Source organism: Trifolium pratense, linkage group LG2, assembly GCF_020283565.1.
Source record: "Trifolium pratense cultivar HEN17-A07 linkage group LG2, ARS_RC_1.1, whole genome shotgun sequence".
Classification (NCBI taxonomy): Eukaryota; Viridiplantae; Streptophyta; class Magnoliopsida; order Fabales; family Fabaceae; genus Trifolium; species Trifolium pratense.
The window spans coordinates 25,880,776-25,995,821 of record NC_060060.1 but is presented as its reverse complement, the minus strand read 5'-3'; the positions used below and the strand labels follow the sequence as shown (position 1 = coordinate 25,995,821).

At 31.8% G+C, this 115,046-nt stretch overlaps 12 protein-coding genes and 2 pseudogenes across 16 annotated transcripts; 2 read left to right on the top strand and 12 right to left on the bottom strand.

The window, feature by feature from the left end:
* Positions 1-5,153: 5,153 nt before the first annotated feature.
* LOC123911586 (protein SRG1-like) lies at positions 5,154-7,670 on the bottom strand. The gene is made up of 4 exons (XM_045963038.1): positions 7,360-7,670; positions 6,826-7,076; positions 6,152-6,476; positions 5,154-5,657 (listed from the first exon to the last, which is right to left on the bottom strand). The coding sequence occupies exons 1-4, from the start codon at positions 7,597-7,599 to the stop codon at positions 5,415-5,417; spliced, it is 1,059 nt and encodes a 352-aa protein (XP_045818994.1). The 5' UTR covers positions 7,600-7,670; the 3' UTR covers positions 5,154-5,414.
* Positions 7,671-9,066: 1,396 nt separating this feature from the next.
* Positions 9,067-13,214, bottom strand: LOC123911587 (protein SRG1-like). 2 transcript variants are annotated; one of them, XM_045963039.1, is made up of 4 exons: positions 12,921-13,214; positions 12,094-12,338; positions 10,036-10,360; positions 9,067-9,619 (listed from the first exon to the last, which is right to left on the bottom strand). In XM_045963039.1, the coding sequence occupies exons 1-4, from the start codon at positions 13,146-13,148 to the stop codon at positions 9,371-9,373; spliced, it is 1,047 nt and encodes a 348-aa protein (XP_045818995.1). In that variant the 5' UTR covers positions 13,149-13,214; the 3' UTR covers positions 9,067-9,370. The 2 variants fall into 2 exon arrangements, with proteins under 2 accessions (XP_045818995.1, XP_045818996.1); XM_045963040.1 differs by having other exon boundaries at positions 9,098-9,619; positions 12,094-12,361; positions 12,921-13,067.
* A 4,527-nt stretch (positions 13,215-17,741) lies between these two features.
* LOC123911585 lies at positions 17,742-21,897 on the bottom strand (annotated as a pseudogene).
* Positions 21,898-24,171: 2,274 nt separating this feature from the next.
* On the bottom strand, positions 24,172-26,998 carry LOC123911581 (protein SRG1-like). Its single transcript, XM_045963033.1, has 4 exons — positions 26,695-26,998; positions 25,321-25,571; positions 24,729-25,053; positions 24,172-24,464 (listed from the first exon to the last, which is right to left on the bottom strand). The coding sequence occupies exons 1-4, from the start codon at positions 26,926-26,928 to the stop codon at positions 24,204-24,206; spliced, it is 1,071 nt and encodes a 356-aa protein (XP_045818989.1). The 5' UTR covers positions 26,929-26,998; the 3' UTR covers positions 24,172-24,203.
* Positions 26,999-29,918: 2,920 nt separating this feature from the next.
* Positions 29,919-31,805, bottom strand: LOC123911584 (protein SRG1-like). Its single transcript, XM_045963037.1, has 4 exons — positions 31,544-31,805; positions 31,015-31,262; positions 30,600-30,927; positions 29,919-30,452 (listed from the first exon to the last, which is right to left on the bottom strand). The coding sequence occupies exons 1-4, from the start codon at positions 31,766-31,768 to the stop codon at positions 30,192-30,194; spliced, it is 1,062 nt and encodes a 353-aa protein (XP_045818993.1). The 5' UTR covers positions 31,769-31,805; the 3' UTR covers positions 29,919-30,191.
* Positions 31,806-37,023: 5,218 nt separating this feature from the next.
* Positions 37,024-39,724, bottom strand: LOC123911583 (protein SRG1-like). The gene is made up of 4 exons (XM_045963036.1): positions 39,288-39,724; positions 38,176-38,423; positions 37,685-38,009; positions 37,024-37,605 (listed from the first exon to the last, which is right to left on the bottom strand). Exons 1-4 carry the CDS (start codon positions 39,543-39,545, stop codon positions 37,345-37,347), a joined length of 1,092 nt encoding a protein of 363 aa, XP_045818992.1. The 5' UTR covers positions 39,546-39,724; the 3' UTR covers positions 37,024-37,344.
* Positions 39,725-45,208: 5,484 nt separating this feature from the next.
* LOC123911582 (protein SRG1-like) lies at positions 45,209-48,654 on the bottom strand. 2 transcript variants are annotated; one of them, XM_045963034.1, is made up of 5 exons: positions 48,571-48,654; positions 48,191-48,466; positions 46,923-47,170; positions 46,328-46,652; positions 45,209-45,659 (listed from the first exon to the last, which is right to left on the bottom strand). In XM_045963034.1, the coding sequence occupies exons 2-5, from the start codon at positions 48,419-48,421 to the stop codon at positions 45,396-45,398; spliced, it is 1,068 nt and encodes a 355-aa protein (XP_045818990.1). In that variant the 5' UTR covers positions 48,422-48,466; positions 48,571-48,654; the 3' UTR covers positions 45,209-45,395. The 2 variants fall into 2 exon arrangements, with proteins under 2 accessions (XP_045818990.1, XP_045818991.1); XM_045963035.1 differs by having other exon boundaries at positions 48,191-48,616.
* A 3,484-nt stretch (positions 48,655-52,138) lies between these two features.
* On the bottom strand, positions 52,139-56,690 carry LOC123911580 (probable 2-oxoglutarate/Fe(II)-dependent dioxygenase). 3 transcript variants are annotated; one of them, XM_045963030.1, is made up of 5 exons: positions 56,586-56,690; positions 55,666-55,916; positions 54,512-54,759; positions 53,362-53,689; positions 52,139-52,876 (listed from the first exon to the last, which is right to left on the bottom strand). In XM_045963030.1, the coding sequence occupies exons 2-5, from the start codon at positions 55,912-55,914 to the stop codon at positions 52,628-52,630; spliced, it is 1,074 nt and encodes a 357-aa protein (XP_045818986.1). In that variant the 5' UTR covers positions 55,915-55,916; positions 56,586-56,690; the 3' UTR covers positions 52,139-52,627. The 3 variants fall into 3 exon arrangements, with proteins under 3 accessions (XP_045818986.1, XP_045818988.1, XP_045818987.1); XM_045963032.1 differs by lacking the exon at positions 56,586-56,690 and adding an exon at positions 56,430-56,448; XM_045963031.1 differs by lacking the exon at positions 56,586-56,690 and adding an exon at positions 56,026-56,222.
* Positions 56,691-60,882: 4,192 nt separating this feature from the next.
* Positions 60,883-64,633, top strand: LOC123911575 (protein SRG1-like). The gene is made up of 4 exons (XM_045963025.1): positions 60,883-61,219; positions 62,567-62,814; positions 63,334-63,658; positions 64,184-64,633. The coding sequence occupies exons 1-4, from the start codon at positions 61,001-61,003 to the stop codon at positions 64,442-64,444; spliced, it is 1,053 nt and encodes a 350-aa protein (XP_045818981.1). The 5' UTR covers positions 60,883-61,000; the 3' UTR covers positions 64,445-64,633.
* A 779-nt stretch (positions 64,634-65,412) lies between these two features.
* Positions 65,413-67,385, bottom strand: LOC123911578 (peroxiredoxin-like 2A). The gene is made up of 3 exons (XM_045963029.1): positions 67,284-67,385; positions 66,428-66,751; positions 65,413-65,589 (listed from the first exon to the last, which is right to left on the bottom strand). The coding sequence occupies exons 1-3, from the start codon at positions 67,383-67,385 to the stop codon at positions 65,551-65,553; spliced, it is 465 nt and encodes a 154-aa protein (XP_045818985.1). The 3' UTR covers positions 65,413-65,550.
* A 2,396-nt stretch (positions 67,386-69,781) lies between these two features.
* Positions 69,782-79,364, bottom strand: LOC123911573 (heat shock protein 90-5, chloroplastic). The gene is made up of 19 exons (XM_045963023.1): positions 77,129-79,364; positions 76,838-76,911; positions 76,304-76,429; positions 76,119-76,212; positions 75,933-76,016; positions 75,691-75,834; positions 75,063-75,179; positions 73,531-73,578; positions 73,359-73,439; positions 73,155-73,259; positions 72,930-73,070; positions 72,488-72,580; positions 72,263-72,340; positions 71,890-72,144; positions 71,697-71,799; positions 71,421-71,595; positions 71,214-71,319; positions 70,405-70,494; positions 69,782-70,320 (listed from the first exon to the last, which is right to left on the bottom strand). The coding sequence occupies exons 1-19, from the start codon at positions 77,393-77,395 to the stop codon at positions 70,123-70,125; spliced, it is 2,379 nt and encodes a 792-aa protein (XP_045818979.1). The 5' UTR covers positions 77,396-79,364; the 3' UTR covers positions 69,782-70,122.
* A 5,034-nt stretch (positions 79,365-84,398) lies between these two features.
* On the top strand, positions 84,399-87,229 carry LOC123911574 (sugar transport protein 12-like). Its single transcript, XM_045963024.1, has 4 exons — positions 84,399-84,780; positions 85,059-85,384; positions 85,735-86,364; positions 86,586-87,229. Exons 1-4 carry the CDS (start codon positions 84,651-84,653, stop codon positions 87,051-87,053), a joined length of 1,554 nt encoding a protein of 517 aa, XP_045818980.1. The 5' UTR covers positions 84,399-84,650; the 3' UTR covers positions 87,054-87,229.
* Positions 87,230-92,083: 4,854 nt separating this feature from the next.
* Positions 92,084-93,662, bottom strand: LOC123911576 (pectinesterase 1-like). The gene is made up of 4 exons (XM_045963027.1): positions 93,174-93,662; positions 92,857-93,063; positions 92,355-92,596; positions 92,084-92,243 (listed from the first exon to the last, which is right to left on the bottom strand). The coding sequence occupies exons 1-4, from the start codon at positions 93,660-93,662 to the stop codon at positions 92,084-92,086; spliced, it is 1,098 nt and encodes a 365-aa protein (XP_045818983.1).
* Positions 93,663-114,095: 20,433 nt separating this feature from the next.
* LOC123911579 overlaps positions 114,096-115,046 on the bottom strand; it is a 1,692-nt pseudogene continuing 741 nt past the window's right edge.

The window sequence follows — 115,046 nt, the reverse complement described above, 5'->3', positions numbered from 1 at the left end:
ATCGAGCGGTAAAAACCATTCATAAAATTATGAAATATCTCTTAAGCACATCTAAGTGCTGTATTTATCGTTTTAGCACATATAGTACAGATGTCTCACAATCAACTTAATCATAACCTTTCATGATAGTAAAAGAATTTTTTTTCTTTTAGAACCATGATTAAGTTATCTATTGGAATAATGCACAATGGAGGTGGGAACATGTTGGGAAAAACAGGCATAGAGAAAATAAAAGAATGCAATCAACAAAATTAAACAAGAATATAACGTGAAAATTCTAAAACCGGAGAAAAAACCACGGCCGTTGTCAAAACCGACAACCAGAGAATAAACACTATGTGAAAATTGTTACAACACATAGACTTCACTCTCAACCACCACATGCCCCAATACACCCACACTCTCCAAAGTAAATATTTGAACTACATCTCAAATACTCTTAAACAAGAGCATAAGAGAAAAGAAAAAGACACAAATATAAATTTAAAGTGTTTACAAGTGCTACTGCTTGGTGTGTTGAAACAAGGAACTTGGGGTCTCTTTATATAACATTGAGCTCCTCCACTCTTCACTTTTCTAAGCAATGTGGGACTTCTCAAATATAATTTCCTTGACCTTTTTTCCTTCATTAGCAATGTGGGACTTACATTGCAATCAACCCCAACAGAACATATTTAAGCACCGATAGATTATATTGTAGGATCAATTTATTTATTTTTTTTAAAAATCATCGAATAAAAAAGATTGCATACTCTTGAAGATGGTAGAGAAGGGAAATACAAGAGAATTCATGAGAGATTTTGATCAAAGGCTAAGTTTCATTTGATAAGGAGAAGATGAGATACACAAGTGCTTATATACAATGATCAACTTCTAACTAACTCAATACAACCAACTAACAGAAGGTTAAACGGTTGTAACAAACTAAGTCAAAATGCTATAAGCTACATGGACCTTACTATATACAAGGAATTTGTGCTCTTGATTATGTTTTTCAAATTTGTTCTCTAGTTGATCTTTTATATTCAACATATACTTAATTTTGTAATTGCATGATTTATTCTACAATATGATTTTGATCAATTATATAATTAAGGTGGGTACTAATTTAAGAAGTCTCACATATCCAGTAGCTAGTTAGAAGAAAAAGAGGTAGAAAGTTATTATATATAGAGAAAAGGCATGTTGGAATTTGTCTTGAAATTGAAGCAGAAAACTGGTTTTGTTACTGTATTCACGCACCAGGCGAAGCAATTGGCGCCCCAGGCGCATGTTTTGGCAGAACAGAGCTGACTTGTTGTTTTTTCCGCCCCGGGCAGAAATTGCGCAAAATATATATATATATATATATATATATATATATATGGATAAAGATAGAGTGCACGACAAAAATTGTCGTATAAATTGCACGACTGAATATTTTCTACTATTTTATTTGTTTCTTTTGTTTGATTTGAGTTAAAATGATTTTGATGGTGATTCTGCTACAAATTAATCTCACCTCATGATTTATTTGGCTAGTAAATAATGCTTTTGATACGTGTACTTCTTGGGGTTAAAGAGTCTGATATTTGATCTTTATTACATTGCTTTGGACCACAGCTAGCTAATGATGGGGACGGTGGATAGCAACAATATTTAGATTATGCTTACTTATTTTTTTAGTATTTAGTTTATTCTTTATTTTTAATTAGATAAACTAGCATGAAGCCTATCAAATATGTAAATTGTGTAAAATTTGTGCTGGTCGTGCAATGTCGTCAAAAGAGTGTGTCGTGCTATATAGCACCGCTCTATATATATATATATATATGTCACGTTTCTACAGCCGTAAGAGAGAGAAAATGTGACGTTTTTTAGGGTTTTTCATCCAACATCAATCTAGGATCAAAGGGGGTTCCTTTTGGGTATATTATAGGGTTGGGGAAGTGTTTCTAGCACCTTGTAATCACTTATCATTAAAATCTCTTGGTCACATGAAGAGATTTGAGAAAAGGGTAGAATTATGGTTGAAGTCTAATTCTTGCAACTCTTGTATTGAATCTCGTTGTAATCAAGTTTTCTATCGATAGTGGAACAGAGAGTCTCACTCCCCCAGAGTAGGTCGGTTTTGACTGGACTGGGTAAACAATTTCATCGTGTCTTTTATCGCTTTTGGTAGTTTTAGCTTTTGTGTTTAATTGCTCATCCATTTGATTTGGTTGCTTCAATTCTTTTGTCCCACACACTAAATGTTATTGGTCTGGTTTTTGATCTGAATTCACAACTATTGGCGCCCACAGTGGGGCAAAGGGTTAAACAGATTAAGTACCATGGGTTCAAAATGGATTATCGAGGGACTTTCCAGAGACAATTTGGAACTGTGGAAAGTGAAGATGAGATTAAGAGCAATTTTAATGTCTGAGATGATGGATAAAACATGGAGTGTGATTATCCGGTGCTTCGGAGGTAAAAAGCTAATGGAGATTGCGATGAAGATCAGCCTGGAGAGGCAGTGATAATAATACTCAACATCAGCCTGAAGATGCGGTGGTAATAATACTCAATATCAACCTGAAGAGGCGGTGGTAAGAATACTCAATATCAGCCTGGAGAGGCGGTGGAATAATACTCGACATCGGCTTGGAGAGGCTGTGGAATAATACTCAACATCAGCTGGAGAGGCGATGCTAATAATACTCAGTTATAAGGTGGAAGATATTGTGAATATACCTGTTTGAGGCTTTGGTGGAGGAATCTCGATTTGAGGTGAAGGTACACCAAAGTGGTATGGCTATCAAGATCTTGTGTGGAAGCAACGGTGATCGGGCTTGGTAACTTTTTAGACTGCATGAGGTAGTTGGACACAAGGAGAGTTTGAGGTTGCATCATGTGAAACCATATTGTGGAGGCAAGCATAACTTCAAGAGTACTGAAAGCTACAATCCGGGGTTTGAAGAGGGTACGGTGTAGCTTGTGGATTGTCCTAAACATCCAAGGGCAATTGGAGGCAAACAATTTTTCGGGAGTACGAAGAGGTAGACTCCGGGGTCCGAAGAGGAGTGGTGAAATCTTGCGTGGAAGTATGATGGTTGGTGGGAAGTTGGCATCACCATCAATTTAAAGGCAAGGTGGAGATTGTTGGAATTTGCCTTGAAATTGAAGCATAAAACTGGTTTTGTTACTGTTTTCATGCACCATGCGAAGCAATTGGTGCCCCAGGCGCAAGTTTTGGCATAACAGAGCTGACTTGCTGTTTTTTCCGCCCCGGGCGGAAATTCCTGCTCCCCGGGCGGAAATTGCGCAGAATATATATGTGTCACGTTTCTGCAGCCGTAAGAGAAAGAGAGAGAGAGAGAGAGAGAGAGAGAGAGAGAGAGAGAGAGAGAGAGAGAGAGAGAGAGAGAAAAAATGTGAGGTTTTTTAGGGTTCTTCATCCAACATCAATCTAGGATCAAAGGGGATTCTTTTTGGGTATATTCTAGAGTTGGGGAAGTGTTTCTAGCACCTTGTAATCACTTATCTTTGAAATCTCTTGGTCACGGTAAGAGATTTGGGAAAAGGGTAGAATTAGGGTTGATGTCTAATTCTTGCAACTCTTGTATTGAATCTCGTTGTAATCAAGTTTTCTATCGATAGTGGAACAGAGAGTAGGTCGGTTTTGACTGAACTGGGTAAACAATTTCATCGTGTCTTTTATCGCTTTTGGTAGTTTTAGCTTTTGTGTTTAATTGCTCATCCATTTAATTTGGTTGCTTCAATTCTTTTGTCCCACACACTAAATGTTATTGGTGTGGTTTTTGATCCGAATTCACAACAAGACGGTACTCGATCTAACAAAAATAACAAAAACTAAACAATAAAATGGAGAGGTGAGGGAGTGAATGAGGTGAAGTAGGCATGGCATTTATAGTGTTTTTCGACGTGTCTGATTGGTCGATGCTATGTCATAGTCGTTGATAGCTTCACAAGTGCACGAGATTATCGTCATTATAACAAGAGTATTGATTCATAGAGACTAATGAAGAAAAGAAGTATATAATTCTATATCTATAAGTTAGGTTAGAAAAAGTAATAATTTATTTGAGATTAATTTGTTTTGGTGTTATAGAGATATAATATGATATGATACGATACGAGAATAAACCTATGAGCTTAATCCACATGAGGAAATATTACATTTCATAACATATATTCAACCATCTTTTGAGATGAATAACCTATTTGTTGATGTATGGTGTATTCCATAGATGATAATTCTTTGTCAGATGGTATAGAGGTTGGCCTGGAGGAGACATAAGTTCTTCAACATGTATCCAGATGATGGAGTGAAAAAAATGATGATATTAGCTTCATTTCTACTTTTATTATGCTGGTCCAAAGGATCAAGGCTTGCCATGGCTTAATCCTATTGCATAGAAGATCATGAAAACTTATGTATATTTTATGATTGTTTCTCATACCTACACACTTAAACGTACAGTTGCATAAATTATTCCTTTTATCCTATTAAATATTTGTTGTCATCAAAACTTTAATGAACGAGATATTGCTTTGAACAAATTTTGTTCTAACAGGTCTTTCCAACATCTACTACTTTAATGTGTGTCAGTATCATATTTCCGAAAATGTGAGACCTAGATGAAAAGTTGGATTGCAAAGTCAAATCTGTAGAAACTAAGGATGACAACACAGAGGTGAAAGCCAGTAATTTATGGAACACCATCATGGATGCTTAGGAAGATGTGGTGGACTCTCCTATTGAGGAATTATATGTAGATGTTGTTGTAGAGTTTGGAAAGGTGTGTGAAAGTCCTAAAATTTATTATTTTCTACAACCAGATTTTAAAATGTGAATATGTAAAAATCGTGGAAACCATGGCTACTAACTTTTATTTTTCCCTTCTAAATAACTATTGTTTACTATACTGAATTCGGGTAAGCAGCGGAAATAATTTTCCGGAAGGGAAGTAATGTCAGTTGTATTGGTGTAAGGGACCTGTACCAAGACCTGTTTAAAAGCATGCAACAGTAGGTCAAAGAATGAACGACAGATCTCGGAGTAAGGATGATGATAATTCTGATTTACACAATAATAAGGATAATGGAATAGCTAACCGCTACAAGCAATGTAAATGGAGTAGCAATCTCCGATAATAATCGTCTGAAGTCTGTAATCCGAAAAAAAAACCTGTTGTGATTATAAATTCGACGCCTTATAAAGAGCTGTTTTTGGAGGACTTTGGTGTATATATATATATATATGTCCTGCATTGGATAAAACTTTAGGCATAACTGTTAAGCAGACATTCTTTGTTCCAAATGTTGCACATTACTCCCCTGCTTTAGCACTACTTTTCTTTAAACTTGCTATACCTTGATTTTTTCTTTCAGGCTCAACACTATATAAACTTAAATTATTTACCTATCGTCTTTTAAATTTTTACAACATCTATGTATGATTTCCCATGTAGCTTGCGCAACATAAATCCATTAAGGTAATCAGCTACTCCAATTCTTTTGAACAAAGCAGGTCTCTCAGCAGTAATAAGAGTCGGTGTTGGACCTATATGTCTGCTCATTTGTGGCCTATGAAATGTGGCGATGGATATCCTCTTATTCTTTGAATTGATTGTTGCTCGATGCTCAATGCTTCGATAAATTCCATTGGTTAATATCTGCAAAAGGATTTAAAATATGAACAATAATTTTTAAAAGCTTTTATTTTATAAGGAATACCTTTAACCTAGAGTATCAATTTGAATATAGCATGTTGTCGATTTGGTTCTGCAGAAATAGATACAATTTTAAACTCAACTATTAGATCTGTTCCGGTTCCCCTTTATCCTTTCTAAAGGCGCCTCCGTGGATTGTGCAGTGAAAATTGGCGCTAGAAGGAAGGGGACGTCGCTACATGCTTTCTAGCCCTTTACTCTCGACTGGGGAGCAAATGTTTCAGAACAACTAAAAAGTGTCACATCGCTTGAAAGCGAGGCTAATAGTAGTTTATATACAACACCCAGACTCTACAACCTATCGAGGCGCCTTTTACAATGGACACAACCGTGAGGGCTCGCATGCAGCCCAAAGCGGACAATACATTGAAACATGGTGTGGCGTACTTGAAGGTGGAACATAACAATTTCATTTTGACATTTTTTTTGTCTATTACCTCCAACATGTCTCCAATGTTGATGACAAAGGCATTAGAGAGGGGTTTAACAGGAATCCACATTCCATCTTTTCTAATTTGAAGGCCTTCCACCTCATTGACTTGAAGAAGGATAGTAAGGGCACCCGAATCAGAATGAGGATTCAATCCAATAACATTTTCTGGTTGAGGACATGGAGGGTAGTAATTCATCCTTAATCCTTGACCTGGATCTTCAAAGAATTCTAATAGTTCATTTGTTTTCATCTTCAAAGCTTTCTCCATACTACCAATTATTTTGACTAATATCTTTTTCAGCTCTAAACAATAAGTCTCTAGATGATCCCTTCAATTAAAAATGTTTAATTAAAACACATATATAAAGGGCAAACCACAATTTTAGTCCATGAAAGTGTAACTCGCTGTTATATTGTTCCTTGAATGTATCAAAATTGTAAATACATCCCTAATGCCTCTTTTGTTAGTAATTTTATGGTCTAAATTGACTAAGGAAAACACATTTGAGGACCAAATTGACGACCTAAAAACAAATTTGAGGACCAAAATGACTAATAAAAGCGACACTTATGGACCTAATTACAATTTCGATACATTCAGGAATGAATGCGACAGCAAGATACGCTTCTAGGGACCAAAATGATGTATCCGTATATAAATTGAGAAAGTGAGAAAACCTGAATGGTAAGGGAATGGTAGGAATAAGATTGGGATGCCTTGAATACAATGGAAAAGTGTTAATGTAGAACATGTCTGCCCATTCTAACTTTTGTTCATCAGATACAACAAATAATTGACCAAACCCCTGCATATCATTTGGTGTTTGCCAAAATTTCTTCTTCTTCTCTTCTATTGGAAGGTTGAAAAATTGTTCAACACCTATCTTCATATTTTCAACAATTGAAGGGTTGACTTTATGATTAATCAGCTGCAATTAATTTCCAAAATATCATATAAATATAATGCACAAATTGTATTTTTCTAAGACGTCTGACATAATAGTTTCAGCATTTTTATCGGTTGAACTATGATTTGTGGACGATATTGTTGACCAATTTAGAGTTCAAACTTTTACTATTGAGCAAGCATATACTTTATGTGGACAAATTCATGTATTACATATTATTTTTATGAAAATAATTACAGGGTAGTTAAATCTTAATTGCTTTAATTTGAACTTAAAGTAAATGAAGAGAATAAGAAAAATAAACCTGGAAAAAACCCCAATCTCTGCAAGCATGGTCGAGATTTTCTAGCTCAGTAGCATCATCAGATAACAATTTACTTAGATCAATAACAGGAACTTTTTGTGGTAAAGAATTAGTTGTGTTAGATGCAACAATAGGGTCTTGATTTGGATGAACATATCTTTCTGGAACTTTTGTAATTGCTTGTTTTGCTAATTCTTGAACAGAAGGAACAAGGAGAGAGGTTCCTTTCATCATAGCCATTTGCTGCACTCCACTGGTTCAGCTCAATCCTTTTGTTTACCAACCTTTACCCCCTCGTGTGGTCCACTTCCACTCTGTATTTATGGATGGATGTGTGGTAAATAAAATGGTAATAATGCTGAATTTGTGTCAAGCTGTTGACTTTTAAGAAAAATTCAATGGAATCTGAGTAATGTGCATTTCAGTTTACAAAAAGTAGTTACTCCCGGTCATTTTGAAAAATCACTAGAATAAAGAAATTGCATTTAAATTTTAACTGTTTGATTTCAATCGGACGACTGTGATGCACTAACTGCATCACGGTGACTGCAGTGTATCCAAGTCCAACGCATTATACATGTTATTTTTATTTAGTACCTTTAAAAATTTAAATTTATTCAATGTATACTACTATTTAATTATTCTTAATTCAACTAACTTATTTATTTTCAAATTTTCTCTCATAATAATAAGACCATATGTGAAATTAAACATTTAAAAATTGGTAATAAATATTTCTTATAAAAAGAATCAATTTTTTTCCAAAATATTCCTTATAATAATTACCGGAATGAAGATTAGTTAAGATAATACCACTACCCCAAATCCGTTCATTCAACTTTTAAAAATTTAAAAATTATTTTTTTTAAACAATTTTACTACTTTTGTATTTCTTGCCCTTAAAATTTTTGAAAAAACAAACTCATTTTTCTCTCCCAAATTATAAGGTTATTAATTGGTTTGGGGAAATTTGAGAATTTACAATTCTTTAAAGAAATTTAGAAATTTAAGGATTTAGGAACAAATATAAATGTTTTTTTTGGTAAATTAAGAGCATCTTGATATCAAGGTAGGGATAGACCTTCCAACTCTATTGACATCCTATATATCCTTCCACGTCCTCTACCTATAGCTAATATTATTAAAAAGAGGAGAAAAATTAGATAATTACAAAGGGAACTAGACCTTACCCCCAAAGAAATGAACGTGGAACAATGAAGCAAACCAACTCCTATTTAATCTAAAAAGATAAAATAAAAGTTTTAATAACTTAGGGCGAATGCACCGACCGTCAGAATGGAGCGGTCCACGTACCTATACTCCCTACACCAAGCAGCATTTTATAACAGATTTTCAAGCTCTAACACTATAGCTCTCTATCAACCTCTAACGAAACAAGTCTGGTCGAAAATCCGCAACTCAAATCAATCAAAATCCAGATCAAGAGATGGTCACAAACATAAATAATGTTACCAAAATAAAATTAAGATGAGCGGGAGGAAAGAGAGAATATTGGAGAAGAAACATAAATATTACTTTTTTAATGCAATTTTCTTTCATTTGCTCATTCCAACTATGCAATTTTCTTCATCTGCTCCTTGGCATTAGTTATGCATCTTAATAAAAAAAAAAAAATTATACATTTAATTCTTTAAAAATGTAAATGTATATTTTTTGTATACTTAACTAGCACATTGATAGCATGACTTTTTTTTTAATACTCAAAAACAAAAATGTATATTTTTTGAAATAAATAGTTATATATTCTTCAATTCAACCCTCCAAAGTCCAATACCAACAAATAGCAATTCACCACTCCAAGCTCACTTCTACCAATTTAAATACAACATTCAAAATCATCCACAGTTTTGTTCTGTCACAAATCACAATCACAATACACTTGTTTTAAGGAACAAAACTCAACACATTTTTTTACTATGACCAAAGACTAAGTCTTCTTTATTTCATAGAAACATATAAAAGCATATATAAAGCAGTGGACTAATATCATTCAAGAATTTTGGATTCTAACAATTTCCAAGTATGATTTCCCATTTATCTTGTTTGCTAAGTATCCATTGACATAATCTTCAGTAGAAATTGTTTTGAATAATGCAGGAGTTTCAGGAGTAACAAGGCTGGGTGCTGGACCAATATCACCCTTGTAAGGAGTGTGAAATGCTGCAAAAGATATTCTCTCCTTTTCTGAATTTACTGTAGCTCGATGTTCAATGCTTTGGTAAATACCATTTGTCAGCACCTGTCAAACAACATTTTTTTTTTTGAAATAGTCAAACAACATATTTAATTCATCATTTTTTGAAAAAAAAATTAGAAAAAATTAATCTTTGCAATAAAGACTCTATAATGTGCTAAACATGACAGCAGAAAAAAAAAAATTAAAATTTCTAATGATACGCATGCATTGATTTAAAAGTAAAGACCAAATATTGTGACGAAAAATATTTGGAAACTAATTTTTTTTATAGGGAATAAAAAAAACATTTGAGATATTCACTTAGAGACTGGATTGATTTAGAGACTAGGTTTTTATATATATTGACCATATATAAATTGGTCTCTAATTTTTAAATGAAAGTTGAAATGATTGCATAAGACTATATATATATATACCCAAAGGATTAAAAGATGTATGAATAGTTTTGTGCTACATACCTCCAACATATCTCCAATATTGACAACAAAAGCATTAGTGAGAGGATTGATAGGAATCCACATTCCATCTTTTTTTATTTGAAGTCCTTGAATTTCATTGATTTCCATAAGAATGGAAAGAACAACACCATCAGAATGTGGATTCAATCCAATGACTTGTTCTGGTTGGGGACATGGAGGATAATAATTCATCTTTATTGATTGATCTACCTCTTCAAATAAATCTAGCATTTCATTTGGTTGAACCTTTAAAGCTTTTGTCATAAACTCAATGATTGTGACAAACAACTTTTTCAATTCTAGCGAATAGCTCTCTAGATTATCTCTGCAATATATGAAAACAAATTAATGTAGTTACCTAGAATATCTCTATACTACATGAAAGGAAGAAAAAAAAATGTTTTAGTTTCCTAGAATATGTAAACGATATGTTTAAGTATTTTTTATTTTTTTTGGTACATGATATGTTTAAGTATTTTTATGATGTATCATTATCATACACAAACATCTTATTTCAATTACGCTTTAATATGATTTTTTTTTTGAAGTGAATTACGCTTTAATATAATTGTTTAAAAGGTTAAATAGGTTATTGTTTTTTATAAATATTTTAAATTTCATTTTTAGTCCCTCTAAAATATTTCAGTAATTGTATTAGTCTTCTAAATATTTTTATCAAGATGTTGGTCGCTACTTTTTTGCAGTCATTTTTAGTACATTATAAAAATCTTTGTTGCAACGGATAAAAAACATATATGAAAACGGATAAAAAAATATATCTTTTTTGCAAAAGTTTAGAATTTTCTAACAATGATCGAGTTAAATATGAACTTTTTTAAGTTTTTGGTGCTTTAAAATTCATACTTAATTCATCTTTTGTTAAAAAAAAAATTTAATTTTTGTGAGAATCCATTAATTATTATAAATGTTCAGCCTGGGCCAAAGGCACATCCGCGTGTTGTTGGACCGGGTCATCCAACCCACAAAGTAGCAACGCAAACGACGTGGACCATCTGGCACTGTAGCCCTGCCATCAGACCGGGAGGAGGGGGGGGGGGGGGGGAATATTCCAAGTATTTACAATTCGAATTTTTTTCTTATATAAAGCCTGAAAAATATTGACTTGATTGTTGGAGTGCGTGTAAGTACCACCCCCTCCTTCAACGTACAATCACCAACTACAACCATCAGCCAAAGTTCAACCGCATTAACTTCCACCGCCTTATCATTAATTCATATATCTCAAGTCCGGGGAGGATCAAGAAACTCATTCAAAAATGTGCAGAGAACACTAACTTAAAAGTACGAACCAAAAGTCATGAAGAAAATGAGGAATAAAATATGCTTAAATTTTTAAATGGAATAAAATAAAAATTTAAAATATTTTTCTAGACCAAAAACATTTTTTTAATATTTTCTTATCAAATAGGAACAAAAAATTATTTAACCTTAATTTAAAATTCTGTTACTTTTTTTTTTAGAAAAGAAAATTAAAATTCTTTCTCATATAAGTATATATTAAACTATGCCTTCAATTTTACAATTTTAGGTTTGATTTAATTCAATTCTAAAAATCTTGTAGTAATGTTAGAGTTGTCACACTTATAGATTCATATTCATGTGATCTCATATTTAATATAGACTTTTATATCATGTTAATATCAATTGTATACGAAACACAAATATGATAAAATAATATCATCATCTGTCTTATTATGTATACACAAAACAGATGACATAATATGTGTTTATTGAGAACAGATTCCCGGCAGTACATTACTCCCTCGAGTTTAATCTCAACCACACCCTTTATTTGAATACATGCAATTTTAATTTTAAAAAATAAATCAAAGGCACAAATTCAACTGCTCCCTCTCAATTACCGGAGAGGATCTATTCTCGTGTTTATCTATCACTATTATACCTTGCACACTAAATGAGCCTTTAATTATTAATATATAAACCTTACACCTAAAAAGAATCCCAAAATTATGTAAAATGTGTGAAACTTAAAGAATCGCAAAAAGAATTCTAACAAATATAAGTAAGAAAAAGCACCTGAGTGGTTGTGGGATAGAAGGAATTAGATGAGGATGTCTCTCATGCAATGGAAAAGTTCTAACCAAGAACATATCTCCCCATCTTAGTTTTTCTTTCTCTAAAGCGACATGCTGTCCAAACCCCTGCATTTCTTCTTCTGTTTGCCAAAACATCTTTTTCTTTTCCATTGGAAGGTTGAAGAATTCTTGAATACCAATTTTCACATTTTCTACCAATGAAGAGTTGACTCCATGATTGATTAGCTGTAATTGATTTCCATAATAATCTTATATAAAAATCTAATATAAATATAATATTTCCTTTGGTTCTTAATATAAGAGAAAATTTGCATTTTAGATTCATTGAGTTTCTAATTTATCTAGTCGATCTATAATATATATAGACCAAATATATTAGAAACTCAATGAATCTAAAAAGTAAATCTTCTCTTATATTAAGGATCGGTGGGAGTAGTAAATTAAAGTAGGGATTTAAATATCCCTATGAAAATAGCTCATTTGATAAGAGCATTACAGATAATATGCATGGATCCAAACTGCTACACTTAAATATTTGTTTTAAAAATATGAAATTCTAGTCACTAGAGACGAATTGACAAAAAAAAAGTAGGGATTCAGATTAAAAAAAAAAGAATATTTGCATAGTCACTGACATTTGATCATCTCATTTGGTCACTCACACATATTTGATAAAATGTAAAAAATAATATATATTTTTGAAATAATTAAATGATATGTATTTTTATGTCGGTATGAGCAAATAATATTGGATCTACTTGTTAATGTTCATATATAGATATTTTTCTTCAAATAATTGACTCATACCTGGAAGAAACCCCATTCCTTACAAGCATTGTGTAGTTTCTCTAGCTCAATTACATCTTCACATAATAATTTACCAAAGTCGATAGTTGGAAGTTGTGGTAAAGAGGTTGTGTTAGATACAAGAACAGGGTCTTGATTTGGTTGAAGATATTGTTCTGGAACTTTTGTAATGCCTTGCTTTGCCAACTCTTGTACTGAAGGTGCCAAGACAACAGAACTACCAGCCATTGGTATATACTGGTTTCTGTTTGGATGGATTTGAATAGTGAAGAATGATTCTATATATAGCTGAGGTTCATTATGAGGGAGATTTTTTTTTAAAAAAATCCGATATGTTTCGCACACAATTATATCGAGACTAACCTCTCTAATTTTGTTGGGTTCAATCGACAACAAATTCTTCCTAAAAGCTTTATAATTAAAGGTGTTGATAATTACTAGTAAATTTAAATATTAAATAAGTTTTTTATTCTTACAAAATCATCAAATTTTATTTTTCGTCCCCATAAAAAAAATTGACCTGCTTTGTCGCTACAAGAATTTTCTGCATGCAACTTTAGTTCATGCTATTTTTAATTTTTAATTTAATTATCCTTAAAATTTTAAATTTTTGAATAATTTTTTTCAAACATGTTTTTCAAAAAAAAATTTCTTTTCTGTGTCAAAAAAAAAATTCTTAAAAAATTTCTGTAAATAATTTTTAATTTAATTATCCTTAAAATTATAAAAAATTTCTTTTCTGTGTCAAAAAAAAAATTCTTTTCCAAAACCTATAATTTTTAAAGGGTTTATAAAATTTTAAGTCTAGTCCCTAAAAAAATTTATTTTTACAACATTACATTGACTAAAATTACCAATTAAAATTTAATATGAACTAAACTTGAAAGAACATGATTTTTAAGCGACTGACTGAGCATATTTAACTTTTTTTTATAAGGAGATGAATTAAAAATACACATCGACTAATTATAAGACACTAAAACTGTGTTGGAAAATTTTAGTGACAAAAATGTAATAAGAAAATGGTGCCACATGGTTTACCAAAATAAGGCACTTTTTGTGTGGGAATGAAATCCATTTATATGGCACTAGACACTAGTAGGTAGGGGTGTTCATGCGTGCGGGTCAATCCGCGAACCCGTCACCCAATTCAATCCAACTCATTATTTACCCGAATACGTTCATTTGCAGGTAGAATTCGGCCCAACCCGTCATACCCCCAAACAATCAGTTCGGATATTGGATTTGAGTTTTTGAACCAGTCTACCTGTGTACCCAACCCGATCATGAAAATGATGTGTTTTTTGAAATTTTGCTATTTTTGTTTAGTTTTTCTGTGTTATGGTTAAAGATGAATTTTTATTTGAACTTCAATTTGAACTTAAATGAAGTTGTTTTATTCAATTTAAGTGTTAGAAATACGTCACAAATCACAATTGTGTTAAATTGTATTATAGATTTTTTTGAAGATTTTAAAAAAAGTATTTTTTTTCTCTCCCAACCCAATCCGTTAATAACCGGGTTGGTTCAGTTCAGATTTGATAGTGTAAGTACGGGTTTGATAATGAACCCAACCCGTTGAATATTGAACGAGTTGGGTAATGGATTAGGCCAAATCCGGCCCAACCAACCCGCGTACAGCCCTACTAGTAGGACTACCACGAGTCTGGATTCTCTCCCGTGGATTATCCAATAAACGTTAAAATAAAATTGAAAGAATAATAAAATCAAAGGATGAGATTGCACTGCATAAGGAAATGTACTGGAGTGGATCTTTTTCCGGACTAGGACATATAGGAGAATGGATTCTCTCCATTTTTTTTTTCTCTCATGTTTTCTCAATTGTTCTTATTTCATCCTTTTTCGATTTTGTTTACAATGAAATTGAAGATTGAACTCACAACCTCTAACATATAGTACTTTTACTTGATTAAAAAAAGGCAAGCGCAACTTAAAAAAATTGAGTTGAGATCCTCTCCATTTATTTTCTCTATTTTTCCTCTCTATTACTATAGTTACAAAGAGTTTTCAAATATATATTAAATAAAGAGTTTTTCTATATATATATATATATATTAAATAACTAGTTTGACCTATCAAATTTAACATTATTGTATTTATATTTTTAAAACATTAATAGCGATAAAAATGAAAAGAATAAAAAATAGAGAGGAGGTTGACTCAAAAAATGTCCCCAATACACAAGCGGGCCTTTTCCGAGATTATTGAATAGCAATTTTTAACTACAAACTCTCTTTCTTCCTTTTTATTAATAAAATAATTAATATTATATTTAAAATTGGAATGGTAAATAGAATTAAGCCTTTCTTGAATAGTATCATATCTCCTTATCAATCTAGTTTTATTCCGGGTCGTACTATTCATCATATTATTATTGTAGCTCAAACGGTTCACTCTGGCTAGAATGAAAGGTAACAAAATGTTTATGTCCATTAAGATTGATTTTGAAAAACCATATGATCGTCTTAATTGAAATTTTGTAGAAAAATGTCTGGCTGATTGTAAGTTTCCTCATGAGCTTATCAATATTATACATCATTGCATCATTTCCCCTTTTTGTAAAATTTTATGGAATGGAGACAAAACCGAAACATTAACTCCTACGAGAGGCATATGACAGGGGGACCCTTTGTCTCCTTATTTGTTTGTCATTTGTATAGATCACCTCTCTCATATTATTGTTGACTAGGTGGATGCTAACTATTGGATCAAATTCAACTATGATGATGCTCATAAAAGTACAATGAATCTTTTAGGGTGTGACAGTCTTCTTAGAGACAAAAATGAAATCTGTTTGAGTAATTTTTCCCGTAAAATTGGCTCTTGTGATGCCCTCCATACTGAGATGTGGGGCATGTACATCGAAATGGATTTGGCTAGAAGACAAGGAATTACTCATCTTCAAGTGAAAAGTGATTCAAAAGTTTTAGTTGAAATGGTAACAGGAAACCCCAATGTCAACGAGAATATTTCTACCTTTGTTAGACGTATTCGTGATCTTACCAACATGAATTGGCATGTTCAGATTAATCACACTTGGCGTGAAGGAAACAAATCAGCTGATTGGTTAGCTAATTACAGTCTAACATTAAATTCTTTTGATTTGCATGTTTTGGAGACTCCTCCTAGAGAGTTTCGAAGTCTCTTGTTTTATGACTTTTTGACACTTGCATGCAACCTGAGTCTCGGTTAAGAACGACGATGATCTATGTTTCACACGGCGCACAATTCCATGGATAGTTTCGTTCGACATCGTGATGGAGGACATAACTTACGATCACCGTACAAAAATTTAAATGGATGATCTATATGATAGAAACTTTCAATCCAGTGATATATTTTGTAAATTCGTATTCGTTATAGGTTATTAAGAGTGGTGCCATACAAGACTTAGTACACTGATGCACCATAGACATCACTATGAGATAAAGCTATTATGGTGAGAAATTTGAGTAGCATGTTAGAAATTCTGAGTTCGATCATGAGCTCCATTGTAAATAAAAAAAATATGTGATAAAATATATGGTAGGGAAGTAATAAAAAAAATATGAGATAGAATATATGGTAGGGAAGTAATAGTATATGGTAGGGAAGTAATAATTCAATTATTTGCAGAAAGTAAGGTCAATGTAAAGAGTACTGCATATATTTTCAATAAACCATCATCAAATACTTTCATTTCCATGTGATCCGTACATCATAAAGGTGCCTGTGTCACTGTGTGGTCTGTTTTGACTGTTTTTCTTTTGTCTACCCAAAAGGACAAAACTAACACCAGCCATTGATTTACCATTTAAAATTATATTTCCAATAATTTTAGATGGGTAACATTGTGTGAGAAGTATGAGATTAATTTTTTAAGACAAGAGGTAGGGACTAATCTGTGCTCTGTGACGCATGTGCTCTGTTGATCCGGACTCATACTCAAAAACAGACAGGAGTGTTAGAGCTAGGGGTCCACAAGGGGCCAAAATTCGGCCCAAACAGCCAAAAATCGTGGTTTTTTGAGAGTGGATTATCTTTATTTTTTCTCTCAATTTATCTTAATTTTTTAAATAATAGTATTTAGTAAACACTTCATTTCAACTCAACTACTCTTTAAAAAGTTTTAAACAGGTTCTAGTGGATTCAATAAAAAGAATATTTTATTAAAAAAATTGATGAGACCCAAATTTTCAATTTTTTTTTCCCTCACTCTCTTTTTCCAATAAATTTAATATGTTATGTATCAATTTTTTTTTAAAACAAATTATACAAAGAAGTTTAGGAAAAAAAAAGATACAATAAAAAGATTTAAAATAAGGAAGGTATAATAGACAAAATATAACATAAATTATCAAAAAGACAAGTAATTTAAAAAAAAAATTCTAAAAAATCAAGTAATTTGAAACGGAGGGAGTACAAAACTGTATTGTCAATAAAAAACATACAAAACTGTTCGTAAGAATATGATTTGAAAGCTAAAATAAAATAAAATTAGAAAGTTAGTAATGGAAGAAAAAAAAAAAGTAAGATAAGGATGATTTTGACATTTTAAAATAATTATGAGAACAATTATATCAATATAATCAAAATATTAATAACACAAATCTCCTCCCCGATCCTCTCCCCTCCAAATCCCCCAATTTGGGGGAATCAAAAATTGGCTTTTGGAGGGATTTTGCTCACCTCATCTTCCCTCCCCTACCCTCTTAAAAATTGAACCAAACACATTTCTTTAAAAATACTCCCTCACCTCCCTTCCTCTCCATTTACTTCGAACCAAATGGATCGTAAAAGATCAATCTGAAACCAAAAATATCTTTAAGGAATCATTTTACTAATTAAATCTTTTTTTTTACAATGAATAGATGATCGAACTCAGAATCTCATAAATACTATACAAATTCTTTCACCGCTAGATCAAACCTAGTGGCCTAATATGAAGTCTTAGATAGGGGGTGTGTATATTTAATTTATTGTTACAATTTATTGTCACAATTGTTGCACATTATTATCACAGTTTATATAGCAAAACCTTATGAACATAAATCCACCTCCTCTTTATTAATCCTGACATTATCCAAGTTTGATTTCCCATCTAGCTTACGTGAAAGGTATCTATTAATGTAATCAGCCACACTAATTGTTTTGAACAATGGAGGTCTTTCAGCAGTAATAAGGGTTGGTGTTGGACTTATTATTGTACTCATTGGAAGCCTATGAAATGTAGCAATGGAAATCCTCTCCTTCTTTGAATTCACTGTCCCTCGATGTTCAATGCTTCGGTAAATTCCATTTGTGAATATCTGCCAAAGGATTTAAAATATGAAAGTAAATTTTTTTTTTTTTGAAAATATGAATATTAATTTCAAATTGTATCAATTCATTCCCTACCTAAGAATTTTTCTATTTATAGTGTTCGATCTAGAACTGTAAAAATGAACTAGCCCGTATGACTTTAAAATATTAGCCCGAATTATTTTAGGACTTTTAAAAGGCCGACCCGAAAAAGTTCAAATTTAAATATGTTCATTTTGGCCCGTCCTGATAAAACTCGAAGCCTATTTGGGTAGGTCCGTTTAAGGCCACGTAGCCCGTTTGACAGCTCTAGAACTGTCAAAATGGGCTAGCCCGTATGGGCCGATCCGCCAAGCCCGAATAAATGTAGGCCTTGCGCCTTAACATATTAACCCGACTTTTTTAGGACTTTATAGGCCAGTCTAAAAAACCCAAATTTAAATATGGGCTTTTTGACCTGACCCACTAAGATCCGAAACCCATTAGGGTCATTTTGCTTAGGGCCGGATGGCGCATTTTGACAGCTATAGTTCGAACAAAAGCCATGTCAATTGGGAGTACCAAGTACACATTCCTCGGCCGGAACTTCAAAAAATTTATCTAACACCCTACGATTATACATTCATTCCTTTTGTATTTTGACTTTTTACACTATTTCTTCACACTTCTTTTCAACTTTTTTGGAACAAGTATGAGTTCATCCCAGATCAAGTTTTTCCATAAGTATAAAAATTGTTTGAATTTATAATACATTTGCCGGAAAATATATTCCAGTTTATTAATTTTTGCGAATTCCAATTTTTAAAATTCTATACTGAAACACTTTGTATGAAGTCATTGAAAGTGTTCTAGTAGAATTTTGCAATTTTTTGCACTCATAGAAAAGTGTTCCGGTAGATTTCTCTAAACAGTAACACTCATTGAAAATGTTTCATTTTGAATTCACAAAAATTTACTCTCTCCTTTTTCTCTCTAGTACGTACTGAAACTATCTTTGATTTTGTGTGAAAAAATAAAAGGTTTTAGTTTATATAATATTAGGGAAAAATGGTCAGTTTACTGAAAATGTAGGGCTTAAGGTGTAATTGTAGGGGTGAAGGGTAAACTTTTCTGGAACTTGTGCCGTCCCAAATGCCAATAGACCAGCCCACTTAAGTGCAGTATAATTCTTAAAAGGATTAAATAAGTTTTTGACACCTTTAAGTATATTATATTTTATGGGTCTTGAGAGCACACGGTTAAGATATTTCAATATAGAAATTCAATATTTAATAATACATGAAATTTAATGTTTCAAAAGTTAAAATACACAAACTAGCATTGATCTTTCGAATGATTTATATGGCTTAAAAATTCGTTCTTAATTTAATTTTTGTTAAAAAATTTAAATTTTTATAATTTTTTTATAATATTCTAAATATGTTTGCAAACAGTTATTCAAAAATATGAACGATACGTTGACATAAAAATAAGTTTCCATCATGTTATAAATATTAATTTGATAACTATGTTGTGATCAATGTTAAATCTATTACCTCCAACATGTCTCCAATGTTGATGACAAAAGCATTAGGGAGGGGTTGAACAGGAATCCATTCTCCATCTTTTCTTATTTGTAGTCCTTCAATCTCATTGGCTTGAAGAAGAATGGTTAAAGCACCCATATCAGAATGAGCATTTACTCCAATCACATGTTCTGGCTGTGGACATGGAGGATAGTAATTCAACCTCATTCCTTGACATACATCTTCAAATAACTCTACTAGTTCATTACTTTTTATCTTCAAAGCTTTCTCCATACGACCAATTATTGTTACAGCTAAGTTTTTCAGTTCTAAACAATAACTCTCTAGATGATCTCTACAATGAAATAACAAAATCTATTTCAGTTACCAACATGATTAATTAATTAATGAATAATGTGTAATTAAGATGATAAATAGGTGAATTCTTCGATATACATTTTATTTAGATATTTACTGATACACAACTAAGATAGATGATTCTTATAGGTTCAAATCAGAATTATCCACCTCATCAGTGTATCGGTGCATATCTTAATGAGATGTGTACCAGAATGTTCAGCTAAAAAATATACATTAAGAATTAACCTGAATGGTTTGGGAAGACTAGGAATTAGATGAGGGTGCCTTGATTCCAATGGGAAAGTGTTAATGTAGAACATGTCTTGCTATTCTAGCTTTTGTTCATCAGATACTACAAATAATTGACCAAACCCCTGCATATTATTTGGTGTTTGCCAAAATTTCTTCTTCTCTTCCAATGGAATGTTGAAGAATTGTTCTACACCTATCTTCAAATTGTCAACCAATGAAGAGTCGACTCCATGATTAATCAACTGTAATTAATTTCCAATTTATTATTTTTTTATTTCAAAAAGTCATACAAATTTACAAACTATCTTGTATGTAGAAATTCATGTATATTGTATCTTGATGGTCCGATTTGATGCAACGAACAAAATTGATTAACAATGAATTTTTTTTTTTTTTTTACATGATTAACAATGTAAATATAATTGTATAAATTGAACTGTCAAATCTTAAATAGACAGTTGAAATCACTTACGGCATACAATTGTATGCTGCTTTAATCATAGTGAATTTCTGCCCAAAATTATTGCAGAGTACTCTCCGTGTGTCAAATTATAAGTTATTTTGCAAAACAAATTGTGTCCCGAACTTGTTATATGTAACATTTTATTTTAGATTCGAAAGTGGGATGGACTTCAAAATGTACATATATATCAAAATCACATGAGGTAGTGTTCTCTTCTTTCTCACTCCTCTCTGTAAAAAAAAATTAATAATTCCTGCTTTTGGACTCTATGTATACAACAAGACAGCGGATTGTGTACCCGTCTCATTACTTTTCCACCTATTTAATGAAATGGAAAAAACCAAAAATTCCACGTGGTAATGCCATGTAATGAGACTGATGCAGTCAACTGTCTTGTTGCAAAGGGTAAAACAAAACTCACTCACTTTATCGGGGGAAAAACACTATTAACCCTTAAATAAATTACCGTTGTGTAGATAAATTTCATACTTAACTATCAAATTCAAAAATTAAATGAAAATGAAAAGTAAATTAGTTAAAAGTGACAAGTGTTTTAGGCCTCTAGACTATGATTTGGGGTTCAATTATTAGCTCTTGGTAGATAAAATATTCGGTTGAAAAGAGAGAATCTAACTTGTGTGTCCTATATAAGTGTCTAACGGAGATTAATTCATAAAAATAGGAAATTTAGTGTCATCTTTGTGTTAGTATATAAAAATAAATGAATAAGGAGAATAGTAATAAGCAAAATAAACCTGGAAGAAGCCCCATTCCCTGCACGCTTTGTCAAGCTTGTCTATCTCAGTTGCATCATCAGACAACAATTTACTTAGATCAATAACAGGAACTTGTGGTAAGGAAGTTGTGTTAGACACAACAATAGGGTCTTGGTTTGGATGAACATAACGTTCTGGAACTTTTGTAATTGCTTGTTTTACTAACTCTTGAACAGAAGGAACAAGGATTGAGGTCCCTTGCATATCCGCCATTTGATTCACTATGTTTTTGTCTTGATAATGTATTTCATATTTATGATTGATAGTTTGAAGTAATAAGAATAAAATATTGTACATGTATACCCCATTGTGGTCCACTTTGCAATGATAAAATATACTATATTTGGTAATAATGGCTCAAATTGTTTGAGAAAAAATTGAAGTACAATAAACAACCATCCTAAAAAATATTTTTCATAATTAAATTAGTCCATAAAATACTAATAGAAGAGACACTGGAAATACAAGGGAAAAAAAGAGTTGTGGTAATTGAGATCGCATTATCGTTGTTGTGATATCCTCTACAATGACATTGCTGAAGTTGTGGTGTGATCTTTAATCACATGCACGATCACATTGTATAACACTATTTGCTCGTTCTTGTACCAAAATAAAAAAAAAACTATATGTTTGTTTAAATCTCGTCTCATCTAAAATTAAAATTTGAGAACCTTTAATACTCATCTTAAGATAATGTAGGTGCTCTTTACTTTATTATGCTAGGTTTAATAAATAATAATGTAGGTTCTCTTTATAAGTCAAAAAAATAAAATGTAGGTGCTCTTTGCTTTACTTTTTCTTTATTTCATTATGTAAAGATCAAAATAGTTGTTTGCTAATTTACAAAAAGGTAGTATAAGTAAGATAATTGCTCTTAATTATATGGGTTTAACTTTTTTCTAAATACATCAGCCTCACCCACAATGACTCGCACTCATATGGCAAACACTGTCTTGTATATAAAATAGAGCAAAAGTAGAACTTAGTGGGTTGGATTTCAAACCAAAAAGAAGAGGAGAGTGGAGTAGATGGAATAAGTGGTGGGTACTAAGTACTAACCACAAGACAAAGTGTAGAGGAAAATTAGGTCACCTTAAATATATATAATATAACGAACACATGTGTTAAGTATGGGTTAGAAATTTATTTTATTTTAAAAAAAAATTAATAAAAAATTATTTTAAAATTAATGAATATTTTAAAAGTGAGGGTTCGAACCCGCACTATGCACGAGCTAACTTTCGTGTAAAAAGTAAATCAATTGACACCACAACCTTAAGCCTCGCATTTTTAATTATTTTTGCAAAAATTTCAATTAAAATATCAAGAGCGATTTGTTCTTACCGAAGAGAGTAATTTCTAACAATGTGAAGAACCAAATAAAACCCGCGTAAAAAATAAAGCAGTTGAGAACATAATCTTATTTATGTAAAAAGTTTAATTAAAATATCAAAAGGATTTTGATCTAATGAAAGAGGGCAACCTCTTATGGTGTATCGAACTAAATCAAGCTAATGTAAAAAGTAAAGCAATTGAAAGCACAATCAAAAGCCTCACATCTTAATTGTTTTTGTAAAATGTTCAATTAAAATATTATAATAGAATTGATTTAACGGAAGAGGTTAATCTTTTACGGTGTGAAGAACTAAATCAAACCCGTGTAAAAAGTAAATCAATTGAGACCATAATCTTAGGTATCGAATCTTAATTATTTTTGTAAAAATTTCAATTAAAATATCAAAAGGGACGTGATCAAACGATACATGATAATCTTTTAAGCTGTGAAGAACTAAATCAAAGCCCGTGTAAGAAGTTTAATTACAATTTTCACCAGTATAAACTATTTTATGGTGCATTTTGTGTGTTGGCGTGCAAATGTATGTTTATGTTTTTGCTAGTATATTGTCTCTCTTGTGAACTACCTAAAATAGCCTAAGTTTCTTTTATTTATAGGAGAATTTGGAAACTTGAGTAACTGTCAATGTGTGCATGTTCGCCATATGTAGGAGTAGGACAGTTGTCTTTCGAAAACCGTTCACTTCAATCTTCGTATACTGTTTGAATTTTAATTTTGGTGGGAAAACTCCTCATTTGGCGTGCTTGTCCTTTGTCTTTTGAATTCTCCTTGACGTATTTCAAACTCACTTTACATATAATAAATGACTCCCAAGATATTGATTTCGATTTATGAGATCAACATCTTATGTTTTCAAATGTAAAATTTGGAATCACTAACTAAACCTATTATTGTAGGTCTAACACCTTATTGATGACCTTGGAAAACCTAAATAAAATTACACGGACTAAAAAGGATATTAACCTTAATAAAACTATTCAACCAAATTCTTAAAAAGCTTTATTCCAAAAATTATTGCCTACTGTGGCAGAAGTTAAATCTTTTAGCAACCAAAATTCTTCAAATATTCTCAACAGGTTTAAGGATAAAACTTCAATTCATACAAAAATTAATAGTTTTTCACAGAAGAACAACACTTTCACCATTAAACCAGAATATATTGAGTTTTTCCTTAGATCATTTTATTCATTGCAACAGAGTGTTGCATATTAGCTCTGTTCCATTACTTTTCTTTTTGCTTGTTCTGCATTTTAATCATTTTATTCGAAATTATTTACCATTCTCCTTTTGAATCCTTACAACATCCAAGTGTGATTTCCCTTTTAGCTCATGTGAAAGATATGCTTTAATGTAATCAGCAACAGAAATTGTTTTGAACAATGCAGGTCTTTCAGCAGTAATAAGGCTTGGTGTTGGACCTATAATTCTGCTCATATGAAGTCTATGAAATGTCGCGACCGAGATCCTCTCCTTCTCTGTATTCACTATTCCTCGATGTTCAATGCTTCGGTAAATTCCATTGGTGAATATCTGCCAAAGTATTTAAAATAAGAACAATAGTTATTGAAAGTTTTTATCATGAATATGTCTTTCCAATTGTATCAATTCACACATTCACATAGTACTCTCCTAAGTTATCTACTTCTGCAAATCCATTAGTCACGTAGACAATTTAAACAAAAATTGACTAAAAGGACCAACTTAAAACTTTTTTAAACGTAAGATACCAAATTAAAACTTAAAATAAACATAATGGATCAAATATTCAATTAAACCATTTTAAATCTATATTACCTCCAACATGTCTCCAACGTTGATAACAAAAGCATTAGGAAGGGGTTTAGCTGAAATCCATTGTCCATCTTTTCTTATTTGGAGGCCTTCAACACCATTTGCTTGGAGAACAATGGATAAGCAACCCATGTCAGAATGAGCATTGAGTCCAATGACATGCTCTGGCTGTGGACATGGAGGATAGTAATTCATCCTCATTCCTTGACATATATCTTCAAATAACTCTACTAGTTCATTAGTTTTGATCTTCAAAGCTTTCTCCATTTGACCAATTATTGTGATAACTATGTTTTTCAGTTCTAAACAATAAGTCTCTAGATGATCTCTGCAATGAATTAACCAAATCAGTTTCATTTTCCTATAGACGAAGTGACAAATACCATTGATACTCAGAAACATACTTCGTGGTCCCGAATCTGAACCCAGATGAAGATGTCTAACCTAGCAATAGCTACATTACCAGTTGATCTAGGACTTATGGACACCATTTCAGTTTTAATTACCAACATAATCAACTAATAAAAAAAGTTTAATTAATTAAACACATAATTACCAACATAATTAAACACACATTTTGAGAAAGTGAGAAAACCTGAATGGCTTGGGAATATTAGGAATTAGATGGGGATGCCTTGAGTCTAATGGTAAAGTGTTAATGTAGAACATGTCTGCCCATTCTAGCTTTTGTTCATCAGATACAACAAACAACTGACCAAACCCTTGTATATCATTTGGTGTTTGCCAAAAATTTTCCTTCTTCTCTTCCATTGGAAGGTTGAAAAATTGTTCAACACCTATCTTCATATTTTCAACCAGTGAAATGTTGACTCCATGGTTAATCAGCTGCAATTAATATCTATGTTATGTTTCTTTTTCACCTCTTCTATAAAAATAATTGCATAATAGTAATTACTAATTATTAGAATGGAAAGGGGACTAGTAATCTAGAGTTTGGATAAAGTGCGATGTCTCTGCCAACTGAGTTAAGCTTACAGGAACAAGATAAGTAAAATTTTTCTGTTATATGAAAATACAATTTTAAAAGGTGAAACATATATTTCCCTTGAAGTAATAAGCAATAAAAATTAACTAAATAAATAAATTTTCATGTGGTATTCACAAATTAATTTTTTTTCTACATATTTTATTATGAGAAAAAAGAATATGCGCATACATTATTTTACACTATCAACCTATCACAACCATGTTTTTCGACACGTCACCCCATTTAACCCCACTTTCTTGATATAATATGGAAGGTTGTAACGTTCTTATTTGTTGAGTATGTAAAGTTTTTTTACTCTATTTGCTTATGTCCATTAAACTCTTTTTTTATAAGCTTTTTTTAATGTTTGTTACACTTACAAATCGAATTGGATTTGCTGCGATAAAAGCAACACATAGTAATACGCCATTTGTTTTTTATCTAAACAATCTTAATTAATTTTAATGGTCGAGATTGATTTAACTAGAAAAACATAGTTTTTAATCTAAACCGTCCGATCTAAATTTGATGGATGAGATGAGAAACTATAACTGTGTGCATATTTAACCGTAGCAAATCCTGGTCTCATACATATTTGCTTATGTGACTCATTTTTATTGATAGTTGGTTAAACAACCTGTAATTCTTTGAGGATAATCTTAAAAAAAAATAAAAAATTAAAATCCTATTTGCACAATAGTATTTAAATCCAAAATTTAGATAATATATATTATGAAATAGAAACAATCGCAGATATATGTCCCGTGAGCGTAATTCAGTTGGCAAGATATTGTATTATATTTATAGGGGGCCGGAGTTCGAACACTGGTCATCTCACTTATCCATCTTAAAGATAGAATTCCTAACCACTAAACTACTTGACAAAAAATCGCCGATATTATGAATACTAATATATACTATATAGTGCTATATAATAATAAAGTATATACGGAGAACAAGGATAAGACAAATAAATTAAACCTGGAAGAAACCCCATTCTCTGCAAGCTTGGTCGAGCTTATCTAGCTCAGTTGCATCATCAAACAACAATTTACTTAGGTCGATAATGGGAACTTGTGGTAAAGAATTTGTGTGAGATTCAACAACAGGGTCTTGATTTGGATGAATATATCGTTCTGGAATTTTGGTAATGGGTTGTTTTACTAACTCTTGAACAGAAGGAACAATTAGAGAGCCGGTTCCTTGCAAAGCCATTTTCTTACGTCTCTCTATCTGTTGAGTCCAATGTTTGATGATGTCTTTGTTAATTGATACTTAAAGTTAGATAACTACTCTTAAATAATATATTTTTACAAATTGAGAAAGTGGGTGGGATTTGCAGCCGACAAAAATAATGGAGTGGAGCAATATAATATATGTGATATCCAAAATTGGCTGGAAAGTGAATTCGATAGAGCAATGTTATATTAACATTAAAAAGTTAGAAAAAAATATGATATTGTATTCTCTTTATTCATAGCTTGGTTATCGAAATATATAAAAAATATTTAAAAAAGTTAAAAATGTACTTTTGTTGTATTTTTATTAAAAATATGTGTTTAAAAATAAATTTGATATGGTCGGTTCTACTTTTTTTGATGCAAGGTCGATTCTTTTTTATGTTGATAGCGCCACTAACTGTTCTTCTTAACAACATAAATATTTTACTCGTATTTCATGTTTATAGAGCCACTAACTGAAACTGTTTCAAATTGGCTAAAGCCCATTACGCTAAAGGACCAACACACCTTCAGGTCTAAGACAATTCATCGTCATAGTAAGTAGTTGTCGATACCCCAAATATATAATTAAGGCAAAGAAACTTGATTTGTCGAAATTAGCTATATTAAGTGAAACTGGCTAAACTATTTTATAACATTCGACTAACAAGTGAAGCAGTTATCAACGTGAAGCAAGGCAGAATCATGCAAGTGGAAGTTATTTTTATTTGTCTTGTAACTATGCCAAGTGTAAGATCTACTATAAGTAGTTATTTCTAGTTTTAATTTAGACTGTAGGAGGACGTAATGACAGTTTTTCCTGCGAGGTCTATATGTAATTTAAGTATAATTTAGTTCATTGTTTCTTTAGAATTTAGCCACACCAGAATTTTATATATGTTACTCACAAAGTACATATATTTCACCCTATTCATATACACTCGTCTTAAAAATTGGAGTTAGGTATGACACTTGTCCTTATTTAGGTGCAACCTGTGGTACCTTTTTGATAAAGTACAAGAGAAATTCTTTTTGAGGACCGAGTGTGTCTTTGTGTGGTCCTTATTCTATCACTATTTTTCTTTTTTCTTTTTTTTGTTTTCCTTTTTTATGGAATTTTTGATATATTCCGTCTCTTTTTCATATTTTTTTCTTTTGACTGTGATAGTTCTCTTGTATACCACCCAAAACTTAGATGTTGCTAATTTCAGGAGTAACCCCAAACTTATAATGTTGCCAAGACAAAAGAACTAGATCTCTACATAACTCCAAAGAGGGTAAAAATTTGGTTTTGTAGGTCTTAGACTTATAATATTGTTTGTCACCGAAAGAAAATGGATATTTATTTTTATGGCTCAAAGTGGTTAGCAAAGAATAATATTATATAAGGGTGGCTTGAAAAAGGCTCTGGGTTTATCAATAAAATGCCTCAATGCGTATAAGTTAAACCAATCAGTCAGCAGAGAATAATCGCAAGTTCTAGAAAGAAAAAAAAAACCAAGTACACAGATACTCTCATAAGTATATACAAAGAAATTGGTAATACCGTGGAAATATTTGACTCAAATTCTCACTTGGCTTCAGTATCTGAAAGTCGAACATTTATCTCACAAATATTATTCCTTACTCGTCTTTCTGTCTATCGAACTTCCGCGTTTTCTCGAGCAATCACTCGAGTGTTCTTTGTATCAAGGTGTGAATTCACATCACAAAAGTCAACGTGTCATCGCACTGGAACTTTGCCTATAACTTTTAACATGCACTCAATAATAAACAAGCAAACAATTATTTCATTTTAGTAAGCATAGGGGGGCTGGCAGCAAACGACATTCGTTATATGAAGAGTACATAAATGAAAATAAAGTTAGGAAGGGAACAGCGGGAATGCTCCATTATTACTGCCCGCTCTGGGATGATGATCCACCAGGTGTAAAGAACATAGGGTGCAACTCCCTATTCTGTAGGTCCATGATGTTATCTATTAAGTCTTGACCTTCTTGTGCCTGCTCTGATGCTTCGTCATAATCTGTCATCACAGCTTCATTGTTGTTATAAGCCGTCATCCCTAACTCGTACTCAGAATTTCGTCTGTGCTGCGGGATTTTGATGAGGATGATGTTGCAGGTGATTTGTAGCGCCAAACTTAGATCTTTTTGTAACCTTGTAGTGTCTACCCCACTGTTTCACCCACTTCACGACGTGAATGATCAGGGTTGGTAGTTAACTTTGCCGCCTTGTTGCTCAAGTCTGGTGATACTCTTGTTGCCACCTTGTAATGCTTACCCCAAACTTAAAATGTGCCTCAAGTTCTGGGGTAGTCCTTCTTTCCTTGGATCAATGGTTAGCTTGTGACATCTCACCCTCCAACTTGGATTGTTTGTTTTGTCATGGTGTAGTTGGAGGTGATGACACATCCTTATGTCTTGATTATTGGATAAAAATCTGGATATATATATATATATATATATATATATATATATATATATATATATATATATATATATATATAGTTTGATTTCCATTTTTATTTATGATGGCTGCTTCCGAGAAATGGCATCATTAATGGATGAAATTTGGTTTTTCATGTTCAATAAAGAATGGGGTATAAAGAAGCGATGGGTCATTTAATTTATCAAGTTAAACAAATATATAACTCTATTGTGGGACACTTTTTAAGATCCGTTGAATTGTATTTATTTTTAAATTTGTTACTTTAAAATTCAAACAAAAAAAATACTATATAGATATTTGATTAATCATCTATGTTTGATATAGAAGATTAAATATTATGTATAAAACATAAACTATTTCGCCTTACAAGTTTACATAACAGCTAGAATGCTATATAAAACAAAAAGTTACCGAGGCTATTTAACAGCACTTATTTAGAAAAAGCGCTATTATATAGATCAACTTTTAACATCTTATGTTTGGGAAAAGGGCTATTATAAGCACCATGTAACAGCTATTATAGAAAAACCGGCAATCGTAAGCCACAACTTAAATGGCATTTTTATCATATAAATCATTAAAAGGATTTATTATTTCCTGAAAATCTCAGGTACTCAATTCACAATTAACCTCCAAACACTAGTGATATAAGTGAAATTCACTAGCTATAGAGGGATCAAACGCAATTATTTCAAATTTCAAAGTGATGACAACCAAACAAAATCTCTTACTTAGGACCAAAAGACAAAGTCCTCTTCTCACATATAGGAAATAAAAGCAAATTTAAAGTTATATATTGAACCGAAATTATTCATGACTCTCTTTTTTTATCCTAACAACATCCAAGTATGATTTCCCCTTTATCTTGCTTGCAAGGTATCCTTCGACGTATTCTTCAAGAGTAATTGTTTTGTACAATGCAGGATTTTCAGGAGTAACAAGACTAGGCGCCGGACCTAGATCTCGGCCCATTTGAATATTGTGAAATGCAGCTACAGAGATCCTCTCCTTCTTTGAATTGGTTGTTGCTCGATGTTCAATACTCCGATAAATTCCATTGGTCATTATCTGTCACACCACATTTAATATTAACAACAATTTTATTTCGAGATACATAAAAAAAAAAAAAAAAATCACTTTGCTTAGAAATCGAAGATAAAGATGGTTTATAAATCCCAATGAGCAAAATATTGTGGAATAATTTTTTTTAGTTACCTCTAACAGATCTCCAACATTGACTACAAAAGCATTAGGGAGGGGATTGATAGGAACCCACAATCCATCTTTTTTAATTTGAAGGCCTTGCATTTCATTGACTTGGAGAAGGATGGTAAGGCCACTAGCATCAGAATGTGGATTAAGTCCAATGACTTGATCTGGTTGAGGACATGGAGGGTAGTAATTGAACCTTATTGATTGATCTCCCTCTTCAAAGAAATCTACCAATTCACTTGGTTCTTGGATCTTTAAAGCTTTTGTCATAAACTTAATGATTGTGAAACATAGTTTTTTCATTTCTAGAGAATAGTTCTCAAAATTGTCCCTGCAATGTATTAATGCAAATTGTTTTAGTTACTTATAATATCAACCATATCATATTTAAGAATGATAAGGGCTTGTGGAAAAGCACCTGAATGGTTGTGGCATACAAGGAAGTAGATGAGGAAGCCTTATGTGCAATGGGAAAGTTTTAATGTAAAACATATCTCCCCATCTTAGCTTTTGTTCCTCTAATGAAACATACACTTGTCCAAACCCTTGCAATTCTTCTTCTGTTTGCCAAAACTTTTTTTTCTCTTCCATTGGAAGGTTGAAGAATTGTTGAACACCAATTTTCACACTTTCTACTAGTGAAGAGTCAACTCCATGATTGATTAGCTGTAATATTTAGGGGTGTTTAAAAATACAATTAAGTGAACCAAACTGCATTGAAGCATAATACGGTTTTAAACTGAACCACTTTTAAAAAACAGTTATATTTGGTGCATAGCCGGTTTTTGTTGATAAACCATTTTTTTTAAGGATTTATGAACCAGTTTTTTCATTACTAATATATAGGTTATAGTTATTCATTCATTTATTTATTGATTTGTGTAATTTTTATAAAATAACTTTAAACTATAAAATAACTTTAAGAGACGCAAATAATTGATCCAAACCTGGAAGAAACCCCATTCCTTACAAGCTTTGTCTAGTTTCTCAAACTCATTATCATCTTCACATAATAATTTATCAAAGTTGATAATTGGAAGTTGTGTTAAAGAGGTTATATTAGATACAAGAACAGGGTCTTGATTTGGTTGAAGATATTGTTCTGGAACTTCTTGAATGCCTTGCTTTGCCAATTCTTGGACTGAAGGAGCAAGGATAGAAGTGTCACCCATTTGATGATACCAGTTTTATTTTGAAAGGATTTGAAGTGAAGAATGAAGATGTTGTTGAGGTATATATATAAAGGAGAGGGAATTAAATAATCATCTTATTAATTTAGAAGTTAATAATTAATTTGTTAAACTTGTAAGTTTAAGAGTGCAACCTAAGAGGGGGGTGAATTAGGTTATGAGACTTTTTGTTTATTTTTAGAGATGTTATGGTAATTTTATTTTTCTTGAAGGTTTGTGATGAATATATGAATAAAGTGCAGAAAAATAAATAACAGAGAAAGAGAAAATGGACACAAGAGATTTATAGTGGTTCCCCTAATGGTACGTCCACTCCCTTCACACCCCGTGAAGGATTTCACTATGATCTTTATAAAGTGAAACAAGAGAACAATCCTCTCTCTTTCACTCTCTTGCTTCCAACAATCCTGGACAGCAAAGTGATTCCCTTTACAAAGTGAAACAAGAGAACAATCCTCTCTTTTTCACTCTCTTGCTTCCAACAATCCTGGATAGCATGGTGTTCACACTAATTTGAATTTATACAAGGGTTTGGATACAAATATGAGTATAGAGAATTTTGATACAACAAAATTCCAATAATACAATTCAGAATAATAAACTCTAAGTGCTCAGGAAACTTTTATCTGATATGAAAGTTAGCAGGAAAATTTCAAAGAGTTTTGTAAAAGTTTGTACAGAGAATTGTTATAAAAAGTTTATGAAAGTGATAAGTGATTTTTGAGAGAATTCTGATCGAAATTTATATTGAATATGACACCTCTTAAGAGAATAGAAAGGCAACCATTTGGAAAGATGCAATTACAAAGAGGTGTGAATGAAATCAGAATTTTTCAAAATCGTAACAGGGGAAATCGATTTCCACTAATGGTAAATCGATTTACCATTCCTTTAACGTTAAAAAATTTGGAAAATAGAACTAGGTAAATCGATTTCCATGATAAGGTAAATCGATTTACCTTATTGATATTCAGAATTCTCAAAACGACAGAGTGTGTGTAAATCGATTTACACCCTTAGGTAAATCAATTTACCTTATTAAATCCTTGAAAATTTTCTAAGTTATAAAAACTTTTGAATGGAAACGAATATCCTTGTTGTAGAAACTTTTAACTTATTTAGATGAAAGTTTGTGAACACTTAAAGCTTATAACAATGAATTGAATATACCTGTGATTAAACCCCATATCTTGATCAAAATCTTTATGCGATAATTTGGATTTCTTCAATCTTGAGCACTTGATTATCTTTATGACGAATCTTTTTCTTCATTTCGCATATTTATCTTCATCAAAATAACTTCAATTTAAAAGCTTGTCTTCACAAAACTATCACACGTGTCTTTTTTTTTAACAAACTACTCCTTCCATCCTGGAAAGAGATTGTCTCTCATGAAATATTTCTCCATTTTCATTTTGACCATTAATTTTTTCTTTTTTTGCTGATGATTCAACTAAAAATAAATTTAAATGATTGGGATGTCCACAAGAGGGAATCCACTTGAATTACTGCAGAAGACAACCGCTCACATCCCATATTAAATGATTTAATTCATCATTCTAAACATAGTTTAGAAAAGTGTAATAATCAAAGAAAGAGGATCTCAACGTACATGATATTATGGTATACTGATAGTATTATATAATTTCCGCTTTTTTTTCAAAAATTTTCACTCTTTTATATTATCAATATTTTCTTTTAAGTGAACATTTCAATACATCTTAAGTAGAAGAGTTCCCTCTTATTTGTACGTCTAATTTATGATTATGAAGTATAGTTGCAGCATGAAATGCGTGTGTGCTGCCTATGGGAATTTCTTGAGTAATACTATTTACACTAGTAATGCATATCTGTTAATATATGACTTTGTAAATAGCATTTTGATGAAGGACATTATGATTTACTGTTATGATATTATTATTAAATGTTTTTTAATATTCATTTTCGTGTCTGTTATGATATGATTATTAAAAAAAATTAATATTCATTTGTGTTTAAAAAAAATTAAAAAATTCAAGAGAAGTTTCTGCAGATTTATCTGCGGAAACTCATTTCCTGGGAAATTTCTGCAGCTTTCTCTGTGGAAACAAGTTTCCTGCAGATTTTACGGCAGAACTACCTGCGGAAATTTCGCACGAACATGTGCTGCGGATTTATTCTCATTTTCGGCAGGAACTCCGCAGGAAAGTTTACTGAGGATTCAAAAAACGGCAGGAAACAATTACCCACGAAGGTTTTAGCTGTGAACCTCAATAATTTGCAGATTTCCTGCGAATTTTTTGCCCAAATTCGCAGGAAAACAACAAATTTCTAGTAGTGTCCTTATATAATTCAAAAAAGTTTAATCAAGAATTATTTTTATTCTAATTTTTTTCTAAACGATATAAAAAATAGGATACAAGTAATTCTTGACTAAGCTTTATTTCCTCGTAATCGAACTCTAAATTATTAAAGACCCTTTTTGGAAAATTAAAGAAATAAAAAATATATATATAGTGCAGAGAGAGAGGAGATGGTGGAAATGTGGAATGATATAATCTATGGTGGAATATTTGGACAAATCTTTCATGGGTCCAAGTTAGGGAAAAGAGAGGGAAGTAGCCCATGGTGGATTGGCAACCGCTTATATAAAATATAAAGCAAGTAGCAAGTGGTTGAGACTTGAGAGGCAAAAATTATTGTACAAACTATATGATGGATTGGTAGAAGCACGTAAACAAAACCACACGACAAAATTGAGAGGGAAATTAGGTAACATCTATAATATAAATTTATCATATGACAACCATCCAAATAAAATGATGTGCGTGTAACCAAAAAAAAAAAATGATGTGCGAAATAGAATCAATATTTTTAATGTAAAAAAATAAATAACAAATACTCCTGTGAATTTAGCTAAGTTGGTAGGACATTACATTATATATGTAGAGGACCAGAGCTTAAACCTTGGTCATTTCACTTATCCACGTTAATGGTAATATTTCTAGCCACTAGCCTGTTTCCTTATTAGAGCATGCTCAGTTTTATAGATGTCACATATAATATGCACGATTAAGATTTAATTTAAATTTTAATACACACTTATTTACTTTAAAAAATATGAAATTCTAGCCGCGAGTCTAATTAAAACCATGTTGTTCATCTATTTCAAGAATAAAATAACACAGACTACCTTAATTATTTCTCCTGTTTTTTGGACCCTCGGTGGTAGTTGGTAAGTCATGGAAGCTATCATATCTTCACACTTTTTTTGCAAAAGATCTTCACACTTATACTCCCTTCGTCCCGAATTATAAGAGAAAATAAAAAAATCACACTTATTAAATAAAAGTAAAACATGATAATTTGAAATATGTTTTTGTGGGTTTTCGTTGAAATAAGTTGTATATGAAGATGTATAAGAATGGCCAAATAATTTCATCTGTGCCACATCCACTAGTAAATAATTACATTTTTTTTGGCATGTGTTATTCAGTTTTGAAAAAATATCACTCTTATCTTTTTAATAGTGTTTATTTTAGATTTTTTTGAAAAAATCATTTTGTTAAAAGTATCATTTTTAGCCTTGAAATGAAAAGCTAATCCTAATAGCCTTTCTAAAATCCTTTTTTTTTAAGGAACAAGGAACTTATGTGCAGCAGCTTAACATTTAATAAAAAATGGTTTTTTAAATAGTGAACAAACAGAAAGTATCTTCAGATTATTTTAAAAATCCCTAAAAAAAATCTCTAATTTTTTGAAAACAAAGCTATTTTTTTAAGTTTAAACAAATGCATCCTAAATTTATTTTGGTAGAATCGATTTTGATTTAACGTGTTAAATATAAAAAATTTCTATTTAATAATACAGATATATTTAATATTTAAAAAGTTGAGTGTACAAATTTTTTTTAAAAAAATATGTTTCTATTTTGCAAAACAAAACAAGATTCTGTTTTAATTAAAGATATTTGTTTCAAATATGTGGTGAGATTATGTTTTCATCTCAACAATTAATTTGTGGCGAGTTTGGCAAAATTAATTTACCATTGTGATTATGCCAAAAGCTTTACATTAACTTTAATAAAATCATGGAAGGTAGGGAAGGGATCGAGTAAGGTTCCCTGATGATATTAGGGGCGTTTCCTTCACTATGTAACAACTCGGAGTTGTTACATAAAGTACGATATAGAAGGGAGTCTTTCGGAGTTGGTTGAGCAATGGTTGCATGGGAGGTGCATGTCAGCATGTCAGATGGTATATGAGGCATTCTATCGAGCATTGAAAGAAACTCTTTATAAGGTGATTGATGCGCCTACTTTCGTAGGCCCTTGGGTTCAGTTGTTACTTAATTCCCATCATATACACAAATTGAAATTGTTGAATTAATTATTCTTGGCAGAATTACACCAGAGATCCTTTATCTTATTTATTTGTAACACTTTGATCCTTTATTTTTTATTTGTAACATATAAGTCCTTTATCTTTTAAAATATGCACAATCATATCCTTATTTTCATTTTTTATTTAAAATGCTGAGATGGCACAGCCATGTAAGATTATATTATATTTTAAAATGTTTTTCTTTAATTAAAATTATTTAAATTATAAAAAAACCCAAAAAATTAATGTGTTCATCATCATTCATCATCTTCACTTAACCCAAAATTAATTTCTTCTTAAATATCCTAGAAATAGAATCAATATATATATGTTATGTTCTCCTCAATCTTGAATGAACAGTAACGTCATGGAAATCTCATAGATGAAACATTGGCTCATCTTCTTCCTTGAATGAACACCATCGCTCCGCCGTCTGTTTCTGCCAACCCAGATGAAAATCACATCTCCTCCTCTCTTGATTTCGCGGTAGACTTAGTGCTGGGTTGCGGTTTTCTCTTCTCTCTGGTCGATGAACAGTAACGCGATTTCCTCTTTCTCGTTGAACAATAATGGGTTTTCACTTCGCCTTCATTTCGCTTGCTAGATCTGGTTTTCAATTTGCAGCAGATCTGGTTTTTGGGTCTTGCTTGATTTATGTTTTCTTAATGTTTGCTTGATTTTGGTGTGAAAAAAAAATGTTTGCCTGATTTTGCTATGTGATTTATGGGTTCAATTTCTTAGATCTGGTTTTTGAATTGTGGATATTAGTTTTTTTGGTTGAAGATGATGATGATAGAAGATGAACTTTCTTAAATTTTAATTTTTTTATTTTCTAAAATTAATTTTTTTATTTAAAATCTTTATGTAAAAAACAAATAATAAAAAAATAGTGACATTACTGCCAAGTCATCGACATGTCAGCATTTTAAAATAAAAAATAGAAAAAAGGACACAATTGTGCATGTTTTAAAATATAAAGGACCTATATGTTACAAATAAAAGATAAAGGACTAAAGTGTTACAAATAAATAAGATAAAGGACCTCTGGTGTAATTCTGACTTTATTCTTACATAATACATATGATATGATGCAACTGTGTACTCTGAGAATATTGTTTCTTAGCTACTACATATGATGCAACTGTGTACTCAGAGAACATGTTTATTTTTAACCCAAATAATCTTATACAACTTCAATCACTTACTATTCTCATTTTGGATTCTCATAACATCGAGGCATGATTTCCCTTGTAGCTGGCGTGAAAAGAATGCTTTGTAGTAATCTTGTACAGTAACTGTTTTAAACAATGCAGTCCTTTCAGAAGTAACAAGACTTGGTGTTGGACCTATAACATTGCTCATTTGAGGTCTGTGAAACGCGGCAATGGAAATCCTCTCTTTCTTCGAGTTAACTGTAGCTCGATGTTCAATACTCCGATAAATTCCATTGGTCAGTATCTGCACAACCATTTGAGGTAAGGCGATAATAATTCCTAAACTAACTGTAATATAAAGAGGATATAAAACAAATAATTACCTCTAAAATGTCTCCAACGTTGATTACAAAAGCATCGGTGAGTGGTTTAATAGAAATCCACTGTCCATCTTTTCGTATTTGAAGACCGTCAATCTCATTTGCTTGCAGAAGGATGGTTAAGGCCCCCGCATCAGAATGAGGATTCAGTCCAATGACATTTTCTGGTTGGGGACAAGGAGGGTAGTAATTCATCCTCATTGATTGCATTATATCATCAAATAACTCTAGCATTTCATTTTGTTCAATTTTAAGAGCTTTTTCCATATGTTTGATGATTGTGATGCAAACTTTTTTCAGTTCTAAACAATAGTTCTCTAAATTATCTCTGCAATATGAAACAATGTTAGTGCAAAATAATATTGTCAAATAGCCACTATAATAGCAATATACCTTGTCACATTGTGGAATTCGAACAAACAACTAATTTTTGTGATCTGTGATTGACAAATTGTAGATGGAAATACAGATGAAGTGAGAAAAAGATATAAAACCTGAATGGTTGCGGAATATTTGGAAATAAGCGGGGATTCCTTGCATACGATGGAAGAGTCGTAGTGAAGAATAAATCTGCCCATTCTAACTTTTGATCCTCAGATACAACAAACAATTGACCAAACCCCTCGATATCTTCTGGAGTTTGCCAAAATTTCTTCTTCACTTCCATTGGAAGACTTAAGAAATCTTTAACGCCTATCTTCACATTATCCACCAATGAAGGATTCACTCCATGATTAATCAGCTGTAATCAATTTCAATTTTAGATATCTTACAAATTTATGAAAATCTATGAAAGTGTTGAATTGCATTAACCAGACAATACAAAGTTTTCAACGCCGTTAACAATGGGACACATAAAATAAGTTCTCTTCTTCCAACCGAATTCTTTCCATACACAAAAGTCAGGAATTGAATCCCTAACCACCTGCTTAAGAGGCTCAAGACCCCTGCCACTTAGAACATTTCATTGTTGGTCTGAAGCTAGCATTATTATTCACAGAAAAACAGAATTCAAACAGAATAGAACCAGCAACATTGAAAATAGAAAACACTAGTTCTGAATAAGAAACATGCAAGTATCTCCCATAAACAATCTTACTTCTTGCCATACAGCATCAAAGATAACATTTCTAGCAAGTTAGAGAACCGTGTAGTTAAATTAACCACCTTATTATTGTCAAAAAAATTAAAAATTAACCACCTTATTACAAATTATCAATAAATCTAAGAATCTAAGTATAAACTCTTTTAATTAAGGGCCCTGAAGAGTGATCATCAAGTCCATAGATAATATATTTTTTTTTTGTTTTCACCATAAGTATCTGGCTCACTGAATCACCTAATCTAGTTCGGGGGTCAGTGCTGCATCAAGTGGTTTCAGTCCCCTTCTGATCACAGTTGCGGGAAATCGAACCAGGGTCATTCCTACCAAGTCCAGCGTTAATTACCACTGAACCAAACTAACGAAATTTCATTTGAATTTACTTTAAATTTTATAGTAATTATTATGTAAACTTTTCTTCAGAATTGTTCAAACTAGTGAAAAACATAATATAGGATGATCATTAATAGTGCAAAGTTCAAAAAAATAGTTCAAAGTTGAAACCTGGAAGAACCCCCATTCTTTACATGCATGATCTAGCTTCTCTAGCTCAAATGAATCTTCAGATAACAATTTACTAAGGTCAATGATTGGAACTTGTTGTAAAGAAGTTGTATTGGATACATCAATAGGATCTTGATTTGGTTGAAGGTATTGTTTTGGAACTTGTATGCTGGGTTGCTTTGCAATCTCTTGGACAGAAGGCACCAATAAGGAGGTTCCAAACTTAGACATTTTTATTATTGTTGAATTATGTTGCATAGATTGATAAGGTTTCAATTGAACATATTACGAAGAATTGTTTAATACTACATGTTGGAGGAAAAATCCAAATTAATTACTCCCTCCATTTCATTTCTTTTGACTTTTTAATACTGGTTGGAGATTGAATCCAATTTGATTACTCCCTCCATTTCATTTCTTTTGACTATACACACTTTAAAAATAATAATAGCGAGTTGTGTTGATTACAATGAAAAAAATATTATTACTTTTATTTTACACTAGCGGCCAAGTTTGGCCGTTCCGCGCCTGTTTGTGTGATCCACATTTTCTATTTTATTAACGTAAATAAATTGTAAACAATAATTTATTATAAGTTTGATTTTTTATCTAAACTAATTTGTGAAAGAGGATTGTGTTAATAAACTAAATAATTATCATTATATAATAACAAAAAAAAAATTTTATAATAAAGTTTATTAACCTTAATAAATTTATTTTTTTACTTAAAAGGTTATTAACCCAATCCTAATTATTTTCTAGCGGCCAGACAGGGCGCGTTCCGCGCCTGTATGTGTGATCCATATTTTCTATTATGTATGTTGAAGATTATTCTAAATTTTTTATGAATAATTGACTTATGGAAAAAAAAATTAAGTTACATAGAGATGCCGTAAAACAAAAAAAAAAGTCACATAGAGACGTTGAATCAAATGTAAAAAACTATTAAGTAAAAATGCGTACAAAAAATTCATTACAAAAATGAAGATCAATGCGTTCAAAAACTATTTTAGTAAAACATATGCTAAAACAATTAGCTAAATTCAAACTAAAAACCGTAACGCTTAATCCGCTTGTGTGATTAATGTTTTCTATGTTGCTAACGTATATGAATTATAGTGACTAAATTATATAAATACCCTTGTGTAAGTATTGTGTATACAAAAAAAGATTATGGAATTAGTAATGCAAACAGATTGACACCTAAACAAAATGAAATTAAATAAAAGAAATTTGAATAAAAAAAATGTAAGAAAAGAGTGAATTAAAACCACATTTATATCATAAGGGCAACACTATTGTATTGGATTTAGAATGCAGACGAAGTGTGTACCTTTTTTGAATTTCCCTCAGAATGGAGCAATATATAATTCAAATGTCTACACATCATCAACAAAAATAATTTTAGTCTTGTAATATAAATAAAAAAACCACATACTTTCAAAAGAAAATCCTTATAAATGAATAGGTACAAATTAAGTCCGTCGACATTGTACAACCCTTGCTATTGTATCATATTCATATCATTTCATTGGAAAACACTCCATATAGAACCTGTAAAGCATGAGAAAAATAAACATAAAAAAGTAATTATTTAGTGGCCAATAATAAGAAGAAAAAGAAAAGACCCTTATTTTTTTTTAATAAAAAAATAACAATTATTAAAGGGTAAAATTGGGATAATGAAAAATTCATACCAAAGTCATGTATCCTATTTATTATATGTATAGATAAAGGGTAAAAATGGGATAATGAAAAATCCATACCAAAGTCATGTATCCTATTTATTATATGTATAGATGAATAGATGTATAGATGAAAAATAATTTATGAAAGAAATTACTTTTTCATCTTAAAATAAACGATATAGTTGATAATTTCATGTTTGTCAATATATATACAACTTTAATCATTAATATTTTCAATTTTGTATGAGTAAAAATTATAAAAATTTGATGTTTTGAAAATACTAATGGAAACAAATTTAATATCTTATATATTAATATTTGTTTTCATTTATTTGTGAAAAAATACGGTCAAAACGAGATATGTGAATAGTGTATCTCGTCAAACTATGTCATTTAAAATGGAATAAAGAGTATTTACATAATAGTTTAAATACAATAAATAAAAATAAGGTTAAATATGTTCTTGGTTTCTTATTAAATTACCAAATTTCCTTTATGGTTTCTATAAAAAAAAAAAAAGTTACATGTTATGATATCTATAAAATTATTATATACGTAGTTTTAATTTTTGTTGTTAAATTAATATGTATTTTTAATAATTATTTTACATATATTTATAAGATTTTAAAAAGTTCCTCGAAAAGAACTTAAGATTTAATTTCTAAGTGAAAATTTTTGTTACTTTTATCTTTATTTTTTGAAATTTAAAATTTTTATATTAAACTCTTCTCTTTTTAAAAGTTTCTAAAGTTTTATAAAGAAATTTTTATAGTATTCAAAATATGCCTAAAAAATATTTATTCAAAAATTTAAAATTTTAGTAAACAATTTTAAATTTTTTAAAAAATAACAGTGACTAAAACAGTATACATAAAAATTCTGTAAGGAACTTAATTAAACTTTAGGCCAATGATAATTATTATTCACTACAATAAGATTTGGGGTTATTACAAACACATGACACTTTTTATAGGGACCAAAACCAAAATATAGTAATTTTATAAAGACAAAAAAAATATTTAACCCATAAAATATATTAGGTAGGAATGTGCAAAAATTCTACAATACGTTCAACATGCGCTTCACTTCGTTGTCACGCCAATTATCAAATATTTGTACAATACGTTAAATTTGTGTTCAACTATGTTTCCAGGTTTCAACTATTGTTTTGATTTTAATTTTCTAATTTTTGGTACATAGATGAAAATTGCAAAGTTCTCATAAATTCACACACACACACATAAATGAGGGAGTCGGAGTTCGAATTTCAATTATGACGTTCGACCTAACACTATAAAGAATACATGGCGTCCGACCTAACACTTATTTCGATATTTTTATTAGTTACGCTAACACTTATCGATGTTTTGATTTTAGAGTTTCCCTTTGTATAATTAAAAGTTAAAAAAAGTTAATTAAAAACTAATAAAATCTAATTATGATTAGCAATCTTTTTACGTCACCCCTTTAGTCACCACTTTACTAACTATTTTAATTGAAGGGTCAAAAACAAAACATTAATATACTGAAAAGACATTTAATATTGACCCTAACAAAATTTTGGATCATTATTGACGCAGTACGGAAGCGCTAGGTTAGCAAAACGCTAAACCTAATGGATAAAGACAAGCCGCAAACACAAACTTGTCAAAATAGGGTTTCGGAGTCCACCGAAAGAGTAATTTGGAGTCAATTAACAAATCTCCTAAAGATTGTAAAAATAAAAACAACAAACCTAGCTAAATAAAAATTACAAATCTACCTAAAATATAAAAATAACTAACCTAGGTGAAATATAAAAATAAGGAATCAACCTAAAATATAATAGAACTAAATCTAACTAAAATAATAAAATACAGAAGAAATCCTCCTACATCAATTATTAAATTGTTTTTAGCATTATAAGTGCTCAAAATATATTCTATTTGTTAGATGTGAATTGCTTAAACTATGGTTAAAATGCTTATTTTTGTTTTGCTTTTATTTCTTACGCTATTACTTGTTAGAAAGAACGTTGAAGGTAAGTCATTTTCATCCTTTTTATGTTTCTTTCTTTATTTTATAGTTTGGCCACAACCTTCTAACAATTTTTACAAGTAACATTGTTTTATTATTTTTTTTATTTATTTATTACAGCAATAGTTAAATGTGAATTTGATGAAGATTGTCCTAAAAGTACGCCATGTATGCTCAAGTGGAAGTGCATTAACCACACATGTAAATTTGTTCTCTCTTTATTCGAGAAGAATGTCTAAATATATTTAATTTTAAAGATTTTAGATTTATATTTCTGTTTAGAATCGTTAGGATTTATATTTATAATAGCTTAAGATTTATTTTATTTATTTAAAGGTATAATTTTTTTTGTAATCAATTTATTTTTGAGCTTATGCAAACAGCTTATGTAATTTTTATGTATTATTATAAGTTTGTCAAGGTAGTTTATGATAAAATAGCTTATAAAAATATAATTTTCACTAGTGTGAACTTATAAAATAGCATAAAACTTAATTTATATTGCATAAGTTGTTTGCATATAAGTACTGGACAGAACAGTACGGGACAATATAAGACAGAACAGTACAGGATAAAGTTTAAGGTGTTGAACAAATTTTGTCTTTGTACGATGTTTGATGAACAAAATGTTATTTTGGTTTTTTAGACAACTTGTGCAGAGGACAAAATGTTGTCTCGTGGTTCAGTTGAGGACAAGAATTTAGGTTTTTTGTCCAATCCCTTGGCCCCCAGTTTGTCCTATTCCAGAAATAGTTTTTATATCAAACACAATACAACTAAAGTTGTCTTGTCCAGACCAGTACCTTATTTTTTAGCGAATCAAATGCAGTATCGCTTAAAAACAATAGTTCTCTTATAGTAGGTACTTTAGTTAAATTATAGATAAACGAATTTGAAGTAATAAACACACAAGTATAAGAATCACATGCTAAACCGGTTACGGTCGAGCCGATCAAGAACCGAATACTTCTTATGCGCAGCAGTGAAAACTACAATTTTATAAACATAAAAACATCAAAATATTCTGCTTTTTCCATGTAATTTCTAAAGTGATTTTGAATAATTTTGAAAGTATTTTGGTGTCGTAAGTCATCCTTGGTTTGATGCAATTTTTTCCAAAATTTTCCATTTAGCCACGGTTTTAGCCATGGTGTAACCGTGGCTAAATAACATACCAGCACACTTTTGAAAAGTGTTCCGGTAAAATATGTTAAAGAGATAAATGTAATTTTAACATACCAGCACACTTTTGATGCAGGTTTAACATATCAGCACACTTTTAACATATCAACACACTTTAATATAAGGGTAGAATGATAATATTTTAAAATATGTTGGGGTAAAGAGATAAATGTAGGGGCAGAAAAAAAAAATTTCACTTTATTTTCCTTTCACTTCTAAAAACTCTAAGATACAGTACTTATTTTTTATAAAAAAAGGTTAAATGTTGTTTTTATTTTTTATTATAATGAGGTTAAAAGATAGAGTTGTCAATAAGAACTATATATTCCGCCACGTCACCCCACTTTCTTCGTATGACATGAGAGATTGACGGTTTCTTATTGGATGACTGCATAAAATTATTTTGTACCATCAGTGCATCTCCATTAAACTCTAAAAGATATGTTTGATAATATATTATAATTTTTCTTAAAATATAAAAATAAAAAAAATAAAAAAAAAAAGATCTTACTAGAACTTTTAAAAATGGTTATTTGGCCTAACTTTTATAAATATTTATTGTTTTGTATAAACTCAAAAATAAATCAATTCAAACATATGCTAATTCCCATTTTACTATCAACTTCGCATTCTCTTCCATCGCGATGGGATCAATGGATTCCGATGCTTCCATAGTTGACCCACTGTTAGACTTAATGGTCTCAATCTATTTGGGTTGAATAGATCATTAATTTAAAATCAGAAATGATCAGCAAAGAAAACGTTATCGGAAAGACCAGATGCCTATAAAACAGTTTTAAAAAAAAATTCTGGCGCAACGTACTTATGAGACTAAGAAATTTTGCGTTATAATATCAATCAAATAAACACCTTCCATCAAATTAATATAGATATTAATTTTGATTGCAATGCACAAGTACACTAGTTAGTAGTTATTATCAAAACTTAGAAAGCAAAAATCATAGTTTTGACAATTTATCAAGCACCTTGTGTGCAATATGAACTAGACTAAAATTAATCATTCTGGTTTAAACATTTAGTCAATTACAGGTATGAAACCTTGCAACCGTTGTTTATGAAAGTTTAATAATAGTAATTTTCGATTCCCATGATAGTACAAATCCACATTATTGAATTATTTAATTTTCTTTAGCTACCACCACATAGGGGGTAACTATTTTCAGACATGTTTATTTTTAGCCCAAATAGTCCTACAAAACTTTTATGGCTTATTATTCTCATTTTGGATTCTCATAACATCAAGGCATGATTTTCCTTGTAGCTGGCGTGAAAAGAATACTTTGTAGTAGTCTTCCACTGTAAGTGTTTTGAACAATGCAGGCATTTCAGAAGTAACAAGACTTGGTGTTGGACCTAAAACCTTGCTCATTGGAGGTCTGTGAAATGTTGCAATGGAAATCCTCTCTTTCTTTGAGTTAACTGTAGCTCGATGTTCAATACTTCGATAAATTCCATTGGTCAGAATCTGCAAAACCATTTAAGGTGAGTATTAATAATTCTTAATCCTCAGAGTATTGATACATTTATCAGTAAGAGTGTAAAACTGATGTACATAGTCATACTTTGCGACATTGCGACCATTTTAGTATCTAAAATTACATATGTCAAATGAATGGAATGGAATTACAAAATTATTTCTGAAGTTGAACATCTTCAACTACATTAATTCTTTTGGATCAGTCAATTTTTGCTTTCGAATTATCTCAAGAGACTAAAGTGAAAGCCTTTGAATTTCAGCGATAGTTAACTTCGCGTTGTGTGCAGTTATACAACCCTTGACTATAGACAGTCATATCTCGACCGTCCAAATAAGATCAGACGGTCTATATTTCAAGTTCTATATTTTAAATTTAAAAAAATAAAAAATTTCATTAAAATATAGACCGCCAGATCTTGAACAGATGGTCCAAATGCGTGTGAGTGCACGCATTCACACTGCACCTATTCTCCACTTGGTGCTTCAAACATCAGACCGCAATAATTTTACTAATTTAGTGTAAAATTTATTCACACATAGCTCCACCGGCTAAATGTGCTTGGCGCTTACATTTGATTTTGGTTCTTACACACTGATAACACATAAAAGGGTAAAATAATAAGAGAAAATATGACTAATTTTCTATCAATTATTACTTCCAAAATGTCTCCAATGTTTATGACAAAAGCATTGGTGAGTGGTTTAATAGAAATCCACTGTCCATCTTTTCTTATTTGGAGACCTTCAATATCACTTGCTTGGAGAAGGATGGTTAAGGCCGCCGCATCAGAATGAGGATTCAATCCAATGACATTTTCTGGTTTGGGACAAGGAGGGTAGTAATTGAACCTCATTGATTGATTTATATCATCAAATGATTCTAGTATTTCATTTAGTTCAACTTTAAGAGCTTTTTCCATATGTTTGATGATTGTGATACAAACTTTTTTCAATTCTAAACAATAGGTCTCTAAATTTTCTCTGCAATATGAAACAATGTTGGTTAGAGTAGAGTAATAATAATATCATGATAAGAGGGAAACTAGTGGCGCTATATTGCTACAACGTAGTAGATTCTCTCTGAACAAAGTACTATTGTTTTGTGATACGGTATTTAGTGCAAAATGTTGTCAAACAGCGGTTGAAGCATCACTGTTTTACTGCAGAATTTGAGCAAACAATTTTTCACGATCTGCGACTAACAACATTGTGGCTAGAAAACAAAGACAGAGTGAGAAAAAGATAGAAAACCTAAATGGTTGTGGAATATTTGGAAATAAGCGTGGATTCCTTGCATATGATGGAAGAGTCGCGATGAAGAATAAATCTGCCCATTCTAACTTTTGATCTTCAGATGCAACAAATAATTGACCAAATCCTTCTATATCATTTGGGGTTTGCCAAAGTTTCTTCTTCTCTTCCACGGGCAAGGTTAAGAATTCTTTAACACCTATCTTCACATTTTCTATCAATGATGGATTGACTCCATGATTAATCAACTGTAATAAATTTCAATATTGGACATCTTAGAAAGTTTATAAAATTAGAGATTTAGAGTATATAAATAACTATATCTGTTACATTTAAACAAATTAAGGAAATGCAAGAATGCAAGATGTATTTTGTCTATCAATATATTGGTCACAAATGTTATTTGATGTCATATTTGCTGCTATTAAAATGAAGCAGATGGAGACAAATCCAACATTGACTAGAGGTATAAAATTTCCCTTTAATTGTATTTCTTCAAATTTGCAGAACAGAAAAACAGAAACATTGAAAATAGACAGTATTAACAGTTTAAATTTGTGTTAGAACAACTTGAAACAAAAGAGAAATAATAACTAAACGCAAACAATGAACACACGATGTTTCATAACGGAGTTCCCCAAATTGTGGGCAGAGTCACTACCGTTTGTGTTTATTAACTTGAATGAATTATGATTTTAGTGTTACAGACTGTATTTATAATAATACTACGCCACCTCAGCTCCTGGGCTGCCCCCAGCCCTCTTCCCGATGCATATGAGTCATACTCAACACATTGGATGAGATAACAACTAAATATAAGTTTATAAGTTGGAGCAGTCATCACTTTACAGTATACAAGCTGCTTTTGTATGGGTTGAATTTGGCCAATCCAAAATTGTAAGATGGTATTAGAGTCTATCTATCGAAAATTGTCAGGTCATTTGATATTAGGTCATCACTACATGTCCAGTCGTGATCTAAAAGGATATGTTAAGTGTCCGACAATGTATGAGATAAGACTTGAACATAAGTTTATATGTTGAGACAGTCCTTACTTTACAAACCAATTTTATAAAAGGGTTGAATTACGTCCAACTCAAATTCTATGAGCAAAAACTAGACAAGACACCTTCTAGTATATCTCACAAACAATCTTCTTTCTTCTTATCCAGCACAATAACTTCATAGTTCAGGGAATCAATTAAGAATTTTTTACAGTATACCAATGAAAAATACAATGCATTCAGGAGGAGTAATATAGTTCAAACCTGGAAGAACCCCCATTCTTTACAAGCTAGATCTAGCTTCTCTAGCTCATTTGCATCTTCAGATAACAATTTACTTAGATCAATGATTGGAACTTGTTGTAAAGAAGTTGTATTTGATACAACAATAGGATCTTGATTTGGTTGAAGATACTTTTCTGGAACTTCAATGTTGGCCTGTTTTGCAAGTTCTTGGACTGAAGGCACCAATAATGAGGTTCCACACTTGAACATTTTTTTTTTCAAGTTATGAATCCAATTTGATTATATATATGTTACCTTTTTCAATAAACTATATTAGAAGCTGCAAATTACTTGGAATGTAATTATAAAATATATGAAGTACTAGATGCATGTGAATGTAAAAATGAAATATTTCTTACCTTGATTAGCTTAAGATAGCTTTGAATGATGATTTTAGATAAGACTGTGTTTGATGGAATGAAACGCTTCAATGCATGGACACCATTTGAAAATGAGTATTTCATGGAAATGGATTCTGAGCAGTCAGCCATGGTACAGTCAGGCTACAGTCAACTTCTCTGAACCGTTTGATAAAAATCGGATGGATCTGATCTTAGTGCATTTTAGTTTTATAAAATATAAATATTTTAACTTTAACTCTGAACTGTCCGATTACAAATCGGACGACTGTGATCTACCGACTGCATGTAGTCACAGTCATTGACAGCACCCAATCCATATCCGTATTTAATTACTAGTGAAGAATGACAGACAGAGCACGTTTCTTCACGTGAAGGTAAACAACAAATTTTCTTTTTTTGAATGGCAGGTAAACAACATAAATTCCAACTACTCACTTAATTAAATAAGGCTTAATTGCATTTTTTTTTTCTCTTTTATTATTATTTTAGATTTTAAGTTGGTCAATTGTCTTTTAAAAGTTTCAAACGGAAACCAAACTTGAAAAGATGACATATGTTCAAATTTAACGGTAATAATAAAAAATTTGACGGGAGGGACCAACTTGAAACTTTTAAAATATAAGGGATCAACTTAAAACCTAAAATAAAGATAAAAAATTAAAAGTGTAATTAAGCTATTAAAAAATATATATTACCGAGATTAGTACAAAAAATAGTAATTTTTTAAATCGTTGAGAGACCTTCGATACATACTCATGGGTTAGTTTTTTTTTTTTACATAGACGAAATAAAAAAGTCACTATAAATTCACACACATAATGAGGAGTGGTTATGATGCATAAGCTTTTTCCTCATGCATCATGGATAAATAATGAAAATTGTTTAACGCGCCCCCAGATTTCGGTTTGTAGAAATCGAAGTTTTTTTTTGCCTTGAAAACAAATTTCGGTTTCTAAAAACCAAAATTTACTCTGATTTTGCACTAGGAAAAATTCGGTTTCTGCGAACCGAATTTTTCTGCAAGGAAAAAATTGGAATATTGGGGAACATAAAAGAATCACGGGGGATCTGGAGAGAAAGCATCATTAGAGTAATTAGAGTAGATGATACGCAATAAGATAATTTTTCTAATTAGGTATAAATTGACTCACTCAAGGAGAGAGTAATTCTTCAATCTACTATCAATCAATTTTTAGAACAGATAAAAAAGAGTTACATAAAGTTAGCTAACAAGAACAAACCCTTTTTTTTTTATCATTTCCTCTTCCAAGGAAATTACAAAAGTGACCATCAAATTGTCTTGAATTATTCACTGGCCAAGAGCAATTCTCAATTTCTTTCATTTCCTCTCTTAACCCTTTACTATAATCACTTAAAAACTCACTTAGAACGTATTTTCCATTCCCAGAACCTTACCCAAAATCTCTCAACACTTAAACCCTTAATTTCTATTATGTTTCCTCTTTTGTGGTTCTAGAAAATAAATATGTTGTCATGTGAGCTTAACCAACCATGTCCTTATCGCTCTCTAGTCTCTATCATGGAACGAATCTTTAGGACAATGATCAATATCAAGCCTCGCTAGAACCTTGAACTTGATATTGACCTCCACTTACATGCAACCATATATTCTTAAATTTGTAAATATTATATATTGCATATGGCATATATTTTTGACGCACATATATGGTATTTTCTTTATTTTCTATCCCTAAACAAAATGATAAATACAAATGAAAAATAACAGTTAAACTATGGAGACAGTTAACAAAAGAGGAATACAAAGAGATGAGACAAAGGGAGACTAGGGTTTCCTAACATTTACATTCACAAGGGATTATATAGCAAACCTAATGGGTCCAATAGCAAGCTCAATAACTTATTATCTAACACCTACCCTCAAACTCACGATGCATTAACAAGAAGCATTGTGAGTTTGTCAAACAAAACAAAATACGAAAAACATACTAAATAATATAAACTCAAAACATTTTATCTTAATACTACCCCTCAAGCTAAAGCTTACTAAGCTTTTAAGCTTGTTACAAGTTAACCCTGAAAATAAATCAACCAACTACTAGCGTAACCAACCGAGCTAATAACTAACCAATTGAGAGAAGCAACCAAAGTGAGCAATCATCCGAGAGAGAAGTAGTCTCCAAAGAGAGAAACCATCAGATAGAAGAACCAATCTCAAACCAATCCAACATCCAATTCATTCCGAGCTTACCAAAACCAAACCATTCAAACAAAACCAATTCAATTCAAACCAACAGAGAGAAGTGATAAAAATTTAGCAAGTGTACTAAATTGTCGTCAAGTAATAAAATCAAAGTTCGTATCCACAGGGATTGTTTTAATCTCGACAAAACAATTAAATTAATTTAGGATTAATAATTAAAATGCAAAGGGGGGAGTTTAACTTGGTTTGGATTTTTATCATAAACTTAAAAATGACTTAGAATTCAAATTCATGAAGAGAAGCGATTGGTCCTTATTGGTTCACCTAATTATTATTTTTCTTGGTAATTTCATGTATGAGTACTCCATGTAGTTACCTGATTAGATTAAATCTCAATTGATTATACCAAATGTCTTGGTAACATAATCTTCTCCCTTGATCATCAATCCCTAATGTCTTAGATGACTCGATGATCAATTGAGGAATAAAAACCTTAATCCTTAAAATCTCAATTAACAATCCAAAATGTCTTGAGTGAAAGTTAATTGATTAATTATCCCTAGATCGATGATTCATTCCTATCGTCATAGTAAAACAAATCATTGAAATCATCATATAAGTCGCAAATTCATACAAAGCATTAAGCACAAGGAATAATCAAAGAAACTAACTTCGTAATTCATTGATCATATCATATGATAATCACATTGTTCAAGAAAAATAACAATTAGAATCCCCTAAGGACCAATCATGGAAATTTAGTTACACATAGTGAAACGAGAAATTACAATCAAAAGAGTAAGAGAAAGCATGATTACAAGTTGATCTTAATGTGTTTCCACACTTCAATCCTTGCCTCCAAGCTCCTAGATCTCTCAATTCCCTTCAAAATGATGTTTTTCCAGTCAATTTTCGATCCCTAATTTCAGATCTACCACTTCATTTTATAGCTGAGGCCATTAAATGAGATTTTCGCCCCAGGCACGAACATTTCCGCCCCAAGCTACAGAAATTCCGCCCCAGGCAATAAAAATTCCGCCCCAGGCGGCAAAACAGCAGACTGGCTTGATTTTTGATGAAAATATCACCCCAGGCACCAAAATTTCGCCTGGGGCGTGAAAACAATGAGACAAAGGGAGGCTAGGGTTTCCTAACATTCACATTGATATTAAGTTAATAAAAGATGATTTCTCTCCCGACCCCTCGTATTTCTTTTCTACCCCCTGAATTTCCGTAAAAACCGAAGTTTGTTGGCAAAAAAATTTCAAACCGCAAAAGGCAAAATGAGATTTTTGAGGGATAGAAAAAAAAATGAGGGGGTCGGGAGAGAAGAGTTCCACATATATAAGCAAATTAATACCAATTATTTAAAAAACACAAAAGTTAAGCATATGAAATCAAACAAATTTATTGAATATTCTCTTTAAATTCAAAGGAAATAAGTCTAGCCGCAACACAATCTCTAAGCAACAACATTGTCACTAACACACTTTTTTTTAATTTATTAATTAAAATTCACATGAGTCCCAATGAATTATATGTATTCCATATAAATTAAGTGGAACTTGTATGAATTTTAACTGATAAAATAGTACTTCCCCGACTTTATATATAAGCAAACAATGTTTTTTAGATTCATTGAAAAACAAATGTATCTAGTCTAAATATAGGTTAGATACATTAGTTTTTCAATGAATCTAAAAAATAATTTTTGCAGAGAGTATTAAAAAGTGTGTACTAAAGACTGTGTCGATAGCATTATTCATTACTAATTAAACATAGAGTAAATTAAAACTAGCATTATTCATGACTATGGTTGCTATAATCTTGTTTTAATGTTCCAACGCATTAAAGCCCAATGCATGATTAAAATCACTTATTTTGAATCCTCATGATATCAATGTATGATTTCCCTTCAAGCTGGCGTGAGAAATATCCTTTAAAGAAATCTTCACAACTCATGTTATTGAACATTGCAGAGTTTTTTGTAATAAGGCTTGGTGCTGGACCAATAATTGTTTTCATGTTAGGACTATGAAATGTGGCAATAGAAATTCTCTCCTTCTCGGAATTAATTGTTGCTCGATGTTCAATACTTCGATAAATACCGTTGGTCATTATCTGCAAACAATTTAAGATATATTTGAAAAATCAAAATATTTACAATATTTCTTGTGATTTTACTTTTTTTTGAATTGTTGTAACTTATAATGTTAAGCAACTAAATGTAATATGCAAAATAGAACTTATGAACAATTTTACATTGTCAACCAATTATATTTGTCAGATAATTAGAAACGTTTGACTTTTATTATAACCATTTTTAAAATCACATAAATGATTGTCCAAAAAGAAAAACACACAAATGAATTATGAGTTTAATGGAGATGCACTGATGTGTAAAATAGTTTTACACAATCATCTAATAAATAACTATCAATTTATCATGTCATATAAAGAAAGTGAGGTGATGTGGTGAAAAATATTATTGTTATTAATTAGTTGACAGTGTAAAATTATTTTAGACTGTCGGTGCATATTTCTTTTTCTGATGATTTATTGTGATATGTTGACGGTATAAAATAATCTTGGTCTGAATTAGTTACCTCTAGGATGTCTCCAATGTTGATGATAAAAGCATTTGGGAGAGGCTTAGTAGGAACCCACATTCCATCCTTTCTAATTTGAAGGCCTTCAATTTCATTATTGACTTGGAGAAGGATTGTAAGACAACCAGCATCAGAATGAGGATTGAGTCCAATAACTTGTTCTGGATAAGGACATGGAGGATAGTAATTCATCCTCATTGCTTGAGTTCCATCTTCAACAAACTCTAGCAATTCATTCGCTTGTATATTTAATGCTTTTGCCATAAGCTCAAATATTGTCACACTTAGTTTTTTGAGTTCCGAAGAATACTTTTCTATGGTTTCTCTGTAATGGAAAAATAAAAAAATAAAAAAACTGTTTGAATATAATTTCTTGAGAAAAAATATTTGGTAAAACCACTATTCTAGTCCTTGGTCGTCAGTCGTCACCGTCACATTGGTCATGAAGTTGAATGTATCAAAACTACAAATACTTACATCTCTATCTCTTTTATTAGTCATATTGATCCTCGAATATGTTTTTAGTTATTCAATTAATTTATTATTTAAATGTGTTTTTTGTTGATTATTTAGTTTATAAAATAACTAATAAAAAAAATGCAATATAGTGTTCACAATTTCAATATATTTTGGGAAATAATGACGGTGCGCGCCTCACATGTTTAGGGTCCGTTTGATATGTAAACTGGTAAGTACATGACATTACAATGCAAGACAGAACAACACATAAAAGTTGAAGATATTTAACAAATTTTATCTTGGACGATGTTTAGCGGATAAAATGTTATTTTTGTATTTTAGACAACTTGAGCAGAAAACAAAAAGTTGTCCTATGATTCAGTGGGAAACAAGAATTTCACTTTTTGTCCAATCCCTTAACCCCAATTTGTCCAGTTTTAGGAACAGTTTTAAAATAAAAAACAGTACAACTGAAGTTATCATTTCTAGTCCTTTATTTTTTATAGCAGATCAAACGCACCGATGTAAAATTTGTTCACCTTAATATAGATGCATGTGTTTGCATTTCAATACATTTTGAAAAATAATTACAATACCGACACATTCAAGGACCAAAATTGTGGTTTTCTCAAAAAATATATTGTTCTTTGCAAATAACACATATAAATAGAAGGGATAAGGGAAGAACCTGAATGGTTGAGGAATATTAGGAAACAAGTGTGGATTTCTTATGTATGTTGGAAGTGTGATTAGGTAGAATACATCAGCCCATTCAAGTTTGACTTCATCTGATACAACAAACATCTGACCAAAACCTTCCATATCTCCTTTTTTCTGTGCAAATACTTTCTTCTCTTCTGCTGATAGATTGAAGAAATCTTGAACAAGTTTTTTGAAATTTTCCACCAATGAAGAATTCACTCCATGATTGATTAGCTGGAAATTAATTTCACAATCATGTAACCATTGAGATTGTACGTAATTCATACAATATATTTTGAAATAAACTAATTTAACTACACACTCAAATTGCAATAAACTAATTATATCATTAATTTTTTTTCTCCTTATGGTCATAAATAATAGGCCGGATCTAACGTGAAATAGTGATTCAAGTGGTGCATATCGCAAAGTCATGAATAACATTTAAGTGGTTCAAATTGTGCATAGTGCACAAATCATGCATAATACTGTTAATACATAAAATATTGTTTATTTTGATGGATCTTAATAATATATTAAATGATTTTTAATGTTTTAAAAAATTTTAGAGATTATCTGCATAACATAAATTTTTAACCTAAGGATGAATTTTGTAAAATTTATATTTATTATAATATTAGTATACTATATACCACTTGAAACAACTCTTCATATTAGATAAAGCCTAAATAATTTAATCATTGAAATTGTGACTCATACAATATACTTTGGACCCGAGCAGTTTTACTTGTCCGACGAAGATGGTCAACAAAAATTACACTTGTGAACTAGTGTAACATCCTGGCCCACCTAGTTTTTCGTTGACTCAGCAAAGTGTTGACTCTTCGAAATATTTTGTTAGAATTTTTTAAGGGTTAAAGCTCGGTAATTGTGGATTGATTGAAATAAACTCAATCCAGCAAGCAACAAATCAAAAAAGGTCCGAAAATCATGTCAAAAATATTACTATATTTTTTTGTCAAGCAGTATACTAGAAATTCCATCTATAAGGTGCATAAATGAGGTGTTCGGAATTTGAACTTCGACCTTATATGTAATGCAATGTCCCTATTAACTGAGTGGTTGCATTTAATGTTTATTTTTTTTTCTTCTAAAGGAAGAAAAGAGGGTGATTCATACCTGGAAAAAACCCCATTCTTTGCATGCATGATCAAGTTTGTCTAGTTCAGTTCCATCTTCTTCAGTCAACAACTTATTCAAATCAATAACAGGTACTTGTGGTAAAGAGATTTTGCTAGATACAACATGAGTTTCTTGGTTTTGTTGAATATATCTTTCTGGAACTTTGGTTATGGGTTTCTTTATAAGTTCCTGGACAGAAGGCACTGTCAAAGAGGTTCCAAGCTTCTTCACACTTTCTACATCCATTGCTGTACAATAACAAGTCTAGTTAGTATGAGGCTATGAATCTATGATATAATTAATGCATAATAGAAATTTGAAATCATTCTACTAAAAAACCTAAAAAGTAAGTCTTACAAATAGGAATAGATATATTTTTTGATGGAGAATAGGAATAGATCTTTGTTGTTCCAAAAAATAATGAAATATGAATATAAATGACAACAAATATTAATATAGTGAAATTATCTAAAAAGAAAATATTAATGTAGTGAAAAAAATATTAATTAATGAATGTAAGCAAAAAAAAATTTCATAATAGCTTGGATATCATTAAGTGCAGTCAGGCCGAGTGCAATAAATATATTAGATTCTTTCGAGTAAGATCAGATGGTCTTAAGACAGTTTTTTATTTTAAATTTAGTATATAAATTAAGTTAAAATTTGGACCGTCCAATATTAATCGGATGACTTTGAGTTTGCCGACAACATGAGGTTAAAATTTTGTAAGTCCTATATTAATCGGGCGACTTTGAACTTACTGACCGTATAGCTGCACTTTTTTCCACTTCATTTAAACAAGATCTTCATAAGGGTGGGAAAAAAATTGAAAATAACATATAAACAAATAAGAGATGCTAATTAGTTAGATACTAATTGAAATCATAAACAAAAAGTTGGTTTAATATATATCTTACCTAATTGCTGCTATAGCTTAATATATTCGCAGCTTCAATATTATGATGATTTGATTTGAGATAGTTACTATATAAAGGTTAATTGGGCATTGAATTGTTCAACTGATTAATATTTTATTTATTTAATATAAATTTCAAATGTTGAATATTGAACAATGAAAAGATAAGGAGAATTTTCATCACAGTACGTATATAGTAGAAAACAAAATGTTTCATCAACTATGTTAACGTAGAAGTGTCACTCCGCCACAAAAAAAAAACAATTAAATAAGACTATGGATTGAATTTTATTTTATTTTTGACTAAAAGACTGTGCATTGAATTGTTCTACGGATTAGTATTTGTTTCTATTTTTATTATATATTTAATTGTTGAATATTGAACTATGAACATGAAAAGAGGAGATAATTCAAAGTAGATGAAAATAAATTGTTTCCCAACTTTTCTTTAATTTGAAAGAAAAATAAAATCCTACGTACATGTTGAATTGTCACTCCACCCTCCAATAAATTAACTAAAATGGTTTAAAGACATAAATATTGCCGGGAAAAAGATATAAACAATCATATGATAAAAGAGTAAGTTTATTTTTACTCGCAATATCTATAAGTGCAACTTACATTATGTATATTTAGAGTGTGTTGCACTTAGAAATATTGTGAATCACACAATAAGAATCTTGAAAATTTGTCCATGCTAGACAAAATAAGTGTTGAATTGTCACTCCACCCTCCAATAAATTAACTAAAATGGTTTAAAGACATAAATATTGCCGGGAAAAAAATATAAACAATCATATGATAAAAGAGTAAGTTTATTTTGACTCGCAATATCTATAAGTGCAACTTACATTCTGTATATTTAGAGTGTGTTGCACTTAGAAATATTGTGAATCACACTCAATAAGAATCTTGAAAATTTGTCCATGCTAGACAAAATAAGGATCTTGAGAATTTATGATTTTTGTTGTGAATTCGAACCTTTGTCCAAATTAACAATAATAAGAGTGAGACAAAAAGTTCAATGACAATCAACACCAAGTAATAAAAAACAATAACAATTCTAACAACATTTAAGTAAATTTCAACTGTGCAAATAACAAGAATGACTTATTTCTAGAAGAGAGTACCTCTACAATCAACTATACAATGTTTACACATTCAAATAATTTAGAAGAAAATAGATTCTAAGAGTTCACAAAAAACAATCTCTAGTTTCTACCCACTTTCGAATCTCTTCCCTTGAACATGAAATTTAGAAAAATTACCAATGAATATATTGCTCACAATTGTTCTCCAAGAGCAATTCAATCTCCAATTTTTCTATGCTTTTTCGATCATCACTCAAGAACAATGAAGAACACTGAATTTCACTCCCACACGTGTTTGTGAAATGAAAGTAATTTCATTAAAAAAAAAAAAAAGATTTTAACAATTGAATTCAATATTTTTTAAGAATTCCAATTAGACCCAAATTATAAGTTTGCCCATAGACCACCAAAATCATAGAAACGGGCATGGGCACAAATCTCCCACATATATGGGCGAAACTTGCACACATGGGTTCAAAACTCCACACTTGGCATGGGTGTAAACTAGCATAATAATATTGCTGCAAAAAAAATTCTAATTTTTTATTTTATGGCACACACAACAATTCTTCATATTCTTTTCAAATCGATGGTGATGTCAATTTACATTGAATTACTATTCAAGACAAAATGATCAAGTTCAAGTCCCGCTCGAACCTTGATCGAGGAACCAACATCCACTTCCAACCAACAACCGTTCAAGTCCCACAATTCGTAAATATTGATTAAATATTGGTAAATTATATATATTCAATAGAAAAGGCTAACTATTTGAAAATATTGGTTTAAATTAGTAAAACGGACATTTTAAACCATTTTTACATAATTTCAACTATTTTTATTTACACCTGTTTGATGTTACCTATAATAGATTAAATGTGTGTATATTAAGGGATACAATATGAATATCTATCAAAAAAAGGTAGAGTAAAAAATCAAAATATATAAATCTCATTGAAGATTTATTCGCCAAATCAATGCATTAGAAAAAAGAAAAAGCAAAATTATAGAGCAATGCTATGAAGCTATATATAAAATAAGCATAATAATATTGGAAAAAAATGTTAGCACATGATTCTATTCATTATTTATGGGTATTTTAATTATTACGATATTTCTTACTCTTGACAAAAAAAACTATATTTCTTACTCCATGAATATATTGAATTCATTCCAGAATTCCATAAAAACAACTTAACGAAGCTGATCAAAACATTGAGTATATCAATTACACTCTATGAAGCAGAGACATAGACACGGACGCCGAACACGACACGGACACTAACACGTCGACACCGATAAAAATTTGGAAAAATGACATAATTAAGTATAATTATAAGTGTCGGTGTCGGACATGCCTAATCTGAGGAGTGTCGGTGCTTTCTAGATTACACTATCAAGATCAGGGGGGTCTCCAAGTTTTTAGAGGCTCTGTGCAAAATATAAAAGTGGCCATTTATTTAAAAAATGTAAATTTTTTTATAAAAAAAATCATCATCAATTTAAATTGTAAATAACACAAAAATATAATCATTCTTATAATTAACATAAAAAATATTCATAGTCTGACAACAAGGGCGTCTCCAAAAAGTTGAAGACCATGTGGGATTATTAAAAATATGCCCTAATAAAAGAAACAATACAAAATAAAAAATAAAATAAAAATGTCATCGATTTAACCAAAACACTACATTTCAGCAGGTTTGACCGGTCATTTTTGAGGCATTAGTTAAACATACAAATAAAATAAAAATATCTTAAAACTTTTGTATTAATATTTTAAAAATATAAAAAATTATTTCTAATATTAATTTTATATTTAATTGTTCTCATAAGTTTAGCTCGGTTGGCAGAGACATCGTACGTACCATATGTGCAGGGGTCGGAGTTCGAACCCCCTGACCCTAACACTCCACTTATTCATCTTTAAGGTGTATTTTCTAGCCACTAGATTACTTAAAAAAATTATATATATTTTTAATTTTTTTTTAGTATATAACCGATTTGTATATATTTTAAGGATTTAATTGATATGCACCGACGGTGTAAAATTAATATCTTTAAGGTGTAATTTTACACCGTCAACCAATATCAACCATGTTTTCTGCCACATCACCCCACTTCACCCCACTTTCTTGACATGACGTAACAAAATTATGGTTATTTATTGGACGATGGTGTAAAACTATTTTACACCTTGGGTGCATATCAATTAAACTCATATTTTAATGTAAAGTTAATGGCTTAGTGGTAATCATGGTGGGTACGAATGATGTTGTGACATTTGTGTTGAGGCACTTGAGCAAGAATCCATCGTTATAAGCTTTCGGTTTTTTTTTTTTTTTGTTGCAACTTTCGGTTTTTATTTTAAAAAATATCAAACATTAAACAAAACAAAACCTTTCTACCCATTTTCTCTTGTCGTTATTACAACCAAATTAAATATTCATTATCTCTCTCAATAATTGTCGTTACACTTGAGTGAAAAACAAATGGGTCATACTAACTAATACTAACTATTGTATTTGGAGTATTTGTTGAAGATATAAAAAAAATTATTAAGAGATCAACTTATTTTTTAAAAAATTTGTATTTGGAGTATTTTTTAAAAACTTATTTTTTAGAATCAATGTTTTTAAACTTGGTATTCTACTAGACATTGATCCTCTGGCGAACAACTTATCATATAATACATTTAATAATTTTTGGAAATGTTTAAACGTTATTCTGGATGGAGTACTAATTAAATATATTATTAAAAAAACTCATTTTAAAATATTTGTATTCTTTGTCAAAAAAATATTTGTATTAAATATCTTAAAAATGTAGATTATTTAAAAAATATATCCTAAAAAAGTAAAAAGATAATTTTCCTAATATTTATTTTATCTTTATTTCTTTTTTGATATGAATGTCTCATGAATACCATTTAGTATGACACACTATTTTTTCGTTTACAATGTGTTAGGGATCGAACCCGGGATATCTAACGTACTACCCAAACTCCTCACCACTAAACCAAATCTAATGGTTTGACACACGATTTTTTTCATTTTGACATTTAGAATCCGACGATTTTTAATAAAATTTGGTAATTTTATATGGACTGAAAACATATTTAACTCTTAAATTTATAGAACTTGCTTTTTTATTTGTAGATCCATAACCATAAAAAAAAAAACATGTTCTGATTTATCAAATTAATGATTAATCTAGCATTTCTTTATTAATAAGATAATTATCCCTCTCCTATATAAATTAACCTCGTCTATATACTCATTCTTCACTCTTCAAATCCATCCAAACAGAAAATTGGTTTCAAAAAATGGGTGGTAATCCTTTTGTCCTGGCTCCTTCAGTGCAAGAGTTGGCAAAGCAAGGCATTACAAAAGTTCCAGAACAATATCTTCAACTAAATCAACATCCTGTTCTTGTATCAAACACAATCTCTTTACCAATTATCGACCTTGGTATATTGCTATGTGAAGACTCAATTGAGCTAGAGAAGTTAGACAAAGCTTGTAAGGAATGGGGTTTCTTCCAGGTTTGAGTTAATCCTTCCTCTTCTTTAATTTAATTTTGATAATTGGTAGGTATATATCTCTGACTCATAAGCTAAAGACTAATTTTGATAATTTAGTTTTGAGATCTTTTTGTTTTCATGTGTTTCAATTCAAGAAACTAGCAGGTGAAAAAATTGGCAACACCACTTCAAACTAATCATTAGTGTTGTCCTCTTGAGTTGAATCATTACTACTATATATTCCTTCTTATTTTTTATTTTTTACTTTTGTCTATTCTTTCAATCTTTAATACAAGAGAAAAATATATTTTAGATATCTGGTTTATAATAAATTTCTTTGATAAGAAAATGCAGATAACAAGTCAAATATATTAGTTATTTAATGTATTTTTTTGTCTAACATGCACCACTTGATTAAGTGGTGTATGGTACACAAGTCTTCGATATTTTTATAACATAAATTTTACAAAATCTACCGTTGGATGAAAAGTTTATATCGTTTAGATCATCCATAAATTTTTTAAATTTTTTTGAGACCCATCAAGATTAACGGTATTCAATAAAAATCCATAAACTGTTAATTTTGATGGGTCTCAACAACATATCAAACGATTTTCAATTTTTTTTTAAAAAAATTATTGATGATCTATATGATATAAACTTTCAATCCAACGGTGAATTTTGTAAAATTCGTATTCGTTATAATGTTTTCGGTGACTTATGCATTACGCACAACTTGAGAGACTTGTGCACTAAAAAAATGGATTGATAGAAGAAATGGAAAGTAGTTAGAAATTCACATATATAAAGTGGAGGGATAGAAGTTCATACCCGAAACATAGCGTATATTATTAAAATAAATTTTAAAAAATACTAGCAAATTGAAAATAATTTTACAAAATGAATTAAATTATATATTTTTGTTGGGATATTTTTTATAAGTGATTAATCTAGGTCAAGTCTAACATGCACAAGCTATCATGGTGCACAAGTCTCGAATAACATTATAACGAATACGAATTTTACAAAATCGACCGTTGGATTGAAAGATTATATCAAATAGATCATTTATAAAAAAATTTAGAAAAATTGAAAATCATTTGATATGTTATCGAGACCCCTCAAGATTAACGGTTTATGAGTTTTTATTAAATACCGTTAATTTTGATGGGTCTCAATAACATATCAAATGATTTTTAATTTTTCTAAAAAATTTATATGGATGATCTATATGATATAATCTTTCAATCCAACGATCGATTTTATAAAATTCGGATTCGTTATAATATTATTCGAGACTTGTTCACCGTGCACAATATGAGTAACTTCTTCATGTTAGAAAAAGCCACTAATCTAATTCAATTGCAGATAATCAATCATGGAGTGGACCCTTTACTGGTCGAAAATGTGAAAATTGGGACAGAACAATTTTTCAACCTTCCTATGGAAGAGAAAAAGAAGTTTTGGCAAACAACACAAGATATGGAAGGGTTTGGACAGGTGTATGTTGCATTAGAGGAAGAAAAGCTAAGATGGGGAGATATGTTCTTCATTAAAACTCTCCCTTTCCACAGAAGGCATCCCCATCTAATTCCTCTTATCCCACAACCATACAGGTGTTGTATTTTTCCCTTTTATAGTATAAGCTATCAACTAACTTATCATCTATCCGTTATTTTTATCAAACAGAGTCTATACTGGATATGTGCCGTTATCCGAAATTGAAATAACACAGATACATATAATTACATTAAATTATTATGTCATTTTCTTAAATAAATTTCAATGTCGTTTTTCTATCGATGTCCATGTCTTATTCGGTATTTGTGTTTGTGTCCTTCCTTTGTGTATAATTTTTGTTTGGTACCTTGTAGGGATAATCTAGAGAGCTATTATCTAGAACTGAAAAAACTGAATAAAGATATGAAGCACATACATTTTTCAGATGAAACATGTTCCCATATCGGACATGTGCCGCTGTCCGACACTGAAATAATACCGAGACATAATTACATTAAACTATGTCATTTTCTTAAATAAATTTCAATGTCATTTTTCTATCGATGTTCATGTCTTATTTGGTATTTGTGTTTGTGTCCTTCCTTAGTGTATAATTTGTGTTTGGTACCTTGTAGGGATAACCTAGAGAGCTATTATCTAGAACTGAAAAAACTGAATGACAAGATCATTGAGTTTATGTCAAAAGCATTAAAGATAAACCCAAATGAATTGCTAGAATTATTTGAGGAGGGACGTCAAGCAGTAAAAATGGGTTACTACCCACCATGTCCACAACCTGAGAAAGTGATTGGACTTAATCCACATTCTGATGGTAGTGCCATTACAATACTTCTCCAAGTCAATGAAATTCAAGGACTTCAAATAAAAATAGATGGAATGTGGATTCCTATCAATCCTCTCTCTAATGCTTTTGTTGTCAATGTTGGAGATGCCTTGGAGGTAATTAATTATAACACAATTATTCACACCTCTTTTATCATTTGGATTTAAATAGTGTTTAAACAAAATAATTAAAAATTATCATTAAAAAAAAATAAAAATTGATGGACATTCTTAATTTTTTTTGCACTTATTAAGTGTAATCGGCGATTAATCCAGTTAGGTGCAGTCGGCAATTGATGCAGTCAGTACCTTTGAATTAAGATCGGACAATTCAAATCTTTAGACAATTTTTAATTTTTTATTTAATATAAAATTTGAAATTAAAATATAAATATAAATTATTCAATCTTGATCGGACCGCTCTAATTAACCGCATGGCTGCAAGGATATTTTGATACCCAATTAGATAACTTACAGAAACAAACTGAAAAAAAATTTATAAAATAGTCATAAGCTAATTTCATAAGTTTTTTTAAACAATCTCACAAAATTTATATAATTAAATAAACTTAAATAAGTCAATTTATGAATATGCTATAATATTACTACATTACTAGTAATATTTTAAATGTGATGTGGCAGATAATAACCAATGGCATTTACCGAAGCATTGAACATCGAGTAATGGTTAATTCAGAGAAAGAGAGAATGTCTATTGCTACATTTCACAATATTCGTAAGGGAGGAAACGTAGGTCCAATATCCAGTCTTGTTACTCCTGAAAGACCTGCATTATTCAAAACAATTACTGCTGAAGATTTTCTCAGTGGATATCTTTCAAGCAAGATAAAAGGGAAATCATTCTTGGATGTTGTAAGGATCCAAAAGGAGATTCTTGAATAATTTTAGTTCACAGCTTTAACAATCCTTGTATATCTTATATATATGAAATAAGAGCTCTTAGGCTTTGGTCCTCTTTATATTGAAAAATTGTGTTTTGTTCCTTTAAAATAAGTGAATTTCATCCACAAATCATAGCTCAATGGGTAGAAATATCGAAATTATTTGGTCGGACGCTACGATTAAAGTTCAAACTTTAATATCTCTACTTTGTGTGTAAAAAAATATATATTATTTACAACAGTTATAAAAAATATATATTAATGACAAAAGGAGGTCAAAAAACTATTAAAAATATATTTTTCATTAATATTAGAAAAGTACAAGAGGAGGTAAAAAATACAAAGATGTATCAGAAGTACAATCCACCAGAAGAATACCCTCTCAGGATGAGAAAGGCAAGGGTCAATCACAGGTAGGACAAAGCAACAAGAGAGCTTTCAATCCCCCGACTCATCAAGATCAACATGACACCGCAACAAACTCTACCTATTCGAACATAAAGTAGGGTGGATACCTCACTCGTAGAAGGAACAGGGGGAGCTAGGGGGTTTTACCTGGAAACCACTTCCAAGATAAAAAAATTCACCATATCAACCAGACACTCGACTGAAAATGTTCCTTTTGAAAATAATACATCATTTTGAGAATTTCAGATAATCCACACAATAGTATGTCAAATTAACAACCACCCAAGTTAATCTTTTCTATCCATTCCCATATCCAAGAAAGCCTAAAAAAACCTTAAAACACCACGAGTATAAATACATGCATGTTCTATACGTCCGGTAAATGTAGTTCATATTTTGCTCAAATTAAGAGTAAAATTAACGAAAAATAGTGATATGATAAAAAACTATTGAAAATTTATTTCTTCCCTTACTGCTCCGAGTTGATAACTGATAAGTACAATAATTTCTGGTGGGGGAAAATAGATTCAAATAATAGAGTTTCATTAATTAAATTAAATCTGCATGAACTAACACCTAATAATATTGTATAAAAAAGGTACCCTGGATGTGCTAGTGATGGAACTACAAGCAGTTTAGTTTTAGTAAATAATAACTAAATGCATGCCAACTCCAACATATTCAATCTGTTGAAACTTTTCAATGTAGTACAAACTCCCTTTGACCTTCTTGTTTGTTCTGCATCATGTTCAAAAGATTTATTAAATAAATTACTAAAATAATAAAAATAATGCTTGTAACCCACATACATTTTTTGATGCACTTATTTTATTGGTAAGAAATCATTTGGGGTATACCTAACCTATATGGGATTCACATAATTTAGTGAGATTCATAAGGACGGTTCTAAGGAGTAGTAGGTCTTTTAAAAAAATAATAAGTCTCATAATTTTTAAAATTATTTTTGTTCGTCCAATTTAAAGTGGTTAGATGTATTTTTTAGAAAAATAAAATAAACAAAAGAAAGGTTTGCCATGTTTCATACACAAACGAAATGCATGTATCTTCCCTTCTCCGTTCCACCGTAGAATGAATGCTTTTTTTAAATTGCAAGAAGATATTTTGTTATTATTGATTAGAATATAAATATTTTATATGTTATAGTTACAAAAATTACTATTTTATATGTTATTGATGTTATTTACAATTTCAATTAGTATTATTCTCAGTTTTTTGAATTTTTTATTAAGTGATTCATTTTTAATATTCGGTTGGGCATCCAAATTGTCGGGGCCAGCCCCCGGAGATTCACATAAACTTTAACTATAAAAAAGTGTGCTGCTATTTGCTAACACTCCTCTAAAGATAAAATCCAAGATATATATGTGTGTAACACCGACACTTAGTTGAAGGCTTATTCAACTTCTGATACTGACACTAACACGTGCAATTACATTCAATCAATTTTTTATTTTATTTTTAACTATTTTGATTTTCCATGTCATAATTAGTTTTTGTGTCGATGTTTCATAGACCATGTTATCATAGAAAATGATCAAATAAAAACTGTTGTTACCTTCTGCATTTGAGTACAAATTTCAATGACTTCAGCTAATGGTGCCCAATCACCAAAGTTCCTCTCTATAAACTGATAAGCAACACCATTTTTTCCACTCCCTATAATAAAAAGTCCACCTTTTATTTCACCTTCACCTTTAAAATTGTACTCAAAGTTCATGGTTTTTGCACGCTTGAAATTGGAAAGTGCTTTTGGATTCAGCAAAAATCCTGATAAAAAATTCTCCTTGGGTAATTTTCCACCACCAAGAGCTTTATAAAAGTCCTTGCTGCGATCAAGAAGTACAACACCACCCCAATATCTAGGCCAAAAATCTTTCACCTGTTTCATAAGTGTTTTTTAACTTATTTTCATAAATTCTCTAATATAGCTTATGAAAACAGATCGTAGCATATATATATAAAAACAATTATCATTATTTTATCTTTTGCTATAAAAATACTTTATGCAAACTTATACGTAAACGCTTATCATTAGGGACGTCCCGACACATTTCGAGGTCCCGGGTGAATTACATAAAGAGGCCCTTTGAAAATTAAAATAAATTAGCGAAATTCATATGTTTTTTTAACAAAAGTAAGCTACCACTACACCAATTAATACTTCATAATATTAGATGTCGGTAACATATGGTTTGAATGACGCGCCTGATAAAATTATAAATTTTCTAGGCCCTAAAAATGTTAAGGCCCTGGCCATAGCCAGCTTGCCTGCCCTCTGGGCCGGCCTTACTTATAATGATAAGTGATTGTGCTATAAGCTGCAAATAAGTTGTTTATCCAAACATACATTTAGTTGAATTGAACGAAACAAAATACTATGGCTGAAGTGAAGATTTTTGGTTATTAATTACCTCTGATTCTATGTCCTCATGAAGAACTGCAAATAGTTGAATACCAAGTGAATCAAATATGGGTTTTCTTGAATAAAGTTGGTGTGCCTCAGCTCTACACATGATGCACCTGTTTTCAAATTCAAGGGACATAAATGGTAGTATATAAATATTTACACATAACATATATAACAAATTTAAAATGTTTAAATATCCTATATTCATATATGGTAGTATACAAATATGTATAAGTTTGTGAAAAATATGGAGTCAAAAGTGCAATTTAACTAAAATAAAAATTTAGGATGCTTCAGATTAAAATTAAAATTTAGGTCGAGAGTTCAATCTACAACCTACGATAATATTAACAATACTAATGTTTACCGTAAATAAAATAAAAAAGTGCTTACCCTGGTCTTCGGAGACAAAAGATAACAGCCGGTTTATCTCGCCACAACTCCGAAGCCTTAAACGGCGGAGTTTTAAGTTTCACCAATGGTTCCATACCAATCTTATACTCAGGAGTTAATTTCTGAACTGAAATATTCTCAATAGAACCATAAGAAGCAACTTGGTCACTAACTTGAGGTGGTTTCACACAACCACAAGCTCTAGGCTCAGATGGTTCAGAAGCTACAATCCCTTTAAAAACATATCCATCTCTAATCTTCAAATCAATTAATATTGATTGTTCATCATAATTACCAGCATTATTACTTCTTATATGTGATTTTGTACTACTATTAGTATTACTAGAGGTATAATTTGATCCATTATTACTCTTTAGGATGCTATCATCTCCATGCATTGTTATGCTTGATCTTCTTCTAAGAGGAAGTTTTTGTAATTTGAAAGAATCATCACATCTTGTTTTGTTAATGAAACGTGCAATGTGGCCTCTTTTCATTTCAAAAATGGAAATAAGATCATTAGTGCTTAATTTAAGAAGCTCTTGGAGAATTTGGCCACTTTCTTCCATTTTATCTGCATATTGCATCAATGTTCTATCATGTAGGTAACATCTGATTGTAAGTGCTTCCTGTGGCATTGGAGGGAAAAATACGTTTAGAGCATATAGGGTGGTTTGATTCGCAAAACAGTAAATATTGAACAGAACTGTATATGATAGAATAGAACAAAGATAGTACAGGACAACGCTTTCCATCTTTATAATATGATTGAATGATAAGATTATATATGGTGGTAAACTTAAAAAATGGTAATGATAATGATGACAAACCTTTTGCTTTTGTGTCATGTATAGTAAATCCATATCCTCTGAACCCATAACCTTCAATGTTGGTACATCATCCCAACCTTCTTCCAACAATTTTTGGAGCAGTTCTTTCAAAACTCCATTACCTATGAATTCTTCCACTGAAAATGAAGCCATATTTTCTTTCTAGAATTGGTTGCTCTGGGTCACTTATAATCTTGTCACATGAATTTGGGGACCAAGTTGTTGCTCATGCAAAAGCATCATTCACCATGTGTATATAAGCCATCCTTAGGTGATTTAAATTTATTTTTTTGATAATTCTTAGGTGATTTAATTTAATAGTATGTCTTGTTAACTCTGGAATGTATAATTTGTTGCCATGGTACTCCAGCATAGAGGGGATGTTCTAGCATAGCAAGAACCATTTGACTTGTTCTGAGGAACAGGCCAAATTTGGCAAGTGCAGTTGCTTGTGATACCTTAAAGTTGTTTTTATGTGCCGGCTAAAATTTGTTTTGGTACATGAAAATTGTCAATTGCACATACATTTGTGTCACAACACATTGGTTTCTTCCCCTGGTCTAAACCTGACATCACATGGTATAGAACAACTGCAGTACCTACTAAAATAAACCTTTTCTACTTCCAATTCAAATGGAAGATAGATTGGCACTAGCTAATGTCACAATGAAAAGAGTTTAATTTCAAAAGAAATTCGTTTCTAACTTTACCTTTCTGCTACTTAGTCATCGAATGTTATAAAAATAATAAAATTGAGAAAAACACTAACTTAAAAAGCTATTATTTCTAGCTTTATGATTAAAAGAGCTTCTACACCTAAAAAAAGCTTGGCCAAAAGCTCGCAATCCTACTTATTGCTTTTTTTTTTTGTTAACTTTACCTAGCAAGGAAAGTCGAGAATATCATCCGTAAGAGTAGTTACTATTGACCTGATCAAGCACTTTAAGGAGATCACCTTCACCCATGTTCCAAGAATCTACAATCGCTTGGCTGACTTGACTCGCTATCCCTTACTTAACTTATGAAAGCCAAATTCTGCAAACATTGCTGCAGAATTTACTTGAGGCCTACTCCATCCCAACAGTCCCAACTATTAGCATGTTTTCAAAATGACATCGTATAGGCTGTATTTCTACTGTTTTATTTTTTTATGAATTTGAAAGTCATAGGTGAACTTCCAAAAAACAGTTTTAACTCGGTATGAAAACTCAGTTCTCGTACCACCTATAAATTTTGAAATTTCAGATGAAAAATGGTGTTATTATACTTGGAATAAAACTGAAACGCAAGACAACTGCTTTAAACTACATAAAATTCTACATTACATTTCCAGACCTTAAAGAATGATATAATGACACATCCAGTAACAAAAATGTTCTAAACTACTGACACTGGATCTAAATTTTATTGGGAAAGGCCCCATAAGATCACTTCCTTTATGGCATATTGTTACACAAGATATTACATGTTTCCTTCCAGCACTGAGAAATCAATCATATGACGAAGATTCAAGGTCTCTCCCTTTCCTATTGCCTCAGTATGCATCATCACTCACTATATTGCCAAAAATAATATTAAAAATTAATTTATGCTAATTGAAGGATGAAGAGGATAAGACACCTAATCTGTTGTCCATGGATCATTTTCAGCTATGACTTCAGATGGTTCAAAAACTTCAGTTTCTGTACTCTCATTTTCCTTTGAATCAGCATCAGCTGGTGCATCTCCCTCCTCATCTTCTGTTCTACCCCATCTTCCTCCCAAGGCCAACGCCATCATTCCATAAATCTTATTTCCCAACTCGGCAGGGCTCTCCGGCTGCATTATTAAGAAACTCAGTTAGCGCAAACTGTAGTTGACAAGTTACATGAAGAACAATAAAATCTTTATTTTTTTACTTACAGAAAATCCACTGGAAATTAGTGCAGTATCGTATAAGAGTTCAACAGCTCTCTTTGCTTCGCTACTGTCAGGAGCATTCTTGCAAGCAGCCTAAAAGAAAAACAATTAATTAAAGGGCACAAGTTCAATAAATTTTTTCCACATTTATCTTCTTAACATGTGCCCTTAAGGGCACAAGTTAACATTCTCCTTAATTAAATAAGGTCAAAATCACATGCAAATTCAGTTGCCTCAATATGTATCTTGAAAATTCAGCTTTCAATAGCTTTTGGCCCAATATGATGAGTCATTGGATTTGGATCCAACTCCTCTAGTGTGCAACTTAAGAGGATAAATTAATGAATCTCAACCGATGAAAAAAAAAATCATGAATATAGTAAAATTTACCGATTAACATGTCTTTACCCCTAAGTGAGTTGTTAGGCTCAACCAATAAAACATGTCCAGAAATTGTTGACATTTCAAACAACATTCTCAGGACATAAATAAACGCAAATATATTGTTTTCATACAGAACATCAAGTATGGTCAAGAGTAAGGGAAACCAGAAAGCCGAATAAAACATATCAGGAGAAAGCAGTAGACAACTTTATATTGCAATTCCTTAGAAGAAAAAAAAAACTTTATATTGCAAATCTCAAGCTTATTAGACTTCTGAGATTTTTGTTTTCAAAATTTTGTGGAACTAAGATTACAACTCGGCCAAATTACGTATATAGCAGGTAAAGTTTGTCTAAGATAACCATACACTTCTACTACTAACCATAGCATGTAAATTAATAACAACTAGGATTATAATATCAACTTACACTTAAATCTTTGATAATGGGATGATCTGGATTAATCTCCAATATTCTCCTCCCTCTCATAAACTCCAAACTTGCCTGGTCTCCTAGAGCTTGTGCCTTCATTAATCTGAAAAAAAGGGAATTACAGATTATGTAAGCCTTAGACCAGTCAAATGATAAACTTTCTGTTAGCTACTAGAAGAATGGCTTTTTATGTCAATGCCTAACCTCTCCATATTTGCAGACCAACCAAACTTGCCAGAGACAAGCACACATGGAGATGAGCTCAAACGCTTAGAGATTTGAACTTTTGCAACATTATCACCAAGCTGTTGTTTTATCCAATCACAAAGTAGATTGTATACTTGCTGGTTTTCCCTATCTTTGACTTCGTCCTCATCACCTAATTTAAGAAAATATTGTGATTAACCACATTTGAATCCCAATTAGCATAATAGTATTTAAGCATATGTTAACTAGGTAGAAGAAAAATAAAATACAAACCCAATTCCAAATCTTCCTTGCTGATATCAACAAATTTCTTTTCTTTGTATGTTTGTAGGTTCTGAATAGCAACCTCATCAATGGGATCAACCAAATAAAGAACCTACAACAATATACATATAAAAGCTGTAAGTTAACAAGAAATTAAAACAGAATTCAAAATTAACCTACATATGCATTTATATAGAAATACCTCAATATCTTTTTGAACCAATTTCTCTAAAAATGGAGCAGACTTTGCACTTTTCAAGCTGTCAGTTGCTAGGTAATAGATAGCCTTTTGGTTTTCACCCATATTTTCAACATACTCATCTAGGCTTTTAAGTTCATCCTCGCTTTTGGAAGTGATAAACCTCAACAGCGGTGTTATGCGCTTATGATTTCCACTGTCTTCAATGCATCCCAACTTAATAAACCTACCAAAGTTCTCCCAGAATTTTTTGTAATCCTGAAATCAAGGTAGATCATATTCTAATGTTCAAAAAAAGGTAGATCATATTCTTAGTCCATAAAGACACACTCAATTCAGGTTGAACAACGAGAGAAACTAAATTGTTGAAACTGACCTCCTTATTTTCTCCTTCAGCAAGATCTTGAATCATATCAAATGTCTTCCTAACAAGTCTCTTTCTCATTATCCTTACCTGAAATTATAATATCAGTGCAACACGATTTAGTAGTGAAAGAAAAAGGAAAAGGCATAAAAGATAACCCAAAAAGGCATATCTATCATTCTTCTTCATCACATGAAAAGTTGGTCATATTTGCAGCATAAGATGTAGTTTTCTTACAATTCTGCTTTCTTGAAGGATCTCTCGGGAAACATTCAGAGGAAGGTCATTTGAATCAACCACACCCTTCACAAAGCTCAAGTAACGTGGAAACTGCAAAATAACAGCAAAATTATAAAAAAGGGCAACTCAACAAACAAACAAACAGAATATTAAAGAACACATGTTCTAATGTATGCCTTGTTTCTTCTTGTCAATACTTCTTGCTCATCTTTTTTCGAATATGAAAGAAGCATTTGGACACAAATGTGCCTTAACTTGCAGATTGCACATTTTTTTTTCCGAAACAGCTTGCACATGTTTTAAACATGTAGATTCACACAAAGGACTTGTGACTTGGTATAATACACAACTTATCATGGAAAAAAAAGATATTACAGCATCAACGTAAATATGATGGACAAGACAAAATTCTGCGATTTGAAGCTCCCAGTAAACTCACCAGTTCACCATCAAAATCATCTGAGATGAACACACGCTTTACATACAGACGTATGTTCTTTGTTTTAGGGCTAACTACTTCTTCATTGTTGAGAGGTCCCATACTTGGAATATACAAAATGCTTCTGAACTCAACCTCACCCTGCACAGTTTGAAACTCGGTCAAATTGATGAATGCCAAAAGAAAATGCTCTGCTTCTCAGAGCCTAAGTTATTATCAATATACCTCAGTAGTGAAGTGAGTATATGCAAGTGGTTCTAAGAATTCATTAAAAGTCTTCTTGTAAAACTCGTTATACTCTTCCTTATCAGTATCCTTTGAACTCCGCATCTACAATTTAGTGGCAAAAGCACGTCAATCAAAGTGGCACTACAAACAGATTATAGGAAAAACACAGGGTATCGGCACCACAATATAGCTCAAACTCACCCATATTGGCTTTGTCTCATTGGCTAATTCCCAATCCCAATACTTCTCAGTTTTAGTCTTTTTTGTCTTCTTTATATCACCCTGGAGAAAGGGAAAAAGCATACTTGGTATTGGTAACATATTTGAAAAAATAAAGTACAACACTGATATCGAGAAATACAACACTAGATACCTCTGCTTTTGGTTCTTCGCCTTCTTTAGGTGCTTCTTCCTCTTCCACCTGTTAATTTCAAATTAATTAATGGTGACAACTAAGAGCTGATTCAAATGTCACTCCTTCATGGTACATAATTCTATAAGCTCCAGTAGTAAAAAAGATAATATGAAGATTCTGTATGAGAAGGGAACAAGATTTTCCCCCATTCAAGATGGAGACAAATTTCTTAAGGTTCTAAGGATATGTTCGGAAGTTGGATTTTGGAGGATTTTTAGTGTCCAGAATTTTTAAAGAAAAGTAATACTTCAATCACACTTAATTCATTTTTAAAATATTCTATAGCGGCCTCAATTTAAAAAGAAAAGTAAATCCTCCTCTCCAAAATCCTCCATCCAAACATACACTAAAAGAGCACGCTTGCTGCTATTAAACATAATATCACAATCAACTTCTAAGTAAATATAAGGAAGCACCCATTCAACAAAACCCAAAAGCAAGCTAAATGTGATCAGAAAAAAATGGTTCCTTATTTTACAAAAGATATACACAGTTTCTCACGCACCCTACGCAATTACAAAAATAATCTGTTTAACTTACCAAAATAGAGTTAAAATTTAAAGAATAGTATTATCTGTAGTTGCAGCAGTCAGGTAAATCACGACACAGTAAAAAAAGTGTGAGTGAATTTCATGGAACAACATAATTAGTTTTGCAAACGAAGAAATTGCCTCAAAACATTCGTGTTAAACACAGTTAAGGGACAGAGTGCGTTTGCTTAAAAATAATTGATTAAATAAAAAAAATGTTACAGTACTAAAGGGTCTGAAAGATCATGAAAAAATCAAATTCAGACGAGTGAGCCTGTAAAATAATTGATATTCGCAAGTATGTAAATATAATTGATTAAACCGTGGAATTAACAACATTTAATCAAGAAGCTGATTTGCGTTTTCAAAGAAAATTTTGTGGAATTTCGGATATATCAAACACAGAAATCAATCAAACACAAACACAATATGAGTGTCCACAAAAGATATACAAAAATGGCTCTTTTTTCAGTTATAAAATAGTCCTTAATTTTGCAAAAGCCATTGTTCCAAGGTGGTCGTCTATGGACCACATTTTAAACAGAAAGGACAACATTGATATAACTTACAAAAAATAAGTAGCCATTTTAGAACCAAAAAAATAAAATAATCCAGATTGAAACTTAATATGAAGATACGGGACCAAAATATAATTTAGCACTAAAATTAAGTGAGTTATGATATCACAACAAGCACTACATATGAGATTGAAAGATTTGGAAATTAATGCTACATAAGTAACTCTAATGTGATTCCTTCTATATAAATAATTGTCCATGAAACAGACACATATCACTAACAGTGAGCAAAGGGGAAAGTATACCACAGTCTATCTATCATTATCGTTAATGAGTGATGCATGAAAGTAGAGAACTACCACTAGCACATGCAAGAATTTGCAAAATAATTATCAGAAACAACAGTATGACAGAAGTCTATAACAAGAAAAAGTTTGATTACCTCCACAGTTCTAGACTTTTCTTGCCATGTAAAGATCGGGAAGGAAACAAATTGCGAGTAATTCTTCACCAAACTCTGAATTTTGCTTGGCTCTGAGAATTCGTACTTGTCATCCGGCTGGACAAGCAACAAAAAAGGTTCAAATTTATGAAGACAGTAACATATAAACAACTTAATAAATCTTGAGTTGACATTAAAAATGGAGGGTCTGGCTAACAAGTGTCCAACATGTCCCCTGTTAAGGATCCAAAAGTAGAATTTTTGCATTGAAAAATACATTTTAATCTTTGTGAAGTTGAATGCACGACTTTTAGAACAAATATTTCTATATTGAATTTCTTATCATGTGCCCTTAAGGCACATGTTAGCATTTGCCAACATGTAATACTGGAAATGAATACTTATCATTCACTAGACCAACAATTTGGGGATCTAACTACAAGTTTGCATTAAAATGTTGTCGAAATCACATGCTCATTTCAGATAATATGATTCTTTTATACGAGTTCGGATGATACTGTGTTAACAGAAATTTAGAACCATGTCTAATACAGAAATATGAGATGATAGTATATCTTGCATTACATACAAACTGTGCTTAAGAAAAATGAGAAAAAATATCACTCACTCTTAAGTAAAGTGTAATCTGTGTACCACGGCGCAGAATCTTTTCAGGATCAGTTTCTTCCCTTATCACATAAGAACTACTATCAGCTACAGCTTCCCATACATATTGCTTATCTGATCTAGGGCTCTTTGTAGAAACAACAACCTGATTTTCATTGACAGATATATAGTCAATCAATTACAAAAGTATTAAAATCAGAAAATTCGTCAACAGAGGAAACACTTGAGAAATCCACACAATACCCTGTCAGCAACAAGAAATGCAGAGTAGAATCCAACACCAAATTGACCAATCAAACCATTATCTGCTCCTAGATCCTTGTTTTCCTGAAAGATTGGGGGAAAAACCAAAACACAAATGTTAAAGATTAATCATCAAAGTATCACACAAATAATCTCACTGAGCAGTTAAAGTATCATAAAAATTACCTTCAGTGCCTTCAAAAACTTTGAGGTACCACTCTGAGCAATAGTTCCAAGACAATCAACGAGCTCTTGTTTGGTCATTCCAATACCAGTATCTCTGCAATATCACAAGATAACAGTTAAATTACCTTGCACAATCCCCCCAAAAGGTAAAACAAAATAGAAGCCACAACAATAAGCATACATACGTTATAGTAATAGTTCCGTTGTCCGGATCAGGCTTGATTCGAATCTCTAGTTCTCCAGCCTCCCCAAGCAAAGAAGGTTCGGTCACACTCAAAAACCTCAACTTGTCCAAAGCATCACTAGCATTACTGAAATCCAAAACAAAACCAACAAAAAAACAAAATCAAATTGCTGCACTGCACACACATGTAACTAGAGTGAAATATTACTGCACAAGTCAAAGATAACAAACAACTAAGTCAAATGAAGTTCCACGCAATAAAGTTAGAGTAATACACTTAATAAACACTAAACAACTAAGTCAATTGTAATCTGTGAAGCACAGTCACGGACACTAACACTTCATCACCGATAATTCGACACTGATAATAATTTGATTAAATTACATAATTCAATATAATCATATGTGTCGGTGTTGTCCGTCTGTCCGACACCTAGACACGCCTAATCCGAGTAGTGTTTGTGCATCATAGATTGTAACATAATTCAAATCGGTGTAAGCATAAAATGGACTAAATTGTAAAATTCCAAATTACCTCACAAGTTCTCTAAGAAAAACTTCCTTGTGACTATAAAGACTGTGAACAATCAAATCCATCAAACGGCTCACCTGCATAAACATAAACAATAACAAATTAAATTCACTTCCTTAAGCAAAACTCACTAACCCTTTTAAAAATTAACCCTTTCATTTCCATTCAGATGTAAAAATTCCAAACCAAGTTACTAAAAATTGAAACTTTAACCCACCAACAATCCAAAAACCGCGACCCAGAAGGGCAAAAAGGTAAATAAATTGATAAACGACTTGAGAACTCAAAACAAACCTCAGCTTGGTACTCAAACTTCTCGCCAGTGGCTTCTTCCGGCTCTGCGACAGCAGCCTCACATCGAACAGAGAGTCTACCTCTTCTGGCTTGATGCTTACACTTCAAAGCGGCGGTTGAAGATACGCACTTTCTACGAGGCGGTTGCGGCGGGAGAAAAGCAGTTCTGAGACCGGAAGAAGGTCTTGAGAGTGAAAAGGAGGAAGAAGAAGGGAGGGAAGCGAGAGAAGCAGTGGCGGCCATGGTTCTGCTAAGCACAGGTGCCATTATTGAGTGAGGTTTTGTTTAACGTTATCTTTTGTGGCGTGTGTTAATGTGTGTGAGAGAGAGAGAGTGAAAAATGGGAATTGAAAAACCCTTTGAAAGGGAGAGAAGGGTTTATGAAGATATGGCGGATGGTTCTAGAAAGAATGGAAGGATTTGGCTGTATTTGTGTCCATTTGAAAGGCCTAGATTATGCCAATTCAGCTACACACCATGTTTCATTTTATTTTATTTTTACAACATTAAAACCTTTTTCTATCATTTTTTATTTTTCTATTTTGACTAAAAGGGGCGTTTCGGAACCCAAGAGTATTTAGATGAAACAGTGCGGGTCACTTCTAGCTTAACAAAGTTCTGGAGTTCGATCATTGTCTTTGGCATACAGCAGTGTTAAAACTCTTAGGGAAGTTCACCACTTATTTGGGTTTCACAAGATACGAAAGATTAGTCATCCATGTAATTTTCCAAGTAGTGCCCTTTGAACACGTGGTAGCCGGTCCAGTCAGCTGATTCTGGTCATATCAGCGTTTTTGTGCGACATGGCCATATTGAGGATTGAAACCAAAGTCATTTGAAATTAAAAGGGTAAATTGAAAGGAAATTTTTTCTAGGGACTAAAATTTAAATTCACTAACATTACCAAACACACATTTTACCCTAATAGAATCTCTCAATCCAACAAACGTCATCTACTATTGCCTCCTCATAAGTATGCACATTCATCTAATTCCTTCAATCTTTGCTATTGGAAAAAGTAACCATATCAGAAGAAGTAGAAGGGCTATTTTGAGAAGAAAGAACGAGAATTTGATTTCTTTCCACGAACCTGATGTTTTTTTCACTTTTACCATAGCCAATAACACAGTCCTTTCGTCAAAAAGAAAATGGTCATCATCGTCATCGAAGTGAGTCTAGCAACAAATTGAGGTGTTTTAAAATCATTTTTTCAATTTGGACTTCTTTTGCTCTATATTTTCCTGTGCCCAATTTACTACCTGCACCCCATGACCCCATGTGTAATCTTTGTACCACCCAGACTTTCCAATACTACCTCAATACCATTAACACACCCCACATCCGAAGCTACACCGCCCCACACTCGGTCAGCTAACTTCACCTCCCTTGCACCCCCGACGCCTATATCTGGGCCTGAAATGTGCAACCCATTTACTGACCCACAGCCCTCACTCACCCCTTCACTTGCTGAACCCCCACCTTCACCTTATCCCCCAACATGTTTCTACTTCCATCTCTAAGCCCAATAAGACTATCCACATCTTCTTTCTCGCCACACACACCCCACTTCCATATTATTATTATTAACATTAGCACAAAATCCCACTCTCTCCTCCTCATTAAAGCCATATGTCTCCTCTAAGCCACTAGATTTGGTCTAGTGGTGAGAGGTTTGTGTATTATGCTAGAGGTTGTAGGTTCGATTTTCAACTCTATCGTAAACCAAACAAAAAAAGGCATATGTCTCATCTTGGTTTTGTTTGACTAAATCTTGATTTAATAATGATTCAAAGCTCCTTGTAATTCAAATTTGTGAAACCTCCAATTCATTAAAGTTGTCTCCTTCTCATCTAAATTTTTTGAACAAGCCATTGAATGAGAGATCACATTCTCCTCAACCTGACGCCACTCTTCATTAATATCATGGATCAACCCCTCCACCTCATTGGGATCCTCATGATCGATCACTTCATGCTCCTCTATCGAATCCAAATCACAACTAGATGCCGAATTGTCAAAATCCGTAGTCACCACTTCTTCTAACGGCCAAGAACTAACGTCCTCCGCTATACGAAGATAAACAAAGACACCATCAACCTGAACATATCCTCTTTTTTATCACTAAACAAAAAACATTCTTCCCATCCAAGTATGCTACTCGAATGGAATTAAAATCAGCTCCCAACATAAAACGTTGCAAAGATGGAAGCATTTCAACATATGCACCTCCCCTACCACCCCTCGTTCAACCCATACTATATCATTCATATATTAAGTTGAGTATCATTTGAGTACATTTTATCATTTGGCTTTATTTTATTCAACACGGTTGGACCAAAATAAAAATTGAATCACGAAAAAACTTTATTAAAGGAACCAGTAGCTCTTAGACTACCCACAATGGTCTCAACACCATTTTATATTCAACACCCACTTTTTCACTCCACATCATTTTCTCTTTCTTCCACCTAATCATTCAACACACATTCAACTTTTACCCTCTCCAATGGTTTTTATATTCAACACCATACCCCACCACTTTCTCTATCCCACCACTTTCTATTTCATATTCTTATTTAAATTTTAATTTTTGTTTTTATGATTAAATAACATTATAATTATCGATTAAAATTAAATTAAAATAATACACTTAACAAAATTTATTTAAATTTTTTTTTTATTTTCTTAATTTAAAATGCAATACATCATACAAATAACGTAATTAATACGATACAAATTAACTTAAAATGCAATACAACACACAAGTTACATAATTAATACGATGAAATTTGGTGTTAAACCAAAATTAGGTGTGTTTTGAGGATGTTGATTGAAAAATTGATTTGAATTTTGATAATTGTTGGGATTTTGATAATTATTGGGGTTTTGATAATTGTTGGAGTTTTGATAATTGTTGGGATTTTGAGAATTGTTGGGATTTTGAGAATTGTTGGGATAATTAGAAGAATTGTTGGGATCCATTTCACTAAAAAAAAGATTAAAACTTCAAAAGAAAGACTAATTAGAAGGTAAATAATAGATTAAGATAGTGTAAAATTTGGTTTTTTTTTCTGTGTCCAAATGAAATGAACCAAGTCTCTATTTGTAGAGAAAAAAAAATCACGAATTTTGGTATAAAAATTAAAAATTAAAAAATTAATTTTCAACGAAATAATTGAGTTCAAAGGATAAAAATCATAAAAATCCACCGGACCAATCACAAGCAGCCACGTGGCCTGCTTTATCCAAAGGAGCTTTCTCTCTCTGCGTCCACTGACGGCCACTCTCCTTTGTCTGCGCGTGTGCCACACGCGCCTGGATTGGCAAATGAAATCGCGCCAGCTGGCCCCCCGCGTCAGTTTCAACTGAGTTGAAAATTTTCAACACCTCTTTCATCCACCTAGGATTCAACATAGAGCTCCAATGGTTTCAACTTGTATATTGCTGTTGAATATACATTCAACACTACCATTGTGGGTAGTCTTAGAAAAGTGTCATTAATAATTGTTTAGTGCCAATCATTCTACTTGCAATGTAGCCCCACATACCCCCGTGACCATTTGTAAATGTAACAATGGTGGCTTTGCCCATAGATTGATAATGATATGAAATGGATTCCACTTTCTACTCTACCTAGTCGATCACTTGGTTGTCGTTGGTACGATGTTCACACTTCACACAGTGACCAATGTGAGAAGATTCCAACAACTTTCATTCATTCAATTTGATTGGTGTTTAGTAGTAGTAGTATTATTTCTACTCTAACAAGCCAAACCAATCGCTTACAGCATCATTTTCATTTTCAGTAAGTAAAAAACTGCCACCAATATGTCTTTGTGCTAACCTTTTTTTAATCAAAACGATTTATTAAAATAGTGACTATGCTATTTGTAAAAAATAATTTAAGAAACTTAAAATGGGACAACATTGAACTGATTTATTGACTCGGTTAATAAGAAGTTGACTCATATCCAAAAGATATAAATCCTACACAACAAGAAAAACAATACGAGACGGAAGTTGACTCATGATCAAGAAGTGGACATTGGTGAGGCATTGAGATTGTTGCATGCCATGAAATGAATTCAAGATATTTACAACTGGAGCAAGTGGATTTCGAGCTTGACTCACAAATTGTTGTAACTAAATTTCATAGTAAGAATAGAGATGAGTCTGAGCTTGGTGATATTACTAAGGACTGTAGGACCATGTTTAACACACATTTTAGAAACTCTCGGGTTAAGTATATTAGGAGACAAGCCAATGAGGTCGCTCTTGTATTAGCAAGAGAGGCCACATCCTTAGCTAGTTTCCACATTTTCATTGATGTTCCCCTTTGTATTCGTGAAATTATTATGAATGAAATGGAGTAGATACTTTACGTTAAAAAAAAAATATACGAGGCTGCAAACAACTCACTACCCTCCAAATTAACTCTTATAACATTGAAATTTACAAAATTAACCTTCAGTTCAGATGCCAAATCAATGTTTCGGAGAACTGATTTGACACTCAACAAGTTATTAACTCTATTAGTATTAGTACATAAAAGCAATGTGTCGTCCGCAAATTAAAGAAGATGAATAAAGATTTCTTCACTTACTGGAGAAACATGTAATACAAATTTATGCAACAAATTTGACAGCTAATCTTGTTTTTTTTTTTTTACTAAAAATGTCAACTAATCTCGTTGGACCTCCAGTAAGTGAAGAAATCTCGTTGGACCAATTTTTATTTCTTCAAATTTGTCAACTAATCTCGTTGGACCTAATTTTCAACTACAATAAGAAATAAAAATTAAGTCAACAGGTCATCCTCTTTTGATCCCTAATGTGCAACAAATTTCTAGTGATGCTACTATTAACTAATACGGACATTGAATTACAAAATATACATTTCCTCATCCAGTTCTTCCAACTTCCACGAAAGTCAACTCTCCTCATTTTATAATCTAGAAAATTCAAACTTATCGAATCATGCACCTTTTCGAAAAGAATCTTCAAAGACATTTATCCTTCCTCTTTTTTGCAAGATCAATTATCTCATTCAACACCACCGCACTATCCCGCTATGTCTTATTTTCAGTTAAAAAATAAAGGCTTAATTACTGTTTTGGTCCTATTATTTTCACTCATTAACTAAATTAGTCCCCCTATTTTAAAATCACTCATTTTTGGTCCTTCACTTAATTTTTATATTAAAAAATTGTGATTTTTATATTTAAATGATATGACGTACAATCTAATGATGTAGATTCATCCAGGTGTATTAACTATTTACATTTCATTCATTAGATTTTAAAAATGAACAATTAATGAAATTGAAATCGAAGCTTTTATTGAGTTTTCTTGTAATTTCATAACTTTTTATTACTCTCTCTCTCCCAAAACTTTAGTTATTTTAGAGTTTTACACGCAAATTAAAAAATAATAGTAAATATTGATAAGTTAAGTCATTTTTACCCTTACTTTATTGAGAAAGAGAAAAATTATTTAATTAATACTTTAGTTTTAGTAAGGATACAAATGGTAAACTATCACTAATTGTACATTGTTTTTCTAAAAGAACAAAAAATTTGTGACAAAACTAAAAAATCACTAATGCTGTAATCGTTTTTACCCTTACTTTTAATGGTAAGGTTTATGTCATAATGCCGTAATCGTTAGTCATAATCACTAATGCTGAAATAAGTAGTATTTTTTCTTGACTGAATTTTTCTTTATTATACTCAACTTGACTACAAAATAAATTAAGATAAACGGTTCAAGTGTTATTACTTTTTTTTCTATATTTTTGCAAAGGCAACTTTCAAGTGTTATAAATTTATAATACACACAATAAAACAAAATGTATGTCTATTCCATTAAATTAAAGAAATGATTCAATCATCTACATCAAAATCAATTTTTAGTCTATGAAAATAGTTTTTTCAACACACACACACTCACTACAGAGCATCCAATCGATATAAGACAATTGATCAATGAACATCTTACCACTAGCCATTAATACTATAAAGTATAAATAAATTAAACCCACATTCAAATCAACTAAATAACATTAATAGGCAAGAACGTTACATTAAGAAAGTGAAATGAGTTATGGTGAATCAAGTGCCATGAATGTTGTAACCTTGAATATTTTTTTTTTTTACCATTACCATGATAATGATACGAAGTTTCCGCCGTTAGTGATGATTAATCTTTATCGGAGAAGCTGTGTGACACATAAGGTGAGTTATCATCTACCAACCAAATTTTCTACATACGCACAATGTGTTTATAGTTTTTTTATGGTCTTCACCACCAATTTAATCTAATTTGGGAGTCAGTTTTGACATTAAGTAGTTTCAGTCACCTCCTGATCGCAGTTGCAGGGGATCGAATCATAGCCATCCTTATCAAATTCAGTGCTAATTAACACTGACCAACCAACAATTGGTAATGTGTTTATAATTTTCCAACTCGATTACCCAGGTTTAAGCATTTAATCCTTACAAGCTTATACTTAGGGGCTTTTCCACCCTTACAAATTTCATAAGTGTTACTTAAACATTTCACCCTTACAAATTTTATTTTCGAGGGGTTGATGATTGAGCTCATGGTTCCAACATTGGTTATCATGACGTACACATATTCTCTTATTCTGCGAAAGACATTGTGAGAAAATAAAAATTTAATATATTATAATTATTGCCAAATGAAATAAATATATAGAAAAAATTGTGAGAAAATTTAATATATTATAATTATTCGATTTATATAAAAAAAGTACTTTATATTCATTATATTTTAAAATAAAAATTTACTCTAAAAAAATGAATATTTCAAATGCTTTTATTTTTAGTTACCATGATATATCTCCGTCGGAAAATCTGTAGGCACACAAACGTGTGTTCTCATATCTCAATCGAATTTTCTCCAAACACATTAATGGGAATCGAACCTTGACCATATGTTTAAAGAGAGCAAAATTCTTACCACTTGGATGAATTCTTTATTGGTAAACTTTCAAATGCTTTCCTAATTGAACGAAAAAAGGAGAAAAAAAAGCCTTCAATAAATAAATTTAATTTAAACTCTTTGTTTTGGAAATTTAATTTAAACTTATATCCCAACAAACTAGTAAACAATAAGTAATTCTTTTGTCAAAAAAAAAAAAAAAAAGTAATTCTGATAACTCCAAATGCTTCCTAACAATATTGCACGAAAAAGGGAGAAAAAAAAGCTTAAATAAATAAATTTAATTAATTAAATTTAAAGTTGTAATCCAACAAACTAGTAAACAATAAAGTAATTCTGAAAATAATTTCTAAACAGAACTGATCTAATCAACTCATCTGTTGAAACCAGTGGATGGATAAGAAAGACAGATACATATAAATTCTATAAATAGTCTCATTTGAATCAGTGTTTCATTCTTCTACCTGTAAATGCTAATGTAGTCTTCACTTCTTTTATATATATAGTATCAAAAATACACACAAATTTTTACATCTCATTAAGCTAAAAGAAACAAAAAAATGACTCAAGAATCAATCATTCAAGATGTTCATTCTAAATATCCTGGAAAACTCACCTTTAGGGTCATCGTCACTTGTGTTATGGCAGCAAGTGGTGGATTAATCTTTGGTTATGATCATGGTGTTTCAGGTTATTAATTCATTTCCATAATTTTTTTTTGTAAAAGTTTAATTTTTTTTGGTTTCTTGTTAATGTCTTTTTGAATTAATTACACCCTTTTTGTCTTTGTTTTGATCTGAAAAATGGGTTATGATATTTGTTAATTTCACTTAATCACTTAATTTTGATCTAAAAAAGTGTTAATTTTTTTTAATGATGAAAACAATGTAGATTTTGTGATTTTTTTTATGCATATGTTATGATTGATGAAATGTCTGACATGGATTTTTCCTATATTGGTTTAATAGGTGGAGTGACATCAATGGATTCTTTCTTGAAAAGATTTTTTCCATCTGTTTATGAACAAGAGCATAATTTGAAACCTTCTTCAAATCAATATTGTAAATTCAATAGTCAGATATTGACATTGTTTACATCTTCCCTTTATATTAGTGCTCTTATTGCTGGTCTTGCGGCATCTAGCATAACAAGAGCTCTTGGTAGGCGCACAACGATGATTTTGGGTGGAATGTTCTTTGTGTCGGGTGCATTACTTAATGGATTAGCCATGGATATCTGGATGCTTATTGCTGGAAGGTTGTTGCTTGGTTTTGGCATTGGATGTGCCAATCAGGTACATTTTCTTTAGATCTGAACAAGTTCTTATCTAAGAAGCATGGACACTCCTCGGAGTAGATGTGTCCCGGTGTCAGATAGGTGACACTTATGATTACATTGAATTATGTCATTTCTCAAATTTTTGTTGGTGTCAATGTCTTAGCGTCCATGTCGTGCTCGGTGTCCGACTGTCCGTGTTTGTGTCTGTGCTTCATAGGTTTTTATTCCTTTTGCAAGCGTTTGTGAAAAAAAATAATGAGAGTTTCACATGTGTTTGTTTTGGATCATTGTTTTATCTGGTACTAAACACAGATTATGTTCTTCTGCTAAACGATTGTTAATTTTTTGTTGTTTTTACATTTGCAGTCAGTTCCGATCTATGTGTCAGAGATGGCACCATATAAATACAGGGGAGGTCTAAACATGTGCTTCCAATTGTCGATTACTATTGGTATTTTTTCAGCCAATCTCTTCAACTACTACTTTTCGAAGATATGGAATGGTGAAGGATGGAGATTAAGCTTGGGGCTTGGTGCGGTACCTGCGGTGATTTTCGTTATAGGTTCATTTTGTCTTCCTGATTCGCCAAACTCACTTGTTGCACGCGGTCATCATGACGAGGCAAGAAAGGAACTTGTGAAAATTCGCGGTACTGATGATGTTGACAATGAGTTCAGAGATATTATTGCTGCTAGTGAAGCCTCTGATAAAGTGAAGCACCCATGGAAAACATTGTTGGAGAGAAAATATAGGCCACAACTTTGTTTTGCTATATTGATTCCTTTCTTCCAACAATTCACTGGATTGAATGTGATCACATTTTATGCTCCTATTTTGTTCAGAACAATTGGTTTTGGAAGTCAAGCTTCTCTCATGTCTGCCGCAATCATTGGAAGTTTTAAACCCATTTCCACTTTAGTTTCCATCTTTGTTGTAGATAAATTTGGACGACGTGCGCTTTTCCTTGAGGGTGGTGCTCAGATGTTGATTTGTCAGGTACTTGTTTCATATTTTGCACACAGAAAATAATGATTTATTCAAATTCCGCTACATAACAATACTATAGCACTGCTGTTGCGGTTATTTGACAATATTTTGTAGTAAATAGCATTGTCCGAAACAATAGCGATTTGTTCAAATTCCACTAACAAAAACTCTTTTCACTTCATTGTGTTTGTATATTTTTAATTTGTATTTTTTGCTTGTTCTGGCCACAGATTATCATGACAATTGCTATTGCCGTCACATTCGGAACAGACGGGAACCCAGGACACCTACCTAAGTGGTATGCAATTACCATCGTAGGTGTAATCTGTGTATACGTTTCAGGTTTTGCTTGGTCTTGGGGACCTCTAGGTTGGTTAGTACCTAGCGAAATTTTTCCACTCGAAATTCGATCTGCCTGTCAGAGTATTACAGTTGGTGTCAATATGACTTCCACTTTCTTCATAGCTCAATTCTTCACGGAAATGCTATGTCACTTCAAGTTTGGTTTGTTCATCTTCTTCGGATGTTTTGTGGTCATCATGACTACGTTCATCTACAAATTTTTGCCCGAAACAAAAGGTATTCCACTTGAAGAAATGCATATGGTTTGGAGGCAACATCCCTATTGGGGAAAGTTTTTGGAATCAGAAAATGATAAGATACAAACTTCCAAGACAGAAACCAAGGCCTCAATTTAGTTCTTTGTTTGTAGTACAAAAAATATACCACTTGGAATCTTTGTGCTTTATGTACTTAAAAGCCAATTGGAATTTGATGTCATCAAATCAATAAGATGTAGGAAATAGAATCAAGTTACATTTAATGTCAGTTTTTTTTTTTTTACAATGTGAAGTAGTAGTCTTGCATTTTCAGATTTGACAAATCTTTTTCAGATACTAGCTATTTTCTTTTAGTACTCTTTCTTTAAAATAGAAATGATTTATATAAGTAGTTATAGGGTGCGATTGATTCGTAAAACAGCAAGAACTGGACAGGACAGAACAGGACAGAACAAGATAATACAGGACAGGACAAAACTGTACCGGAGAGATATAGGGCGATAATATTTTTATATTCGAAAATAAAATGAGTATTTTCGTATGTTTTATAGTTATACTGTGGATAAAAAGTTGTCCTGTGGTTTAGTGAGGGACAAAAAATCTTGTTTTTGTACTGTCTTTTGCTGCCTAATTTGTCCAGTCCCATAACCAGTTTCAAATCAAATAGGGTACAACAAAAGTTGTTCAGTCCAGTCCCCTATTTTTTAGCAGATCAAACGCACCCATAGTGTCATGATCAAGAGATAGATGTAATATCAGCTTGATTTCAAATATTAACCAAATTGACTAAATGCCAAAGTTTAAACTTGTTTAGGGGATGAAACTCTTTTGCAGAATAAAAAAGATGAAATTTAGGATCAGTTAAACCTTTTTTGTCTTCATTAACTTTTTTCATTGTAAAAAGATTTGCTCTATTTTCATTTTGTTTTCACACATATATATGATGTACAAAATTTTTAAAACAAAAGATAGCCTAGAATCAAAGAGTTTTTTTTTTTTGTCAAATAACCTAGTAGATAGAAATTTACCCCTTTAGGTGAATAAGTGGAGAATTCTGAGTTCGAACCTCGACTCTTAGAATATATAATGTGATGTCTCTATCAATCGACATACGTTCATTGGGACAAATCGAAGAGCTATTATACCTATATATATAAAGAAAATATCAATTTTTTATTTTATTTTTTTAATCAAAGAGAATACCAAATTTTGGTGCAATTATCCTTTTCTATAAACATTTTTTTTTTTTTAAATAGTTGTATAAAATTTGGTAACTTTTATATTTTTAACAAAGTTGTAATTTTCGGTATTTTCCACTTTAAATTTGGAAGATGAACATTATAACATTATTTGGCAGTTAGTCATAGACCATAAAAAAATGGAAAGAAAAAAAGGACAAAAGAGTGGAAGAAAAATAAAAGACCAAAAAAATGTTTTTTAATTTTTTTTTTACACAAAAAAAGCTTTTTTAATTAAAAGCAAATGCAAAGGGAAATGAAAAAAAATGTTTTCTCAGCATGTGCTGAACTTGTGTGTTTACATTTAATTTTTTGTCAAAATAGTTAACATGGAGAAAAAAATGCAAAAGGAGTAAATGTAGGGCCTAAAATCGCTCGTTTGAAATTAGGGATCAAAATCACAATTATGAAACTTGAGGACCAAAATCGCTCGTTTGAAACTAGGAGACCAAAATAACACAATTAGGAAACATGGCACCAAACATGCAATTTAGCCTTAAACATATACTATCATAATTAAGAAAACTTCAAAAAGTAACTGTCGATTTTTCTATTTTTTATTTATTTATAGAGAACACAATTTTTTTCAAAATTAAAATTTGTATAAAAAAAAATTAGAAATACAAATATTTTGTTTTTGAACAAGAGAAATACAAATATTATCAATAAAGAAAATGGAAATAAAAGGAATCATTATTAATCATTGACATCACCTAAATATTTATATTTTTTATTAATTATTTATATTTTTTATTAGAGTCATGCTAAACAGGTGCTCGAGACACTTATTAAGCATATCAAAAATAGAAATAAAAGATAAAATTAATGTATAAGATAATTCTTTATACTTTCAATGTATTAAATTCACAAGTTTCAAGACAAAACTTTCAGATTTATGTGTTTAACTAATACCCGGACCACTATTTAACATTTTTCTTATATTTTTTTTTTGGAAAATGCTAACTAGTGCCCCGGGCACTAGTTAAGGATACTAATTAGGCGAGGTCTACTGTGCACAACTCTTACAAGTCTTGCATCATGCAAGACTATTTTTAACCCTTAGATCAAGCATTCCACCAAATGCAATGGTACACCTTTCACACCAAATCTATTCATTGTCTTCCCAATTATTTTTTCTCGTCAGAATCAAACGCCAGCAAGCGAACAATAAAGGGGAGAGTGGCGGCGCACGACGGTGGAGGGTCGTATTGAGAGATGCTTGACGGTACAAAGGAGCTCTGCGACGAATTTTGGCTATGCGGTTCCGGCAAAGACGCTCCGTCATGAGTCGGATTGACTCGTTGTCCTTCTGAAATCGGATCGGCTCACATCGGAAAATGATGCCAAACGACGACGGCCAGAAATCAGAAAGTGATTCACCAGCGGATCGGAAGGGATGAGCATGGATCTACTGTTTGTTTGTTTTTTTTTTTCCCGCTTTTAACCTTTTATTTTTACAGGTTTACTTATGATGTCTTTGTTATTAAAGATGATTTTTGATTTTGGATTTGATAATTGCATAACATTTCACCGGAATTCAAAATTGATCATGAATCGTTTTAAATTCCTTAACTGAAACTTGTGGGTGAGCTTGCGGTGGCCGGAAAGATGGCGATCTATTGGTGGTCGGACGTGGGTGTGGTATTGCCGGAAAGGTGGAATTTGTGAGAAAGAAGATATGAACGTGTTTGGGAGAGAGAGGAAGAGAAGAAGAGAGAGTAGATTAGGTGTGGAGGATGTATGATAGACCACTTTAATCTAATGGTAAAAAGTCCTTATGCACGATGCACAACCTAATGTGATTGTTCACATTAGACAAAGCCGCCTACTAATTATAGTAAAATTACATTGAAACTTGTGTAGTCAATGTTTGTAAAGTATAAAAAGTGTCATTTCCAATGCAAAAACTTGTGTAGCATGACCTTTTTTTTTTTGAAGACAAAACATTTTTCTTATATCTTGTCTTCCATGAGTTTGGTTGGTTTGGTTTAAGCGGCATGTTTTTGTGTTCTCACAATAAATACAATTTATTCGGTTTAAGCGGCATTCTTGTTTTTGTGTTCTTACAATAAATACAATTTATTCGAGCCTTTTTAAGATAGCTCCTTGTTTGTTCTCACATAGTCACGAGATGAGTTTGATCGGCTAAAAAATATGGAACTAAACTGGATAATTTTTATTGTATCATGTTTAATTTTTTTTGTTTACAATGAGCTGGAGATCGAATACAAAACCTATATCGAGTCACAGACTTTTTTTTTTTGAAGGATCAAACCATGTGTACTTGAAGGTTGAGAAAATGTAGGAACTAGCTAGGAACCCCCATTATCTTCAATCTTACGATTCAAGGATAAAGGGAGAAGAATAAGATTGATTTAGGGTTTCAATTTGGGGTGATTTTAGTTTGGAATTCAATGTGATTGATTCATTCTCTTGTCAGTTTAGTCCCCAAACATTAATTTCATTTAATTGTAGGAGTATTTTAATTTTATTTTTTTGGTATGCAAAGGGGGGCCGAGCCCAGGAGTATTTTAATTTTATTTTGGTCTATGCAAACATGAACTTCATTTTTGAATGAGAATGACTAAGTCATAGTCCAACTAATGCTACACGTCATCAAGAACAAACGGATTTGTGATTAAAGATAACATCAAGAACCACTTTAACTAGTTGAAGTTCGATTCAGAGATTTTAAAATATTTTTTGATGATTCAAAAACTATCATAGAAGCGAGTGACACTTTCAAAAATAAAAATGGATGTTTACTCCCATCACTCATTAACAATGATGTATCTGGGGCCCGTTTGGATTAGCTTATTTTTGAGCTTATTCAAACAGTTTATGCAATATAAATTATGTTTTATGTTATCAATCGATGTTGTTGGAGTCGTTAATTAAGAATGTGTCTTCAACAATGAGAATTCGAAGGAAGAACAACAACGAGAGTATTCCAATGCGTGACATTACTATTGCTAATGAAACCAAGAAGACAGTTGTTGTGCCTTTGTGGGGCGATATCTCAATTCTCGCAACAAACATATGAAATCATTGTACTTTGATTGCATTCAACATTCACAAATAACTTCTAACTCCTCCTTGCAGGCCGAGACGCCTGCATTCTTTAGCATCAGAGGATACATAAGTTTCATTAGGCCATATATATCAGCCAATGTGGTATGGTGCTTGTAAGACTTGCAATAAGAAAGTTACTGAAATGTGAAAGCATTGCTGCTGCTGGGTATTGGTGTGAAAGTTGCCAGAAAAACGATGAAGAGATCAATTTAAGATATATTATGGTTGTAAGAGTTTCTGATGCAAGTCCCGAGGCTTATGTATCTTCCTTTAATGACGAAGCTGAAAAGATCATATTGGCTGATGAGATGGACAACCTTAAATCACAGGAGGGAGAAGGTAATCCTTATGAAATTGAAGCAATCTACTTGGATTCCACACCTCTTGAAGGTTAGTGTTCTGAGAATAGATGTTGCTGCTAGTAATTATTAATCCTCGGATAATTTATTATATATTTTCGATGATTCTAGAAACATGGACGGAAATTTCTTGCTTTTAGTTTCATATTTATGTTTAAATTACCATATGTTACTGCAACTTTGGATGTTAATATTCATGATAGTAAATGATAAGTGGTTTCTATATGGTGTAACAAAAAAATGAGCTATATTACTCACATTGCAATATAATTATTTTGTATTACATGAATGAAAATAAACAAAACTTTACAAGGGTGTGATAGCAATGTGTTCAACCCCTAAATATGTTAAAATGTAAATCAACAAAAAAAGTTACAACTACTCAAGTTTTTATTTACAACTTCCTTTTAGAAGTTCACCACTCACTAAAATGTGGGGTGCAAGGGAATTATTCAAACCACATTTTTTTTTTTGAATCAAATAATTCACGCCATACTAATTAGATTTTTGGAGGAGGAAGAAGCCATTTAGTTGCTTGAATCATTTCAAGGGTTATGTAAGGTTTAACCTCATCTGCGGTTAGTTGCTTCATCATAGGCGCACGCCCTTTAGTATCTGCACCAGGTCCTGTGTTCTCGTATTCTCCAAAGTGAATAGTTCTGTGGATAACAACAATAACATCATGTATTAATCAGCATTTCATGTTCATGGATTATGCGAAGATATAGAAATATATTTTTAGTCTCTATAAAGTCGAATTAAGTAGTTACTTGTCATATTCAGGGTGCAAGTTGTTATTCCAAGCCAATGGATTAATAACATCAGTAATATTATTGTAAGCAAACACAACTTCGGGACTCGACATCCATGCTCTGGCTAAGAAAGTATCATGTCCAGTTCCAGTTATATCACAATGCACAAATGAGTATAAAGCATCTTCTGTTGGACTACTTCTTGCTTGTGCCACTATCACTGTTGGCCCAGTGTCACCAAGGGATCTCAATTCACTTTTCTGCATCATGAAGTTAATCCTCATTTCATTAATACTAATTACAGTCGCGGAGATATAAAAACCATAATGTTACGGCCACAATTGCAGTCGTGGAGACATAAAAACCATAATGTTAAGGCCACAACTGTAGTTGTGGAGTCATTATTGGCTTGGGACCTGGGAGTGTGCTCCTCCTTAAGGTCTCAGGTTCGATTCTCTTAGGTGCCAATTTGCGTGGGCTAATTTAGCTTCTTCAAAAGAAAAAAACCATAATTACTTACCAAATATAGTGACCTTCCACTTCCAAATATGTAATCCACTGTGCCTTGAATTAAACAATCTTTGAAAAAATGATTATGCCTATCATCACAAATTGTGTCTTGGAACCCAATGAATTGACAATTATAAAATGTTGTTTTGTCACCAGAAGCTCTCAATGCAACAGCTTGAGCACCTGGCCTTTTTCCATCAGGTAATGGTGCAGAATTCTGTACCAAAAAATTCATACCAGAAAAACAAAACAAGCATATAAGAAATATTAATTCCATACACAAATAATAAATAATTTTAATTGATGCTGGCTCGAAATTATACAAACCGATATTATGACGTTAGCAGCTACAAAATAATCTCCTTCGACAATCACCGTAGCACTATCAACTGTGCCATATTGTGATGCAGTACCACCATAGGTTATATTTGGCATATTATCAGGTGAACCATAAAATGTAACAAAAGGCTTTGCCCTCTCAACTTTGATTTTTTCGTTGTAATTTCCAGCACCGATGTTAAGAATCACACGTTGAGTGTTACTAGTAGGTATGCTATTAAGAGCATCGGTGATGGTTTTGAATTCGCCGCTACCATCTTGATTTACTTTAATAATTTTAGGAGTAGCTTCTGCAGTAACCAATGCAGGGTCAAGGGTATCTTTTCTTTGTTCTAATGGAGTAATAATGCTACTGAACCATGTTTCTAATTGGCCTCTATCTGCTGGGATTGTTTCATCTGATAATACAACATTGGCTGTGAATAATGTTACTATGATAGCAACATTAATGATAGTGATTCTTGTTTTTGAAACCATTTTTCTCTGTTTTTGTTTCTATTTTTTTGGTTTTTTTTTTTTTTTTGGGTTAATTTCTATTTTTTATTTTTATTTTATTTGATGAATGAATATAGTTGTGATTGATGCTAGAATTTATATGTTGCTCTTGAGGCTTAATTTAGGGAGTAGTTAGTTTGATTCAATCATTTTTTGTCAACAAAGCTAAAATTAAACATGGGGTTGATAGTGCATGGATTTCAAGTTCATTGGTTGAGAATATAGATTATATTTTAGTTGATTATAACTTTGTTAAGATTTGTGGTTTCTAACCAATAATAATGTGTAAATCGGAATTGAACAGAATTTCTACACCAGAAAATTTTAGAGTTTGGAAGACTGATTATAGGCCTTCAGTATTGAGAGGAAATGTAGCCTTAGTTTTTTTTTTTTTTTATTTTATTTTTTATTTTTAATTTTAATTTTTTTGAATTATATGATTTATTTATTCTACTTTATAATCAGGGGCAATGAAGTAGGTGAAGTGGTTGGATTTTGCGAGCTGTTCCAACCACTGTTGAATGTGATTCCAAGAGCCAAACGAGAATGAATACTGGGTATGACAACAGGGCTAGGCTAGGGTGCCTTCCCCAAATTAATTCGATGGAGTTTGGATATCTCCGTACGTACCACAATCTTCAACGGAGTTAAAAAATAAAATAAACAGTTTCATACTCAATTGGATTTAGATATTTTTACTACCCGTATAAACTTGAACCGCATTTTAGTATATTTTTATTAGAAAAAAGTAAAAAGCTCAAAATTACGTTGTTGCAATAATTTTATTCCTTTTTGTTTGTCTAGTAGCCTAGAGGCTAGAAATTTCACCTTAAAGGTAAATAAATGGAGTGTATGAGATTCGAATTTCGACTCTGCATAATATATGTGATGTCCCTACCAATTGAGCTAATCTCACGGTGACAATAATTTTATTCTTTTAACAAAAAATAAAGGAAATGACTTGTATATTTGTCTCACCTAAAAAATAAAAATAAATTAAAATAAACATAAACAAATAAATGCAATTTAAGAGTTTGTTGAAATGTTTCTAAGTTAATAGTAGAGGTAAAAATATAAGGAAAAATTGAGTTTATTCCCTAACATGTTATGTTAGCAAATTTGAGTTTATTCCCTAAAAAAATTCTTTCAATTTGTCGTTGTAATTTTAAATTCCTTTCGTTTTAGTCCCTAATTTGGCCATGCCACATAAAAATGTTGACATGGCTAGAGTCTGCCTTTGACCACTACCATGTGTTTAGGAGGCACTGACTTGACATGTACCGTGGACGAAAATCAATATTCTCTCAAATTACAGGAACGAAAATTAAAATTCGCTCAAATTACAAGGACAAAAACCAAAATTCGCTTAAATTATAGGGATAAAAACAAATTTGCCTAAGGACTAAATTTAAAGTTCAGAAATGTGAAAACCAATTTTTAAATTCTTCATTTTGTACTTCGCCACCACCACTATTGGGGTGTGAGCGCACATATATTCTCGTTTGATTTTGATCGATGTAAAAACTAGGATAGAAATAAATTGAAATGGTCAAAGCATTGAAAAAGAAGTTTTTCAAAATATTTTCTAAGTGTTTTAAAAAACATGAACCGGTGCATTGGGTTCACATGAATTGGTTTGTGCTCTTCTAAAAAATAGACCCAATCAGTTCTATAAAACAAGAACAGGTGCATTCAATTTATTTGAACCGGTTCATTGGAAATTAAGGCAGCTGGAGGTTCAAATGAACTGGTGCGTGTATAACATGAACCGGTTCATACATTTCAAAAAATAGACCGAGGTTGTTCTATAAAGTGTTTTTAAGACATAGACCGGAGCATTCAATTTATTTGAACCGGTTCATTGGAAAGACAGTGGGTTCAACTGAACTGATGCATGTGTATCATGAACCAGTTCATGCATTTTTCAAGAATAGACTACCCCTGCGGTTCTACAACGCACGAACCGATTTATTCCTACCGATAAATAACATCTCAAGTAAAATCCCAAAATATGAGAATCAAGAATATACAATTGTCTTTGCTTTCATCTTCTTCATTTCTTCGCCAAGACAATCGACTTCTCTGATCTGGTTCTTTGTCGTTGTCCTAAGATAAACAATATACACAACTACAAACATATGATATAACTTGTTAGTAATGACAATCAATAAAGACATGATCAAGAGGGACTAGGAATCATATAACCTCTACCACGGAACTCCTTGGTACTCCAAGGCCAAGTGGACTACTCACTCTTGGTAATGGTGGGCAAGCACAAGCATAAACTAAACTAAGAACTAAGAACAAAAACAGAAAATATGAAAATAACTTTATTGATATGAAGGAAAGCTTACAATGTTTTGCTTGATGATTTTTACAAAGGAAGGAGGCCTTTATATAGGCATATGAAACTTAATTTTTGTGGCCTTACAATAGCTAAGAGTTACAAAATCATAATGGCAATAAGGAGGAAATACAGGCCAAGTTGCTGGATTTTGTTAAGAAGTTCCACATCTGTTGTCAGATAGCCTAAATATGTACTTATAAGTGAGGGCAAATCGCTACCTTACAAATCAGTTTTGTAGGGTTGAGTTATACCCCATACTTGATTCTAAGATGGTATCAAAGTCTTTCCAAGATTCGTTGGGCCACCTGCTATCAGGTTTTCGCTATCAGGCCACCCACCGTTTATTTCTACGCACCAAACCCAATAGTATTGGACGTGAGAGAGCGTGTTAAGAAGTCACACATCAGATGTGAGATGACATGCATGATATATGTTTATAAAGGAGAGACATTAATCATCTTACTAGCCAGTTTTGTAAGGATGAGTTATACTCGACTCCTAATTTTAAGAGATTGGACCAACCAAAGGTGAAGTCAAAATGTTTTACCTAAAAAAGAAAAGAGAAATTCTAATGAGTATCTTAGGGTACTCTTTAAAATCATGATTTTGTTTTTTTAATACTAGACGTGACTCGCACGAGTTTCGTAGACAACCATATATGATATTAAAAGAAACATAATAATAATTTCAAAATAAAAATTGAAAAAAATAAAAAGAATTCAAAATATAGTGATGATAAAAATGATAATATTAAGTGCAAAGATAGATTTAGATAAATAGTTTACGAATTAACTACTAAACATTATCAAAAACTTCTTTATAAATCACATCCATATCTTCTCCTTTTTCATGGGTTATCAATATTTCCAAGTCTTTCCATGAAGTTACTCTTGACATTGCAACATTTAGTTGCCCATGAGAGAAAATTGACTGTGAAAGATATACACCAACATGTTTAAGTGATTGGCCCTGACTCTTGTTGATAGTCATAGTAAATGAAATAACCAATAAAAACTGTCTACGTTGAAACTTAAAATGGACTCTTTTATCTGAAGGAGTCAACGATAACCTAGGAATAAAAATTTTCTCTCCAATATTGGTGCCAGATATCACTCTACCTTCAACGACATTTGTTCCCAATTTTGTAACTATCAATTGTGTACCATTGCATAATTCGAAAGATTATTCAATGTTTTTGAGCAACATTACCGATCTTTTTTCGTCAACCCTTTTCATAATCCGCTCATATATACTTCTCTGTTCAGCCGCCAGACTGCCTGTCATAGTTCAACTCATCATAAATCAACCTATTATGTATTACTGAATTGAAAAAACATGGTTTTAACGTTAGACAATTTGACTATTGAAAACTTTAGGAACACCCAACTGAATACCCTCATGTAGTCTCTGTGCCGAAACCAAACACTTCCCCTCACCCCCAATTTTGCGGTGATTAAATGACACAAATCCAAAAATAAGAATGCAGTTCCATTTGTTGTCGTTATCATCAACTAAGAAGTTAGTAAATAAATTTATATAATAAAAACAAAAATTGAAAAAAAATATATATAAAAGACTCACCAAAAATCTGGTTTTCACATCGTATTCAATCAATTTCTTTTATAATTTTAACGCAAATTTGGAGCCATTGTGAGAAAAGTATAGGAGGTCAGTTGATTCTTGCAGATCATCAGAAAAATATGAAGGAACATTACATTTATCTAAATTAAATAAATTTCATAGGAGGAGTAAACTTAGGAGGATGAGTGACACAATCAAATTTGTCATTTAAAATCAGTCCAAAATGTCTCATCCTAGTGTAAAACAAAATCACCCAAGCATCATACCAGATATTATAAAAATCACGCAATGCGGACCATCCATGTGTTAAATATATATATATTTGCAAAAAAATTTGATAACATGACTACGCCTTAAAATAAAAATAATAAAACTGATGGATTTTTACCAATGTCAAATGCTCAAATACAATCAAATGCATTCATTTGAAATAATATGTATACTTACTTCATCAAGGTGAAACTCAACATAATATGTTCGATATTTGATCCGATAATGATTGACGTACTTTTCTAAGTCAGTTATTGGATTTGGATTCAATGGTGTTATTTGTTAAAAAAGAATGAATTAAAGTCAGCAAATATAAAACGCGGCGAGAATGAGTAGTTTGAGTTAGATACGGACCAAGGTCCGCGGGCTGACCCGTTTAACCCGCAGCCCCACGGACTTAAGACCAAATTTTTTTGGCTCGTTTACATTTTTGCCAGTGTGGGTTGTACCGTTAAAATCGCGGGTTATGCGGGTTAAATCTGCGGGTTAGCCCGTGGCACGCCTTCTTTTTTTATATAATTAATTACAAAATTTATCGGATATAAATAACTTGGTCCATGTCCAAATTCAACTTTTTAACCACAAAAAAAAAAAGACTTAGTCTAAACCCTAATTATAAAAAGCAACATCACACTCCAATTAATCAAGTAGACAACAACACAAAACACCAGGATTCATGCATATTCTTCTACTTATAATATTTTGTTCAATTTCACTATCTTTTATTTTGTCTTAGTTGTATATACATTTGCTAGTATTTAAAAGATACATGTCCAAATGGGTAATTATTTTTCTTGGGGGTATTTTCCGCTATTATGTTTTGAATAATTTGGTTACCTTGATGTGATTTAGTTAAGTTGATTCTGTTAAATCTTTTTATGCTTTTTTGGGTACATGTAGAAAGTTTTTCTCACTAAAATGGACGGTGTTAGGGTTTTTATGTTAGCTACATTTTGCAAAAACAAGTTATAGCCAGATGCTAGACGAGATGCTGTACAACAACGAGTACAACATTATCTGCTCTGTTTTGCGCAGAAATTTTAAAACATATCGCAGGAAGATTTATTTCGTTTTTATGTTCAAGCTTATGAGCCAAGCCAAACCGTGCCTTGTTCTCCAAGTCTCTGAAGGTTCTGAAGGCGGTTTATGTGTTATTATTTGAAACAAAAATATAACGTGATATATTTTTGTATTAAATCAAATATTGTTTTATTTTTAAAACAATCTAGGGCTGGCCGAAATTTCTCCAGTTGTGGTCTGGAAACCTAGCTTGCGTATCAAGACAAATTCAGGTTATAAATACTTGAAGACTCAGACCTATTTTTGCACTGAAGCCATTGCTCATCAAAGATGTAGTCTTTAATTAGGGTTTCGTGTCTTTGAGCCACTCTCTAGGAGAGTTGGTGTAAGTGAACCACTCGGGTTCTGAGATGGTCACTATGTTCTCACTCAGAAACCTGTAGGGAACGAGTTGAGTATTGTACTTGGAGGAAGCTTGTAAGCAAATCCAAATTGTGAACTTAGTCAAGTGTTGGCTATATATATTAGTTTCTTAGGAGGGTGTCTCCATCTTTGATCGTTATAAAGTTGACAGCAACACAATACGTATTGTTAGAGGGAATTGGGACGGGGTCTCATATCTAGGAGGTTCCTAGGTAGGATTGCACTAGTAGTGTCTAGGCGATAAGTCAAGTACCGGGTGTTGGTCGAGGGTTTTGAACTAGAACTATTATAATGGATTCATTCCTGGATTGGTATCCCCTAGATTATGTGACGTTGCACCGAACTGGGTTAACAAATGATCTGTCTTATTTATCTTCCTGCACTTTATTTTTAACTTGTCTATTGTGTTATGTACTGGTATGAGATGTTGTAGCATCTTTCGCAGCATCTTTCCACCAGTCTGCCAGAATTTCAGACGGTACAAAAATGACGATAAGAATCAGTTGAATTTGATTTTGGTTGCATTACATACAAAGAGAAGATAGATAAACTCAATGATATCACAAACTTTATTTATTTTTATTTGTTAGTTACAATTTATATGTTATAACATAAAATTATTAATAATATATTTTTTTAAGCTTTCATTATATCAATATTTTACTAATTTAGTTTATTTTTTTGAAAAAAGTGATTTTTTATTTTTTTTTGTTAATAGTCCGCTGGTTAACCGTTTAACCCGCGGGCTTATGCGGATCGGACTCGGGCTTAATATTATAACTCGTTTATATTTGTTGACGGGCTTGTTCGCCCCGTTTAATATGCGAGTTTATGCTGTCAGACAAGACTCACACATTTAAATGTGGAGAAACTTGGAATCCAGGATTCGAACCCCGACCACTCTAATAATGTCTCTAGTAGCTACCATTTGAGCTACACTTATGGGACGAGCAAGAAAATATTCTTTGATAAAGACAATATGTTAAAGTGTGGATCGAGTCTACGATTTTCTTAACACAAGGGACCAAATGTACAATTAAGCCAATTATTTATTAATTGTTTTGGTCAAAATTATATATTTATAGAAAAAAAAGTTATATCAAAAAGAATCACCAAACAAATCATATGGATATTACCATAAGAAAATATTTATTATTTTCAAGCTTGGTCACTTTTCTAATTTATGAATACATGATCACTTTTCTAATTTATTTCTCAACATTGATTTTTACATAAAAATAAAACTATGGTCGAGTCTTTCCATTGCACTCACACTCTCCATTAACGCAATTTCCAGTAAGACCAAATTTCCTTTCACATGTTACAATGCATTTCATCCGGTCGCATGCAGGGCCGATCGTGATTCTTTGGATATCCTGTTTGAATATAAAAAATAACCCTTAATAAAATAAAAATAAAAAATTCAAAATAAAATCATTCCTATTTAAATTGTAAATCACTTGAGTATCCCTTATATTTCTTATAATTCAATTTTGCTTATAAAAAGAAATTGTAAATCACTTGCATGTATCACTCACTATGGTTTGTTCCGCAGAATCAGAAACTTTATGCTCAGCCATTACCTCACCGTTTGCACTGCATCAAGTAAAATCCATAGATAAACGAAAGACAAAAACCATGAGAATAAGATTAAAGAGAATATATATTATAGTAAAAAGAAAGAGAAAATTGCTTATGTACCATAGCAACAATATGAAGAGAGAAAGAAGAATAGAGAGAAAAATAAGATTTTGATTTCTCATTTTGTTTAGCTTGAAATGGATTGCCACAATGTTGTATGATTTTCAGCAAGTTGGTGTTTACATATATATTACTATCAAGGGAAAAAGTTGCATATTTGGCAGTAAAGAACAAGATTACAAAATTTATTACATTACCATTAAACGTTATATAATTGATGGGTCAAATTTCTTATAGTTTGAATTGAACTTTTTTCACATGTCTGAAAGAACCTTAAAAGTCTACGAACTGTGTGAATCAAAAACACCGAAACCAGGGATGGATCCAGGAATCTATAAAAGGGGGGGCCGGAATAACTAAATAATAAATATTAAATAAATAATAATTATAATAGTATTTAAATATACTCAATAAAAAATAAAAAATACATCACATTGTTTATCTAAATTGTACACGACATTGCTCTATATCATAAAATTCATCAACAACTGAATTTGTATTAAATTTTTTAATAATTCTTCTCTCGGTGTAAGTAATCACATAATTAGTTTGAAATTCATTTTCTATCTTGTTTCTCAACCTATTTTTCACAATCTTCATAGCAGAAAATAATCTCTCACTTATAGCAAACAATCAATAATTCAATTTGGACTTTAGTAGTGTATAATATATATTATCAAAATATTTTAAAGTAAATTGTTACGATTACTATGTTGTGGGTACATGTTTTGCACCAAACGGTAGTTAATAATCTTTAAACACATATCTCAAATATAAATTTATGTGTATGAATAATGCTAGCAACACACTCTTTAACAAACACACTCCAACACACTCTCTTTTATTGATTGAAATTCACATAGGTCCCATAAAAAAATGTGGACCCATATAACTTTTATGGGACCCATATAAATTTTAACAAATAGAATAGAGTGTGTTAGAGTGTGTTTCTTATTGGAGTGTGTTGCTAGCACTCCTCTTATGTGTATATATGTATCTAGAACAAGTATATGAAAAAAAAAAATACGACAAGAGGAGGGGGCCTCAGCCCCTATACTTACCCCCCCCCCCCCCCCCCTTATGTCCGTCCCTGACCGAAACAAAAAGCTTAGTCGATGCACATACAAACTAAATGGCTCGATCATCACATGCAAGGTTGTTAAAACCGGACCGGACTGGTCGGTCCAACCGGTCGGACCGTGAACCGGACACCAATCCGGTCCGGTTAGGCCTAAAACCCGGAGAGAACCCGAACCAGCAAAAAACTGGGCGAACCGGCGCTGAACCGGCAAAAATTGGTAAACCGGGTGAACCGGTTCGAGCGGTTGGACGGTTCTGCTCTTTTCTTTTTTTTTTGCTTCAAAATTCTGCATTTTTTTTTTGCGTCAAAACATGTTTTAATTTTTTTTTATTGAAAACGGGAAAACGAAATAGTTTTACTTTGTATGGAAAAGATGAAGAATTGAATTTTTTTTTTGTTCTTATCGGTGTTCCAGTGTAAAAGAGAAGTTAAATCTGAAAAATCTATCACAAAGGAGGAAAGGAGAAGCTATCTTCTTTGTTGACTTCTAAAAGATTTGTTTACATAATATTTGAATCAATAACAATGAAAGGAAGAGTAACAATGAAAGAGAAATTTTAATCAATAACAATTAAAGGAAGAGTAACAATGAAAGAGAGAACAACTGATATCTACATGAGAGGCGGCGGCTGGAAGAATGAAACAGAGGTTTTCAAAAGATTAGGGTAACAAAGGAACAAGAGTATATAATATATGTATGGGCTTTCACTATTCTTGGCCCAATAACTTCTTTTAATTAAATTAAATGGGTCATATTGCTTCAATAATTAAATAAAACAAAATATAAACACCAATTTTAAATGAATCGTGAATTGCATGAATGATGTGAATTTTTTTGAGCAATTTTTTATGTTTTTTTATTAAGTGTGAAACTATAAATAGTATTATGTAACTTTTACTTCAATATAAAAGAGTAATAATTTTTTAAGGAATTTTAGTTTGTTATTATAATTTTAAATATCATTTCAAAATAAAAAATATATATTTAATTAAAAATGGTCTGACCCGGTTGAACCCCGGTCTGACCAATTGAACCTTGAACCGGTAAGCTCTCCGGTTCGATGACCGGTCCGGTTCTGACAACCTTGATCAAATGTTAGAGTTTAAGCCAAGATCAACATTGGTTGATTTCAACCGCCAAAACAAATGTAATTTAACTTTATCTAACATTTGGTGAGTAGTAGCTTCCTTTGCATTGAAAACTATTGTTACCCTCATTCGAGAGAACCCAAATGCAACAAAACCAAATAAGCAACATGAAAGAGTGGAGAGCTCGCAATCCTCCAAGAGTGAATAAACTGAACAAAATATGTATAGTTTACGGAAAAATATTTTTTAAAGTCATTAGGTTTAGTTTAGTGATGAGGGGTTTGAGTAATATGCATGAGGTGTTAGGTTTGATTCTCATTACAAACATTGCAAACCAAAAAAAAAAAAATTATTTTTTTTTGGTAAAGAGGAAGAATTTTTTTTTAACATTACTATTATAATTATTATTTATTTAATATATTTATTATTTAGTTATTCCGGCCGCCCTTTTATAGATTCCTGGATCCATCCCTGGTTTCGGTGTTTTTGATTCCACACAGTTCGTAGACTTTTATACATGTGAAAAAAGATCAATTCAAACTATAAGAAATTTGACCCATTAATTATATAACGTTTAATGGTAATGTAATAAATTTTGTAATCTTGTTCTTTACTGCCAAATATGCAACTTTTTCCCTTGATAGTAATATATATGTAAACACCAACTTGCTGAAAATCATACAACATTGTGGCAATCCATTTCAAGCTAAACAAAATGAGAAATCAAAATCTTATTTTTCTCTCTATTCTTCTTTCTCTCTTCATATTGTTGCTATGGTACATAAGCAATTTTCTCTTTCTTTTTACTATAATATATATTCTCTTTAATCTTATTCTCATGGTTTTTGTCTTTCGTTTATCTATGGATTTTACTTGATGCAGTGCAAACGGTGAGGTAATGGCTGAGCATAAAGTTTCTGATTCTGCGGAACAAACCATAGTGAGTGATACATGCAAGTGATTTACAATTTCTTTTTATAAGCAAAATTGAATTATAAGAAATATAAGGGATACTCAAGTGATTTACAATTTAAATAGGAATGATTTTATTTTGAATTTTTTATTTTTATTTTATTAAGGGTCATTTTTTATATTCAAACAGGATATCCAAAGAATCACGATCGGCCCTGCATGCGACCGTATGAAATGCATTGTAATATGTGAAAGGAAATTTGGTCTTACTGGAAATTGCGTTAATGGAGAGTGTGAGTGCAATGGAAAGACTCGACCATAGTTTTATTTTAATGCAAAAATCAATGTTGAGAAATAAATTACAAATATGATCATGTATTCAATATCAAGCTTGAAAATAATAAATATTTTCTTATGGTGATATCCATATGATTTGTTTGATGATTCTTTTTGATATAACTTTTTTTCTATAAATATATAATTTTGACCAAAACAATTAATAAATAATTGGCTTAATTGTACATTTGGTCCCTTATGTTTATTTTAGGTTTCAAGTTGATCTCTTATGTTTATTTTGTTTCAAATTAGTCCCTTATATTTTAAAAGTTTCAAGTTGATCTCTCAAGTCAGAACCTAAAACACATTGTCATCATCAATATCATAAACCTAGGAATAGATACAATATCCTTCTGATTCAAAAATTTCTTAAACATAGTAAAAAAATAAACTAAATTGCCCCTGAAAAAAACTGTAAAAAACAAGTAAATGATGATGGACCAAACAGAAACAATTTGGAAAGGTAACTATACCAATACCATAATTAGTACCTTTTCTTGCATCAGCCCCAACCTGATTCTAACAATAGCCCCAACCTAAAATATTAATTAAGGTTTCTTTTCTTTCTTGAAATTATTATTATTACTAAAGAGAGAGCCTATGATATGAATTATCTCCACACCTGAGACGAATTATGCTGAGGGTGTCTTCAATGCACCTTGCATCCACCAAATCAGAGTCCCATTGCTAGCTTAACAAAATAAATTATATTAAAGCCAATATATAATAATTAACCATTTATTTATTTATTTAACAGCTTGATCATAATTAAAATGGTATTCAATTGACTACCTTTGCAGCATCAGTTGCAGTGTCAAAAAACACTACAAAAAAACGTGCTATATTGCGGGGTTATTTTATCCATTAGCGGGGGTTTTGAACCTCCGCAACCTATTTTCCGGGAGTTTGAAAAACTGCCGATTAATCGATTCCCATAAAATGTTTGCTGGAGTTCTGCGGACCGCTGGTATAGCGTTCAAATAGCGGGGGTTATGTTGAAGTCTTTATTGATAATCCCCGATCCATTTCATTTCGTAGTACCCTACCCCTAGGGAAAGTTGAATCCCCGAGGGGTTTAGAACCCCCGCAAAAAAAGGAAAATGCTAAACAATGCCCTCGAGGGCACTGTTTAGCATTTTCCTTTTTTTAATTATAAGATAACAAAAAAAGAAAGTAAACATAGGGGTCAAAACTTCTATTTTGAAACATATAGAGGCTAAAATCGTAACTTTCTAAAATTTAGGAGACCAAAAATGCAATTTAACCTATGATTAACTATCATCGATCATTAACCACTCAATTATTTTTTATTGATACATGTAATATAAATATATTGTATTAATTAATGCATAAAAAAATATGAAAGAGTAAATATAATATAGTTGACTACATTAATTACTACTATAAAATTCGTCCTTACATCTGCAAATTAGTTTTATCCTAGAATTATATACAAATACAAATATTTCACTTCCTCCGTACCAAATTATGTCACTTTGATAAAAAAATTATACCAAATTATATGTCACTTTACATTACTAATGAATTATTTAATGTTATTTTTTCTATTATACTCTCAACTATTTATTACTCTCTGATAGAAATTTAGCAAGTGTACTAAATCGCCGACAAGTAGTATAATAAATCGTTCTTTCCGCAGAGATTGTTGTAATTCAAATGGAAATTGAAGGCATACTTAAGGAAATTGACATAATAGTAACAAAGGGGGGAGTTTGCTTGGTTCAAAGTTTTGATCATAAACTTAAGAAATGACTTAAAATTCAAATTGATAAAGAAAAGCGATTGATCCTTTTGGTTCATCTAATTACTATTTCTCTTGGTAATTTCATGTATGATAACAAATTACTCAATTTAGTTTCATGATTAGATTAAACATAATTGATTATGCCCAATGTCTTGGTAACATAATCCTCTCCCTTGATCATTAATCCCTAATTTCTTAGGATGATCGATGATCAATTGAGGAATAAAAACTTTAATCTTTTAAATCTCAATTAACAATCCAAAATGTCTTAAGTGAAAGTCAATTGATCAATTATTCCTAGATCGATGATTCATTCCTATTTTCATAGTAAAACAAATGATTGAAATCATCATACAATTGGCCAAATCATATAAAGCATTAAGCATAAAGAATAATCAATAGAAACTAACTTCTTAATTCATTCATCATATCAAATGACAATCACATTGTTCAAGATCAAAAGTAATTAGAATCCCCTAAGGATCAATCATAAAGATTTAGCCAAACATGTTCAAATAAGAAATTACATTAACATGAGTGAAAGAAATCATCATTACAAGAAGGGATTAGATGTGTTTCCACCCTTGAATCCTTGCTTGAATGCCTCTTTGATCCTCTGAAATAGCCGTCAAAAATCAGTTCTTGATCCAGAATTTCGTATCCCTAAAATGAGAAACTGTTTTCAATTTATAGTGCAGAATTCGTGCCAAGCCAGGCTTGGCTCTGCCCAAGCTGGGCGCAGAAGGCAGAGAGCAATTCTTCAATTTTCAAGCTGGGCTCAGCTGCCCCTAAGCTGGGCGCAGAAGGCAGAAGCTAGGCAATTTTTCATCTTTTCTTGTTATCATGCTATCTCATATTTCATGCAATTTCTTCTTATTTAATTGCTAAAAACATGGTAAAAACCTACTTGTTTGCTTGCATTTGCTAAAAAAAAACATAGTAATGACATGAAGTCATCACAACCCCAAACTTGAACTTTTCCTTGTCCTCAAGGAATATCTTCATCCATCGGAAAACCTGGCACTATCAAACAGTCTAATTCAAAGCCATCAAAGTCAGTCAAGTTAGAACATCACAATTATCATTTCAATGATCATCCCTATCATGAATTTACTTGCACACAGATTAATACCGAAAAATCAAGAACTTTTCACAAATATTGACCAAACCATAATCACTTCACTCCCTCACATTCTCTCCTGTTTAAATTGGTATATTCACTCAATCAACACAAACATAGCCATTCTACCATAAGCTTGCAAACATTCTAACAATCGATCAACATGCATAAGAGTTCACACTTTAAGAGGACTTGAGGGTTATAACGGGGCTAAGGTTTTAGGGTGGATATTTTTGGATGGTAAGGAGAAAAACTTGGAGTTTTAAAGATCACTCATTTAACAAAGAATTAGATTATTCAAACATCCCCCCAAAATTCAAACATCGTCATACTAGAGAATTTATTTGTCAAACTTTTCTTTCTTTTTCATTTTTTTTTTTTTTGCGGAGAGGTTCATTGGCATTTCTTTATTTGGTGTTTTGTTTTTGTTATTGTTATTTTTTTTATAAACACCATTTTTTTTTCACAAGGTAATAATGCCTCTCCCTACTTAATTCTTTTTTCTTTATTTTTTTTGATAAATTCTCTAGTACCCCACCCCAAACTTAATCAGTTGCAAATACCAAAAGCAACCTCAAACTTAATGATGAACAATGTGCTCTAATCATAAGTTAAGTGATCTAACTCCAAGAAAATCATCTTTTTTTTCTTATATGTTTTCAAACTTGGGTTATCAAACAAAGAATATTTTTCTTTCGGCTCAACGGGGTTAACAAAGGATATAAGATAAGGAATGGTGGCTTCAAAAAGGCTCAAGGTACAAACAACATGCCTCAGTGTATAATTCAAAGCAATCAATCAATTAAAAGAACATAAGCAAGTTCTAGAGAATTAGCTAAGTTGTGGAATCTCTCATGACAAGAAAATTTATGTGTTTGGGCTCGAAATCTCACGGCTTGGCCGGATTATCGAGTGGTCAATGTTTGAGAAATTTCCTCAACTTTTCTAATTATCATCAAATATGACAAGCAATCAAACAAGGGAATCACAAATTCATGTCTCATGGATGCTAACATAGATGACTTTTAATGGCATTTAAACAAAACTATTCGAACAATGTACAAGTTTTCAAATAGACAAAAACATTCATAAAAGACAAAATTAAATTCAAGGGAAGTGATACTAACCAATAGTAGAGCAGTCAAAAGTGGGAAGAACCACCCCTTTTTTTTAACATTGGCGCGGGGATCCGTAAGGCTTGAGTCGGGCGCAACACCAATTTTTTTTTTCTCATGTTTTTTTTTTTAAACTCCACTCTACTCCTTTGCTTAACCTGCAAGCACAAACAAATGTAGCAAAAACCAGATGTTAATAAATAAAACATTGGGTTGCCTCCCAAGCAGCGCTCGTTTAACGTCCTGAGCTTGACGCACCATCATCCAAGTTAGGGAGGATACTTCAAATTTAATTTCCCCCGTCTCCTCTTTTCCTCCTTCTTCAATGGGGTCACATTGCGATCACAAAGCAACAATTTTTTGATGACCGGATGACTCACAAACTTTATCCACTTGTGCTTCCATTTTTTTCTTTTCTTCTTCTTTAGCCTTTTAGGAGCTTCCTTGGAATCTTCCATACTAACTTCCCTTTTTGGACCCACATGAACCGAATTTACCTGAAAGCTATCGGAAATAATACTCATCAAACCAATTTCAAATATCTTCATCACTTCATTCTTCACCAAGTCTTCCAATGTTGTAGTCGGGAGCTCTTGAGATGGGACCACCGAATTGGAATCCTCTTCATTCTTCAGCTTGTGCAAGCAAAAGGCTGGAATTACACCATTCAATTCCCAACCCATGACACCATCATCCTTTTTCAAATATTTCAAAATTTTCTCTTCTTCCAAAGGAGTGAGCAAGCTACTAATAATCACAGGTTGCTTACAACCATCTCCCAAAAATACATATTTCCAATTAGGAGGGAGTGCTTTCAAATCCAGAGAAATTGACTTTGTTGCTTCTTTCTTTGAGTTCCCAATCTCATCTTCAATGACATCCACTTTAAAGCATTGTGGAGTCACATCTTGATTTCTTATACATTCAAAGATATTGAAGTTAACTTGCTCATCATTGAGCCTCAACATTAAATCACCCATCTCCACATCAATTAGAGCTCTCCCGGTTGCTAGAAAGGGTCTTCCCAATAACAAAGGCATTTCGGCGTTTTCTTCCATATCGAGAATTACAAAATCCGCCGGAAAGACAAATTCGGCCACTCTTACCAAAACATCTTGTAAGATACCATAGGGGTACGTGATGGACCGATCCGCAAGAGATAACTGCATCTTCGTGGGTTTAGCTACGGCACCGGGTATTTTTTTCATCATAGAGAGGGGCATCAAGTTGATGCTTGCTCCTAAGTCACAAAGTGCTCTCCCAACATGTAAATTCCCAATAGAACAAGGTATAGTGAAACTACCGGGATCTTTCTTCTTTTGTGGGAGTTTTCTTTGAAGAATTGAACTACACTCTTCCATCAACAACACAGTTTCATCCTCTTTAGGCCGCCTCTTCTTAGTCAACAACTCCTTCATGAACTTGGCATACATAGGCATTTGCTCCAAAGATTCCATAAACGGAATTGTGACTTGAAGGCTATTAAACATCTCCATGAACTTCTTAAAGTTGATATCTTTTCTCTTACTCTTCTTTTTGTGAGGGTAGGGTAACTTCTCACGAGGTAGAACTACTTGAGCTTTTTCTCCATCTTTCAAAATTTTACTCTTAATTTTCTTCAAATTTGAGTCGTTATCGACAAACCTTGCATCATCTTTTTTCTTCTCTTCCACCTTTCTCTCATTTTCAACTCCTCCCTCTTTTTCTTTTTCTTTCTCACTTTTTTCTACTTTTTCATTTTCACTCTTCCCTTCTACCACCTTCTTCTCACTCTCACTAGACACACTACTTTTGTTCTTCCTTATGTGTGGATAAGGTAAGTTCACATAATAAGGAATTTTTTGAGGTCCCTCTTTCAAAAGTTGACTTTTTATCTTCCTTAACATTGAATTGGGATCAATAAGTCTTTCTTTCTTACTTTTCTCTTTTTTTTCCTCACTCTCATTTTCGACTTCTTCCTCAAGCTCACCATTTCTCTCATTTTCCACTTCTCCCTCATGATCTTTTTCCTTTCCACTCCTTCCTTCTACCTCCTCTTCCTCAACTTCATTTGCCATATTTTCCTTTGTACGTCGCTCACTTACCGGTGTAGGAATCACTCTACTTCTCAAGTGAATTGCATTACAAGTCTTCTTTATAGGATTATTGCATGTGTTTCCTTCAAATCTGCCATTAGATAATGACGCATCTTGGCTTGACAATTGTCTCAATTGGGTTTCTAAATTCTTGATGGAGGCTTCATGATTTTTATTTGCTGCCTCTTGACTTGTCTTCATAGCTTCTTGACTTGTCTTCATAGCCTCGAAATTTACTTGTATCATCTTCATGACTTGAGAAAGAGTTTCTTCCAATGGTGAAGGTCTACTTGGTGGAAGTTGAACTTGTGATGTTGACACTTGTTGTACTTGAGCATGAACAAGCTTGTTGGTGGTCAAGTGTTTTATAAAAGTCTCCATGTGAACATTCATGAGCTTGAAATTTGCTAACAAAGCCCTTTGAGTGTCAAGCTCCAACGTAGTCACTTTATTTTTAGCTCCTTTCTCATTAAGAGCTCTATATTCATTCTGCGCCATGGCTTCCACAAGCTCTTTAGCCTCATTTGCAACCTTGTTATTCATGGAACCACCCGCAGATATATCAAGTAACATGCGAGTTTGTGCTCTTAAACCTTGAGTAAAATATTGCATTTGAGCCAAATTATCCACACCATGATCGGGACACTTCTTCAAGAGGAGTTTGAACCTTTCCCATGCGTCATAAAGAGACTCGAAATCTCCTTGTTCAAAGTTTGTGATCTCAGCTTTTTTCTCTAGGAACTTGTAAATTGGGAAAAAGCGCTCCGAAAATTTGACTCTCAATTCGTTCCATGTGTTGATAGTCCCGTTAGGCAAGGTATCCAACCAATCTCTGGCTCTTCCGGTAAGAGAAAATTTGAATAGTCTCAACCTTTTTGCACATTCCGAGACACCCGGAGGGTCGGTGTAATCACACACATCTAAGAAGTTACTCAAATGCAGATTTGGACACTCTGAGTCGGCCCCAGAAAATTTGTTCTCCTTTAAAGCTTTTATGACGGAACTTCTGATATCAAAAGCTACAGGGTTTGTCGGTTGAAACCCTCTAAGATCTTGATCTCCATTTGCTCCTCTACCATAATCTCCCAAGGTTCTCCTTGGTGGTGGCGGTGGTTGCACCTCCGCCATTTCAATTGTACCTGAGCAAACACAAACAAACAAATACCCAAGTAGCAAAACAATATAAAAGAAAAACTAATAAAGCTAATTAATAGAAAGAAAAAAATTATGTACTAAATTCCTAAGTAAAACTAATTGCCTTGTTGAAATTAATCAACAATCCCCGGCAACGGCGCCAAAAACTTGATAGAAATTTAGCAAGTGTACTAAATCGCCGAAAAGTAGTATAATAAATCGTTCTTTCCGCAGGGATTGTTGTAATTCAAATGGAAATTGAAGGCATACTTAAGGAAATTGACATAATAGTAACAAAGGGGGGAGTTTGCTTGGTTCAAAGTTTTGATCATAAACTTAAGAAATGACTTAAAATTCAAATTGATAAAGAAAAGCGATTGATCCTTTTGGTTCATCTAATTACTATTTCTCTTGGTAATTTCATGTATGATAACAAATTACTCAATTTAGTTTCATGATTAGATTAAACATAATTGATTATGCCCAATGTCTTGGTAACATAATCCTCTCCCTTGATCATTAATTCCTAATTTCTTAGGATGATCGATGATCAATTGAGGAATAAAAACTTTAATCTTTTAAATCTCAATTAACAATCCAAAATGTCTTAAGTGAAAGTCAATTGATCAATTATTCCTAGATCGATGATTCATTCCTATTTTCATAGTAAAACAAATGATTGAAATCATCATACAATTGGCCAAATCATATAAAGCATTAAGCATAAAGAATAATCAATAGAAACTAACTTCTTAATTCATTCATCATATCAAATGACAATCACATTGTTCAAGATCAAAAGTAATTAGAATCCCCTAAGGATCAATCATAAAGATTTAGCCAAACATGTTCAAATAAGAAATTACATTAACATGAGTGAAAGAAATCATCATTACAAGAAGGGATTAGATGTGTTTCCACCCTTGAATCCTTGCTTGAATGCCTCTTTGATCCTCTGAAATAGCCGTCAAAAATCAGTTCTTGATCCAGAATTTTGTATCCCTAAAATGAGAAACTGTTTTCAATTTATAGTGCAGAATTCGTGCCAAGCCAGGCTTGGCTCTGCCCAAGCTGGGCGCAGAAGGCAGAGAGCAATTCTTCAATTTTCAAGCTGGGCTCAGCTGCCCCTAAGCTGGGCGCAGAAGGCAGAAGCTAGGCAATTTTTCATCTTTTCTTGTTATCATGCTATCTCATATTTCATGCAATTTCTTCTTATTTAATTGCTAAAAACATGGTAAAAACCTACTTGTTTGCTTGCATTTGCTAAAAAAAACATAGTAATGACATGAAGTCATCACTCTCCCTTTTTTCATCAATTCTTCAATTTATTTTTTCCTTCACAATTTTATAAATCAACTCATAGTTTCTCTTTTTCATATAACATTAATTACATTTCTTAATATGTGTAAAAATATCAAAGTGACGTACTCAAAATTTAATGAATGGTCAAATTTTTTTGATGTATTTAGTCCAAAATCTTAACCAAATATATTAACTTTCTTTTTTCTTTATATTTTGGGACAGGGAGTATATTAAAGTACGGAGGGGGTATATTTAATCTTTTACTAACACTTTATAAGTAAAAATACACTTTTTAGGTTTATTATATATTTAATGAATCTTTTGTCAAAAAATATAAAATAATGAATCTAGTCTATAATATATACCAAATTCATTAAATATAAAATCAACCTAAAAATGAATATAACCAAATTTATTAAATATAAGGAGGGAGCATTGTTTTTTTCTTATGGTTGGCTGAAATTTAATCTTTTACTTATTCATGTATTAATTAATACAATTTGCCTATATAAGTATTTGCCCAGAGAACGAACATATGCATTATATTATATTTTATAACTAATTAATTAAGATGGAAACAACAAGACATTTTATTCCCAAATTTACACTGTTGGTTGCTTTATTGATCATTTCAGGTTTGAGAAAATATCTTATTGATCATATCTTTATTTTAATTTCCCTCATCCATTCAATCTAAATTTTGTTACACTATAAAACATTGTTTTTATTTTTAATAAACATAAAATATTATTCTTAATTTCATATATTATTTATGTTTACAGATTTGTCCATCAAAAAAGGACGGATCAATGCTGAGATTGTAACCTCACAAAGAGTTACAAATTGTAAGGCAGATTGTCCAAACTTATGTCAAAATGATAATATGTGTTCAAATTGTTGTCGTTGTCTTATTGGTGTTAGGGGTATTCCTGTTTGTAGAAAAGATGGATGCACATGTATATTAATTCCACCGATCAATCAAATCAATAATGTTCATAGTCCATTAAATTGAGTTTTGTGAATGTTTATTGTAATCTAATGTCGGTGTATGGATGAGAATAATATGTTAAATAAAGATAAATAATTTAAGGATATATTGCATCTTTAATGCTCAAGAGTGCTTCTTATAGGTTTTGAATTTGCCCACAAAGCCAACATAATTTTATTTTATTTTTTAGTTTGTTTTATATTATCACTAACAATTACAAACATCATGAGACAACAACATAAGGTCATCCCTTCATAGTATTAGTACTAATAATAGCAAGGATCCTATTCCTTCCTCCTATCACATCACATCATGATGCCTGATGACTTACATATTGTCTTCTCAACGAAGCAATGTCTGGCATATATATGGTTCGCCATCTGTGATGGGTGGTCATCGAAGAAGATGTGGTTATTTCGGTTTTCACAAGTAGCATTGTACGGATGGCATATGAGATCACCGGAAATGCTATTTGGGCAGCAAGGTCTCCATATTTCCGATATCCCTGAAAATTAAATAAATTATATATTATTCAACAACGTCAACACGTACAAGTCATTATATATAAATCAATGTCTTACCATATTTGTATCCAGTTTTCCTTAATCCTATAAGGTGCTCATACAGATCTGAATGAATAAAGGTAAAGTCCGGAAGTTGGGACTGCAGCTTTCCAAGTAAATTCGGCAAATGACTATTGTAAATGGAAATTGCCCTATTTATTTTCTCATTACATTCTCCTATTGCTCTTGATTTTGCAGCTCTTGATGGAAAGCACCCAGCTGGTGGCAAATTATTCACAAAAACCCTTCTAACTCCTAGGCTGTACATTTTCTGCATTAATTTCAAAATAAAGTTTAACAATTATATATTGTGTCTAATCTATTATTTCTAAATGTCAGTCACACATATATACCTGAATGCGTAGGGAAAATTCCTTTAGCAGATAGGATTCAAATTTTCTAGAGCCACGAAAATTTCTGGTAGCAGTGAAGTGGTCATTCACACCAGTGGAGACAACAAACAGTGATTCAGATAGATGCCTCTCTACTTTATCACCAAACATATTTGGTAAATTATTCTTAATAAACTTTTCGAATAATTTTA

Bases quoted from the DNA above. Each gene is read 5' to 3' on its own strand.
- LOC123911586 (XM_045963038.1), bottom strand. From the start codon at position 7,599: ATGGCTATGATGAAAGGAACCTCTCTCCTTGTTCCTTCTGTTCAAGAA. The intron at 7,077-7,359 runs GTTTATTTTTCT...AATTAATTGCAG, and splicing joins GAGATTGGGGTTTTTTCCAG to CTGATTAATCATAAAGTCAA. The intron at 6,477-6,825 runs GTTTTCTCACTT...TTTTAATTGAAG, and splicing joins ACCATTCCCTTACCATTCAG to GGATCATCTAGAGACTTATT.
- LOC123911580 (XM_045963030.1), bottom strand. From the start codon at position 55,914: ATGGATGTAGAAAGTGTGAAGAAGCTTGGAACCTCTTTGACAGTGCCT. The intron at 54,760-55,665 runs GTATGAATCACC...ATTAATTTCCAG, and splicing joins AAGAATGGGGTTTTTTCCAG to CTAATCAATCATGGAGTGAA. The intron at 52,877-53,361 runs GTAACTAATTCA...AATTGTTTGCAG, and splicing joins ACATTGGAGACATCCTAGAG to ATAATGACCAACGGTATTTA.
- LOC123911583 (XM_045963036.1), bottom strand. From the start codon at position 39,545: ATGCAACATAATTCAACAATAATAAAAATGTCTAAGTTTGGAACCTCC. The intron at 38,424-39,287 runs GTTTCAACTTTG...AATTGATTACAG, and splicing joins AAGAATGGGGGTTCTTCCAG to CTGATTAATCATGGAGTGAA. The intron at 38,010-38,175 runs GTTTTATATCTT...TTCATATTGCAG, and splicing joins AATATTCCGCAACCATTCAG to AGATAATTTAGAGAACTATT.
- LOC123911574 (XM_045963024.1), top strand. From the start codon at position 84,651: ATGACTCAAGAATCAATCATTCAAGATGTTCATTCTAAATATCCTGGA. The intron at 85,385-85,734 runs GTACATTTTCTT...TTACATTTGCAG, and splicing joins GCATTGGATGTGCCAATCAG to TCAGTTCCGATCTATGTGTC. The intron at 86,365-86,585 runs GTACTTGTTTCA...TTCTGGCCACAG, and splicing joins CTCAGATGTTGATTTGTCAG to ATTATCATGACAATTGCTAT.
- LOC123911584 (XM_045963037.1), bottom strand. From the start codon at position 31,768: ATGGGTGACACTTCTATCCTTGCTCCTTCAGTCCAAGAATTGGCAAAG. The intron at 31,263-31,543 runs GTTTGGATCAAT...TAAATATTACAG, and splicing joins AGGAATGGGGTTTCTTCCAG to CTAATCAATCATGGAGTTGA. The intron at 30,453-30,599 runs GTAACTAAAAAA...GTGGTGTGACAG, and splicing joins ATGTTGGAGATCTGTTAGAG to ATAATGACCAATGGAATTTA.
- LOC123911587 (XM_045963039.1), bottom strand. From the start codon at position 13,148: ATGGCTGGTAGTTCTGTTGTCTTGGCACCTTCAGTACAAGAGTTGGCA. The intron at 12,339-12,920 runs GTATGAGTCAAT...AATCAATTACAG, and splicing joins AGGAATGGGGTTTCTTCCAG to CTAATCAATCATGGAGTCAA. The intron at 10,361-12,093 runs GTGCTTTTTCTT...CATATATTGCAG, and splicing joins TCTATCCCACAACCACTCAG to AGATAATCTAGAGAGCTATT.
- LOC123911575 (XM_045963025.1), top strand. From the start codon at position 61,001: ATGGGTGGTAATCCTTTTGTCCTGGCTCCTTCAGTGCAAGAGTTGGCA. The intron at 61,220-62,566 runs GTTTGAGTTAAT...ATTCAATTGCAG, and splicing joins AGGAATGGGGTTTCTTCCAG to ATAATCAATCATGGAGTGGA. The intron at 62,815-63,333 runs GTGTTGTATTTT...GGTACCTTGTAG, and splicing joins CTTATCCCACAACCATACAG to GGATAACCTAGAGAGCTATT.
- LOC123911581 (XM_045963033.1), bottom strand. From the start codon at position 26,928: ATGGCTTTGCAAGGAACCGGCTCTCTAATTGTTCCTTCTGTTCAAGAG. The intron at 25,572-26,694 runs GTTTAATTTATT...TATTAATTGCAG, and splicing joins GAGAATGGGGTTTCTTCCAG to CTGATTAACCATGGAGTCAA. The intron at 25,054-25,320 runs GTTTTCTCACTT...AATTCATTGCAG, and splicing joins AATATTCCCAAGCCATTCAG to AGATCATCTAGAGACTTATT.
- LOC123911582 (XM_045963034.1), bottom strand. From the start codon at position 48,421: ATGTTCAAGTGTGGAACCTCATTATTGGTGCCTTCAGTCCAAGAACTT. The intron at 46,653-46,922 runs GTTTTCTATCTT...TTCATATTGCAG, and splicing joins AATATTCCACAACCATTTAG to AGAAAATTTAGAGACCTATT. The intron at 45,660-46,327 runs GTAATAATTGAT...ATGGTTTTGCAG, and splicing joins ACATTGGAGACATTTTGGAA to ATTCTGACCAATGGAATTTA.
- LOC123911576 (XM_045963027.1), bottom strand. From the start codon at position 93,662: ATGGTTTCAAAAACAAGAATCACTATCATTAATGTTGCTATCATAGTA. The intron at 92,597-92,856 runs GTAAGTAATTAT...TTCATGATGCAG, and splicing joins GTGGAAGGTCACTATATTTG to AAAAGTGAATTGAGATCCCT. The intron at 92,244-92,354 runs GTAACTACTTAA...TGTTATCCACAG, and splicing joins TTGCACCCTGAATATGACAA to AACTATTCACTTTGGAGAAT.
- LOC123911573 (XM_045963023.1), bottom strand. From the start codon at position 77,395: ATGGCACCTGTGCTTAGCAGAACCATGGCCGCCACTGCTTCTCTCGCT. The intron at 73,440-73,530 runs GTATCTAGTGTT...CCCTTTCTCCAG, and splicing joins GCGAAGAACCAAAAGCAGAG to GGTGATATAAAGAAGACAAA. The intron at 71,800-71,889 runs GTATTTCTATAT...ATATTGTTGTAG, and splicing joins TGGTTCAAAAAGATATTGAG to GTTCTTTATTTGGTTGATCC.
- LOC123911578 (XM_045963029.1), bottom strand. From the start codon at position 67,385: ATGTGTAGAGCTGAGGCACACCAACTTTATTCAAGAAAACCCATATTT. The intron at 66,752-67,283 runs GTAATTAATAAC...CTTATGAAACAG, and splicing joins ATGAGGACATAGAATCAGAG to GTGAAAGATTTTTGGCCTAG. The intron at 65,590-66,427 runs GTAACAACAGTT...AACATGATGCAG, and splicing joins TTTGTACTCAAATGCAGAAG to AACAAACAAGAAGGTCAAAG.